Source organism: Poeciliopsis prolifica, unplaced genomic scaffold (genome assembly GCF_027474105.1).
Source record: "Poeciliopsis prolifica strain line A6 unplaced genomic scaffold, Auburn_PproV2 SCAFFOLD017, whole genome shotgun sequence".
Classification (NCBI taxonomy): Eukaryota; Metazoa; Chordata; class Actinopteri; order Cyprinodontiformes; family Poeciliidae; genus Poeciliopsis; species Poeciliopsis prolifica.
Genome location: NW_026562392.1, coordinates 4,108,337 through 4,252,515, shown reverse-complemented (window position 1 = coordinate 4,252,515; position 144,179 = coordinate 4,108,337). Strand labels below are relative to the sequence as shown.

Sequence of the window (144,179 nt, the reverse complement as noted above, 5' to 3'; positions counted from 1 at the left end):
AGAAAAGTCAGAAAATTGAGGTTCACGTTTATGGACGAGACTTTTCAGTGTGATAATACGCCACGGCCATTTTTATTTCGAAATTACCAGCTTCGTGTCCAAACGGGCAGCAATCTGATTCGAACAAAAAAAAAAAAAAAATTTCATGAAACAAGAAATGAAAAAAAAAAAGTGTCAACTCACTTCACATGTTTGTTTTTTATTGGTGCATTTCCATTAAGCAAATTTTCATAATTTAAAATTATGCAACTTTATGTAAATGGACATGGACTTACTTGGCAGTCTGAAGCCATTTGTCAAAAACAAATAGACCAAATTTAAACATTTCCAAAGCTGGTGGAGACATACCCCAACAAACCTTGCAGCTGGAGAAGGTTCTGGAAGGCTAGTGTGCAAAGGTACCACCATGTACAGTGATCTTGTTCATCACTGTGCAGCTACAGGACCCACATTTTAGGGTTTCTCTTTCTGCATTTAATACACCGACTATTGCCAGTCACGTGTGCATCATTCTCACCCAGTAAACGTTACGCAAGGCTTCCCACAATCTGAAAGACATTTGCATGCTAATGCTTCGTTTTTATTTGACCCAGTTGTGGTGTTTCATCCCTTTCATTATGGTTTGCAGCTGGAAACAAAAGCTTCCGGCTTTGTTGACAATGGCTGCTTGTAAGTTTGCCTGCGTGCGATAACTCTTGCAGACCAGTGTGTACGTGTGTTGTCTGGCCCGTGTTTACACAGCGTCGCTTTGCGGTCAGACAGCTGATCTTGGCCAGGAAAGCGCTGGCCTACAGGGACAGTCCCTGCGTTTGGTGTGGGCGAACTCGAAGCGGCGAAACATAAAAATTCTTGCTGGTGTGTAATGTTTGTTTTTTTTTTGGTGAAGTTAGACGGATGCGAACGAGTGATAGGAATGATTTCTTTCCAGCCCCTCTCTCTGTTGTCGCCCTCGCCACAGTCATCGCAACGGGTTGCCTGTTCTCCATTATGACACATTTCCATGCAGTTTCCCGTCAAATATAAAAGGCTGGTGTGAATTTTACTGAGTCTAAAACCATGTGTGGACGACGTTTTTTTCCCCACCTGGAGCAGCTGAATCAGTCTGAGAGATGGAATGTTGAAAGTATGACGGGGTGGGGCGCGAGGATGTGTTACGCTCAAGTGTTTTGGGACAAACACCCTAAAAAAAAAAAAAAAGCCATCGTCTTGTTGGCTGCGAGGCGGTTTGGGCGAACACGCTGCTTCTTTACAATGTACAGGTGCCGAGATGAGGGGGAAAGGGTGGTGAGGCGGAGGGCCTTGTTGTACCGCGGTCCAGATCCAGCCCGCTCGCCCTTATGGCGTAATGGGAACTGCCAGATGTGTGCTTAATTATAGCACAGCTTGGAGATTGGTGCTGTTTTTCTTTAGGGAAGCAAAAGCCGAAGCGATGTGTATCAGCTTGATGTCGAACCAGACGACGGGCGCTGCTTGAAGCTGTGCACCAGGGGAAGAAAAAACATGGCTGCCGCAGTTGATTCGTCACATGAAGGAATATTGACAGGGAAAAAAAGAAATCTTCCTGTTTATATAATACTATTTCATTGTTTTTATTGTCTTTAAGCTTCTGGGTCAAAATCTTTTGACGTTTGGAACCCGTCAGGATGTTTTTCTAATTGTCGTTTCTGCTCCAAACTCACGTGACAATTCGTTAAACATGCCGCGCCATCATCCGGTTGTTGACCACATGACTCATGATGTGGAAAAAAGTGTTTTTTTGCAGTTTCGCGAAATAAACCCATTTTGACGCAGCCAAAAAACATAAAAAAAAAAACATAAAAAATAAAACACACACACCTCAAGCTTAAAAAATCTAATGGTTTGGGTGGTTTTTTTGCCCCCAAAATTGCCATGTTTTCATAAAGCAAATTTATCTGGCCTTTTGACCTCAAGTCTCACAACTTTTAGCATGAACCATGATAAAGATAAAGCCATATATCAAAAAAAAAAAAAAAACAGGCTCTATCTAGCTTAAAGTAAAATGCATGCCATAAAGCGTCAAAGAGCGACTTGAGATTAGAGTCAAACATTTATTGCTGTTTGGCTTCAAATGATCAGCATGGGGTGATGCACATTACGATCCCTCGCTTCGTTTGCAGCATTTTAGCGCTGTCAGCCAGCGGCACACACAAGACCTCGGCGACAGCGGCGGAGCCGTCGTAATGCATCGTGCCTGGCTGCCTCTTCTGAAACATTTCACTAATGGCATTAATGTTCCGAGCGCTGCAGCCCCTTCACTCTGCCAACTGAGAGACAAGGGGAAACGGGGAGAAAGAGTCGGAGCGGGGAGGGGAGGAGAGGTGTTGAGCTGCGGCTGAATCTAAGCAGATGGCACATGTTTTACTTTCTGCCTGGCCATCTGGAGTTTACCTAAACTCATGACTTCATCATCAAACACCGGCCCACCAGCCAACTATGGCACTCACCACACATATACACACACTTACAAGACGCGACAGCAGCCACAAGTCCTTCCTTGAGAAGTGTGTGTGTGTGTGTGTTTTTTTTTCCCCCTTGCTAGCAGACTCAATTGTATCTGTGAGTACCGGCTTTGTAAAAAAAATGCCATCCTTCACTCTGTCCAGTGCCTATTCGGACTGACATAACACTGGCCCCGGGGAGGCCATCATTTATCTAAATGTTCCTTGGCAACGTTTAACTTCTCCGTCGACTTCATGAAATCTTTAATCACCGCAGCCGCGGAGGCCCCGATCCCTGTCGCGGTCTCCAGGAGAAAGTCGAGAGCGGCCCGTCGAACTTCACTCCCATGGAAACGCCTTTCTGTGACACCTGCGCTCGGAGATGTAAGCTTCGTGAAGCCGTCAGAGGCCCAGATTTTTTCCTCAACAAGTTCATAAACTCTTGAGCGGGGACAAGAATAACGACCTTAAGTAGGTGATGTAATTTTTCCAAAACACGAGTGTAAGAAGCGTGTTTAAACCGTAACAGTTATCCTTTTTTTTCTACATATTTATCATTTTTTCCAAATCGACAGAGGATGTATATCTATATTTTTTATAGATTAGTTACAAAATGACAACTTTCAAATGTCTGTTCTTCATTATGTTAATAGCTTAGTGTTATAGAAAAAAAACAGAACAGGATATTATACAATAAAATAAATCACTCATTGACTATCGACCTTCCAAATCCGGTCCTGCTCCAAATCCCCAGAACCAAACATGGAGAAGCAGCGTTCAGCTTCTATACACCACAAATCTGGAGCAAACTGCCAGAAAACTGCGAAACAGATAAAACACTGAGTTCCTCTAAATCAAGGAGTTAGAGTTGCCTTTGATCCATAACTAATGGAACGCTGACCAACATGTGTACTGATGGTTTTGATGGAGGCACTTCATAAAATGTGAAGTTTGTTCTCAAATTGGTGATTATATTTGGTTTTTATGACAGAAAGCACTTTGAACTGCATTGTTGCTGAAACGGGCTAGACAAATGAGCTTGATTGAAGACCGTGACGCGGCGCAGTTGGTCTCGAGACAGACGAGACGAAACCGGCATCTTTCTGTTCGCTGCTCTCTGGCGGATTGCGTTCTCTGAAATCTCCCTGAGTTCATCAAACTCCCAGCAGCCAAAGTCTTGGAATTTTTTTCAGAATTGGAAACACTCCTGCAGTTCATTAAACTGCACCATGAGAAAATAGGTGAAACCAAACAACAAAATCTGAACAAAACGAAACCAGGAATCTTATTGATCTGTGATTTTTTTTTTTTTTTTTTTTCCCGCTCAGAAAACTCGCTTAGCCCAGTGGTTGGTGCTAAGGCAGTCGTTCATCCAGAGCGGCCTGCCGTGTTTTTGAGTTAAAAATGTTCAAAGTTGACAACAAATTTTAAAATATCACTTGGAAATTAAGTGTTATCGAAAGATTGGAAGAGTAATAGCCGAACACCAACTATGAAGTCTTAAAAATGTAAACGTTTTTTTTTTAAAAAGGCAGTGCTTAGCCTGGTGGGGGCACAAGTAAAACCTGGTGGCCCGCCAGGCTTAAACCCTAAATCTAATTTTCAGACTTGTCCACACAACTTAGTGGTTTGTAAACTAAGAAAAATAATAATACAGGGGAACTCAAAAGATTACTTAATTTAAAAATACAATGCAATGCAAAAAGAAAAACCCTCCATTTGCGGCCAGTGATGCAATCAGTGACGTCATATGCACCAATTTAAACTGGAACTGCTGGGCTGGCCCCTCCCACACATCTGTTCTGGCTGTTATAAAATCATGGGCGTGCAATGTTGATGACCGCAGCCTCGAAAGGTTTGTCAAGCAATCTGCTGATGAGCTTTATGGAGATGCTGATTTCATTTTTATCAGGTCATGGCACCTGCCCAAACCGCCAGAAGTGCCGATGTCTAGTATCTAACCATGGTGTCATTGGCGTCTGCTTCATTTGCCAGCAAACTTGTCCAACCAACTGAGGTCCGAGAAGGATACGACAGACATGGAAATGAGCTGAAAGCCTCTGATAAGCCAATCTCAGAACAACCTCCCAAAATGCCACACTATGTTCGGGCAAACGGTTCCCAAACCAATTGAGAGCAAATGTATGCACATTTGTTCTAGGAAGCCAACATTTCTGCGTTAGAAAAACCCTTCAACAGCATCTCAATTTGTAATTCACTGAATAGAATCTGAGCTGTGACAGAAAACCAGAGTACCCCGAAAAAAAACATACGCTATCAAGTATTTGGACCCAAGGTCTTCTTGCTGAGAGGAAACGATACAAGCACGATCGCGCTAAATTGCAAACAAAATGTATGCCTCACTAACTGTACAGCCTCGTGCCAAGGTAAACGGCTCATGACGTGCGACGCAAAAACGGGTTTTATTGCTGTACATCCACTCCTGCTTGCTCACTCATTCAGAAGGTATCCGAGCACCTGGTTTTCCTTGCCGAAGCAGCAAACAAAGAAAGCTGAAAAGCAAACATGCTAAACCGCTGTCAACCAAGGGTCACCGCTTGAGGAATTCCCGTAACAGAGCCGAGAACAAAGGGGACAACAAAGGACCTGGACACTCTTCCCATCTTGTCTCTTTGTGTTTTATAGACTAGCTTCAAGGCTAGTGCTCCAACATGAAGGAATCTGTTTGTTGTGGTAAAGGGCTTTTCAGGTTAAAGACGTGCTAGTTTCACTTTATTCCAGATGTCTTGTTTGCGTCATGTTTCTGTTGTTTTACGTGTAATTTCCAAATTTGTTTCCTGTAGTGTTTCTCCAGTTTTTACTTGCTTGTAAAATTTCACGATACATGATTCATCTGGAAGCTTTTTGAGATTCCCATGTGTTTTTACAGTGAGACATGAGTTTTGTAACGTTTGCTCTAATGAGATTTTTTTTTTCCACGATTTTCCACCTTGAACAGGACAGCGTTTGTTTCCATGTTTAAGTATTCAAGGGATTTATTTATATATATTTTTTTAAACACACAGGTCTCCCTCTGCTTTCAGAAGTAGAATCACCATCAAAATGCTACTCAAAAGCTTATCTGAACATTTATTAAAGGCAAGTGTGCAAAAGATTTGATAGTTAATTTAGTAAGAGGATTCTAGCTTGAGGTTCAGCTTTGCAGAAAATTCTCACCTTTGCTATAATTACACATGAGTCTGCAAATGTTCATGTCCTTTAAATTTGTAATTTTAGATGGAAATGATGCAATGGCTTCCAGATTCTTGGCATAAAAATCTGCAAATGATTATATTCAGCCCCTCTGAGTCCATACCTCATATATCACTTTTCACAGCCACAAAAGACTTTATCTCTCCATTGTCTGCACATCTACAGACTGACGTTTTTGAGCACAAATTAATTAAGAATGCATGACTCCTGGGCTATTCTAAAACATGGATAATCGTTGGTATAAACCATCACATCTTTTGTGATGCCTTCTATTGACCTCCATCATCTAAGCTCTCTGCTTTACAAAAGCCACCTGCCAGCATGATCTTGCCACAATCATGTTTCACTGGGAATTGAACATAGACATTTTTTAAAAAGAAATTTGTTGCTTTTATAAAAAAAAAAAAAATGAGCATGCAAAAGTTCTGACGGGAACCTTTTGTATTCACGTTTCTGGTACACCTGTAAATCTGGCGCACACTCAACATCTGGAAACACAAACGTTAGCCAAAAAAGCTCAGTCTCTTGGCCCCACTAGAGCTTAATTTTTGCACCAAAAAAAAACAAATGTGATGGGACCCTGGAAAAGACCGTTATTGTGTTCAAGTTGTGCCAGAAGGTGTTGGTCTATCACCGAAGCTATTCAAGCCTAAATTAGCCTCTCAGTGCTAAACGTTGCGACCAGCCCAGATGGTCCCCAACACCAGTGTTAGCGTTCAAAACAAGTTTTTTTTTTTTCAAGTTATATGAAAGATCTGAGGTTCCTGAAACACTTGAAAGCTGAATGGGTAATAAAAAACAGAGATAACAACAACGGATGTGTACGTTCTTCCTGTCTTGTCTCTTGTGTTTTATAGGCTGGCTTCAAGGCCGAGGCTCCAACACGAAGGAATCTGTTTGTTGTGGTAAAGGACTTTCCAGGTAGTTTCCGTCTGTTCCAGATGTTTTGTTCGTGTCATGCTTCTCCTGCTCGACGTGTAATTTCCGAATGTGTTCAGAGTAATGTGTTTTCGAGCTTCTTTTTTATGAGCAACTTAAAATGAAGCCATGTCGTGTTCTTGCCACTTTAAAAAATATGGAGAAGTTTGTGTTGGTCTTCAAATTAAAACCCAATAAAATGATTATTTTATTTGAACATGAAATGTGAAAAAGGTCAAGGTGTTGGAAAATCTGTAGTAAGCAAGTTATGTTTCAGAGTCACTTTCCTATCTGTTAGCAAATGTGCTCCTTATCGATTTCTTTTGTTTTAGTAAATACTTTATACCCTTAAAATGCTTCTTTTTTTTTCTTGCATGATCTCCCTCAGCATGTTTCTAGAGGAAGGGGCCGAGGTCGCCTCTGCAAAGAAAGTGAAAAAGCTTTCAAAAGCATTTCTCTTGGCCCACTTGCCCCCAAACAAAGCCTGCTGTCAACTGGTCAAGGTTTCACTTCCTAATTACCTTCTCCTGGGGCACAATAGCCGGGCCGTTGCCTAACCCAGGCCACTGCAGAGCCCGAGCATTCTTTCCCAGACAACTGGCCCCCCCACCACCAAGCCGCACTCTCTCAGGAAATGCAAGATGCATGGCGAATATGGCGGACAGGATCCCAGTTTGCTCTTGAAAGTCTTCTTTGCGAGCGAGGCTTACCATAAAATTTTCAGCAACTTTGACTCACGTGGACAGATTTTATGTCTGGTGATACCGTAAACTTTACCCGAATATGCTTTCGTTTTTCAATCTCGGTTGCATTGCAAGTTTCAAGCTCCTTCCCGGGCGCTAAGCTCGTTCCTTGATTCGCATATTAGACTATCTAAGGCTGCCTTACCCCGGGGGTTAGAGGTTGCCGAAAGTTCACACAGACTCCCAATTAAGTCTTCATTTTTCTCTCAAGCTGTTTTTTTCTCGTAAAACGTCAAACCGACGAGGGCAGGAGCCAGACAAAACAGAATCCGAAGTTCCTCGTTAAAGGCAGCCGCGGCTCAGACGGGGTTCCTCATTGAGCCGAGTGCTGAGTGATTTTCATTGACGCTCCTCTGCCACCCAGGTCACTCCCAAGAACACCCAGACGGGAATTCCACTCGAGCTTATCTCGCCGGCCCATCGACCGCCACCACCGCAGAGGATGAGGGGCGAGCATAAGGGGGCCTGAACCGAGGGAAGGGTCAAAAGGGTAAGAGTGGGCGGGTGGTGGGGTGTCCTCTGTGGCCAGGATTAGGGGTTAGAGGAAGCTGTTTGTTGTTGGGGTAAGCAGTTCAGGCGTGTTTACCAACAATTGCTCCGGGAGATAGAGGTCAACGGAGCGTAGGCGATACCGCCGCAGAGTCCGGGGCAGGCCGTTGACGAGCAACAGGTTGCCGGGCAGATAAGGGGCGAGACACACGTACCGTCAATCCTGTGACTCATTTTTTTTTTTTTCGGTCTTTGTAGAGAAGCAAAGGCAACATGGTGGGGGTAGATGCAATGTGAGCTAATGCTTCATTAGGTCTTTACAACATTAAGCCACTGTTTTTCCAGATGACGAGGCCTGAACTCGCTGCCTGGGTTTTCTAAGCCCTCAGCGACTTCAGAAGCAAACTGCATGAAATCCGATACGTTCAACGTTTGTGTAGATCAGAGCTGCTCCGCCGGGCAGGTGGCTTACCTGTTACCAAAACGGTTCCAAATGAAGACATTAAAAAATTTAATCTCAAATTTAATGTATTAAGATTTTTTTTTTTTTATTGATTTTCATGACGCACAACATTTTTAGTTCGTATAATTCTGTCTCCTGGCTACTATGGAGCATTAGGGCCAAGCGATGAAACTAATGTTTTTAAATTGCGGGAATAACATCATAAAATTAAGAGATTAAACTCGTACAAGAAGAACAAGAAAATAAAGTCATAATATTATTACCTTTTTCTCAAAATAGTATGTCTCTATTCTCTTAATTGGATTTTTTTCTTACTATGGCCCTAATAATTTGTCGTACCAAGTAACTTCCACTCTGGGTTAAATTGTGTTTCTTAAAAAATATTATATTGCATAAGCTATAAAAAAAAAACTAGAATGAGAATAACCTTTCAAGAATTAAGACATAGTATTACAAGAATGAATAAATAAATTAAACAAGAGCATTTCTATTCAGGGTTCTTTACTTTTGATAGACCTAAATAAAATCCTATGCAAGCTGTGTGTAAGTAAAAAAAAATATAAATCCAACTGTTTGATAAAGGACTCGGCGATTTGGTGGAGAAAAATTACGAAAACTAAAGAAAACGGCGTTTAAAAAAAAATCTGAAAATTTTCTGATTGCTTAGGATTTTGACAATTTTGCAGAGCAGTTTTAATTTCTCATGTAAAACTAGATAGAGTACTGTACAACCAACTTGACTTTGCTGGCAACTGTAAACGTTCAGCCTTTTTCAGACTTTAGTTGTAAAAAATGCTTTAAAAAACAAATGCGGTGTTATTTTCCTTCCACTTCCCTTTCTGTGGCTGCGTCACACAAAATCACAGTACGCATACACTGAAGCTTTTCTTATTTTAATTAAAATGCCTCGGTGTAAAAACAGAAGTTTTAGTGGTATGAATATTTTGTCAGTTTCTGCATTTACTTTCGCACATTTCCACACAGGAGGACGTCTTTTTTTTGCTCCACAGGCCAAATTAAGATGCTTCTACATTGTCACTCATCGGTCCTCCGATTATGAATGATCTGTTTAGCCGTCTACGGTTTCATTGTGCCCCGCTCCTCCTGATCTCGATGCATTCGGAGTGCCGAAAGACGCAGGCCCTAGACGGGAGGGTAGGGTCTGAATTGAACTCGTTTTTAAAATACGGTACAAGATCAACGTTACGTTTCCCAAACCCTTTTGTCATACATTTATATTTCTCTTGTATTTATTGAAACCAAAGTCAAATTACTTGCTTGTGTGCACCAATTTGGTGAATAAAGGTGATTGTAACTGCTTCCCAGAACATGGAAGTAGATGTTATAGCATTGTGTGGTATTTGTTGCCGTTCTTTAAAATTTATGTCCGTACAAAACCCAGAGGATGTAGTTCAGGTAAGAACAGTGTTAACGAGGTTAAAATGATGCACTGGCATGAATGAACTATTTAGCATTTAGGTTACAGTAGCCACACACAGTGGCATTGTTATTATTGGGGCAAAAATAACAGGTAAAAAAAAGAGAAGACGGGGAAAAAATTAAAACACTAATGCAGAAATGTTGTGATGACTGGTGAATCTTGCAGATCGGCGCAAATTTTGAGAATGATGAATTTGCATTAGTACATGCAAATTTCATTTACTCCAGGAAATGATTTGATCACCAGGAAGTTATGAATTTCCTGGAGGAACTGTTTTCTAAATCATAGCTACAGACATAAACAAAATTAGCCTTCCCTCATTTGCACAAACCCTGTTGATATCTGTCACCACTATGACAAAAAGTAGCAGAAATGGAAGAGTTTGTGAATAAGCATCCTGGAAAAAAAATAATAAAAAAGTGCTCCTCCAGCGCTGGTGTGAAACAAATTGGCTTATTATTGTTCTCGCTTTTTCTTTTCATCTGAGCTGAGCTGACTGGAGGCCTGACGTTGCTAAATACGCACTGTACCGAGTTCAGCGGCAATCTTCTTATCCAGCCTTTGGCAGGAAACAAAACAAAATTACTAAAATTCCCACACGAAATACCTTTTAACTTTTGCAACTGCGAGGGCTTGGGATACTCTATCGGTTTTCGAACCACACACAGAGTTGAGCGCCTTCTGTTGAAAACAAGTCGTCAGGCGCCGTCTTGAGAAATGTGATTGCGCAGATAAAAAGGCTTTTAATGTTTTAAACAGTTTCAGGTCTCGGTAAAGCGGAAAAGGAAACATAATCGGGTCTCGTTCGCGGCAAGGGAATTTCGAAAGCAATACTTCTAATGTCGGGGGAAGTTTTCTGAACATGTTTGCGGGTGATGACTTATGATAATACGATATTCCTGACAAGTAGAAACGAGCAGGGCAGGCATCTTGTGGCAGGATACGCTTTATGAAACAGTTTTCTAAAGTCCTGGCCAATGCGGAGGAGCTACGTTTCTGTGTATGTTGGACCTCGGCACGGAGAGTATAGCTTCACTCGAAATCCGGATCAGCTCCGTGTTTTAACCTTACCCTCATTCCTTCCCGAGCGCTGCTACATGGGGTCGTGACCTCTATTGCAGGACGGATGATGTGTGTGTGTGTGTGTGTGTGTGTGTGTGTGTGTGTGTGTGTGTGTGTGTGTGTGTGTGTGTGTGTGCGTAGGGGTGTGCGTGTGTATGTGTGTGCTCCTGTGCAGTAATAGCACAGTGGTAGGTTGATGATGAGTGTTTCTGACTTGATAACTGATCTGCCCCTGTGTTCACCTTTAATCTCTGATGGGCCGGACTGGTGGAAGGGTCACCGAATGGTACAGGGAGGATTAAAGAAGGAAAAAGAGAGAGAGAAAAAAAAGCTAGACTTAATGGTTTGTCTAAACAATTGCATCAATTAGTAAGAAAAGCATACGGAGAATTCCCTTTTTGACTAATATGTGTGAAATTACTCAGAAAGGGAACACAGCGATGGATGAGTTCAGTAAGAGTCTCGACATACGGTCTCCAACCTCACAAGCCTGCTGCAAGAATCAGCAAAAAAAATCCCCACAATGCCAGCAAAAGCAGGAAAAAAGCTAGTAAGCAATTATAGGAAGGGTTTAATTGCCAAAAAGGATTTTTTTTTTCATTAATGGGGAAGTAACTTTTCAATTTAACTCCTTTAAATTGGGCTTCGGTTTCTTTAAGGTTTCTTGCTCTTTCCGACACTTCGCCTTCAGGAAGTCATCACAACAACGTCTCTACATTAGCGTTTTCTTAGAGCGTTGCACAGCAGGTCAGTTATGCTCGTTTGACTCTGACAACCTTAAAGGGACAGTGTTCTGTATTTTCTAGGCACATAGTGCCATTTTCTAGAAAACTGTAACTGTAAACTTAAGTTGTTAAAAACTGTTTCATATATATATATATATATATTATATATATATATATATATATATATATATATATATATATATATACACGACTTCAGAGAGATTTGACTTTGCAATTTAACACTTAAATTGGGGAACTCTGTCTCTTTAAGAAGCTCCTGCTCATTCTGACACTCCGCCTTCAGGAAGTCGTCACAACAATGTTTTTGTGCATTTGTCCATTGAGCCTTTAACAATGCTTGTTTTTTGTTTCTTTTGTCTGTGTTGCATTGAGAAGTAGTGTGTAAGAGCTCAGCAGTTGCACAGTTCCACCAGGTGCTTGCTAATTGCTGCTGATGCTAGGTGAGAGAGCAAGCGTTTAGGCAACCCAAACGGTTGATATGGGAGATTCAAGGAATTCCTCAGACATGCCTGAAAGAATCAAAGCAACTCTCCAGTCATGTTTTTGATAGGAAAATAAGGTTATAACATGACGTAAAGTTTAAAAAGGTCAGTTTTTCTTTGGTATGTAATTAATGAACTTGATTTCAAAAGCCAAAATAAGTTTAATAAAAGGAAAATCCCTTTTCTACGTCGCTTGATTATCCTTTGATTCCTCTCTCATTTACCACCAGAAGCGAACTTCTTAATTGAATAAAAGTCAGTTGTTTTTGGTCTGTCTGATGAGTTCCTTCATTTTTGTGTTCCTTCATTTTTGTGATGCTGACGCTCTCCTGCAAACCTCTGAGGCCTTCACAGAACAGCTGAAATATAACTACAGATGGACTCCATTTACTAATTAGGCGACTTCTTAAGGCATTTGGTTGCGTTTATATTCGGGGTGCCAGAACAAAGGGAGCGAGAATTATTTTCCTTCCACTTTATAATTATGCACAACTGCGCGTTGGTCTGTCTCTTAAAATTACAACAGGATATGTTGAAGCTCGTGCTTGCAATGGGTTTGAATACGTCTTTGTAATAAGAATTCTGGGATTATTCTAAAGCGTCTTCATTATAGCTTAAGTTGTACACTTTTAAAGCTGCTTGAAAAAAAAAAGAAAAAGCAAATGTAGGTCAGTGAGACTCGTCGCAACTTCGCGTTTACCTGATTAAAACCGTGCGATAGCTTTCTTCTGGCAGTTGAGAGAAACTCAAAACGTTTCTCATCTTTGACCTTTGACAGCACGTCGCTCGATTTCCGATCCACTGTCTGCAGCCAAAGGAGTGTTATTCCTCCTCGCTGCCTCCCCTTTACAGTATGTTCCTCCCCCTTTTCTTTTCTCCTGATTGGATCTTCCTCAAACATTGCAGCCGCTTCTTCGTTCCTCTTGAGAGACCGCCGCCTTGCCTTCGGCGGGACGGGTCCTCGCCATTAGCCGCACAAGACGTTGGGAGCTCGGCAGCCTTGTGACACGCCGACGGTGCATAATTTTTGCAAGGAAAGCGAAGCACCGGCCAGCCGTACTCTCCAGGTGGCTGTAAGTTTCAGGCTTAACACACAAAAAAATGAAAAGAGCAATTTAGAGCTCCAGTGCGGATTGGAGGAGTGGGGCGTGGGGGGCCGTATTGAAACAGCTGCGATAGCTGCTTCTCGGTAGAATATTGATTGCTATTATGGGATAATACGCACACGCTTCCGAGCGCCCTGGAGGATCGGATGAGGACTTTGCGTTGCGGTTCGGTGAGGTCCCACAGATTGGGGGGAAACGTCGGCGTGAAATCGTTTCTCCGGCCGCTGATCTCCTCAAACGAGCTGGAGTGTCGTCAGGGCGCAGACGGACAAGTGCCACCTCCACACCCACCCCCCAAAATAAAGTCCTGTGGGACAGACTGGGCTTTCATGTTGAGTAATGTTGTTTACATTAGGCCTCAGCTCGTGCATTAGTGTCCCTCAAACGTCTACAATCTCCCAGCTGTTTGGCATTTTGAAATACTTCACAGGCCTCCTATGTGGACCAATGGAGGTCTGTGTGTGTGTGTGTGTGGGTGCGTGTGTGTGCGCGTGTGTGTAGGCTTCAAGTGCCAAAGTGCAGGCCCCACTGAGTGGGCTTCATTGAAGAATGGAAGGCATGTAGTCATCTCTGTAGGCTGGCCGCAGCAATCCCTGCTCTCACCTACACCGAACGCGACCAGTTGTAGCTGCGCTGTGAAACAAACACTGCCCCCTACAGGTTTCACTCTGTCTTTGCAATATGCGGTGAATAGGAAAGGTTCGAGACGCCAGTTTATTTGTGCAAAGTTGAAGAAACAAGGCCATATGAATTTATTTATATTATTTATACAAAGTTTTCAACCAAATTGGAAAGCATAAATACATCAATACACTCATTTATTTATTAGTTTTCTTTTGTACTGCACTTTCCAGACTATAGAGCGCACCTCACTATAAGCCGCATCGACAATTTATTATTTTTTTTAAACTGTAAACGTACATATATAAGACACTGCAGTCTCTGCTGCTCTCGGTTTTTCACAAGGACACAGCGGAGGGCCACTCCTTCCTGTGGTTTCCATGACGAGGGGCTACGAGTTTGAAAACATTTCTCCGTCATGTCTTCTGCTAGCATGTGCTTGTTCTAGTGAAAATCGGCACTTTCTTATTTGATTTCCAATTTTGACTTCCAATGATTCACTTCCTGCTGAAGAGCCCCCTGGTGGTTGAAGAACAATCCCCAGAGTCGCCGCTCCGGGCTGAAAGCCACATGGTTCAAAGCGTGGGGGGGAAAAAGTAGCGGCTTATTATCCGGAAAATACGGTAAATCTGCAAAGTTTTTAAACCACTAAAGGTTAAACTGCATAAAACCGAACAACCAGACATCACTGGGCAAAACATCGGAGCAATGCATCAGTCTATCGCGGCTGCCTTCCCAGAGTTTGGGGGTGAAGTGGGGTGTGCGTGGGTGTGTGTGTGATCAGTCCCAGCTTTGTAAATGTTTTCATTCGCGAGTGAAATCGCTCCGAGATGCCGACAGATCTCCACATTCAAATGCATTGATTCACAGTCATGCGTCCAATATCCGATTGCCTCCGCTGGTGTTTTCGCAAACGCCGACGCGGACCCCTTAATCTGCAAATGATGAATGAGGAGGGGCGGAGGGTTGGAGGGGGGGAAGCTGTGGTTTTGAGTGATTCATGTGCAAAGAGTGAAGTGCTTGAGCAGACAAATATTTTCAGGTCAGGTTTTGGATGGACAAAACCCACGTTGGAATTCCAGGAGCAGCGAGCAGCGTCAGGGAAGACATACGATGCAGAAAGCGGCGAGCGGCAGAATAACACATGAAGGGCTTAAAAAAAAGAAGAACATCACAGTCAATCAGGCATCAGCTGCTAGCTAGGGAGGAGGAAAAAGGAAAAAAGAGGGGAAACTTTACCCCAACTCTGGCCCTCCTGAGTTGGCCTGCCGTGTGCAGCATGGGAGGAAATTCGCTGGATGTCACATACGTCTTGATTTTTATGAATGCTTTGATAGCTCCCCTAAAGGCACTCCTCTGACCAGGTGGCGGGTATTTATACAAGCGTGTCAGAGAAGCAAAAATGAGGAGGGAATATTATTGCTGATCTCTTTTGCTCACGCAGAAAAAAAAAAGTGTGCTTAGTCTGAATGCAACTGGAAATAATTATCTGGCTGTGCACTCAGGGAAGCAGGTCACCTGAATGCACCGTGCCCTGATGGCCAGGTGTCAGTGCTTTGTCGGATAGGTGTGACTCACACATGGGATCGAACATGTGCAATGTGTTGAAGAGACACTTCCTATTTCTTATTAAAAAAAGAAAAAACACATTTTATTTTTTTTGAAAAACAACAACAAAAAACACTGTAGATTTTATTTAAGTACAAGATTTGATGAAAATACAAATTTTGAAGAAAAAAAAATCCTACAAAAACCTTAATCTGCACGGTTTTATATGATGGCATAACGGCCAGAGCAACACCGCAGTGATCGGCTGTGAGAACCAAGGATTGACGGCGTTCATTTATGTTCCTGTTCATTTGTTGACATTGGAAATGACAACAGGGTGGAAGTGACGTTTGACAGCAAGTCCTTTTTGAGTGCCTGAAAATTTTCGCTGTTCAGGAGTTGCAAATTTTTCAGTGAAACGTGGTTCTAAAATTGTCTGTCCGCTGAGAATCCGAGGATGATGTTTAGTCCTCTTAAATTAAGCTCTAGCTCATTTGCCCAGTAAGCCCGGTTCATTTGGGGAGCTGTGAATGTGCCTCCAAACTCTGATGTGGACTGACAATGCGATCTCCGGTCCACTTAAAAGCTTCGCTCTCAGTTGAAGTGAACTCTGGTGCGGTTCGAGTGCTTGTGCGAACGCCAAGCTAACCGGAGCCTGCACAACCCAAACTAATGCTAGCACTAGCGGGAAAAATGGCTCGCGCTGAGCCGATTATTGAACGATGTTTGGCACGCTTGCCAAAGACAAAACAGGAACTCTACAACTGATCAAATCTGATGGCGTTCCACTTTTGCTGACATTTCACAAAAAAGGAAGTTGTGCTCACTGTCTTTCATAGGTTTCTTGGTGCGTCGCCACTCAGGACAGGTGAGGTTGGTAAACAGGTGAACTTCAGGCATGCAGGAAGTTGACCCTCGAGGACCAACTTTGGGCACCACTGCCCTAAAATATTTGACTAAAAATGCAGCTTGGGAAGCCGAAGTACTTAGAGGAATCCTACTTGACTTGCTATTGGTTGGCATTTGCAATGCAGCCAATCCAGAAGCACCATTGATTTTTCTTGGCACTAATTGGCTGATCCCCAAAGAGCAGAATTAAAGAAGACTCTAAATACTTGCTTCTGAGGTAGAGCTAAGACAGTTCTATGTATATTAATAATGCATTTTAAGGAATACTTTCAATTTGAAGTATAAATTCAACATACTGGGGTTTTTAGAAGGTGGAGCAAGCATTCAGGGATTTAAGCTATTTTTGCATGCAGTTATCGACCCCAACCCTTGCAAATACTGGCGTTTTACTGTGTCACATTTTCTCCCTGAAGATTAGCATTCAAATGAAAAATAACCATCAGACAATGAGAGAGTTCAAGTTGCAAGCGTTAACTTTTTGAGCCAGAGGTCGACTTGATCCCAAACCCTGATGGATGCTGCTGTGGATAGCAATGCTGAAGCAAATGCTGATGACAATAATGACCGCCTTCAGATTTTAAACTGGTAGGATTCTATTTCTTCTGTTTCAGTTTCCCGTCTGAACGCCTTCCGTCTATTTGAAACTATGACGTCTGTGGACACCCAAGTCCTGTTCAAACTCTGAACTCTTCCAGGAATAAGGTCCAACACAGCTTCGATCTTTCTGGCTGCAGGACAACGTGATCGTCCTTACTTTGGCCTACCGGCATCGCCTGGAAAACTGGGAGGGCTCGCTGGTGAGATTGTTACTTGTCTGCCTGGCAGTTATTGTTGGCAGTGGCGGCGGGTGATGCAGCAGCAACACGGCTCCCAGCGGGAGGCTGCGTTGGGACATAGACATGATCTTTCAGGTCCAGCGTTTCAGCGAGACGCTGCAAAATCTGGCCATGTGGATTTGTTGCAATTCAGCTCGGAATGATGACTCATGCTCTGCTATGCAGACACTCTGGCTGCACTAATGAAGATCCACTCACATTAGTGACATTCTACACCCTTTATTCTTATATGTACAGACTATATAAGGAAGGCGACGGGGGTCATCAGACGTGTCATAGAACTTAATATTTTCCAAATTTTCTTCATATTTCATGTTCAGAGCCAAATAACATATTTTTTGTCAGAAAATGTGATAAGTTACATTGTGACAGCAGCTCTACACAAAAATCCACGGGTATTTATGTAGCATAATGTGGCATTAAGGTGTGGCAATAATGCTCCATGTGAAATGGGTTGCAAAACAACGTTTTCAGGGTAGCAGGTAAAAGTGACATAATGTGGGTTGTGTTGCCTCACCTAGAAAAGCCAATTATCCCAGGGTTTTATGTGGACCTTTTTTTTTTCTTTTTTTTTTTTGTCTGGAAGCTGAAGGTCTTGAAACAAAATCAAATTAATTTTTACCTCGCGCAGCTTATGTGCCTAAATTCCATGGTTTTACTCGGAGGAAAACATTAGCTTAACCTCCTCGGGACACGGGTCTCGCGCCGCCTTCGCCCCGCCAAAAACGCGCCTGACGACGCTGCGCGCGCACGTTCCCGGAACCCTCGGCTCGCACGTGTTCGGAGACAAGAAACAGCTGCCAGTCCGAGAGTTTACAAGAGGAGATTTCAAGTACGCTTCAAATTAAATCACAAAAAAAAAAGCACATAACTATGCAAGCCAGTTCCCATTAGAGCTGCAATGAGCGAAGTTTTATTGCTTCCAACACTGCAAACGAATTCCACGCATTGTAGTAGTCAGTGATAATCAGGATCTGCTGAACACCTTCGGTCTCGGTCCAGCTCTCTGCTTGCGCATTCGCCGTCTGTGCAAAGCAACGCGCCTCTTTCAGGAGGTTCCCACGCAGACGTGTGGGGAACAAAACCAAACAAAGACAGAGAGTGAAGGAAGTCGTGATCTGGAAGGATCCTCTGTGACACGAGCAAACGCTCCGGATGCGTTATTATTCATTTGAAACCCCGGATGATGTGAAGGAGCCAGAGGACCTGTTGGGTTTCATGAAGGCCCGGCTGGCGCGCCGCCTCTCTGTCCTGAAACGTGCGGAGCGTCGATCGCTCCGTCCGAGGGACGTGGGAACGGCGCGGGGATCCGAAACACTTGTGAAATCTGAACTTTTTATCTCTCTCTCTCTCTTATTCTGTGAAATAACACAGGCACAACCGGCCTCCATTAATAGGTTGTCTTGTTTTGAAGGGCTCATCTGAGAGCCATGAAAGCGCTCCATTAAAATCTCAGCTGTGGATGCGGAAAGTGCATGCTCTTACATATGCACAATATGTTTGCATTTATGCAATTTTTTTTCTTCTTTTCCATTTCCTTTTGTGTGTCCGTGCGTGTGTACAGTCGTCCTCCACGCCGTGGTTGTGTGTAAGCGTTCCCCCCGTTCCCTTCGTTTTGTAACGTGGTAATTGTGCAGAGCAAGTACCAATGTGCCAGGTCTCACTTTAATGAATCCCACCTGTAACACATTTGCACGATTATTCCTCTCCGAGGAGGAAGGCTGTTGCCAAAACAAGGAGAAAATGAAAAAAGAAAAAGAAAAAAGCCCAGAGTTCGGTGGAAGTGTGCAGCTCTGCTGAGTTACAAATCCAAAACTGTGTGCCCAAGATGGCTGCCTTTCATTTAGAAGCAGATGACTTGGGGGGGAATAAATAAATGCAAATAAATAAGACAATCCTGATGAGTAGGATGAGGAACGAGGCCCCTGGAATGAAGCCCTCTGGCACGTGAGAAGGATTTTGCAAACATCCAGTGATTGTTTCAACAGCTAATCTATCCAAAAACTATGTACATGCCAACATCTTCCAAAATTATTCAGAACTTTTTTTGGGAGGGGGGGTTCACATTAGCTCACTGGAAAATTATTGATCTCATTGCATATTGCCACTATTTTTCTTCATCAGTGTGAAATGTCCAGCGGAACGTTCCGACGGTGCAAATTATGACAAACTGAAACAAAAATCTTAACGTGTCAAAAAAAAAAGCCTGATCATGTTGTAATGCCAAACAAGTATCATGTTGTAACGCCAACAAGAGGCGTCCGAACAATAATGACTTATGAAACCGCGCAATCTAATTAATGCGAGCTAATTAAAAAATAAGTGAAAATATAACACCTGATCGTACAGAATGAGAAATTTTAACAACAACAAAAAGTTACATTTTGTTCTCAAATATCCAGACTGATTATTATATGTATATTCTTTTTAAAGTGGTTAATGCGCAAAATGTGGATATAAGCAAATACAAAACTTCAGATATTAAAGATTTTTAACATTCATTGCATACATAGATCTACGGTTTTTGTTCATTTGTTTCATATATGAACAGCAACTACCAAGTCTTGACTCAAATTCTCATTTGTATTTAGCTCTGGATCTTGTCTGGACCATTAAAGGAAATCGTGTTTTTTTTTTTTTTAACTAAATCTCTCCTCTGTAGCTCAGCCTGTGTGCTGAGTGTTTCTAAAACAGTGTGGAGTCTTTTGTAGCATCTTAGCATGTTTTCTTCAAGGATTGCCCTGTAGTTCCCAATAAAACTGAGAAGCTCTGCTGCACCTTCTGAAGAGCATCAACCCCACAAAATGATGCCAACAGCAACATTTCTCCATGTCTAAAATTGTGCATGTAAGCCAAAAAGCTCAATCCTGGGTGTCATCTGACAAGAGCAATGTTTTCCGTGTTTGCCACATGAAATCTATTTGCAGGTATCGGAGTAAGTGAAAGGACAACACTTTTCACGTCTGCGGTTTGGATACTTTTGACTACTCCCTGTAACCGGTGATAATTTACCACTATCTAAAGGTCACGTTTTTACAAAGAATGCCAGCAAGACGGTGTCGGCTACAAAAACTGAAGAAAAAAAAAAAGTTATATGACACTGGCAGGTGCAGAACTGGGAGCAATGCACACGTTACCTATTTATCATTTATAAGAGCGATAAATAGAAAAGTCGCCTCGGTTTACGACTCGAACGAATGCTTTGTGTTGGACTGCTCAACATTTGTTGGACTCCCTCAGGAGTCCGCCAGATACCGATCGGAACTGCTTTCATAAGTCGATGTCACTGTGACTGCAAGTTTCGAGCCGAATCCCGCGGGGATTGTCACCACTGCGACAGCGGACGTCCGTTTGAGTAACTCCCTGTTGGTGGTCCCAGTGACGAGCAGCAGGGGGTGGGCGGACCGCTCCCAATGAGATGCCAGAGATCTTTAGCAAATGTCCCTTCGGGGTCTTTTGCATTTAGTCACCCTGAGCTCATAATTGTGTGACTAAAGCAATTGTTCTCTTAATTGATGGTATTCGGGGGCCCGTGTGAACTTTCCTCCTACCCTCAGGTGGGACTCAGGTGACTGCCGTAGTCTTTCAATCAGTGCTCACGTGACCAAACAGCAGAGATGCTAGAAGATAAGGAGGTTTGTCTTGATTATTTTTGGTTTGTTTTGTTCTTGCTTGCAGAATAAAAAATGCCAAAGATTTTTTTTAAGGTAAATGGCTGAAAAACAAGTATTTTTGCCTCGGTCATAGTGCAAATAATCTTGATGAAATTGAAATAAGACAAAAAGCAACTTACAACTAACCTTTTAGCAAAATGTAGGAGCTCGTTCAAGTCAACAATTCCTTAATATTGACGAAATATTACTACTTCCACTCGCAGATTGTTTTAATAATAACATGGGGAAAACATTTTATCATGAGTGAAATAAATTCCAACGTTCTTTTACATATATATTAAGGAGTTATTGTAAAACAATCCCTTATATCTTGCTGAAAAGTTTCCACTGTAAGCTGATTTAGTTTAAATACTTGGTAAGAGTTTATGTCTTTTGTAGATGTTAGAGGGGGGGTCGAGTGTGAGTTGTAGCTAAATTAGTTTGATTGAGCAACAAGAAATATAACCGTGTCTATTGTTTGATTCTTTTTACCACGACGCTCTAAAATAAACAGTTATGTTTATAAAACCTCATCTTGGGCGCTGCAGCTGAGATACGGCAATTATGAAACTGTTTGCAGGTAAACGACCTGATGACGGAGCAAAATTAAAAAGCCCAGAGCCGAATTTGTAGCAGTTCGGGAGCTTTTACTGCACTAAATGACTGTAAATGAATAAGCTCGAAACTATTTGTTGCCACGTCTGCAGACGTGATCCGCCCCGCTTGCAATGTCCCCGAAGCACAGATCGATTTAATGACGATAATCCAACGCTAGGTGTTTAAAAAGGGTGGCTCCACCTTTAATTCCCAAAACGTCAGAAGTCTCCACATCTGCATAGGACCACTTAAACTTCAATTCCACATTCTGAGTGATTCACAAGCCCAAAGAGTGTGAGAAAGTTGAACGGCCAACATTCGACACACCAAGGAAAAGTCACCCCAAAACGTCCAAATAGAGGTGAAAATATCGAGGGGAAAGGGGGGAAAAAAAGGAAAGAAAATCTACTGGAGCCATGGTTTGTTTTCACCTGAAGCAGCCATTTATCTTGGCCAAATCCCAGTACTAACTCACTGTGTATGTTTCTTTGGTCTCAGTGGGTTTCTGTGTGCACCACAGCCACTTAAAAGTGGTGTTGGGGGGTGGAGGGGAACGGCAGATTTCACTCCTAATCTTGGAATTGTGAAACCGCACCACTTCCTTGCAGCGGAGAACAAGTGCTCGGTATCTCGCTCTGCTGCCGAGGACCTGAACGTGTCGCGTACCGCCGCTGGAGCACGTAGGCGTTGCTTTACTTTATCTGGTGATGCAAGATTTGGCTTTTACTTTTGTGTGTGTGTGTCAACAACAACACAAAAGTGCTTTTTTCCAATTGGTAGAAACAGAAAAGGCTGCATTATTCAGCTTTTTTTTTTTATCCACATTGCTATATTGTAAAATCAGAAATGAGAAATGTTGTAATCCTTTTTTTGTGTGTGTGTTTGTTACCTCCAAAACTGTAAATGTAAATAAAATCCAACTACTGGATTAAAAATATACCAATCTGGATTGTTCTACAACTTTGAAGCAAAGTCAGACTTTGGTAGCTGAAACACTGGTTGTTTTCACTTTTCACAGTTTTCTAACTAAAAAAATTATCTAAATGAGTGTCATTTAATAAGAACAGCATTAGATTACTAATATTTACGTTAAACGGAATGCGTTAATTGAATAATTCTCCTTTGAAAACAGAAATAATGAAGACAGCGATAGCTTACTGTTTAAAGTAACTTGAGTTTAAGTAGACAAAAAGAATTGGAAATGGAAAAAAAAAATTCTCGATCAAACTGGAGTGAAGTTCAACGAGGTGAGCACTACTTGTAGTACTTAATCTGCATTGATCTTATGACCAGTTGTGTAGGCTGCTACTCCTCTAAGTGAGACAGAGAACAAGCACAAGGGGAGGAGTGCAGTAAAAAAAAAACACTGTTTATTTAATATATAAATGTCACATGAGGACCCATGAGACAGTTTTTTTGCTAATCTGAGTCAAAGGAAATGCAGCAGCATCTAGACATACGTTCTAGACATACTGTTGCATCACCGCCAAGATTTTGATTCAGACCTTAACCTGACATTCCTTCCAGAGATTAACACTCAGATAAAACAAGTCACCCCAGGCTGGCATCTTAAAACCAAATCAATCTGAAAATGAGTCTGTCTTTCGAAGTGAATTTCTTTCATTTTAACCCAATGTACCCAACATGAACTCTTGAGCATTTGGGTTAGAGAAATAATCCGGCAGTTGTTTTGTGCGCAATAATCGGCTTGTCTGGACTTTGACAGCAACACCTACCTACAGTAGATCCTTAGAACTTTCCTTCTGTACAGACATGACAAGCCTGTGCAAAAGAGAGACTTGGTTTTAAAAATATCAAGCGATTGTGATGAGTTCATCTGTTTGTGCCATTCGCCGATGCATTATGTCAACATTTGAAGCAATAACTCCTCTGATTTAAGCCAAACAGCCAAAGGAAACAAAGAGTTGAAAGTTCAACGGCAGACATGAAAGGTGGAGACTCACTCCGCTGTGCTCAGCAAAACCTCTAAAATACCGTTTAAAGCATAATGCATCTAGGCGTTGGATATGTTATAGGGCGTGACGAAATGGCAGCGTCAGAATCCCCCATATTTAAAGCAGGCTTTTATGACACAACTCTGCTGCCCTGCAAAGTAATTTAGAAACTTTGTGCTGTTTGTTTTGATTGTTCCCACTGATTTACACTCTTCAGGGTCGAAGGGGGCTGGGAGGCAAATAGGAAGGCCCAGGTTCAAACCCACAACCTCAGTGTTGCCATTAACTGCTTCTCAAGGAGTAAAAACAGCTGGTTCAAATTGTTCTTGTAAATCCACAGTTATTTCTTTTTTATTATTAGTATTTATTTGGAGGGAGGGAGGAGGAGACGGGTTGTTGCAATTAGCTAATGAACTTTGTGACGTTTGTTAGGAAATATGCAGTTATATATTTCACACGAGTTGAGGACCTGACCTGAGCTGAAATGAGGTTTACATGAAGAGTAAAAGACAATGTTGCTTCAGACTGAAGACAGGCAGCTGTGGGCCAACATGGAGCCACCAGAGAGTGACAACGGTGTTGCACCTCCCCCATGTGGTAAAAGAGTGCTGAGATAAAGACCGTAGGGGACATTCAGGCGGTTATATTGAGGCTGTTATTGTTTATTGAGACGAAACATTCTCTACATAATTAATAATGTATTTCTGCTAGTGACAGTCAAAGGCCTCTCTTGCATGTAAAGTGGTAGAATCCACCCAAAATTAGGTGGTTCAGTTGAAAAACAACGAAAATGTTCAAACTGTTTCACATTTTCTACATGTCTTGTGGCATTCTATTGGATCATTCAGCACAAACAGTGGGTGGTCTTTTTTTATTTTTTTTATTTTAAGTGGAACAACCTGGTTGCCTAAGTGTGCACGTCGTTAAACAATTTTGTTAGACTTCAGCGTGAAGCTAATTAAGGACAAATTAAATTTGGGCGTCTGGTTGAAACCCTACCGACTTTTTCACATTTTTAGCTAAAGCCATGACTTGCAGAGAGCTTAGAAAGGATTGCCACGATCTTATTGTCAATTCAAACTGTCAGTCGGGAGAGTGGGACCAAAGGTTCTGCAAGTTCCGGCAACATTTATGTACCAGGAAGAGTCAAGGCAATCATCAGTCGTAGGAAAAACATAGCACAAAAGTTAGATTGCAAAACATTCTCCCATATTATGAAAAAGACAGCACAAAAACTGGTTTGTGAATCGACGTAAAATCCTGATGCACGTGGGGCTTTAGCCGATTTTTTGGAACCACCTCAGAGTCGGTGCAAGAGGGTATTGCACATAAGCAATTTGATTGGCAGTAGGTGAGGCCATTGATTTGTGCCACAGGATGAGCGAAGGCGGTATTTGCAGTTGAATGCTTGCGGCATTAACTGGACGAGCCAACCCGCAACAAACAAATCGAACGAGAGTTTGGAGAAACTGGTCGCCCACGGATATGCGGAAAATGACGTCATTGGAGCGTCGTACGTCAGGATACCCATATTTTATTTTGTAAAATATGGGTATCCTGCCCATATTTTTCATCCAGACAGAGAGAAACAGACTGTCAATGGAGACACCCAAAACTTGGCAAGAACCAAGTCCAGACATTAAGTGGCCAAAGTGAGACTCAACAATGCAGGAGCTATACAGACTTAAAATTGAGGTTGCTGCTGCAATTTCCTACATAATATTTCTGTTCTTTTTCTCTATCATTCATCTGTTTGGACTAATTGGAAGTCTATTCTTCCAAGAATAACCTGCAGGTCTGACTAAAATCTTTGAGGAAAAAAAACGTAAGGAGAGTATTTTATGGTCTGAGGACACCAAACTTGACGTTTTGTTCCATAATTTTAATTCTTTTTGTTTCTTTGTTTGTCTTTTTTTGCATAGAAACAATGCTTTAGAATCACCGAAACTCCACACCACTGTGAAACATTATCTTGTTTCATTCAGGTGGAACTGAGGTTTCAATCAAGGTGGACAAAGATATTCATAGTTTGAACAGCTTCAGGTGTCCAGCTAGAAAACCAAAGGTAAAAAGGGGGATTTCATTTTTTTAACATCACTGCGACGTTAAGACACCCACCCCGATCTGTGACGAAAAAGTTTGACGTTTGGATCGAGTCAAACAGTCAAACAAAACTTTGACAAAAATCAAGTGGAATCGTCTGAAGACGGCCGTGGATAAGAGATGTCTTCAAAATCTGAAGACATTTCCCAGGGTGGAATGGATCTTGTGTACGGTATACTGGTGAACTCTTGCCAAATAAGACTGAATGTCACTTTTGCTTTAAGTACGTTTGAAAAAGTTTGCAAATGATAATCCCAGTCTATTCGTCAATATAATTTTAAGAAGGGTGCGTACATTTTTTTCACATATTGCTCGGCGTTTTGCAAAGATAACACATTTATTATAGATTCTTTCTTGATTTCCTACTCTTGAAAGTATTTTTAATGACCAACTCGTCGTGTTAGCAGTATAGGCTAAACCATAGCTATTAACATGTTACCAATTGGGCTACTTAGGCCCAGTAATCTCTCAAAACAAACCCAGAAAAACAGAGCAGAGGATAAACTTTGGATTTATTAGGCACCAAGGAAATTTCCAAGACAAGTAGATCACATTGTACAATGTGGGTTTCAAAGCAGGAACAGTAGATAGAATAAATCAGACAAAATAACACAAAAGAGTAAAAGATGCTAAAGTAAAATAATGTTTCTTCATAGAGAAAAGATAAGCTTGGTAAAGTTAGCCGTGCTCCGTATTTCCCCACGCATTGTTGCGCAACATCCGCAGAAACAAAGCCCTCAAAGTGAAGATTTACCACCTCCTTCAAGTCAAGAGCCCCTTTGGGAGCACTCCCGAATGAGTCCCAGATTGCTCTGTAACTCAGCTATCTCAGTGACCCGCCGTGCCACCAGCTACTTTAACCTGGAATCCACACTCTCTGCTATACGGCCACATCCTGGCAGTAAATCACCGGCCAGCCTGAACTTCCCTGGAATGCTCGGAGCTGCAAAGTGGCTGTTTGTAAGTCCAAGCGAGGTCCAGACCTTATCAGCTCCCATAATCTGGGAGCAAGACGAGACACAGCGATGTGGAAACGTGTTTAGCCCCTAAAAGATGTGAAGGGTGATCCAGTTTTAATACGATAGAAAGAGAGCCTGAGTAAATACACGGCGTTAAACGTCACCCGAACCAACCCGGGTGCGGAAACAAATATTTGCCCCCTAAACCTAATAAATGGTTATGCCACCCTCGGCAGCAATAACTGTCATCACGCCTCTTCGAGAAGCGGCAAGGAGAAACAGTGGAGGAAATTTTTCCCACCCTTCTTTGAATTGAAAATGAAGAGTCTCCCCTCAATATCTCTATCGAATTTAGGTCAAGACTTTGACTAAGTCACTTTAAAAGCTTAATTTAATTTATTTTTGGCATTATTAAGACCTTCCTGGGGCGTGACCCTGCTGGTGTAGTTGAACTTGATTCATGGCTGGACGTTCTCTTTCAGGATGTTCTACCCAGACCGTTACACCTCCACCACAACATTTGACAAATGGGTTGATGTTTCTTTTCTGAAATGATGGATTAGTTTTATACCAGACTCCTGGGAAGGTTCCCCACTGTTTCATGTCAAATCCTTTGACACAACGTTGTGATTCTTTTGTTCCTGACAGATGTTAATGATTTTTTAAAATATATTTGATCTTGAATTTTCTTAGATTGGTGTGTGATATGTTCCTTTTTGAGGTCTTTCGGCCTACTTTATGTTGTCAGGCAGGTACTATTTAAATGATTTCTTGATTCTTCAGTGCAGATGATGATTAGCCCTAGGTGTAGCTAGGGAAGTCAAACAAAAATTGGGATTTGTTCATTGTTGATTCAACAAGGGCATTTTTTCCTGTCAAAAAGAAATCCTCACATATTGTGTTTTCCTATGATATCCCTGATGCTAAAACTTGTTTCAGGGTGCTGTCATTGTGACTAAAAATGAAAATAGAAATACGACAGCACTGTAAATGGGAGGAGTTGCACGTTCAACTTTTTTCCACAACATGCCATTTAAAGAAGCAGCCAAAGCAAGTTAAAATCACGATCATCCACACGTAGCACCAGCGCCGAGGACGCACAAGGCCCCAGTGTTCAAAAGTGGCATTGCCCGTTCAGATGAACACCAAGCTTTCAGAGCTTAATTTGTTCACCTTAAGGATTTGCAAACCAAATGCTGAAACAACATTGCTGCTGTCAGCCCCGACTGAGCAACACTTGCTCGCTCCAATTACGTCAAAAAGTCTTGATCTGCCAGTTTTCGCGTACCAGCGGACTTTCCTCACCTGTGTTCACTCCTGACCTCATGGTAACAAAGATGCAGAATCCCAGAGACATAACACACTCTCAAGCCTCTCTGCCTAAATGTAATCCAAGTGTATTTTGACATGCAAATGCGCCCCCCCCTCCAAGAGAGCGCTCCACTGGACCCCCTTTTGAGGCTTGTGCGGCCTCCTGAAATACTCTTTTAATTTGACATGACCCAATTTGGAGCATTTTTGGTGTTATTGTTCCTCCTGGACATGTGGACTCACATGTGAGGCGTGAGGTCGAGGGAGGTCTCCCCGAAGCGTTTTCAGAGTCGATGTGAGGCGACGGCGGTTCGTACCTGCGGCCGTCGGACAGACGGAGACACGGGGCGAGGAGAGAGGTGGACGGGCACAGATGGCGAAAATGAGAGGAGCAGCGAAAAGCTGGGAATATGACGGCAAAATGTTTGAGGTGCAAAAATGCGCCTGCCCCCAAAAGTGTCTTAGTACTGTTGCGGTGGAAGTTGCTGAGTTTTGACAGCTGGATTTGGAGTGCTGTGACGGCGGTCTGCGGGGAAGGGTGTGTCTTTCTCGCTATGGTGGAGTGTGTCAAAAAGAGGGGAAAAAAACGTAGAACGTTTTAGTCCGGAGTACAAATCGGTTTTGCAGTGTAACGACAAAGAAGTGAAAATAAAGCATCGGATCATCAATCGGCTTGGGAACTAGCTTAAGCGGTGCAAAACTTTACTTTTTAAATCTGACATGTTTGTAGACAGGAGAGAGGCAAAAACGAACCTGACACGTTGTTCAAGCTGGTGCGTCAGAACAATTTGCACCTTCGGGGAAAAATAGCAGATCAAGCTCCAGCAAACGTTCGTGTCACAGAAAGCAAATCTGAATTTAGAACTCAACAAAAGCTCCATTGTTATTGAAACATTGCACTCCACAAGTGTTAGCGCTTCGAGCTAAAATGTTATCAGTGATTTTCAGGTGTTTTGTTACACTCTAAGTTCAGAGTGAGGGTCTGTTTTGCTGTAAACAGATCTGATAGAATTGGGCCTACGGACTTCCGAGTGAAAAAAAGAAAGAAGCTGATTAAAATGATGAGAAAGCATTCGGAGCAATAAATCTTGTCAGTAAAGTCACAGAGGGATATCACTGTGGTTCACTGCAGTTGTCTCAGTGAGTCAGGAAAGTAATGTGCTTCGCAAAAGTATGAACAGCCTTTGAACTCTTCCACACTTTGAGATCTCTTGGGAGTTTGTGATGAACCAACTCGAGGTGATGCAAGAAAAAGACATGATTTTTTTTTCATTTTCAGAAATCCAATGGAATGCTTTAGATCAACACATATTCACGAGTGTTGATCTAAAGCAGTGGGGCAGAAAAAAAAATGCACACCACAACTTTCAGACTTTTTAGTTGCAAAAACATTTGAAGCCCCCCGTTCCTTAGACCGTTAATCCATATCAAACTACTTTCTAGTGGTCAATCACATATAATCTCAATAAAGTAAATCAAAGTTGGAGGCCCTCAAGGGAGAACATCTCAAAGGAAAAGGAATATTTTTGCAAAACGACATATGATCCGTGGCAACAGAACTCAAGGATTCAAGATTGCAACATATTCTCGTCCAGTCGAGAATATGCTTCTCCGAATTGCCGTTTGGTCCCCTGACAAAACCCACAAAAAGTCCGACAAACCTTTGCCCAACTGTGAGCGTTGCCCCCCTTTTTACGACTGGAGCACCTGCGCACGGAGCAAGTGACATGGGCGGCGTCTCAATGAGCCCCTTCAATAAAAGTGCGCTCCCAGATTTCCTGGCGGTGTTGCAGCTGGTACGCGTTTTGCCCCGGCCGGTCCGACGCGGGAGGAGGCCAGCTCGGAGGAAATAAAGCAGGAATGTGTGGTGGGTGCTGCGCAGCTGGCTGGTGAGCCCCGCTGGGTCGCGGGGAGCAAGTCGAGGCCAGCCACATGAGCCTCAGCTGATCCAAACGTTCGCAGCCTTTCGAACCACCAGGAACACACACTCCCCCCCCTGGCTCCCTCCTCCGTACGCTTGTGAGGGCCAACGCAGGAAGTGTGCGAAAGAGACGGGCGCTGAATGATGATTGTAAAACACAGCGCCGGTGGGAAGGGCTTTTAATAGGTTGATGCTAATCAAAATAGACACGCTGTTAATCATTTTTAAGGCCGATAGCTCGTTTGCCCACCCAGCGAGCCGCGCTCTCTTCCACCAAAATTAGCAATAATCATAAGGGTCAAGAAAGTTCTCCCAGTTCCCCCCACTAACAGCAAGTGTTAGCCATATGTTGAGCGGAGCCTGGCGCTGAACGGGAAACTAATAAGGAGGTTGCATTATTGTGTTCCAAGTCCAGCCTTTTTTCTCGTTTTGTTTTGGGTGGGGGGGAGGTTTTCTCAGCAAAACGAGAACTTTTTATTTTCTTACTGTTACAGCACTTAGGATCAACACAGCCAGATGTATTATGGTGACGACATGGCAAGCGTTCAGATTTCACACTTATCAATCTTTCTCACAGTAGTGTCAAACCAGAAAGAAAAAGACAGAAAGGAAAAAGAAGCCTGTCCGTTGACGATTTGAAGCAGATCTTGATCAGCGGATCTTATCATCTGACTGGGAGAAAGTGGGAACATTTCCTCTTTGTCACAGCTTGATGAACGCAGGTGTTACGTAACAACCGGGCCGGATTCAGATCTGTTCACGTTTGACGACATCCATGCAACATGAAGTCTGGCCCAGACGTCTCTCTGGGGGTTGTATTTTCTCCTGCGCTCCTGTTTTTTTTTTTTTTTTTTACAGTAAAAACCAAGAACCCGGGGCTGATTCACAGTGGATCGGTCTGGGCAAACGTCTGTCTAACACACAAATTTCCTTTGGGATCTTTCATAACGATACCGGTGCACAGAGAAGTGGCCATATGTGTTTAAGCCATTACATACGGCTTAAATCTATACAAAAAATATTTTTAAAAAGTGTCTGCAACTGTCTCGAGACCGGGGCAGTTGCAGGACAATGATCCAGTGACCAGCTCTGGAGCGGCCTCAATCAGAACAAGCCAAACTTACTGTGACTTCCAGTTTTAAAGTCTGCAGAGACCAAAATCCCAACAGCATACATTTGAACGCTTTTGTTTGTAAGGGTGACAAAGAAGTGAACAAGTTCAAGGGCTGAGAATATTGGGTTCATTTAAAGGTCTACACATGTGTGTACTTCTGCTGGAAATATGCCAGGATTTAAATGACCCACATCTCCTCATACAGGGTTCTTTATACATACACCTCTCTGCTGTGGTCTGTGCTTTGACTCCCTCAGGTGGCGGCTGGTGGTACTTCCTGCTGCACTCCAAGAAAGGAAAATCTGATGCCCGTTTTATGGAAGCGCTTTGTGGTCGCCTTACTATTTAAAATTGCAATTCTCATGGAGTCCATAGCTGGGTGTCATTGTATTTAAATGGCAAGAGATTTTAAAACGACTGAAGACAAGCGATTTAATCTGATGTAATCTCATCACTGTAAACCTATTAGGTATTCGTGCAAATTAATATTGTCACTAGTTGCTCTCCGTATTGTGTCATGACTTGTGACGACACAAACCCGTCCAAAGAGACCCGCCCATAGTTTTCACTTGCCAACAGGCTCTTCAGCATATAATTAGAATTTCCAGAATATTAAATGTGGCATTTTTGTCCCGTTCATGCGATGCATAATTATTTATTCATGAGTCGGTTTTTTTTGTTTTGTTTTTTTGTATGAGCTGGGGAAAAAAGTGCATTATTGAAAAAGTAGCTAAAACTTTAGGCTTGCAAAATTGGCAAACTTCTTCAAATTGGACCAATATATATATCAAAACAGACCTTTTTCCTTATGGAAAATAAATATGGAAATGGAAGAATTCTCATGTTGCAGGCCTGTGTCTCTGTGGACGAGCCTTGCTGATTAAGAGGTGCTCTAATGTAAGTTAGCTAAAAGTTTAGACTAACTTAAACTGAATGTCTCATCTTCCTATTTGACCCAAAAAATAAAATAAAACCAAATCCAAAACTATTAAAATATTTTCAGATTTAATACAAGATTTTTTCTTCTAATGACGTGTGAATATGGAAATGGAAAAATTCTCATGTTTGTGTGGACTGGCCTGGTCTTCGTACGCAGTGCCGCTCCGCTCTGATCCTGCTCTGCGGCGCCGTCTGGGCTTTCTCCCTTTGCCGTGAATTCCTCCAGACCGGAGTGAGAGAGCGAAGCCGTTTGGCCTGTGTTGGCCACGCTTCCAGATATTAAATCAACATTCAATATTGATTACAGCGCGGGCAATTTCTGGTTAGCAGTTGGGTAAAATGTGGAACCTCAACACACGGCCCACGCCAGCAGGAAGCAAGCGTTTCTCCACCGCCGTTGGTCCAGACCCCTCTGTCTGAAGCAGAGAGCAGGACGGGGGGCCGGTTTTTACCGGGCCACTGTGGACGGAACCAGCTGAGATATTGTTCCCTGTTAAAGCATAAAGGTCGACATGTTGACACTTGTACTCTGGTAGCCCTTTCACTCTGCTCTGTTATCAGCTGCTGCGACTGTTAGAGCAGCTCTGTCACTTATAGCCATAAAATGCCCTATTAAAATGTCATACCTGGGAAGTATGAGCTAGAGCTGGAGGTCATGTTACACACTCGCCAATATAGCATTAATAATTACAAAAAGAACGCAACGTAGCAGAAAGGCCCTAAAACATCCCACCTGTGTTCACAGACCAAAGAGCTAGGTTATTAATAGTTGCTATGATACTGACATTGTCTCTTCTTACTTTCTTTGTCAGAGCCTCCAGTGATTTAAGGCCCCATATAAACCCTACTGGGTCGGCCTTTTGGCCTCTTGTCTTGCCGTTATTGCTGCGGCGCTCGGGCCGCGGTGTCTGGCCGCTCCAGCAAAGAAAGGAGCCCCAACCGAGGTTTTCCCACGACGACGCTCAGACCTGCTTGGCAGGGCGGTGCGTGAGGAACCACCCCACCGCCCACCTCCCCTGCAAGGTTCTACTACCCTCCGCTCCCTTCCCAGAGGCCTCTTCAGCCGACATCGTCCGCCTCCCCGCCCCCAGCCCCGTCGTTCGCCTTTCCCTCTCGCTGCCTTTTCTCCTTCGTCCTCCTCCGCCTTCTTTAAGTTCCTTAATGTCACAATCTGGCCCCCGTAAATTAGTACGGGAGGGAGACAGCGAGGGAGAAAAATGAGTCCTGTAAGATGAAACTGGTTTTCAGCGAGTATCAGCACACGACTCGGGGGAGACAAGAGAGAAGAAGCAGGCTGTAAATCCATTGGAGTCCACTGATAGCGCCTGTTTGCGCAGTCACCGCCGCTTCCTTTGATCAAATGGCTCGGGGAGCGGGGGGTCGTGTGGCGCTGCCGAAGGTCAGCTATATATTACACTCCTAAAAGTGATTACTGAAATTCTTAAGTGAAACCATTCTGCTGCCAGGGTGTGCTCTAATCCCCTGCAGCGTTGTCTGGGCCGGGGCTGGGGCCTCTCCGAGGATCTGTGCACCCGGCGCTGATCCGTCCCCCCACCACCGCCACCCCGCTTTTTCCTCAACTTGTGTTTTTTATCATCAGGGCAAGCCTGAAAAGAGCCCCCACATGGAAACATGGCCTATCCAGTTGCAATATCAACTGCTGGGGCTCAGGGTGGAGGCAGACGGAGCAGAAGGTAGTGTGTCAGGAAACAGAAATGTGCACACACTTCAAAGGCAGGAGCAGCAAATTAAGGGTTAGCCATTGGACACGACAGTAAGTGGCCTTTACATCAGGAGCAGGGTAAACAATGTCTGGATTGTATTTCGGTTTTTTTTTTTCTTTCTTTTTTCCCCTCTGCGTCGTAGCGCAGAGACCCCCCGGCTCTCCCTCTGCACTCTGACTGTGCTGTAGGTAGAGCTGGAGGTTTCTTTCATTCTTTCTAATCAGGAAACAACTTTCATCAATTTGAGCCGAGCTGCATTGGGTTTTGAATGTGTGCGTATGTGTGCGCGCGCGTGTTGTGTGTGCAGGAGCCATTCTTGCATGAACGGTACGCTGCCTGAGCCCCGCCCCCTTTTCTGCCTCTTTGGCTTGACAATTACAATAAAGCTTTCAAAAGTCTCAGCACAGATTTGTCAAGTTCAGCTCAGTACTTTCAGATTTTGAACAGGAAATAATCTCTTGTGCTCTCAAAATATGTGAAATTGCCCTTTTAATTAATTAGGAATCTTTAAATCCAATACAAACTTCACTTTTTGTGGCAACGTAGGGTTAAATGTTTCAATGTGCACAAGGTGTCTGCAGGTGTAACAAATTTAAGACTTTCTAAAGACAATTAACAATGAAATTTAAGCCCTGCATCACAACAAAAGTGTACAAAAGAAAATCACAGATTTCATAAAATATTATTATCAAGCTTTTTAGTTTTTTAGTACAGAATGAATGCAGCATCATCCAGTGGCGAAGACGAGTAATTTTACAGCCAATAGGCTGTAAAATTACACTTCACACAAGATCAACGCAAAGAAGCTAGCTAAGCTAGCGACTGCTGCTAAATAGCCGTAGCAGCAACCATGGTGCGCAGGTATTATGTTTCTGGATGACTCAAACGCTGACAGAAACATCCAATGGGAAAAAAAGCGACCCATATCGGACGAAAGAGTCGTTCCACAACAAAATTTAAGTCCTGCAATTAACGTCTTCAAGGCCAACTGACATTTTCAAATGAATTCAAGACATTTCAAGGCGCACGGACACATTGGTATGTCGTGCAACAAAACACCTTTTGGGCAGCAACAGACATATTTTGGAATTTTTCTCAAAAGTTAGTGCTGCCCTCTGTTGGGACGGCGCCCTGGTGGGTGAGCCGCACAGCCCCTATCAAAACGGGCAGCTTGTTCGTGTTCGGGGATGTGTGTGTGTGTGCCACTTGTGTGTGTAAATGAATGGAAAATCTGACACATATTTTCAGAATAAACATTTATGAGCATGTCTTAAAGCCTCTGTAAAAATGCCATTATTTATGACCAGTAGCTAATCCCAACCGCAACATCACACCGTATCAAATAAGCTACAGCAACGTATTAAACAGAAGTGCTGCTTTTAAGTGTCATGCAAACAAATGTGTGTGTGTGTGTGTGTGTGTGTGTGTGTGTGTGTGTGTGTGTGTGTGTGTGGGTGTGTGTGCGTGTGCGTGCGTGTGTGTGTGTGAGGGCACTGCTTTTTCTTTTTGCTGCAGCAGCACAGCAGCTGAGTCAGTCTGTCTGATCTGAATGATTATGTGAAGTCATGCTCTATGAAACTTTATACACATTTGCTGATCATTACCTAAGATTGCTTTGTGTTAAGTTTGGCAGACTTGCTCTTGGGTCATGGATCAAAAAAAAAAAAAAAAAAAAAAAACACGGGATGATGGTTTCTCCTTATTTATTATTTGCACTGGGCTACCAAGTGGGGGAAAAAAACGAGGGTGGGAGGGTTTGGTGCGAGAGGTGGCATACCGGCTCGTCTGGCTCGTCGATGCCAGGAATTACAGCGAGAAGGCTGCTTGCTCCTCTACCTCGTTAGGGTGTAGAGAACTGTTCCCGGGAGACACAACAGAACGGAACTGCGTTAAAAACCTTTCGCACTGCAGGATGCTCGCAGCTCAATCTTTCTGTTTCCAGAATTAATTTTTTTTCCTTTTCTTTTTCCACTCCTTTGCATCAAAATGACAACTTAAAAATGTCTAATGGCTGCTGGCATGGAGGTTTCAAAGGGGTTGTAGCTCTGAGGTAAAACTCTCATAAACCCAAGTGAGAGTTTAAGAGAACTTTATTGAGCTTGGTATTCACCGGCGTTCAGGGGAAAGAAACCAGGCAGCGACAGGCAGCGACAGGCAGGACGCGAACGAGCGTCCTGCAAGTGGCCATATTGAAATTATACAGGACCTACTTTGCATTGCTGTGGAAACCTGGTTTTGAGTTACCTTATTGATTCAGAGGTTATCAAAGAAGACTTGTAAATTCTCCTGCAAGTCGTTTTGTTTTTTTTCCCCCTAACAATCCAAAGTACAAATTAGCTAATGATGCCATCAATCAGAAGTTTTGCAGACAAAAAAAAAATCTACCTAAAATTAAAATAACTATCAAATCTCATTAGGATCGATGTTTGCTTAAGTTTTTGTTAAACAAAAAAAATTAAAAATGGTAGCCAAAAGTTAGCACTGTTGTACGACGGCACATTAGGGTCATCGTAGAAAGAGTTTCCAAAGTTGACATTTTTTCTAAAACTTTTCATAGATCTCAACATTTTTTAGTTTTTTTTTCTCACAAACATTGACTTTTGAAACCCAGAACGTTCCCACTTTCTTCTTCTAAAAAAAAAATAATAATAAAATAAAATCTCTGAGCTTAATCTCAAAATTTCTGGGATTTTTTTCTGGCAAATTTTCAACTTCAGAAATGTTCGTTTTCTCTAGAATTCTTTTTTTTTTAGCTGAATCTCAAACTTCAGATTTTCCATTTTCAATCTGGACTCCGTCTGCATGCAGATGGCCCTGGGTACCTTTAGGTTCCTTTGTGAAATAATTATTAATTTCTGCCAGTTGTTTTGACTGAATACTCAATTATACTAAAAATAGCCCATTTTCATTGATATAAAACATGCACAAAAAATAACGTTTTACATTACCTGCTGTTTAGTTTTCTGGTCTTTCTCCTCCACTGAAAACTACCTTTAAATTCCTTTTTTTTTTCTTTTTTTTTGTATTGATCATAAATTTTGCTGTCCAAAAAAGATTGTGAGAAGTGAAAGTTCATTTATGGCTACAATGAGGTCATTTTTCATCCCGTTTTTTTAAATCCAGTCCTGTTGGTTCCGAGTCGGATTGGTCCATATTTCATCCAGAAGTTGCTTATGAAATTATTTCCAGCCTCCATCTTCCTCTATGTCCAGTTGGGAACGTGGTTTTCGCTTGTTTGTTTTTCTTTTTTGTGTCAAAAACTGTTGATTCAGTGTTTCACTCCTGCAAGTCCAACCCTGCAAGCAGGTGCACTGTTATTCTATTTGGGGCAGTGAGAGAATAACCTCATCATTTCCCAAAATTCCCTCACAATATGAGCGCGTTCCTACCATCTGTGTCCAACTGTTTCTCCGCATTTGTACAGTACGGGAGGTGTTTATGATCTTTGGATGCCAGCGGTCTCGCTAGAGACACGACCGTAGAGCTGCTCGAGGACTCGGCGCGCAAGGACCGCACATTTTGGCTCTTTCGCCTATTGACACAGCTGCTATCTCGCTGCAGTTTCGAGGGCGGGGGAACCAACTTCCCTACATGCAGACAAGCACGCGTGGAAACATCTGTAGCTTGGCCTCTCTTTTTCTTCCCCCTTTAAATGTCATCAAGTGCTTTGCAGACACAGGTTTACTTTTTTGTTTTTGTTCTTTAAGCAAGTCTTGCAAAAGCTATGAAACTTTTCCAAACGATAGATTTCAATACAATGACAGGACACGTTTCCCCTGATGGTTCTGAAAGATTTTCGCCAGTCTTCACCCTTCTGCCAAAGTCCAGATGTATGGAGAATCCGGTAGACTGTCGTCACGTTGGTGGAAATGAGTTTGGCTTCTTCAGCATCGCTTACGCCCTCTCGGCAACTTCCATGACCACTTTCGTTCTCGCCTTTTCATCGATTCAGCAGAAACACGATATTCCCGTTGTTCTATACTTTCCCCCATCATTGGTAACTTGTGCACCCTTCTCACAACTGACAGACCTTTGCAACCCGTATGGAAACTACGGCTTTGGCCACAGGATGCGGAAAAGCAACTGTCAATGAAAACCTGCGGAGGAAGCGGGCCTTCAATTCAAGTCATTCTGTTTTTTTTTAAGACTGATGACAGATGTGAACTCAAGAAATGTAAATACCGAAACTGATTCACAAGGTGCTTCGACAAAGTTTATAGTTTAGTTTTTACATTTATGTATGTTTTTCATTATATGTACAGAGCTCCCTTTAACCTCACAACAGTTTTTGCGGCGTCTTGCGGTGATGCATGTCATTTCACGCGACATCTTGAATGCCGAACGTCTTTCTGTTACGATTTGAGGTTTTGTGAAGTTTTACTGTGGATGTTAATATCTTCCTAGTGAGATTTAGAAACACATTTTCACCATTTTAAATTCATCCTCATCACAGTATATCGTAGACTGTGATTAAGCATATATGACACTGCTGCAAGCTACTGCGGACCATAAATGGTTTATTTTAACTGAATGCCAAATAGACCAGTGATTGTATGACCATTTATTGAGTGAGGACGCAATGTCTTTGCCAGGTAATGAACCCAAAACCTTACATTTGAACTCTATGGTTTTACACCATAAAACCGTAGAGTTCTGGTGTATCTTTTGTTTTTAACAGTTTAAGGTAGTCAGGTTCATAATATATATACTGTTGTTTTTACAGCAACCTGATGTAAGAAATGTTTACCGTGCATCTGTGATTTTTAAGGTAATTTTCTGAAAACGGTTTACGGCTCTGTACCGTTAAAGTGACGGTTGCCGAAACATTGTATCGTAATGTCTTGTGCACTGCGGCCATATTTACCACAGTAACATTCTAGCAACTACCTCTGCGGGTATTTTACCTTAAATTATACCTTTTTTTTTCTTACATTGTATGGCTGAGTTTAGACATTGAATAGGTTTGGGGGGTAAAGGAGAGAACTTGCTTAGGTTTAAGAAAAGTCAACTAATCGCCTTAAAATATATCGCAAATCAAAACTCACTTTCTTGAGACTCTGAAATGGAACGGACAGAAAACAACCTTTCTGCTAAAACACAAATTTACGCGAGTACTCTGTGACATTTTGTTCCTAAACGTCAGCTCCTGCTTCACTGAAACCTTTTCTTGCTTCCTGCAAGACGTGCCACTACATCTTACCTCGAATATTTTCCTTTTGTTTGTTTTACCTTTTTTTTTTTTTAACTCGCCTGGCTTTTTTTATGACGTGGAGAGTAATCTGGTTATTGTACAGCTCCACAGCTGAGCCGAGCGGGTCCCGGATGATTGAGAAAAGCTGAGAACACAGAGTGAGAACGTAAATACAAATCTCTATAATAATATATTGCGTCACCCGTAACTCTATCCGGTGTTGGTATGCGGCGAAGTTCAGAGTGCAGAGCCCGCTTTATAAGGGGCGCCCGGGGGAGATCGGCTGATAACATGGGAATTGATGTAGGCCATTAAAGGAACGTGTGTGCAGGGGATGGAGGGGAATGTTGCACTTGGCCTCCGCTACAAAACTGTACATCAGCATGTTGTCACCTAGGCTGATGTCACAGCGGGTCCTTTGGCTATGAAAACACTCCCTGAGCTTTTTGTGGGTGACCGACGCACAGCCTCTCCTCGCTAATGTGAAAAATTATGCCAAGAGGTACACTTTTTTTCTTCTTCTTCTTGGGTTCGCGATGAAATGAAATTAACTTACAATTAGGTCATGCCTGTGCAACTACGGCGCCCTACAAAAAACTATTGATGCCTCTTGAAAGTTTTCGCTCTTTTGTAGGTTACAGCCGCAGACTTCAATGTACTTTGATGGGGATTTACGTGGCGGACCCAAACTAAGACGCTTTTAAAGGGGTAGTATTGGATAATTTCTGACTGATCACTTTCTTTCGTGGTTCATAAAGAAGAGCCGAACCTTCGGTAACAAAATCATCTTTATGGATGACAATGAATGCTGCAAGGAATACCACTGTGTCATTGGGTGCTATGGGCATAAAAAGGAAGAAACTCATGGTGTGTCAGCATCCTCCTCTGACCTCTGACCCTATTGAGAACCGTTGGAGTTTCCTCAAGCAGAAGATCTGAGGGTGGGATATAGTTCATATCAAACTGCAGCTCTGGGAAGGTTTTCTGACATCCTAAAAAGAAATTCAAGCAGAAACTTTCCACCAACTCACAAATTCAATGGATGCAAGAATTGTGCAGGTGATATAAAGAAGGTCCGATGTTAACATGTAACTGTTAAGATGTTTTTGATTGAAGTAGCTTTTGATTTTAGTACATATAACCACCTAATGCTGCACATTCAGAGAATGACCATTTGCAGTTCTTTATAATCCATAAAATGTTTAGAAAATCTGCTGTGCAGAATCATTTGGAACATGGTGTAATACTGCCTCTAATTGTGAAATGAACCTTTGGAGTTTCCTCAAGACAGCCCTTCACTGATTACTGCTGCAGGCCTTAGGAGGTATGTCAAAGTTTTATGGCTTCCTTTCAAAGCAAAAGAGTGAGTCTTTTATATTTCAGACTTAACATAATCTACAGAACATTTTCAACTAAAATCTGACTACTTTGTTTCTTTCACTGATGTATTTCATGTTTATTGCCGAGCAGGTAAAGCCGACTAAATAAATCACAATGCAAATTGGTTTTCGCTTTTCATTTCAAGCCCTATATTATTTATTGCCTAGCCAATATGTTAGTCAATTTTGGCCCGCATGGCAGACAGTTCTACCCGAAGAGCAGAGACAATTCCAGAATCCAAGTTGCTTGAGGTTCTGTTTGGAGTTCAAGCAAAACTCGTACAGAGAATCAGATGATTCATACTGCTGTGGTTTCTCATCTCCAAAGTCACTACGGCTGTCAGCCAGAGCGTTGTGAAAGCTTGATGCTTTCCCTTGCTGACAACTGTTATGGAAATGTCGATTTTATTTTCCAGCAGGACTTTGGCACCTGCTCACTCTGTCAAAAGTACTAAAACCTGATTTGATAAGCAGAGTGTCACTGTCTTTGATTAACCAGCAAATTGGCCTGCCCTAATTTATCTAGCATAATGTTGAAAGGAAGCAAGACACCAAAACCAATAATACAGACAAAATAAAAGCTACCGCTAAAGAAATCTGGGCTTCCTAAACTTTGGAATATCAGACTGAACCTCAAAGGTTTGTGTGAATAAACTGTAGAGTACCAGGAAATTATTTTCAGTAGGACGACGTTTCTGTATCAAACGTCCTTATTCGTCTGGTTGTAATCTGTTGGTCTGATTAACCAGTGAAGATCGCAAAAAATTATTTTGACTGTTAATCTTACAATTAGTCTAATGTATTTTAAATCTACCCAATGAAAAATATATTTTTACACAGTGACACAATTTGTTGCAGGTCTGCATTGGGAGCATTAGAGGGCGCTAAATCCCTGATTTGGAAGTCACAGAGGTAAAGTTGGGGTCAGTTTGATGTTATTTGGTCTTCAGCTTAAATGTTGATATCCTATCATTTCTTAGGAGCGATGTCTTTAGTCAGCTCCAAAGAAATGAGCTGATTTAAAAGTGTGCAGATGCATTTTTTGAGTGGTGTGATAATTTTAGCGTTTTTCCCATCAGTCATATGAAAAAACAACGATCTTTAGCTATGTACATCTGAAAACATTTATATTTTAGTTCCATTCCCTAAATGTACAAAACTGCAGCAGAGACCCTAATTAAATGTAGCAGATGGATGATGCTACATTTGGATGATGAACTGATCAATTTATTCTCTGAAATTAATTTCTGTATTGTGCTTTTCTTATACATACATATGGGGGAATGCATATTTAATAAATTGACCCTTTTATTCAAGCAAACGACATCTGATTGGTATAAAACATGAATCAGTGGATCAATGGATCAACACAAACATTTATCAGAGTACATGTCGGAGATGATAAGAATGCATAAGCAATTCGAAAAAATATTTCAGAATTCCATTAAATCCTTAAAAAAAGAAAAACAAAAGAACAACACAAAAGCTAACATCTTTATGAGGATAATCTTGGCAAATGTCGATTACGAGGCGTGCTGTGTCAAAAAGGCTCGAATTCTCTGTAGGAGCTCCTTCTTAACGCTGTCTGGCACCAGGGCTGCAATAAAGACACACCGATGAGTCGCTTTCCTGCAACATTTACTCTTTTTCATATGATCGCAAACTCTTTTATGAAGCCCTACAACATTAGTGTACATACACATACTTCTGTTTTCTTTCTGATATGCTTTTGTTCTGAACGGTGTGCATGCATTGGGATTAAAGGTGGGTAATGCACTGGATCGGAGTTCCTTCTTTTTTATACACATATATATTCTTTTTTTAATAAATATATATATTTAGCAATTGCCTTGTTTTTTAAAAACATCTTATTTATGATAATAAATTATGTAATCACTGTTTTCTGAGACTGTAGTGTTGAATTGTTGTGAGTTACCTCTTCCTTTAGGGGTGACCTCTACAACAAGGTCCTCCACCGTTACGTGCTCCAGACCTTTTTGTTTGATGACGTCTGCATGAGGAATATAACACGGTTAGACTGACCTATCAGAAGAGATTAAACTTAAGGATCAAGTTTAAAGCTAACTTTAGTGACAGATCAAAAACAAGCAAACAAATAAAAAAAAAATAAATAAATGTTAACCTCGCAAGGAGGTCACAAAGATATCAACTACTACTGTATAGTGTAAATGTGCAGGTGGGTTTAATGAGAGTATTAAGACTGTCAAGTGTTCAATAACTAATGTATTGTCTTATATCAATTGTCTTAATATAAAGTGGTACTAAAACCCGTGAAAGCCTCTTGGTTGATTTGATTTTATTGGTCCCTGCAGAGGGCGCTGTGGCTTATGTCCACAACTTGCTCTCAAAGCACCAGACACAGGCCGGTGTGAGGTACAGACAGATGTTCTAACATTATTCAGAAACCGTTACTGCAGGCTTTCACCCTCAAACCAAACTCTAACCTGTTGGTTGGAAATGATCTTCAAATGTTAACTCTCCATTTTGTTAAATAGTCTTGAACTGAACAGAATGCGTGACCGCCTGTATTTCAGGAGGGTTTCATTTGGCAGTGGTGCTCTGAGAGCAAAATAGCATTTACAGAAGTAATGGCGCCCCCTGGAGTCAAGATCAGAATTCAGTGCAACATCTGCTGAGTCTGTTCAACTGAGAGGGTTGGAGATGCAGAGTTCTCCGACCCTCTCCTCAACCTACTCCCCTTCATCCTCATCATCTCTGACCTTGTTTTACTCTCTTTTTACTGTCTGCCATTAAGCTGCACGACCTTTATTTCTATCTCTGCCCTCTTCACTGTCTGCCATATTCTACATAAACCCAAATAGTCAACATTTTTCCTATCTTTGCTTTAACGTCACTTACAGACGCTATTTTTACCTGACAAAATGATTGTGGTAAGCTTTAAGTAAGGTGGGCTTGTTTGTGAATTGTTCTCATTTATGCCAACAGGTCTACAAAAAAAACACATTTAGGCTTTACACAACTCCGTTTAAAGTGAATGCTGCATGTACAAGCTTTAGCTCAACTTTAGGACTTTGGGCCAACGGTTTCCTTTTCTCTTTCTTGTCTGATTATTGGAAATACTCCACATTTTGGAATAGTTCAAGTTCCAGAAAAGTATGAAGATGTAGTGTTAGCTGTTTAAAAAAAATATCCAAGCCTGCATGAGCCCTTGTGCTCGCAGGAGGGAAACTCTGATTTTAATTTTTAAGTTTTCCAGTGACATTTGACGGATTTATTGTGTCAAAAAGACTTTCTGTTGACACGATTTCTGTTATCGTGTCAACAGAACCTATGAACTCTGATGATGGCAACGCTGGGATTTCCAGAACATGAAAATCAAATATGTTTGCACTCTTAAAAACAAGTCATATTGCACAATAAATAAATAAATAAATTTTGAAAAGCAACACAAGAACTGTAAAATCCAACAGTTTCTGGAATCCAACTTTGTTAGCTTTTAGGATTTTAGTGTGGACACATTTTTCTATATTATTCATAAAATAAAAAAAATACAATAAATCAAAAAAATAGAAGAAGGAAAAAAAAACACCTTTTCTGAATACCTTAAAGTTTTCTAACTGGCTATCAGTCACAGTTTGGCTTAATATTATATTTGGTTTACTTTGGTTTTATTGTATGCATTCAGCAACGTTTATTTAAAGGCAAAGGGAACCAGCTGATGTGTTCATTAGTCATACAATCGTTTTTAAACAAGACCAAATAAACTGTACCTGCTGAACTGAAACAAGTCTGCAAAGACTTCATCAGACATAATGAATACTTATTAAAAAAAATAATAAATCGCCCAACAAAGCCCATATATCTACAACCTTGCGGAAACACGAGTTGGTTCATGTGTTAATGGACCAAATAAAAAATTGACTCAAGGTGAGTTTGAGTATTGTGTCATCTAGATTCTGTTGACCTTTTTGCATCTCTAAACATCCCCCCCCAAAAAAATTAATAATAATAGTAATGGAGAAACATGAAAGTACCTCTTCTTAGTAAACCTAAGCTTGCTTCCCTCATGTACAAGCTGCCATATTGTTTCTGGAAAAGTGTTCTTACCTTTGCATTGAGCCTTCATTTGGTCCTTCCATCCACACTCTGTGAGCTTAGCTCTCAGCAGCTCCTTCAATCTGTCACCCAGATCAACAGAGAGGAGAACAGGTGAGTCTTATGCAGACGAAAGAGCCTTCAAGTTGACATTTAAACACAAACATATTCAATAACAGCCCTGCCTTCTGGGATCTATACGGTATTAAATCCTCACCCACCTATCTCTTTCTCCTGTCTCCGTTAGCTTCTGGTTTATTGATGCCTTCAGTCTGGCTTCTTTATTCATTGTGTTTGTTCTGAGAGGAGAAACAAAGGTAAACACACGTCAGTCAACTCTTAAAAGACTGCGGAAAGAAAGCGACAAGAAAAAAAAAATACACACCAGCAGCCGAAGCAAGGGTGACATCACTACCAAGGAAACACACCGGGTTAAACTTAACCGAGCTTTACTCACTGTGAGATTCCACTTCTCGCGAGAGTCGGGAGTCAGTCTGCATCCAAAAGTGAAAATACGACAACCTTTAACGGCGCTAAAAAATAAAATAAAAAAAGAGAGAGAAAGAAAGAAGAAGCGACGTGGCCCTAAAAATCCCAACCACCGAGACTCGCTACGCAAAGAGGCTAACTCACTACTTAACAACTTAGCACCGAAACACTTAAGCTTTCACAAAGGATCCCCTCGGACGGTGGAACGCGGCCACAGTGGCTAAGACTCCGCAAACTTCCGGTGCGAAGCGGAAACACGTCATGTGTGCCTTGGGACTGGATTTAACCCTTTAATGCATGACCCTGATGATCAGTTTATCAGTTGGTCAAATTTCTGATAGTGAACGGGAATGTTGTGAAGATGCCATCTTCTAAAAATCATCAATTATTGATGAAACTCAATCCGGTTTTATGAAAAATAGTCATATTACTAATAATATAAGGTTGGTTCTGGATATTTTAGATTATCCTGATCTTGTTTGTGATAATGGTTTTATTTTATTTCTAGAATTATATAAAGCATTTGTCACAGTCGAACATGAGTTTATCTTTCAGAGTCTAAATAAATTTGGGTTTGAAAAATTCTTTACTTGTATTGTTAAAACCTTATACCAAAACACCAACAGCTCCATCAAATTAAAAAATGGCTCCTCTCCTAGATTCAACCTCTGCAGAGGAATCAGACAGGGCTGTCCCGTCTCCCCATATTTGTTTCTTTTAGTGGCTCATCTTCTGGCCGATCATATTTAAACTGGTCCTTTAAAAGGGATCACTGTTGCTGATAAAGTGGTTACTCTAACACAACTGGCAGATGACACAACTTTATTTTTAAAAGATCAGAGCCAAATCTCTTTAGCTATTAAGGAGACTGCTACTTTCTCCAAAGCTTCGGGTCTTTCTCTTAACCTTAAAAAATGTGAGATAATGGCCATTAAGGACTGTTCCATCGCCTCAATTGAAGCTATACCAGTTAAGAATGAGATTCTTTATTTAGGTATAAACATCACGAAGGATCAAATAGAAAGAAGCTCTCTAAACTTCAACCCGCTAATTCAAAAGACTAAAAAAAGACTCAATCAGTGGTTAGTTAGAGATCTTTCTTTGCGCGGCCGTATTCTGCTTAAAAGGCTGAAGGCTTCTCCAGGCTAATTTATGCTGCACAATCGTTGGACATTGACAATAAAAGTGAGAAGGAAATTGACAAACTGCTATTCAACTTTATATGAAAAAATAAGACTCACTATATTAAAAAATCGACTCTATTGAATTCATATGAAAATGGAGGAATTAACTGTTTATCTTTCTCTATCTTGAATAATACTTTTAAAATAAATTGGATCCGTATTTTTTTAAATTCTCCAACGTCTTTCTGGAATATTATATCTTTCCATATTTTCTCTAAATTCGGTGGTCTAAATTTCTTTTTAATTTGTAATTTTAATATAACGAAGCTACCAATTAAACTCTCTAACCCTTTTATTATGGTTATTCATCTATAAGCATAACTTTTCTCCTCACTAGTATTTTATTTGGAATAATAAGGACATCTTATATGAGAAGAAAACTATGTTTTTTTTTATACCTGGTTTAATTGTAACATTGTTCTGATTGAACAATTATTTAACATGGTCTGTTGTTGAGTTATGAGGAATTTCTTTGTAAATTCAATTTTCCTGTCTCTCCTGGGGAATATGCCAAAGTTCTTGGTGCCGTTTCTTCAAAGATTTGTATGTTATTCAGGCAGAAGCCGAGAGTCGATTTTCAGTCTCCTGTTCTATCTCCTATACATCCTCCTGTTGGCAAAATATGTCTGAATCCTTTTCCTCGTAACAACAAAAGGTCGACCAGATCCCTGTTTCTGGAGGTCGTGACCTCTGTTCCTGTGGTTGTACATTATTGGAATCGCGTTTGTATCACTTTGCCTTGGAAATTTATTTGGCTGCTCCCAAATCACTTTCTTCTCACTAACAAGGTAAAAGAAGTTTCTTTTAAACTCATTCACCGAATCTACCCTGTTAAAGTTTATCCAAAGAAATTCAATTCTAACATTGATGTGAATTGTTCCTTCTGTGACGTTTGCCCAGAAACGCTCACCCATTTGTTCTGGTTGTGTCCTCCTTCTATTTTGGCAACATTTTTGTAACTTTATTGATTCCAAAATATCAGCAGGATTTCAGTTATATTGGAAAAATGTCTTTGGATTTCAACAAAATGGAGGAATGAATGTGAAAAGTTTCCTTATCAACTTAATAATTATTAAGGCTAAATTTCACCTACATAAATGCACATTTTTGAAGAAAAAACCAAACTTTTCTGTTTTTTTGATTGAACTTAAACATTATTTATTAACAATTCAACCCTCAACCAACCAAAGAGCAGAATCAACAATATGGGCTTGCAATCAACTTGGACTTTTGGATTATCTTTTATGTAAATGTACTGTAATGTCATTCTCTTATCTTTATACTTTATCTGATGCTCCCCCTGGTCAAGTATTATTATTGTTCTATTGTGTTATGTTCACAATACAATTGTATTGTTTTTCATTGGAATAAAAAAAGTTAAAAAAAAAAAAAACTTTAATGCATGAATGATTATAACCTGTCTGTTTAGTCCAAAGCTAGTTGGACTGTATGTCTTTAGCCAGAGTGTCAATGAATATTTCTACAAAAAAATAATAAAGACAATAAACATGGCAATAAAGAAAAGTAAATAAAAGCTATACGTGAAGACGATAGTGTAAAATAAACAGTGAATGCATTTCTATTTTTGCTGACGTGACGTTCACGCCATATATCAGTAGCAATAGGAAAAATTAAGGCAAATCAATACATTTTAAAATTTTCATTATTTCCTCAACACACTTAAAAATAAAACAGTTAATTCCACAAACCAATGTTTCAAAGCCTTTATTTCTGTTTGTGGTTTCTTGCTTACAGCTAAAACATTACTTTAAAGAATTGACTACATTAGACTGATGAAAGTGAACATTTTAAACACAGAAATGTGGGTTTAATAAAAAAAAAAAGTATGCTACGTCTGCTAAAAGGTCATTTAGATTTCCTAACGCCTATTCTAATTTAGTGAACGGAACTCTTCTGATTTTCTAAGAAAATTCATTTGGGGTTATCATTCGCGGCGAGTCATCATCACAGAGATCAACACTTCAAATGTGTGTATAATGAAGCAATATTCAAGTTTTGCTCATGTAATTTAGTTTATGTGAAGCTGTACTTAGGCAATGTGCTGATTTCAGGATTTCATAATACAATCTGTACATTTTGTGTAATATTTGTTGGTGACAAATACTGACAAGTGTGTTGTTTTTTTCTTTAGTAGGAAAACAATAATATACTGTCTTTCAACTAACAAAAAGCATGAACCTTCACACTAGAGTACATTTCAAACTTTAGTGTTTAAAATGCCTGGTGACGGGCCCATTAATTGTTTGGAAAATGTTCCTCCAAAAACAATGCAAACATATGAATCAATGCTTTTATTAAAAACAAAAATGAAAGAAAAAAAAAACTTGTACACCAGATTTACAACCTGTCAAATCTGAACAGGGCTTTTTTGTCAAGTCAGAGCAAAAAATTTGTTTATGCTCAACCACCAAATTTTTGAAAATGAAGTTGTACAGTGAAAAAAGAGTGAAAGAACAGAAATGAAAATGATTTCTTTCTGTAGAAAAAAAATGTGCAAAACAAACAAAAGAAAAGCTAAATGCTATGTCTCTTTATGTTTACCCATAGGTAAACAAATGAACTACGCCAACCTTTTCCAACCAATGAACACCAGTTTCACCATGTTAGTTCTTAGAACTGCCCACCGTCGCTCCCTCGTTTAGTTAAAAAACTGTCACGTTTTCACTCAATCACCTCATAAATAATAACATCCTGCCATTTGCAAAGCTTTGGAACATTACGAATAAAAATTTGCCTTCGTTAACTTGCTTCAATGGAGGTTTTAAAACGCTTAACTTCATCATCATGCATATATATATATTAGATTCTTCACCCGGTTAGGTTTTCATGATAACAGAAATAATATTCTAGGCAATGTTCAGAAATGCTTTCTTATGGAAACACATTAAATCTGCACTTAAATCCTCTTTGTGGGTGAAGCAATTGATTCTATTGCCTTGGTGATCCATAGTTTATAAAAAGTATGTTCATCAATTATATCCAGAGGAATATGTCATCCAACAACACACACACACAAAATTAAAAACAAAAATCCACCGATCTCTGGATAATTACCTTCGACAAAATGTCCGGGAATGAATGGTAAACCAGCAGCCATGAGGTTGCCATAGGAACCCACAGCCATCATTTCTAGTTTGACTTGATCATTCGATCGATCAATCTTCACCCGCATCCAGTTTAAAAGCTCCAGTTTTCAGTTGAATGCAGATTTCCAGTGTAGTGATGGCTTCAGATTAGAGTGAAAAAATTAAAGCCATGATCGTCAGACAAAAAAAAAAAAAAAAAAAAAAATGTACAGATTCTGAAAGACATAAATATAAAAAAAAATCCACAATAATTAGCAAAGCAAAAAACTCCATTTTCTTTCCCTGTGAGGCCATAAAAATTTTATGAGATTTGATTTTTTTTTTTAAGTTGCAGAGAAGTTTCATTTACAAAATGCTTCTGGGAGAGAACAGACAAATTAAGTACTACCAACCAGATGAAGTCATAATCTAAGTATTTTGTATTTTACTTCACACTTCTTCGGTGTGTAATCTGCTCTGGAGACCGATGGGTTTTTACAGTGCAGCCGCATACCAAACTGTAACGGCTGCTGGTAGAACTGGGAGGAGGAGGACAGTTTGTAAACAGATAAAGTAGTGACTGATGATGATCCACGTGGAAGGAACTTTAAAAACTGTTTTAATGATAGATTTGAAGTCCGTGCCCAAACCCCGGCGCCCCCGTCGGCTCGAAACGGAGCACTTCCAAAACGTTACGAGAGCTTGACTGCGATCTTTTGCTCCTTCTTCAGCATTCTCTGAGCCTCTTTCTCAACTTTCTTTTTCTGCTGCTCCATGAAGCGTTTCTCCCTCTCAGCCATCTTTTGTTGCCTGGTGGAAAGAGACGGGAGCAAAATGAGACCAGTCTTGTTCCTTGTACCATTAAATGTGTAAATGTATCGAATAAGTTCACAACAAACTTATGCTCCACTTTTATGTTTCCCCCCACCACAACTGAAACAACTCAAATTGTTACAGCGGACGTAAACACCAGGAAGTCTAGCAGAACTTTTACCTGAGCACTTCCTCTGCCTCCCAGGCAGCGTCGGACTCATCTTCCCAGGCGTTTGTGTCCTCCTGCCAGTTTTCCATTTCGCCCAGTTCAGCCTGAGAAAACGCACAGAGTCGAAGTCAGTTTGCAGCTTTCCTTTTTTTTGGAAAGAGCCAAAACATATCATTTTGGCCACTGGGGAACTTTGGTTTAAACTCTTAGCGTTTGGTTAAAATACCATAAATTTGTTAGGATGACTGCGCCATCACTAAGGAGAGTTCACCGTTTTTCTTCTGTCTCGCATTGAGACATTTATGTTTTCTCCATTACGTGGACATTGAGAATACAAATATAACATTGGATATTTATTTGTATCGATTAAATCACATTTTATGTTTTGAGAGACTGAGTTTTTGGAGAATTTTTTTTATTTTTTATTTCACCAATCCACTCCATGGCTCAGAGTGATCATCACTCAAAAAGCTGCCATCTTACTTGACAAGCCAGGAACCGTCAGTCATGCTTAGATTTTTTGTAAAAAATTTTTTTAGGAGAATAAAGCTATAATGCTACAAGAATAGAATCAAAATAGTAAAAGAATAGTCTTAATATTATCAGAATAAAGTCATAATAATAAAAAAATGAAGTAGTCATTTTATGAGAACTCAAAAACAAAATGTTTTTTTTCCCTCATTAAAAAGAATGTTTTCTTGTCATTTTAAGATTCTCTAGTATTTATTCTGCTGATGTTATGACTATATTCTCATAGTTAAAATAATAATTCTCACACCCAGGCTTTAGTACGCTGGAAGTGTTGACTGAAATAAAAGCCAGTTTTTGAAAATAATTTGTCATTTGTAATTTCCTTTTTAGAAAAGAGATTTTTAAAAAATAAAATCAGAAATGGTATGGGGAAAAAAAAAAGTGACTTATTTTTAAGCCACATCGCCCAGGCCGAACACAGGGTTTCAATTAGACTTTTACTGCTTTGCAACACGTCACGTTTATAGTCGAACCAAAAACCCGAACCAGTGAAAACGAAAGAATCGACAGAATGACTTGAGGGAAGCCGAGGCGTTTCTCACAGAGGGCGGACTGAAGCCCATCATGTCCTGGGAGGCTGCCAGCCTGCTGGAGAATCCTGCTGACCCATCAGGAACCAAGTAGTTCAACGGCTCGCGCTTTTTCAGCACAATCTGGACCAGAAATGAAAGGGCGAAGCAGTCAGACATGCGATCAGTGTTAAAGCTGGCTGTATTTTTCTTCAATGTCAAAAAGTTTCAGCCATGTCCATTTTTCAACTCTTCGTTTGAAAAATAGAGCAAAAAAGGAAAAACAAAGTTTGTTTGCTATGAATCTGCTCTGTACCTTCTGCGTCTTCCTGATGGTGGGAGCCATGTCTTTAAAATAATCTGGCTCTTCGTCTGCATCGTTGGGCGGAGGGGACACGTTTCCATTTCCACCTTCGATCTTAATACTCGTAGGAGCTTCTTCATCCCAGGAGCTCCACTCTTCGATTTCTGGCTGTTCAGATCACAAAGGGAAACATTTTTTTTTGAGTTCATTAAATAATATTTATTTATTCATTTATTTTAACCTAAATTCTGAATTCCAGCCTTATACGTTTTGGGAAGGAGAGTGACGCAGCTACTCGCCTGATTTGGTAAAGAGGAGGAAAAATCGACTGTCGTTGGGAGAGTTATCTGATCACCGCTGAGCTTGCGGCCCCGTCCGCTCCTGTGTCACAATCAAATTATTCAAATCAATTTCATGGAACCACAAAGCAGACAAGACTAAGCATAATCAAATTTTCTGTAATGCGCAAAGAAGATTTTACCAAACAGAACTTGTTTAAGTTCTTTTTTTTTTTTCATTTAGTCAGGAGGATATCGAATGAATTGCAGAAGTATGTATTCTTGTTCACATTTGTTCACACTGTAACTTCGACTCTCATAATTGCAAAATGCAAGAAGGAAAATAGATCTGCAATCTTCACAACAATAAATCAAGCTAAAAAAAAAAAAGACTTGCTTAGACCTGCAAGTGTTAGAATAACTTCTAAGACGACAACTTAAGTTTTATTTTTTTTTAATTATTTTTAATAAATGTCTGCTATATGAACCCCCAATTTACTTCTGTTTTTAGATTTTAAAGTTAAGAAAAAAAACTTTTGCACAAAAGATGGCGGCCATATTTCTTTCTAGAACTGTAGAATTTTAAGGAAACTGAAAATGTGAATAGTTCACAACTTAATGACAAAAAAACCCCAAAAGAACCTTTAAGCTTGTAGTTCTGACTGTATGTGTAAGGTTGAGGTCTTTTGCAGTCTGTAGAAGGAAAGAGGCACCACAAGTGTTTCTCCCTGCACCTCCTCTAGTGTTAGTATAGCCAGCTTTCTTTGCGTTACACTTTTTATTCTTTTTTCTTTTCTGTTTTCCTGTTTGCAATGTAATTATATGTCATCAGTGAGACAACATGTTGTATAAAGTCTAAAAGAAAAACATGTCTGGCTGAATCAAAGTAAACAAGAAGCTACATCCACAGATTAAAATTAACTGCAAACTGTAACGCACGGTTCTGCTGCACAAAACTAATATTTCTGACTTCTGTGGCTGGTGGAGAAGTTAAACTGAATGAGAAGTTTCATCGAGAGCCGCTTGGACTTTAAACCTCCTTCGGATGTTTACTTTTCTCTCTTCGTTGGCTGTTAAATCCTAAAACAGGTTTTGTTTTCCTAACTTCCACAGTGAAACCCGACCTATTCCACGTTTGGTCTTAACTCTAACCCGACCAACTCTTATGAACTTAAACTGGTACGACAAGTATGGATTGGATCTTTAAATGTCATAGAAAAGGCATATAGAGATTTAATGGGGATATTTGATTTAAGTGAATACAAAGACTTGTCATAAGAGATCACAATAAGCGAATAATTTTTTAAAGCAGTAACTCACCAAACTTTCAGAGTGATTGTTTCTAACGCATTAATAAAATGTTCTACATTGAAATTTGTAAACACTGATTACTCTGAAGTAATGAGCCTTTATGATTTTAAACTACTGTGCGAAACTTGTGGAAGGGAACCCAACGCATTTCACCCAAGCCAAACAGTTCAAAGTTAATAACAGCAAATCCTGAGGAAATGTATGTAAACTTCTGATTTTGAAGACATTAATAGAAATGTTTAGTCTGATTTAGCCTGAGATAGTGACGGAGGGCAGGGGGGGGAGAAACAAATGTGTCTTTATTCACTGGTTTTAACTTTTCACCCAAACAGTGCGTGAAAAGACAGAGGAACCTTGTGAGGATGCAGCAGAAGCAGAGATATGAATACAACTGAGAAACAGGGGCAAGACAAGAAAATGAAAATTGACAGTGATCAAGTTATTTAACAAAGAATTGGAACCAATGTGAATTCTTTTTATTATTATCATTTGTAAGAAAAACTGTTTTAGGATCCCTAGAGCAACAACAGGTAAAAGAAACATTTTCAGATCACAGTACGGAGGACCACTGGTGCTCACCTGCATATCAACCTTTTAAAAAAGGACAGCAAACTGGCTAAACATGTGCAAATCTTGAACAGACGGAACTGAGTGATGGCCATGATGAGTCTGAGCTGCAGGGGGAAGGGGGGAGAAAAGAAAGCAATATTGAATAATGGTGAAATAGAAAAACCGTTGAAACAAACGAGACGGGCAGAAATGAGAACCAAACAACTTCAACAGCAGACAGGACGAGAGAATCTGTGACACTAGGATGCAGTTCCTCTGCGTTGATGTTTCTGAGTATTAGGCTAATGAGGAGCTAAACGCATCTTCTGAATGAAAATGCCGTTTGTCCTCGCGTTACGGTTTGCACGTCTTTCTATGCAAATGTATACTCACCTAGAAGGACGTACACGGAGTGGATGATTTCTTCTCGTGAGTCAGAAGACACAAGTTCATTTATTTCCTAACCGTTGCTTGCTAGCTTAGCCCACTGAGAAACATTGTATTTTTGAAACCTTTAAAAGTTATTCTCAAACGGGACATTGGCACTGAGGAGTAGTATCGTTGTCACAACATAGACATATACGTGACAGCTTCCCATACCGCTTATTTATCGTGGAAAAACTCCTAAATTCGTGGCGTCGCTTGTCTCCTTCCCATGGCTGCCATATTGGAAGTGGGAGGAGCTGAATACATGTTGCGTTTACGTGCTGTTGGGAAAACGAGAACGAGACGGATACGGATACATATATTTATATAGTTGATTTAGGATTATGTGCAACTACAAAGTAAGCCAAAAATATCAGGCTTTGTTTTTTTAAAATTTTATTTCACCGACCGTCGTTACACAAATTATAACATTTGCGACTCTGGGTATTCTTTAGCTGGACTGAGAGCCAAGATTTCTACTGTAAAGGTTTCAGACTCCTTGCCCTACACACATTATAGGGAAGAAATCCTGAAAAAGATTGTTTTGTTCCTCAAATGCTTTTTTTTTTTTTTTTAAAGAATTGACTTAAATATGCAAATTTGTCAGGTCCAGTCAAGCTGTTCCACTTTAACTTTCATGTATAATGAAATATCTAAATCGTCTTTTTTATTGGTTAGTTGTAATAACATTTTTTATTATACAATTCCTACTACTAAGAACTTGTTGGTTGATATTAGTTTTTAACTGTTTATTATTATTATTATTATTATTATTATTATTATTATTATTATTATTATTATTATTATTATTATTATTATTATTAAATAGTAAAATGACTTTCCGTACTTGATGGCAACATCTGATGTTTCGTAAAGGGAGCGCCCGAAAAAGGAAAAATATCCCCATTTACTCTCCAAAAAAACAAACATCATCCTAACACATTTTTAACCATCGTCATTAATGCGATGAAAAATACTTTGCGAATATTTGCCATTCACTTATTTGTACGCGTCAGTCGCAAACGAGTACGTCATTTAGGAATGAGCCAATCGGTGCACATCTTAAAGGAAGTGGCACATTTTGAAAATTGCCAGTTGGGTGTTTTTTTTGCTCCGCTGTGCGCCACAACTTTGTGAAAAGGTGAGTTTTATCGAGTGCGTTATTTGGGGGAATCAGAAACAAGGCGATGTGATTTTTCGTCCGACTGCGTCATGTTGTAAATGATACAAAACGCCTTTGTGCGTGACTTTATTTGAGATTACATGCAAGGTAAGCGATGCTAAGCTATGCACCGCTAACAACATTGCCATTTGTTAGCATACATGGTCCGGCGTATGCCGTCAACATGAAAGTCTGTATTTTTGAAGAACGAAATGTTTAGAATCATTCAGTAAAACGTGTTTTAGTGTCTCTCTGCATTTGTTCATATCAGGAGTTTTTTTTGGGAGGGCGAAGAATTGTGACTTTTTTTGTTGTTGCTTAGCTTTGCTGTTGTCCCTTCCGTTGGTTAGCCAAATTACTTTAGTTGCTCAGGTGTTTCTTTGTCAAACAGGCGTAGCGAAAGTTTTTGTCACAGTAGTGAAGTCTTGAAGAGGGAAAATTTTTGTTGCGCAAAATTCTAATTTTGTCGCAGTGTGATTGACTTTGATTTGACTGAAAAAGGCTTTTGTTTATGTTTTGTTCTTGTCGGCTTCTCCCTTCCAGATGGAAGAAGAGGAACACACAGACAGGAAGCAGCAGCTCGCCAGGCTTTATCAAAGGTTCAGCAACATCAAAAAGTATTTCAACGAAGGTAACGAATGTGCTGCTGCTGCTCAGCAAACAAGTCGGTTCATCCTTCCTTTGTTTACAGTCTCTTTATTGTAACCCCACCCCCCTCTCTCTTTCCTCTCAGATGACACAGACAACATCAACCAGGTCATCGGCTCAAACTCGCCCGAGTCTTGCCTCTCCTACCTGACGGAGCTGGAGAGGAAACGAGATCCCCTGCTGGACCAGAACCACCTCACCAGACTCATAGATTTTTATACCAGAGTGTTTTCCAACATGCCTCTGGGGAAACACTGTCACAACGAAAGCTATGCCAGGATGCTGGTTCGATTTGCGGAGCTGAAAGCGTGAGCAGACGTCGTATTTCAAGCAATTTAGAGAAAGCATTGTCATTCCTTCGAGTTATTTATTTTTTACAACCACTAATGGGAATATTTCCTTTTGCTTCACAGTAATACACAAGTTAATGTTGATCTTTCCAAAGAAATTAATTGAAATTTGTGGTTTGTTGACAAACTGGTAAAATTTTCGGCACTGTATCTGGCGCTCTAAATAATCAATTCTGGATAGAATTAACTTTCTTTTTGTTTTGTTTTTTCCACTGTTTTCCTCCTGCTAGACTTCAAGATGTCAACGAGGCAGAGGCCAACTTCAGTGTAGCGACAGCTCACAGCCAGAGCTTTGCGTTTGTCCACATTGCGCATGCGCAGTTTGAGCACTCCCAAGGTACAGGACTGTTTTTAGCTGCTTGTGGCATATGGGTAAGTGTGTGTTAAGTGTTCACCCTGTGTGTGTCGCCAGGCAACACAAAAAGAGCTGTTCAGATACTGCAGACCGCGCTGGACGTGGATGCCAAACCAAAAGAACTGCTGGTGGCTGCGCTGCAGAGCATGCAGGCCGGGAAAACGATGATCTGTCTGGAGGACAAGGAGAACTTCCCATGTGAGAACTTGACTGTTGTTTTTTCATACTCAGCCATTTTCAAGTCACTAATTCTGGGGGTGCAGCGCTGAATCGGTTCAGATTTTCTTCATTTTGGGTGTAGAGTCACAGCTGCACGTGTGCAGTCAACAATAAATGCCTTACATTTAGCAACTTTGTCGCTATATTTAGCAACTTTTCAAACCCCCCAAAAAAAGAAAAAAAAAAAAATGGTGTCGGCCAAAACCTGAATAGAAAGATCAGATTTTATTTATTTATTTATTTTTTTAAGATTGGCGATCGACCAAAAAACTGCAATCGGTGCACTTTATGGCTGTACAGTGTGTCTTGGAAATAAAATCCATATTTTTTTCATACTTATTCCAATCTCCACTTTATTTTTCATTTTGTTTCCTTGGGAGGAAAAAAAAATGCTAGATGACAAAACATTTTCAAAAAGAGGCATTTATGTCCCTTCTGTGATCTGGAGCGCTGAGTACTAGGGCCAGGCTATTAGAATTTTTTTTGCTTAATTACAAGAACATAGTTGTGATATTGGCAGAATGGAGTCTCGATTGTACTAGAAAAACGTCACTGTGGAAACCCAACGAGTGCACTGATGAAAAAAATCCAGATTTTCTTTTAAAAAAATTTCTCCCCCCAAAAATTAAATATTCAAAAAGCAAAATTTTGCTTCATCTTCCAGCCCTGGTGCGTCCCTCATTAATACCTTTCTTATCTTACTGAATTAGGTTCATCTTACAGTATCTATACGTTTTCTTTGTGTTTCCAGCTTTATCCAATAGAACTGTGCAGGATTCTATCAAAAAAGACTCTGAATTCCCAAAACCCGGCAGAATGTCGGATGGAACCGGCGACTTGCAGCTCTCCAGTATTTTTAGCGTAGGGTAAGAATGAAGCAGATTCTTAAGTTTTCACAGTTTTGTCGAGGAGGAACGCGTTTAGATATTTATTTTTTTCCTTCAGGAAGGAGCCGCCGTCTGGGGCTTCGGACGATCCGTTTCCTGGCTGGAGGACTGGATCCCATCGGAAAAGAGCTGTTGGCTTGGTGGGCTTCAGCCTGCGGAATAAAACAAATTAACTAAACAGTTCTTGGAATTTTCACTTTTGTTTTTATTTTCCTTTTCCTTTTGTTAATAGCCGGGGAGAGTACCTGTTGTGCCATTTTCAATTCCAGAAAATGATGACGACATCCACAAGAAAGTCTCCAAATCCAGCAGTATGTCTGTTTCTAGAAGTTTGTCCAGGTTTGTATTTCCCCGCTTCATTCTGATGCCCCTAACTTAATTCAAATGTAAAGTAATTTTGTATTTTATCTGTGTTTTTTTTTTTTATTTGCTCTCAGACAAACATCTGGTTCAAACGGGACCTCGGGAATTGGAGTGTCCTCCTCAGGGAAAAGCGTCGAAGGACGAGACGTTGTCAGGGATCAGGTGAGAACATAGAAACTTGCTGACAGAGCTGTTTAGTGCTTCGGCGCGAAGATGATTTTTCCAATGTCCATTTTGACGCGCTAGAAACCATCAGTTCTCAGTCCGGATCTCGGCCAGTGGGAAGACCAGGCAGACTCGACCGCAACGCTCCTCCAAACAAACGGCGCGAAAGGATCGTCCAAAATGGAAGGTAAAACCTGCCGAGTCACGTTCACGTTGCAGCGCATGCTGAACAGAGCGATCAGTGGAGATTAAAGTTCTATTTGTTGTCTTTTTCTGTTACTGTTATTTACTCTGCAGATGTGACTTTTAATTTCGAGCAAGTTGTCAATTTCAACTCTCCCGAGTTGTGTTGGACGTACCTGATGAACCTGGAGAAAAGAGGAAACCCTCACACAGACATCAGCCTGCTCAACAAGCTCAAAAACTGCTACTCCAAAGTCTTCAGCAGGCTGCCGATCAGACAGTACAGCAAAAACACCAGCTACGCCAGAATACTGGTCAGATATGCAGAACTGAAGGGGTGAGTCCTACTGAAGACATTCTGGGGGATCTTGTGACTGTATAAAGTGTCAAGTTTTCATCTAAATATCAAAGATACAACAATCAGATTTCCATTCTGATTGTTGTGCACAATCTCTTTTCTATGTGGACTGCAGAGTTTTTGATTGAAGTTGTGCTTCTGAATCCAACAAATGGAGATAAAGTATTCACAACCTTTTCATAGTATTACTAGTTAAAGCTGCAGTGTGTTTTATTAAGGCTGTGTGGTAGATGAAGTTACCTTGATTCTAAATTTTTTTGACTCAGTTGAAGTCTTTTGATAAAATTAGATAAATGAATTGATCGTTCTTGGATGGAAAAAAAACACAAACTCCTTTTATGATTATTATTTTTTTAAATCAATTTTCTGTTTTTTTGTCTTTTGTTTCTTTCTTTCCTCTGTTCGGTTTTTCTTTGTTGCTTTTTCTTTTTGCTTTGTTTTATCTTTCTTGGTTTCTCTTTTTGGATCTTTTGTTTCTTTTGCTTCTGTCTTTAATTTTTTTTGTCTGGTTTCAATTTTGGTTTTCTTTGTTGCTTCGTTTTCATTTTTTTTGCTTCATTTCTGTCTTTTTTTCCTTAGGTTGTATTTGTTTCTTTTCCTTTTCCATTTTGTTTCTTTTTATACCGCTTTCATTATTTCTGTCATCTTTATAATTGTTTTTTTCTCAGACAAGCTCTGGTCCGTATCTATCACTACCTAACAGCTGTCTGCTGAATATCACCATTTGTTTTCTGCTCTGTAGGATTGAAGATCCAGATCAGGCTCAGGATTACTTTATAGTTGCGAGAACCAACTGCAAAGGCTTTGCGTTTGTCCACATTGCAAATGCCCAGTTTGAGGTTTCTCAAGGTAATCTTGTATTTTTATTCGTGGCTGTATTAAAATAACATTTTTAGGCAAAACACCTCAAAACGTTTCGAATCTCAAAATTTCATGTTGTGGAATGAGTTCTTCGTTCTCCGTGTTTGACCAGGTTACCAAAGTCACTTTGTGGATTTTTGAAAACATTTTTTAGGTAACTTGGTCAAAGCAACTTCAATTCTTCACAAAGCTCTGGCATTAAATGCCAAACCGACAGAGCTTCTGGAGGTGGCCATGCGGAACCTGAAATCGGGAGAGAAACAGCTGGTTCCCCCCATGGAGGACGACCTGCCCACGGGTAAGAATCAGCCTGAAACAGAGTGCTGCTGCTGCTTTTTCTGTTTCTGTCTGCTGAATCTGTAAACGTCCATGCAGCAGGAAGCGGGCCCCCCTCTGGTGGGAAGCAGAAACTGCAGCTCCCGGCTCGGATACCTGTGAGCCAGTCGGTGGAACGGAATAAACCTGCCAGCAAAGAGCCGGACGCAGAGTGGAAGATTCCCAGTCTGCTCACACGGCAAGTTTCTCCTGAGGTATCAGCAATTTTTTGTTTTTTGCATTTTCCCTTTCCAGATGCACCAATTATTTTTTCAATGGCAATGCAGATATCTGAGGTTCAGTATTGGCCGATAACTATCCGATATAGAATAAGTTGTCTCGAAAAGTTTCTTTCTTTTTTTTTTTTTTTAAGAGACATAAATGTTCAGAAATACAAATTTATTTGATAACTGAACCAATACAGCACATTCAAATACACCAATAGTTTCAATGGTCAAGCATGTGAAAAACAACACAACTTTAATTTGTTCAGTCTGTGCAATTAGGAGCAAAACAGCCAATGGAAAGTAAATAATAATAAAGTGTGACATCACTCGGAACACAAAGCATAGAATTGGTCTCAATAGATTTGCTCTTATTGATCTGTCACATTGACACAAATACTTGATCTAGAATAGTTTTCAAAATCGGGGTTGATACAGATATCGGATCGGTGTTTCTCTACTGTTAAGTGATTTTATGCTTCACTTCATTTATTCCTGAGGATAAGCGAACCACGCCTCCTGACCCCAGACCCGTTCCCCGTCTGGTAGGATCTCACCCCACTCCCTCCATCCGACATCCATCCAAACTGAACCCACAAGCCGCCTACCAGACGCCTAACGGCTACAGGGACCCACATCCCAGTAGGTAGGTGCTTAATTCACTCACATCGAGGACCTGGATCGTTTCAACCTCGTAAACTTTTAAAGGAGTTGGTCTGGTTGTGTTTTTCCGCCCTGGAATGGACGATTTTCACAAGTTGTTTCTCCTCAGCTTCATCACTCCTGTCGTAAAGCGAGGCCCCGAGGCGTCGTCTTCTGCAGCAGCGCCTCACAGAGCCGGAGCCATGCAGCAGGCCTGTACGCCCCTCAGCCACACTGCTGGTTTCCACACTCCACAGGTGCAGCACCTTCACTGCCGGTTACAGATGTTTAAACCTGTTCACTAGATTTATTTACCTCTCAGCTGAAATCCCTTGCAAATAAAACCGGAATCCCATTGGAACTCATTTGTTTTTCATTGAAGGTCTCCCTCAGTTCTTTTTCAAACGAATCCATCTCAATAAAGGGGAAGCAGTTCTTCATCCTCAAGATGATTGGACGAGGTGGATCCAGCAAGGTAAGGCTTCACAGATGGCAACCTAAAACACAAACCACTTCAAACTGAAGTTGTTCTGTTCTGACTCAGTGTGCGACGATAAATCAGCTGACGGATAATCAGTACGTGAGTCCGACTTTAACCATCGTCACAAAGATCTGAAAATCAGCCACTGTCTCCTTTAGCTCTGCCATGAGAGAGAGCTGACTGACCTGCCTCCCAGGTCACATCAGAACGTGTGCCATCAACAATAGCCTCCCACTGTTGAAAACTTGGCGGCTGTCGCTATATTTAGAGACTTTTCAGACCAAAAACGATTTTCCTTTTGTGTATGTGTTGCGATACATGTCTTAAATTTCGTTGACGATGGACTTAAAAAGCCTGACATTTGCATTGATGAAACCTATTATTTGAAAATTGGAGAAAACTGCAATTGGTGCACTCCTAACTCTTGTTTTTTGTTTGTTTTTGCAGGTCTATCAGGTCCTCGATCCCAAAAAGCAGCTGTTTGCAGTGAAATATGTGAACCTGGAGGAGGCTGACACTCAAACAATAGAAAGTTACAAAAATGAAATTGAGCATCTGAACCACTTGCAGCAGTACAGCGACCAAATCATAAAGCTTTACGACTAGTGAGTGTGTGACTCGTCTAGAATCAGTGTGTTGATGATGAATCGGAGTGGAGTATGTGGTTAAATCCAACCACCTTTAGCTTGTTTGGCAGAGATTTTGATGGCTCCACATGTTTTATTTTTATTTTTATTTTGCAGTGAAATAACCAATAGCTATATCTACATGCTGATGGAGTGCGGCAACTTGGATCTGAACACCTGGCTGCGAAACCGCAAAACCGTCAACCCGCTTGAGAGGAAATTCTACTGGAAGAACATGCTGGAGGCCGTCCATACCATCCACAAACACGGTTCTTGTCGTCTTCAGCTCCTTGTCGTATTTTCTGTGTTCTTCGTTATAAATCTAATTGTGACGTTTTCATGTTCACTTGCCGCAGGTATCGTCCACAGCGACTTGAAGCCGGCAAATTTTGTCATAGTCAACGCATCGCTGAAGCTGATCGACTTTGGTATCGCAAACAGAATCCAGCCTGACGTGACGAGCATTATGAAAGATTCTCAGGTACGTCATATTTCTTTTAGGTTCGGATCTTAATTGAGTTGTCTGATTCTTTATGGATTCTTTTAAATGTGTGTCATAATCACACAGGTTGGAACGCTCAACTATATGCCTCCTGAGGCCATTAAGGATACATCATCTCAGCCAGGAAAGGCGCGATCCAAGGTACTCATCTAAACCTAGCTGATATAACCTGTGAAATAAGATTTGTATAAAGAATCTCTATAATAATGGTGTTGTACAGATCAGCCCTAAAGGAGACGTTTGGTCCCTGGGATGCATCCTGTATTGTATGACCTATGGGAAGACTCCGTTCCAGAGCATCACAAACCAAATCGCCAAGCTGCAGGCCATCATCGATCCGTCTCATAAGATCGAGTTTCCTGACATCGCAGAGAAGGATTTGCTGGATGTTTTGAAAGTAAGGCTTTTTTTTTTTTTGCATTTTCTTTATTTTGTTATTCAAATGAATTTAGTTTACCTGTTTGAATAATTGCACAGCTTTAAATAACGTTAAACTGCTTAGAAAACATCTGACTGAGTTTACTTACCTTATGATTTATTAGATAGGTAAGTAAACTTTATGTACATATAGAAGTCCGGAACTAGAAAGGGCTTTAAAATGAATCATAAAGCCTGTCGCTCAAAGCACAACCATAGAATTAGACTGGATAGCTCTGTCCTTTAGTTTGGGCATGTTGTCATTGACACCTGATCCAAAAATCGCTTTAATATCGGGACTGATACAGATATTAGTGTTGGATTGGTGCGTCTCTAATTATTAAGTAAGCTAAGGTGGTCATTTATGGGAGTTTGTCACATTTTCACTTCAAATGAAAAAAATCCCCACGTGTATCTTATTGTTTCCTACTTTAAATGGAGGAGGCACTGGAAAAAAGGGAATTGTACCTAGCAGGTTAAGTGTGTGATGCCAGTTTTCTCTCATTTCATCAGAGGTGCTTGGTGCGAAACCCGAGAGAAAGAATCTCCATTGCAGAGTTGCTGGAGCATCACTACCTCCAGCTGAAACCACAATCCTCTCCTGTACCAGGTACACAAGAACCAAATAAGCCCTCCAGGTGCTCGGCGATCAACTTTTGAAGCTAAAGTGTGACTCTTTCTGTTCCGTCAGAGCGTCCTTCTGACAATGACCTGAAGAGGATCCTAACTGACCTGGCAGCCCTCCAGTCTCCAAACAGTATCGTCCGAGCAGCTAATGTAGGACTTTAATTGCGTGTGTGTAACATTTTCCAGATCCCGGCCGACATTAAATGCTAACTGTATTGTTTTTTACAGAATTTGGCTAAAATGTGCAACAGCGGCAGGAAGCTGGACGTCACAGAATGCGCAAAGTCGTCAACCTGACAATCATGAAGCGTTTCCTCCTGTCTTCATTTATTTCCTGCTTATGTCAACTGATTTATTCAGATCCTTTTGTGACCACTATAGAGGTGTCTCACTGTAAGTCTAAACAAGCATACATGTTTTCTTTTCATTTTAGCAATACTAAATGTAAGCTTATACAGCTTAGAAAAATAAACACTTTGTTCCAATGAGTTGCTTGCTTTTTTTACATTTTGTTGTTTTTGCAACAGCTGAAAGCAGAATCACGAAACAAGTTAAATAACTTTCTGAATTATAAACAGGACTAACCTCACATATGAAAGCATGCTCTGTAAAGAGGGAGTGAAGGGTATTTACAACTGGATGCAGATGGAAAATTAAACTGACTTAAAGTGGTAATCTTTGTTTAATAGCAAATAAGATCATCTTAAGTATATATTGCATAAACAATGCCAGGAAAATGTTTTAACACTTAAGTTTTCATAACCACAAAGTACTGAAATGCATAATAGTGATGTGAAACTACATCACAGGACTGGCAGTTGTAGAAAGAGATGAACATTTTAGACCCCATTGGTCTAGAAAATACCAAGAGAATTTTTGAACCATTTGTGTAAAATGGAAAAAAGGAAATACTAATATCTGCTAAGCTATTAAAGTTTGACAGAAAAATATTTAAAGTACTTTTGAACTGAGAGCTAAATAAACTATATGATAATCACAGCTTTTTTCTCACGGATTCTTTATCTTTGTCTCCCAGTTTTATTTTTTTTCTTGCAAAATCTGAACGCTGACACCGCCTCCTTTTTAGACCAATCACGAGCAGCCTCCGCTTACAAGCTGACGTCTCGAGGGCAGGGAGAGAAAAAAAAAAGAGTTCTCACTCTGCAGTGTTTTCCATAATTCCGCATAAATTCATTTCTCAAGGAATAGTCCACTAGTTTTTTTTTTAATAAAACAGTTTTGTTCTTCTTTATAAGCCGACTGTTATCTTACTGATATCCTTAGTAAGTTGACAACGGCGTAACTCCCGATTCCACCACACAAAGTGAAGACATCTTGCATTAGACGATCTTCGTGCTTCGATTCATCTTGCCCTTCCTGCTATCTGATAATAACAGCGATGGCGGCTGCTGCGAGACTGTTTGTCCGGGGTGCCCACTCAACACTCGCCATCTCTGGTGTTGGCACCGGGAAGCAGAGCTTTTTATTGAAGCTGTCGGCAGGTTGCAGCTCCCGTTTAAAAGCGCAAAGACACGTCGCTCACTTTACTTTTCAGCCCGACCCCCCCACGACGGAATATGGTGAGTTTCTGGGCTAACAGGTTAGCATTAGCCTGTGTTTGTAATGAGCCAGAAAATAATTGGTTTCTCATGAAAGCTTCTACATGTCGACATTTTAACTGAGGAAACTGCAAGCAGGTGTTTAATGAAGTCCAGCACAGCTGGAACTAATCAGACTTGCTTTGCCTGCATCAGAACAGTCCAGTTTCAAAATAAAAGCATTACTGGAAATTAATGTCTTACAACTTAAAAGTTCTTAGTTTTTAGTCAATAGTTATCATTCCAAACTTTCTCAGTGATGTTTTTTTTCTTAGAGCATCATGTTATTTTTGGAGACTCAATTTAACCATGTCCATCCATGTCAAGTTATGTTAATTTAAGAAGTACTTTATAGGTTGCAACTTAATGGCTTAAACAAACAACAATTCCTGTCATGTTTCACGTCTATTTATATTTAATGTAGTCAAATTCCTGCTGTTTCTGTATTGAAGGATGTTGGTTGCAGTTGATTAGCATTCGGCTGTTTTGAACACTAAATGTTTCATATCGCCTCCAACGTTTAGGTCCCACACAGAAGATGAACTTGTTCCAGTCGATCACAAGTGCCTTGGACCACACGCTTGCCAGTGATCCGACAGCAGGTAAGGAGACCCGCAGTTGGCCTTTTGAGATCATCCTTTTGTTGGAGATGCATTTTTTTCATACGTTATCTCTTTGCATCAAAAACCAGGATGCACAATCAACTTTTTTCACTGATATCGATGCAAATATTGGAGGTTTGTTGTCAGTCGATGCTGAGCCGACCCAGAAAGGCTGTGCTGAATTGACTGAAAAGTTTCTTGTTTCAAAACGCAGACATAAACGTATTGAATCACTAATTTAGGTGATAACTCTGCCCCAGAATGGTACATTTAAATACACCAATAGCTTCACATGCTTGATCAAATGCGTAAAAACAACATAACTTTAATTTGTTCAGTCTGTGCAATTAGGATTAAAACAGCGAATGTAAAAATAATGACATGGAATTGACATCCTTTATGTGGTACAAAAAATGCAATGAGGAACTCCAAATATGATGTAAAATAACTAATAGAGCATGACATCGCTCAGCGTGAAAAGCATAAAATTAGACTTCATAGCTCTGCCTTCATTGTCACAATACCTAAATTTTTTACAGATATTGATACAGATATCAATATCGGAGTGATACATTTCTATTAAAAATGTCCTCAGTTGTAGGAAAAATGCTGCTTAAAAAGCAGGTCTCTAAATGTATAAATTCAAGTCGAGAAGTTTGGTTACAGTTTTGATGCCTTTGCAACATCCAGGAGTTTTCTCACTCTTGAAGAATCACAGGACCATATTACTCATTGTTGGCGCTAGGTTGTATTGTGTGGGCATTGAATCATCTGAAAGAGTTTATCTGTTTAATTGTTTACCATCGGTGGTGTTGGACTTTCTCAGAGATTTAACTGGAACTAGGTCTGTCGATATAGTAGGTTTTCAGACTGCTTTTTGAGGATTTCCTGTTAAGACATGAACTTTTCTATTTAATCTACATTCTCTTTTGTTTACCCACAGACATAGTTTGAAATATCGAACCCCCTGACTGTTGTATGTTGTGTCTCTGCAGTCATCTTCGGTGAAGACGTCGCCTTTGGAGGAGTATTCCGATGCACAGTTGGCCTGAGAGACAAATACGGTTAGATGCTGAGCCTGCCGTCTGTGTTGTATATCTTTACCACTAGATGGCAGCAGAGCATAGAACAGAAATCATAACCCCTCTCTTCACATGCTGGTCAGATTATCAATGTGCACCTGAGGGACCAGAAGGATCCATCTGCACGTTCTGCACATGTGTGTTGAAGCGGGGGAGCCTTTCACACTCCATACAATAAACTGATGCAGCAGATCAGGTCGTCTTGTGTTTTAGGCTTACAAATAGCCTCAATAGGATCTACCTAGAAATGCCTTATTTAGGGTTTCCAGTGACTAAAAATTAGGGATAAACCGGAAACTTTGTTATCGTGTTTTGTGTGTTTTTAATGCAATAGTGATATAAGTGATGATTTATTTTGTAATTATTGAGAAAGGAGCAGGTTTTTCTTCTTCCTGCTCCTTTTCACTCATGTAGGCGAATTGTTACAAGACGTTTGGTAACATTTTATTGGTTGTGAATAAGACATAGGATATTACTGATTTAACTTTAATAACATAAAGCGACATAATTTTTAAAGTTTAATCAGTCATACTTTTATAACAAGTTTATGTCAGATCTTAATTTCTTGGTTAATGTCAAGTTATCATAGCAAAGACATTTTCAATAATGTCAACTTTGTATTAAAAGTGTCATGATTTACCAAAAGACACTTTATGACAACAGTCATTAATATGAAGACTTACTCATGTTCATTGAAAGGCATTACATCATGTTTATGACGGTGTCATGACAGTCTTATTCACAATCTGTCAAATGAAGTGTTACCCAATGTTTTTGTACATCTCAATGTGTTTTGTTGAGTGAATAAATCTATTGATTGACTGATGAAAATGTATTTAACGTGTCAGCCTTTTCAGATTCCAGTCAGTCCAGGTAAAACGCTGGTTACAGTGGAAGCCTGATTGCAATAAATGCTGCTGTGTGAATCAAACTAAGCTGTTTTCAGAAAGGTTGCATCAACGTTAGAAGTAGCAACCATGCTAACAAAAAGCATCAAATTACTTCATTCAGACATGTTTTGAAATGCAAATGCAGTGTTTAACAAAGATCAAGAGAAACTTGCAGAGAACAAATGCACTTGACAGAAATTCAAAAACAACCCCAACATTCACGCAACCTGGATGCAACCTTACTTGCTGCCTATTTGTGGCCATCAGTGCAAACTATTAATGAATCTGGCACTAACGGGGGCAAATAAGCATTTGTACATTTTTGTATTGCACTTAATTACCACGGATTTGCGAGAAGATGGCGGCAACCTGTAATTACAGTCGAGGGCGGTTTTGGGTCAGAAGGGATATCTTTGGCCTTTCTTGTGATTCTGGTTCTGTACAGCTGGGGCAGCTCCATAAGACTTATCCCTATAATTTTGCTGCACATCTTTGCAATGCTGTTTAGTCTGTGTTTATGTTTTAGGCTCAGGGAGTCAAACCAACAAATAAGTCTGACTCAATAAAAATGATGGAATCAAGCCCATGGTGGCCACATCACTCAAACAGCAGGAATAATAATCCCAAACACAATCAGTCAGAATTTATTAATATTTAGACATAATCACAATTTTAAAACAATATATTTTTAATTATAATGGGCTGTAATTCACCCGTAACAGAATTAAATTTTTTTAATAATATTAGTTTTTTGCATACTTGTCATTGTGTAAAATGAGTTGCGCTCAAATAACCATAAACAAAACACAGAAGAATGAGTCTGCAGTATCCACGTTGAGTTCTGATTCTCAGGTACTTAAAACAAATGTCATGTTGTAACAAGTAAGTTTCTCATAGTATATACATATTTGAAAAATGAAATAAAGCAAAATGGAACGTCAGCTGGTGATGGTGATGCATCGTAGGATTGAGAGGTGTTTACCAGAAGCAGAATTGATACCAGTGTATTGTTGTTCACAGTAGTCAGTATTAAAAAGGTAGCGAAATATATATATATAAGCGAATATATATATATATATATATATATATATATATATATATATATATATATATATATATATATATATATATATATATATATGTCGATAAATATTAGTTATAAAGCAATATTAATATCGATTTTGGCCCAAATTTTCAAATCGGTGCATCGCTAGTTTAATTAATAATTAGTTTTACTCCTTTGTTGTTTTGTTGTTATAATCTATTTGTAGGTATCTTCTATTGAACAATAGGTCCCTCCTGGATTTTGCAATTGTTTGACAAACTATAAATTCACTTCAAGTTAGGTTGAGGCAACAGTGTAGTAGAAATAAAAAATATTGCGGTGGGAGTGTGCAGTCACTTAAACCCAATGTTTTGTAATAAACTCACAATTATGCATTAGCATGAAAAAAAAATGCAATGATACCAGAGCGTTATTTAACCAATACAATGCATCCTACTCCATTTAAATGCAAGATGCGCCATAATTTTGAGGAAGAATCGCGTCACTAATCAGCAGATCTGCATTACTTGGAAACAAAAAAATCATTCAGATTCATGGTTTTGTTAATTTATTAACGGTGTTTACATCGCAGGGTTTGCGGCATCATGTCTTAGCCTGTTTTTAACCTCATCTCCACCAGCAGATGTAAGGACTTTTTGATTAGTTTATGTTTTGCCTTTGAAAACGTCTTAAAGGCATAGATGGAAACCCACTAGGCCCAAGTGTCTCAGTCCGGAACCTCAGTTGCAAACATTTCTATTGATGTAGTCTTCCTTATTTTTAAATAGATGCCTTTTCTGTTTGAAAATCTGGTAAGTGTGGTCGCCGTGGTTCTGTAATCTAAATAAATATTTCCACATTACACGACAAAGATAATCAAACCGGTCTGGGTTGAATTCAGGCCTTTTTAAAAAGCCAGCTGACTGAGTCAGGAAATGGTGCCACCAAAGTGGTTATATGGGGGGAAGCGACGGGGAGGGAAGGGGAAAAAGTCACTACTATGGTTTTCCTGGTTTAAACCCATTTTCTTTCTATTTCATGAACAGCTTTAAAAGCCAGAAGTCTCGCATCCGGCCAAATGTAGCCTGCCTGCCTTTTGTTTTTATTGACGTCAGAAGTGCTGACCTTTCGGAGAGGGATCATTATTTTCCATCTCAACCTTGTGTACAGTGACGAGCGCAAAGCTGTTTTTATCCCTCTCGCACAGAAAGGGATGATGCGCACACACCTCGACCACCTGCAGCGATTACACAGAGCAGAGGTTAATACAGGGCGCACACGATATGAATGGCTTTTCACAAGAGCGGCGCGCTGGCCTCGTGATCCGGCTCCGCAGCAGCTGGCCGCTCGCCGGGGCCACCTCTGAGTACCGTCTCCCTGAGAACAACAACAACAACGCGTCCACCGAATCCTCTGTTGTTTGGACAGTTCAGCATGAATTCACCATGTCGTAGTTACGGCTAATTCAATAACTTCAGGTTCGCTAATGTGTTTAGCCGACCCTTCTCCTAAATGCTTAAGAAAAACAACATGTAATTTGTTTGAATTTTCACACAAAGCCGCTTGTTTGGGTCCGACTCGAGGCTCTAAGTTTTTTGATAACTTTTGATTTACAGCTCATTCCTCTGAAGGATTTGTGGTGCTGCGGCTGCTCACTGACTTTTATGAGCTCAGAGAGCACGTAAGGGCAGAATTTCTCTGCTCAGCAGCTCGCTTCCCAGCACAACAGAAAAAAGGCCTGGCAAATACACAAAGATGACAAAAATAACACTCGCAGCCCAAATTTAGTTTCCCCACTTTTGTGGTTCTTTTTCAGATTATAGGGTGGAGAGTGGAAATATGTTTTTTTTTTTCCTCTTTCTGTTTTTCCTCCATGGGGGTTGTGTGAGTATAATGCTGGATTGGTTGAATGCAGTCAAGGGAGCCTCATCGGTGTGTTACTTCATTGATGCTTTTCTTTTTTAGGGCCACATAATATATCAGCAAAATAGGTGGATTGTAAAAACTAAGTAATATAAATCAATGATGTCTGACTTGGGCTACTACTTGTTCCTCATGTGCCTAATTGTGATCGTTCCACGTGAATAAATGCATCTTTATACTTATTCAGCAGTCTAGACTGAAATCATACTCTACACAGCTTTAGCAAGGATGCTTTCTACAAAATATTAGCTCCTCTCCTGTCCTGATTTGTCCTCATAAATGACTTTTTTTTTGTTTTCTCACCTGGTTCTGCTCCCAGGTAAGGACAGAGTCTTCAACACTCCTCTTTGTGAGCAGGGGATTGTGGGATTTGGCATTGGTGCAGCTGCTGCCGGTGCCACAGCCATTGCTGAGATCCAGTTTGCCGACTACATCTTTCCAGCATTTGACCAGGTGAGACACTTTATCTGTGCGCCTGCAAGACCTACAGACAGTGTTTATGATGCTGTTGTTCTGACTAGTACGTTTCTGCACAGTGCAGGATGTGGACGGACACAGTGGCTTTTAAGAGTATTGACATAGCCTTTGAGTTTTTCACATCTTGTCATGTAATACGTGTCAACTTCAGTGTGAGGATTTACTATGACAGAACAACACAGGCAACAGTTTCAGTCTCTAGATAGGCAAAGCTGGTAGAGATGTACCCCAAATGACATTCAGCTGTAATTACAGTGAGTGTTGATGCCGCCCACTTTGTTTAATATTCAGACCCTCTGATTATTGAGTTGGGAGTGGCAGGGAGACACATCCTTCCTGCCATATAATCTGTTTCAGATTATATTCACCAGAAATTGTGAAAACCTTGCACCATTTTCCATCTACTTAACTATTATGCACTGTCTGTCTCTGAAGACTCACTGAATTATGGAAAAGAGGCAATGTTATGTGCTTTCCAACCACAGAGAATCATTTTATAGAACAATCAAGTAACTGTGACCTTCAGTTCTTATAAAAATCCTCTGTATATCTAATATGATTTACAGGAAATTTGACTTTGTAAGTTAACGCCTTGAAATTGGGACTCTGTCTGTTTTAAGAAACTCTTGCTCTTTTTGAAACTCTGCCTCCAAAAGGTCTTTAGAGCAGCTCTCCTCTATTAACCCTTTAACAACGTTTTCACCAGCGTTGCACTGAGTTGCTAGTGTAATGAGCTCAGCAGCATGTGGTTTGACCAAGTGTTTGCTAATTGCTCCTGGCTAGTCTGAAGGAGCTGAGAGGGGGCAGTTGTGCGGGTGAGGTACTCTGTGGGGTGGAAGCTCAGCTTGAAGACTGCAGCTTTGAGGAGCTTCGTCCTCGAAGGCAGGACCAGGTCCACCAAGGCGTTTTGCACAGCTGAATGGTTGCCATGGGAGATAAAATTATTTCTCAAAAATGCATGAAAAAAATCAAAGCAACACTTCAGCGTGATTTTGATCAGGGAATAACATTATAATATGACGTAAAGCTCAAAAAGATCAATTTTACATAATATCTCCCGGAAAGTTGGATTTATTTTCTGAGTACTGTGCTGTGTGAATTAACATCTCACATGCCCTCGTTCTACAGAGTATGTGAGATTATAAAGTGTTTTATAACGCCCCTATCTCTGTGTCTGCACTAAACTGGTACCACCACCAGCCAATCGCAGACATTAATAAACAAAACAATAGAATTTAGGAAAAGACAAGAAAACTTATTGGATATCAAAATCGATTCAAGTTTTCATGTCACTGCATCCCTAATTGGACATGAAAAAGATCGTGGTCTGACTTCAGCATTTAATCCCCAGTGGCAGACTGCTGGAACAGAATAGTTGAGCTTCAGTGTTTGTATATCCAGAGCAACCATGCGAGAAGTCCAGTCCAAGTAAAGGCAGAACTTCAAGCAACCACCTATTTATTAATGGTGTTCGTTTTCATTTGCTCAATTTCCTAAATTTGAGGGTCAGTTTATCAGTTCAGCTTGTAAACTGTCTTTGTACTAATATTAATGTTGTGTTGTATTGCAGTAAGTAGCACAAAATTTTTTTTTATAAAACCAGCATTTTCTGTTTATGACCTCCTGTTTTTCTCATGAAGATTAATAATACGACATTGATGGTTAGTGCATGATGAGAGCAGGTTTTACCTCGCATGCACGTCATTCTGTCTGATCTTGTCCTTCACATGATGAATGTAATTCCTCTCCTTTGTCAAGGCAACATAAAGCAAAATATATGATAATGTAAGCTGTTTTACAGAATATGTCTCCTGTTTGGTGCATCAAGCTAAAAAAAAAAAAAAAAAAACTAGCAACTTGACTATGAGTGGTTCTGTTTTCCTTCTGTGTTCCTACTTTAAAAGATACAGGTAACTAGACCTCAGAGATGCATGAAACCTAAAGTAGAATCCCACCTGAGTTTCAAAGAGAAAAGCTCCAGAAACTGTTTGGAGGATACCCAGCATCAGAAACTCTAGCCATAAGCATAGGGCTTAAAGAGCTTGTAAAACGAATAAAGTGGTTTTTCAGTCCGTTTGATAGCAAAGAGAATGCCTCGGCTCATGAAATTAGATTCTCTGTCTTCTGGTGTGGTCTTCAGCCACCTCTTACATACTCTGACCATTAAAATCTAGCAGCCCTGTATCACAGATCCCTTGATGATTACCTGAAGTTCCACGTTTAGTTTCTTTCAGATATCCACTCCTCACAGATCATCATTGTATTGATTTACTTTTGGTTTTTCTTAGTTGTTTTTGTTTTTTTAACAGTTCGTCTTTTTGTCATTCCCAGAACAACACAAATATACAACTCAACATCAGCAAACCAAATAAATTGTAGCTTATACCTTATTTGATGGGGTGTGCATAACTCTGAGATTACACTGCCATAAACATCAGATAACAGCTGTTATGAAAATGGCAGCGTTTTCATGAATGTTTGACTGTTGTCATGAAGTATCATTTGGTAGACAATGACACTTTTGATGTAAGATTGCAGTGAACATAAATTGTCACAAAAATTGCAAAATATTAGTAAAATTTTAAACAATACAAGATAATGTTTATAAACTTCAACTAAAAGCCGGGTTAAAGAGATGCGTCTTCAATTCGCATTCAGGTCTGCAGGAGATTTTCAGCCACGCTCTACATGTCGCTTCATTTTTATATCGTCTTCCTTTTTTACGACCAGCACTTTTTTCTGCCATTCTTGGCTGTTACTTTGGAAATTTTCTTTGCAATACTTTTACATCTTACTTGATAGACATACTTGCAGATCTCTCTATACTTCCGAGCCTAATTAACTAAAGTTTAGGAAAGTCGAGCTTTGCGTTTTGAGCTGTAAGAAACCTCAGCGTTTTTGGCATTGAGCGTCACCCAAAATGAACTTCTTGCATTATATATATTTTGGTGAAGCTCGCATAAAATTCCTCTGGTTTTCCTGCTGTCACACTTCCCAGCCCGTGTGTGGCAACAAGGGACGGCTCTGCATATGTGCAAACACTTCACCTCGCAGCGCATGACACTCGGTTAAATGGAGAGTCCAAGTAGAAACATGAGACCATCCATGGAAAGAGTCAGCTAGTCCTAAAGTTGTAGACATTAATATCACACACATCCTGGGTATTGATTTAGAGAACAGTGAAACTTCTGGCAATGTGTGAATGACAAAAAGGGACTTGATTTACAGGTTGCCCTGTCAGGTCACATCGCTGTAGATTAACAGTCACTGTGAATTGACATGAACTTGATTTATTGTCTTTGCAGATTGTGAATGAAGCTGCTAAATATCGCTACCGTTCAGGGAACCTGTTTGACTGCGGGAACCTCACCATCCGGGCCCCATGGGGTTGTGTCGGCCACGGAGCCATTTACCACTCTCAAAGCCCCGAAGCCTTTTTTGCCCACTGCCCTGGTATTAAAGTGAGTTCCACACTGTTTTAAAGTGAAATGAAAGCTGAAAATATTCATTTTAGATTTATATGTTTATTTTTATTTTATATATATATATATGTCTATATATATATGTACATATATATATATATATATATATATATATATATATATATATATATATATATATATATATCTATATATATATGTACATATATATATATATATATATATATATATATATATATATATATATATATATATATATATATATATATATATATATATATAATACTGCCAGTAATCAGATACCCTGCTGGAATAATTAGCTGGCCAAAGGAGGAGATAAAAGCCACAGATATTAAGACTCGAAAACTACTAACCATGCATGGAGGGTTCCACCCCAAATCCAGCACCCTGAGACTGTACACGAGCCGCAAGGAAGGAGGCAGACGACTAGTGAGTGTGAGAACCACTGTCCAGGACGAAACAACTAAGATCCATAAATACATCAGGGACAAAGCCTCAACAGACAATGTGCTCAGTGAATGTCTCAGACAACAGGGAACGGAGGTTGAGGTGCCAGAGATACCATCATGGGAGGACAAACCCCTACATGGGATGTACCACCAGCAAATAACCCAAGTGGCTGATATCAGTAAATCCTATCAGTGGCTGGAAAATGCTGGACTCAAGGACAGCACAGAGGCCCTCATCCTGGCCGCCCAGGAACAGGCACTAAACACCAGAGCAATAGAGGCCCAGATCTACCACACCAGACAAGACCCAAGGTGTAGGTTGTGCAAGGAGGCCCCTGAGACAGTCCAGCACATCACAGCAGGGTGCAAGATACTGGCAGGGAAAGCGTACATAGAACGGCATAACCAAGTGGCAGGCATAGTGTACAGAAACATCTGTGCAGAATATGGACTGGAAACCCCGAGATCAAAGTGGGAAACACCCCCAAAGGTGGTGGAGAACACCAGAGCTAAGATCCTGTGGGACTTCCAGATCCAGACAGACAGAATGGTAATGGCGAACCAACCAGACATTGTCGTAGTGGATAAACAACAGAGGAAAGCCGTTGTGGTAGATGTAGCAATACCAAGCGACTGCAACATCAGGAAAAAGGAGCACGAGAAACTGGAGAAATACCAGGGCCTCAGGGAAGAACTGGAGAGGGCCTGGAAAGTGAAGACCACAGTGGTGCCTGTGGTCATCGGGGTCCTCGGGCAGTAACCCCCAAACTGGAGCAGTGGCTACAACAGATCCCAGGAACAACATCAGACATCTCAGTCCAGAAATGTGCAGTCCTTGGCACAGCCAAGATACTGCAGGACCCTCAAGCTCCCAGGCCTCTGGTAGAGGACCCGAGCTCAGAGGATAAGAACCACCCGCGGTGGGTGAGAAGGGAATTTTTATATATATAATGTGAATGTGTGAATCCTGACTTGAATGTGATAAATTATGTGGATGAAGCTAAAGAGTAGGATAATCTTATCACCCAAGGTAAAGCTCCATTATAAGAGTTATAATATTTTAGTGTCGTAACATTAATACTGAATTTTCCATTGAAGATTGAGGAGAATGGAAATATATATTTTGTCATAGAATGCAAGAAAAATCAGATTTATTTAATTTCAAAACTGGTATTTGGGTTTTATTTTCAGACTTATGATCTAAATAACCAATTTTAAATGAATACAGTATTTGCAAGAGGTATAAATCATTGCCCTTAGATGTCATTACAGTCCAGTACTGGTGGAGATCACAATGATGGTTTTATATTTTCACATGCAGCAGTGGTGAGAAAATCTCTGTGACATCCTGACATTTAAAATAAATACACAAATGACTTGCCTTAATCTAGCAATCCCACTTCCCTGCCTCAACTTATTAAAGGATTTGAACTGAACAAGGCCTGCTGGTGGAGATCACAATGATTTCCATTCAGTTTCAACTAAGGAAGATTGGCGAAGAGAATGGATTATAAGATTTAGCTGTTAACTGAGCGCAACAGATATGCTGTTTCTCTACAAGAAGGTCACACAGCCTGAATGCTAATCCTTGTGCACACTGTCATTACTGGTTCCTCCATTTGACACAAAGCCTCTCAAGAATAAATTAGTTTTCCCCTCTGTTTTCATTACGGGGCTCTCTATCTGAGCCCAACCTCTTAATTGTTGTAGACAAGAAAGAAGGTAAGAAACGTGTAACTTCAGGAAAAGGCGACGGCTTATTGGGGAGCTTATGTACGTTTTACGACGCTATAGTTAAAGAGAGAGTTAGGAGTTTATGAATTGTTTTTTTTGGGGCGAAACCTGTGTTTAATAACTAATTTGACGAATAACTTACACGTTGGAAACCCACGCCGAGAATGCAGTTTAACATCAGTTTATGATGTACATTTGCCAACTGTGCCGATGATGCTAATTGCTAATATTAGAAGCTGATGACAGTTTACGGTGTGAAACCGAATAATATTGTATATAACATTTGTAAAATCTTCATGAGCTATGCAAGGCAACATGTTTCTCTCACGCAGTGTGACATTGTCTCTGGTCCCAATGTAACATGTTACTGATTACAGAAAGTCATCAGTAAAGCTATGATGAAAGTCTAATTCTCTATGACCTGAGAGTTAAATTGAGGATTTATTTTCTTGTAAATAAGTTAAACATGAAAGTCAATTAGTTTGAATGGATGTTCTATAAAACTGTACAATTTAAAATTTAAAATAGGTAAATAAACGAACAAAAAAAGAATCTTTTAGGATGTAATCTGATTTGTCGTGTATTCCTCAGGTTGTAATACCTCGCAGTCCACTTCAGGCCAAAGGGCTGCTGCTTTCCTGCATTGCTGACAACAACCCATGTTTATTCTTTGAGCCCAAGATTCTGTACAGAGCAGCAGGTAAGCCTGTTTCAATGTCATTTGAAGGAAATGCATTTTGACTGCTCTTTTGTCACTTTCTATGAATGGTCCTTTCACAGCAGAGAAACAGAAACTTCCACTGCTTTGACATTTTTTCCCCCCAATAACTTCTCATTCTCTTTTTGTTTGTTGGGATCTCTAGGCATGTAAAAGAGCTATCTCCAAGTTGCATATTGCGCTAATAAACCCTTGCCTGTTTTCAGTGGATGGAAAAATGGCTGCCATAGTAACATAATAATTGCCTGATATGCATAAATTAGGGGAGCAAAATGAACTTCATTATTGTAATTGAAGTCCCTCTTTGAAAGGTGTTATGTAAGATTGTGGAGTAAATATGCAAAGCACATCTGGTTGTTCTGGACCACAATGTTGTGATGGTTTGTTAAAAAAAAAAAAAAGAAAGAAAAGAGAGATTTTGAAAATGGGGTTCAAACAAATAGAGACCACAACAAATTTACTGATTCATTTGGGGACATTTTTGTGTTTGTTTTTCAAACCATGGAGACTGAACAGAACCGGGCAGGCATGTAGGCAGATGGGGTTACATTACTGTCTTGCCTATTCGTCTGACGTCAGTCGGTGCTTGATGTCCAGCCCGAAAGGCCCTGACCGACTATCAGCTGGTCACATTCGTCCCCGCCATTAGGATGTTTAGGCAGATGGAAACTAGAGGAAACAACAAAATGACAAAACAGAACTGAAAATGTGTTGCCATTTCCTACAGTTTGCTTATGGGATGATTAGAAGGGAGGCAGATAATTATTATTGTACATAATGACAGGAGAGGGAACACATGAAGGTCATTTGTATGGAGGTGACAATGTCATACTCGGACGATTTAGCAGGCAGGAAATGTTTTCTCTCATTTCACTGGTGTAAAGTTCAGGCTGCTATGTGACAGACCATTAAGATCCATGCACAGTTCTTCCAATTGTCATTATTGATGCCTTTAATATTTTTGCAAGTGTGGATTTATCTTTGAATTTTGAAAGTGTTGTGGGATTTAGTAGAGTGCCGGTAAACAGCCTCACCTTACCGAATGATGAGGGGAACCAGGGAAGCCGAGAGCAGGTGTCTGAATTATTGAGAGTGCTTTTGTTTGCATCATTTCTCATTTGAGTGCAATATGCATTTTGGGAGTTGCAACGTAGTACAGCAAGAATAATGCGTGTCTTTTCCACACACTGCTGCAAATGTTATTGCGTTTCTGTACATTTGTGACAAGATACCTGTCAAACAAGCTTCACTTTGTGGAATCAATGATTTTCAGACTTGAAATATTTGCGTTGTGATATCAAGAAACGTGTTAAGTAGTGGCTCAATATTTTCGTGAATAGGCATGAAAACTTTAGTTGAATAAGGTAAGCTGTTTAGGAAGAAAGTTAGAGTTCCAATATAATTATTAGTTATTATTCCCAGCCATACACAGGCAATAATAATCTGAAATTATATACCTCTGTGAATTTTTTTTAACTACAGAAAACATAAACTTCATTGCCACCGTCTTTGAACAGAGGTTGTGGACTTCAAACTAAAAAAACAACTGACCTTATTCATATTGAGTCCAGTAACTTCAGCTAAATCCTTCGTAGAGATCTACAGCATCTCTGTCTGCTTCAACTTATAGATATTGTGATGTTTTAGAAGAAACCTATGCACACACCAATGTGTGTGTATTGTTCAGAGTCATACACACACTCATGCTGAGTAAGGTTCCCAAGTTTAAATGTCAAAAGTTTAAAACATCAGATCGTTTGTGTCTGTATTTGTTGCGTTTCATGAAAATGTCCAGGATTAGCTAAAATGCTGTCAGTAGCGTTTGAGGGATCTTTACATTGAACGACTACATTTAGCGCACAAAAAACAACAGCGCATTAGCTAACACTAGCTAAAACGCTATCAGTAGCATGTGGGCTGGCACAAGCAGCTTGATTTACTCCATTCAGTATAAATTTTGCATTTATGTAAATATTAGCTAATTTGATCTTAAAAGCAGTCATTAACATGAGACCTATCACTAGAATATTAACCTTCAGTAACTTCCTCCATCTGGTATGTGAATGGTCTATAATGTAAAATTAGGAAATCTTTGATGTATAATAATCATTTTTTATTGATTTGTTTCACCCACTGCTCTTCTGTTGTAAAAATCCCAATGCATTTTGTAATTAGTGTTGTTTTGTAGGAGTTGAGGGGAAGACATGACGTTGCACTTCTGGTCAACATGTGTAATAGACATGTTCACATTTTTCCTCTAAAAATATTTACTTTAGTTTCATAAAGATTGCATATGGAATGGCAACATTGTTTCTCCTTTAGTCCTGAGGACTCTGGATGTAGAAGAAAACCTTATGTGTTCATCATGAACGGTCTGTCACACTTATGCGCTTCTGAGTTCCCCAAAATGAGGTTGTAAATTGTCATTAAGATAATAGTTAGTACATTTAGTAATCCAGCCAGAAACATCCCAAGATGCATTGGAAAACAGACACCTCCCCACTATCCCTCCCGCCATATTTGATGTGTATAAATACATCAAATGAATCAGGGTTTTTTTGTTGTTGTTGTTTTTCTTTTTTCTTTTCATTTATGCAGAGCTTTTTATGTGTGTCAGACTGGCTTCGTATTTTCTGTTTTTCAAAACAAATGCCAAGCCATATGTTTTTCTCTGGTTTTCTTAAACAGTGAACTTCCTTCTATAGACCAACAGTGTCAAACTCATATTTTATTTCAGGCCACATCAAAATCCACAAAGTGCCACTTGTGGCAGAATTAAAACTATTAAAACATTAGAGCTCTCTCTGCATTCAATTTGCACTTCTTTAGATTAAATAATAGTTAGCATCTTTTCCCATTGATATCATTTGGCCCTACACAAATAAAATCTGATTTTGACTATAAAAACTATATTTAAAGACAGAACTATCTTGAATGTCTATTTTTGGAATTCTTTATATTTTAACACAACAGGTCTTTGGAATTAGCTATTTCTTAGCAAATGGTTTCAAAGCATAATGTTGCAGAGCTTCCACAAAGGTCTCATGTAAGTGTAATTAGTTTGTCTGTGTTCCCTCTGTAATGTTTTTAAGATTCAAATCATTACAAATCCACTCAACACATTTTTTCTTTTATCACCAACTTTGGGGCCAAGATGATGATGTCAAATGTGCTTAATTTTAAGATTCATTAACAATGGGGTTTTTTTAACAGCGAACCTTTCGGAAAGACATTTGTTCCCCCTTTTCTTTAAGGCCTCCAAGAGGTTTAGTTTGATTTAAACCATCTAACCATCTACTTACATGCAATCTGTGTTGGGTTTAGCTCAAAGACAGAGTGACCGCGAGGCTTTCCCTTTTGGACTGATACTTTGTTTTTCTGTGGTTCTCCTTTTCTTTACCTCATCCCATTAATGTGTTGTGAGAGGGGTAAGGGGGGATTAATCATTTCTAGGCCTGAAGCTGGAAGCACATCCGATTGGATCATGTATTCGATTGCGCTCATAAAAGCTCACAGTCATTTCTGGGAGAAGAGATTCTTGGAAAGAAAATAAAATAAAAAAACCCTAGATGCATTTGAAACCATCCACACAAAATGCTGAAGAGGAAGACTTTATTTTATTTTATTTTTTTATTGTGTTTGATGGTTTTATATTTCACCACTTTGTCAACCGGTTTATTATTTGGGGATACTGCTGGTTTGGGGTTCAAAGTATTTTGCATAAAAATCACAGGATTACACAGTGGAATGAGGAATGGGTGCTTTGAGCCACGGCCATATTGTCTTCTGCATGTGAGCTTGCATATAAAGTTTGAGTGTGTGTGTTTGCGTGTGTGTCTCCCCAGTGGAGCAGGTTCCAGTCGATTCCTACACCATCCCTCTCTCACAAGCCGAGGTCCTACAGGAAGGAAGTGATCTCACGCTGGTTGCCTGGGGGACACAGGTACGTGATGTGGCCAGCAACACCTCTCGAAGTGTGTCACCTGAACATTTCGGAGATTTAATCTATTTTCGGTCATGTTTTCGTGTCCCATCTCCATTAAATGACATTTAAGGCTTCAAAGAGAGGCTCATAGTGGATTAATTATAAGTCCATCACAAATCCCCGTTGTCACAGCGAGGTTTCTCCGCCGGCAGCCTTAGGTCGGGTTCATCAAGGCGTCCACAAAGCATCCAGGTTTCTCTTGGATCACAAGGTTTTAACGCTTTAGGTTCTGTCTTCTATTGTTGCCTTTCTTTTTACCTGAGAGACTTCATTTTTATAAAAGGCCTGCAGCTCCCCAGGAATCATCTCCGTGTTTGATTTTTTTTTTTATCACAGTTAATCCCAAATGTAATGTCCCTGCATGGTGGCAGGAGGTCTCCATCGAAATCTGTATTCATTTTCAGGTGATGGCAGATATCAGGGTCAAAATGGTGGTAGCAGAATTTAATTACTTTTTAAGACCATAAACACAAACAAAGTGACCAAAGCCACAAATCTTTAAAAATGTGGGGGGGGAAAAAGAAGAAAGCTTGTTAGGATTGTTGATACATCATATGGATTCTTATCTTTTTACACCTTATCTGTTATCTTGAGATAAAGCTTATAGCAAAGCCAACAATTTTAAGTAAACTTGTGCTTGTTATAATATCTTGGTTCTATGATATAATATTGATTTTGAGAACTGACCCATGAATTCATTGCCAGGCGAGAGGCCACTGTCTCCTTTTTCTGTGACATCAGAGAGGGCTGATGGTCAGGTTGTGCACAGTTAACAATAGACACAAACTTTTATGCTATATTGAGCGACTTTTTATCCGACCCCAAAAAAATAAAAATTAGAATCAGCAGATCAGATTTCTTAGAGATTGTGAGGAAACTGCAGCCGGTGTAAACCAGTCAGTATCTTCCCTTTCATTCAGATCCACGTGTTGAAGGAGGTCGCCAACATGGCTCAGGAGAAACTGGGGGTTTCCTGTGAGGTCATCGATCTGAGGACCATCCTGCCCTGGGATGCTGAAACCGTTTGCAAGGTAACCGCTGCTGCACCCGCAGTTACCAGCGCAACAGTTGTGTGAGGAAACTCAGTTTCTTTTTGACAGCCTGTGTGTTTTACCTGTCATATTTAGACATTTACAATATGACATAAAAATACAGTGAACAATTAATAAGTGGCTTGTGCATTTTGATGGTTGTGCCAACTTGCACATTGATCCGTTTTGGAAATAATTTCCATAAAAAGAGATTCTTTCTCATTTTAACGGCTATTTGTGTACTAAATCATGGCGAGCCGTACTGGAGAGTGTGATGGTTTAAGGAGCGCTTTGGAAACATAAACTGCATGACCTTCGCTGTAGGAAATTGGTCATGAATATTCCCTCCTCTGTGCATATGGACTGCTGCTTTTAAACAACCGGAGAATATCTCACAATTTGTCTAACGGCGTTAGATTGTTTTACAGCTGAATAACAACATTGGATTGAATTTAGCCATTTCTATTTTGTTTTCAAGTCCAACACCCAGCTTAGTTTTTACAGTCACAGTGCAGAACGGAAGAGCGGGAAGAGACGTGCAGTAATGACGGTCGAGGGCAGAATTGTGCCTGAATACTTAAAACCAAGAGTGATTCTTGATCCACTGCTGATACTGTTCTGACAATTGGTTTCAAAGTGAATATAGCCTCTTCTTTTTCTATTGGAGACCCATTAAAACAACTGCCATGAAATTGAGTAGCTTGTTTATGAGCTTCATAGGCCTAATGCCAGACTCGAAACATATCAACGGTGCCATTCCTCCTCATTTCCTCGCACCAAAAGCCTGTGAAACATCTGCCAAACACAATGCTCAAATTCACAAAGACGTGTCCTTCCGTTCATAAAGTCAGCACTGTTGCGTTTAACTGCTGCGCTCATTCATTTCCCTTTTTTTTTTTTGTTCGAGTGCCCCATTAATGACTGTTTTGTCTAGTTTTGTTTCCATCTGCCTCAAAATCAAAACAGCCTTTTGATTAGGCTTTTATCAAATTTCCCTAAAAGGGCAGAAGCGTTTTTGGATTAGTTATAATTATCATGGGGACTAATGCATAAAGCCAGTTATTCTAAGCTTTTATCTCTCAGTCACAGGCTGAGCGCACAATATTCTGTATCAAAAATAGATTGCGTAAGATTTGTCATTTGAGATATATTGGCCTTAATTCAAAACGAATTAAATAACCAGATATGTTTGATGCATGAAAGGAGATGAAGGAACAGTGTGTTAAGGTGGACTTTTCTTCTTTAGTTACTTAACAACTGCAGCAAATTTGCATTTCTTGGTGTTTCCTATAGCATGAACATGCCAAGGTTTATGTTCAATTTATCACCAGGACTTAAATGCCTTGATTTCGATTATATGATTCAATAAATATAAAATTTAACACATTTTATAGCATTTTTCTTTTCACATATAAAAGTCCCGAGCCAGAATCTCTGTATAGTTTGTGATATGCGCGTTAATCTGGCACACAAACAGCATATGCAAACAACAATGAACGACAAAGCCTCTCCTCTCGGCCCACTGAAGGCTAATTTTTTTGCCTTCAATGGGCAAATAATTAGCTCACTCATCAGATTAGATCTGATGAGATGCCTGAAAAAACTATTGTTGTGCAAAACTATTCAACGCTAAAGTAGCATCTCAGTGCTAAGCATAGAGCAGCAGCACAGACGTCCCCAATGCAAATGCCAGCATCCGCAGCTAATAATAATAAAAAAAAAAAATTGGTCTTTTTAGTTTGTTATTTAGGTTATTCAATCATCAGATTGGTGCAAAGCGCTATTGTACTCAGTCAGCTTTCAAGTGATTCAGTAATTGCTGATCAGTCATGTAACTTTGAAAAAAGCACTTCTTCAGAAATGTAGACTGTGGACTCTGACATTTGCATGGGGTAAATCTGTGCTGCTATATATTTTACACACATTTTTTAAGAAGAAAAAATTGCTTCACATGTTAGAATGTGAAAAATGTCCATCTTTTTTATTTTTCATTTGTGTAAAAATGAAAAACCTTTCCTTCTCAGTCCTCTTGTTGAGCCGTATAACTCCTGACCTTTTTAGATTTTTTTTTTAGAATGCAACGACAAATAAGAATTGCCAAAAAAAAAATCTTAATTGCACCAAAATGGCAATCTAAACAAATCTCCCCAAAATTAAAACCCACCCTCTCAAAATCTATAAGGCAAACAGACAAACAAAAAAAAGCTTAACATCCACTTCTTTGTAGCAGTAAGATACAAATGGATGAGATGAGAAGCAGGACCCTTCATGTCCTCAGTGACCCTGTGCAGTGCAGCCCTAACCACTGGGTGCTGCGGTGCCGCTCTGGGCTGGCAGGACTTCAAATGCCTGAGAAACAGCAGAAACTGCAGATGGGTTTTTTTGGGCTTTTTTGTAGTCTCTCCAGTGTATTTACTGGTCTAGGTAGAAAGCAGCACTTTATAATCCAGGTTATTCAATTTGATGAACATGATGTGGATTCAAAGTATAGAAGAAGAAGAGCAGGCAGCAGTGTGAAATGAATAGGAAGGTACGGAAAAGGAAAGTTTTATTTGATTTTTTTCTGTTTCCTAACAGTTCTTATTATTCTTCATCCTCTTCTCCTTCATTCTTCTATCTGCCACCAGATTCAAGATGAAAATTTGGCCAATCAGATCAGTTGGAAGACTTGCTGCCCCCAACTGACGAATACACCCACTAAACACAAAGATGGAGCGTAATTTTTCGGTGAAATTGTTAGAGCAGGCATGTTTTACCATTCACTTATTTGTATTTATGGACATAAATGGGAATAAGATGTGTGCTCTTTTGATAATTATACAGTATTATGATTGCTTAAGACAAGTCTCAGGGTTTTTGGCAGGAATGTGATGCCATAGTACTGCCACTTCATAAGAGTACGTTGCATTCTTTGAGACCGCCATGGGGCAAAGGCATTGTACAGTCAATCCACCAAATTAACAAAATGGCGAATTATCACTGTGTCTCAACTTCCAAATCCATTTCATTCAGATGTCGACCTGAACGAAATGCAGTGACGAAACCCTTACTCAAACTGTCTTACAACTAGTTTACTCAGTTTACTCAGAGATCAATAATATAAAACAATATTGCAAGGAAGAGGCCAAGATTCACCCACAAAGAAAGACTGATGGAGAGTTCCACAGAATGATTCCTTTAAGTTAGAGCTGGGTGACATGTTGATGATCTTCTAAAAGTAAAATATCGCAATATCTTCTGTTTAAATCAATATCTTCTGCACATCAAATATGCAGCCAGAGCTACAGTGGAAGGATTTAGATCCAGTTCACCTGGTGGAACGTCCCAGTCAAAGTCTCAACCCAAATCCAGTTGAGAATCTATTAAACGACTTATTTCCTTAAAAAGCTCTCACCATCCAACCAGATCGAGATTTAGCAATTGTACGAAGACTCGTGCAGTTATTCAATTTTTCCTAGATGTTAAGGCCCGTCTCTGCTCCTCACAAACGATTCCAACGGCAGCATTAGCTCCTGCATGCCATAAAGTTTTGCAGAATCCTGTTAATCACTCATTTATTCACGTCAGGTAGAAGGGGACAACATCTAAAACATGCAGGACAGTAGTACCTGAAGACCGGGACTGAGAAACACTGCGGCCCCGCAAAGCCTCGACTCAACGGACCGATTATAAATATTAATTTGTGTTGCAGTCTGTTCAGAGGAAGATTTAATTCTGTTCTGGTGGTTGAATCCAAGGATTTAGGAGATTCTGCTTTCTTTATTTTGTGACTTGCCCTAAAGTAAACACGGCTCTTGAATGCACTGGGTTCCAGCCGCTGTGCATCGAATCATTATGTCGTCCACACTCACAAACAACGCACAGCACGTATAGCGGACTGTGGATCGCACTAAAGCGATCTCTGACAAACATTTTTTTGTCCAGGTGCTATTTTGGGGCTGGAAGCTGCCGTAACAAAGCCAGTGTGTCAACTACTTAATTCAAAAGCTTGTGCACCTGGCGTAGAGCTCTTCCGGCATGCACACGTCTCTTTGAAGCGCGCCTTTTTTGCGCTCCTTATTAACTGGCTGTCAGATTCGGAGCGTGCAGAGACTGCAGGATGGTCTGCAGACGCACATCTGGCTCCTGGCAGCCAATTAAAATTGTTCATGTTCTGTGAGTCACACTTACCTTGTGTATCTCTCAGACGAGGCCGTGTGACGAGTTGACTCGAATGGTGCACTGAGCGCTGTTTTTTTTTTTTTTTTATGTGCGTACATATGAAGCATATGGAGACTGATGTGTCTTGGAATAGGAGTTCGTTAAGGATGCACTATGCAGGAACTCCCCCTTTTTTTCTCCCTTTTCCCCCAGACCACCACCAGGTCCGCATCCATCCAAGCATAATCAGCCGTCTGGTTGATAAAGTGCTTTATGGAGAGAACATGGTGTGAAAGTCCAGAGAATGCCATTTTATTTTCTCCCACTGTTTTGAATGTTCTAGTAAATGTAGTCAGTGAAGCCATTCTTAAAGTAGTAAAAGTGTCTGGTTTGTTTTTGCCAAATATGCCGCTAAGACGGAAAGGTGGAAAACATCTTCCTCCCAGTCCAGGCGTTGCCGGACCACATGTAGAGCTGCGTAAAGATGCACTTCCTACATATGAGGTATTCCATTCCTCACCGAGCGGCTGAGCTCCTCTCCCCAGTTAAATGACTTTTATAGTTTTTCACGAGAGAATTTGAGTCATTATTTCCTCGCATTCTTACATGAAGGCACATTTGCTTTACTTGTCTGGAGTAAGAAATATTTTCCGCAGCTCCCACTAATATGCTCGTTTTTCAGAGTCCAGATCTGGCCGGCGAGGAACCCGAGTATCTCGCCGGAGCCAGTCATAATACAGTCATCAGTTCATTGCCTCTGACGGGAGGACGGTACTTCCCACAACACCGCACACTCACACAAACACTTATGTTCTGACGGGTACAAGCTCTTGCACCTGGGACTCCTTCAAAATTTCCACTAGTCTGAATTTATCAAGGGTGTGCTCAGTCCATAAGAGGCTTCTCTGTTACAAAATTGCTTTGGTTCACTAATGTGGCCAAAATATAATCTTTTGGTGTTGTGGGAAAAACATCTGCAGAAGGACTTCAACATTCTCTGCAACTTGATAACAAAGGGGAGCACAGATTTTTGTGAAAGTTTTTGTTTTAACAAGAAGATATTTTGAAAAATATTGTCCAGTCATGTTTGTGAAGCGTTTCTCTTGTTTTCAATGGAGCCCTGTTTTGTACAGAATTTCCATATTTGTTTTTTTACACTGTAAAAAGTATTTTTTTAACTCTGAAATCAACACTTCTTTTTCAATCCCTGATGTCTTGACAAACTTGGGATTAAAGTTCAGTACTCTGTTCCCTGTGCATTGAGTGTCACCACGTGGTAACACAGTTATTAGCTTTGGAGATCAAAAAGCAGGTCGGGTGGCTCTGAGTTGGAGTCACTCCAAGCATTTGACATACTGACATGAGTGAATCAGAGGCAGAAGCTAAATGTTATATCCTGAGTTTAGGTAATGTTGTGATTATTATCATGTTGTTACTGCAACATGTATGTGAAATTTCTTTGACTTTCATAGCAGTGGTGCATTTGTGCCATACAAGTGGCATCTTACAGGTGTGTTTTTTCATGAAAGAACTTGTGATTTTTAGAATCTTCTTTGTGGGCATCTTCTTGTGCAGTTAAAACTGAAGCACCTGGTAAAAACCAGCACCTTGCTCTAAACTTTGTGTCGTACAAAGAGTCTGTATCCTATTGAGAAACACGTGCTTACTGAAGGCGTGAACTCTGTTCACGTTTTAAACAACTGGATCAGATTTTCGCCAACCATTACAATTTGTTGGTTGTAGCATGTGTAACTTTGTAGCTTAACGGAAATTATGTATACCGTAAACAACTCTGGGGGAAGTTGGGCCACTACATATTTGCCAGCCATAAAAAGTCTTAAACATTGCTCTTGCTCCAACTTTCAATTTGAATTGATAACTTTTATGTGGAAGCGTAGCCCACACAAACCAAACGGCTTCGTTCACTTCTTTTGCCAAACTACAAAAAATCTCTATCATCGTCTGTTCGTCAACATCGTCTGTTGAAATTCAATCGGACAAATCAAGCTCAATGGGAGAACTCCCAAACGGAGCACTGAAGGTAGACGAGAATTGAACAGAACTTCGTAGGAAGGCAGAGTCCAGGCTATATGAATGTTAAAGTGAACATTTTTGTTTCATTAATGAAGGCACAAATTAACTTTAGCAGACTTTTTTTTGGCAGGTGCTGGGTTTGTCCTGGATATACTTAAGAGTGGCTTTCCATGTCTTTTTTTCTTTTTTTTTTGTTTTCTGTCAGTGTTCTTGGACTCGTCCAACTGTGATTCACTTTTAATAAAGTACAAAATTGAGGACGTGTTCCTTCCAAGCAAGTCTGCATTTGCCCACGCGCTTGCAAGTGCAATCGCTTTGGATAAAGCACCTTCGGTCATTTTTGAACCAGTCAGATTCTGGCAGCACTTAAGATAGATATATTTCTTTCTTTTTTTGTTGACTATGGATATTTTATGCCTAAATTTTATATAAACTATTTATTTTCATCATTGCAATAACAATTAAAGATGTCACAGAGAGTCTACCTCAAGCTGACCAAACAGACTGACTAGGAAGCCAGAGGCTATGTCATACGCCACATTGCACTTACAAACATTTTCTCTGCTAATCCAAGAGGAGCCATGTTTTTATGAACAGCTCGAATTCCCCAATTCATCAGGACTGTATTTGTCTGGTGTGATCTGTGAAAGCTTTCTCCAGCACGCTCTCTTTAAACAAGTGTGAAGTTTTGTCCCTCAGGAGAGGGATCTTGGCTTCCACCTCGGCTGAAGTCTCTGTGACAGCAGCACTGCTTGGATCTCGGCCCTCATCGTGATGCAACCGCTTTTGGTTAAACCTGTTCAACCCAAGACACACATGCAAAAGGGAGTCACTTAAGGACACAAGCGCTCCGATATCTCCAGTCTTTCCAAAAAAAAAAAGAAAGAAAGAATGATGGTGCTGCGTATTACCCAAACAAAAGGCGCATTTTACTGGATGGTTAATGTAATGGGAGGAGATCCAGGGAGAGGCTAATGAGGAGGAATGTGCCGGAGCATCTGCTCTTGTTCTTGGAAGCGATGCAGGATGTGATGTGCGCTCTGTGCACTCCAGAGGCTTTCGCTGATAAGACCCGTCTTATCGTGGCCTCACTCCCCAATGGCTTTCTCTTCTAATGGTTTCAAGCTGTAATGTGCATCCCGAGTCGGCCGACGGCAGGTAAATATGGCGAACGGACGCAGTCGGGAGCCAGGCAAGGAGAAATACGGCACGGCTGTGTTTGTCAATCGCTCAGGTAGAAAGAAAACATGAACGCAAATGGACTCCGGCTCGAGGACGGGGTGTGTCGTTTTGTTTGATCAGCTAGATGGCTCTGGTTGTTGTTGGCTTTGATGCCATTCACAATAATTACACAAAGGGAGTAATCTATTATTTGAGGTTGCCTTAAACAGTGTGGAAATGTTATGAAGCTGCATTTTGAAGAGGCGTTATAAAGAAAGCATATTGCTATGTACGCTGCAGCAAACCTGATTGTGGCTTCTTCACATGGAAATTGTGTTGTGATAACGGATGGAGAGGCTCTCAGATAAAACATCAACATTTATTACCTATAAATGACGCTGGAGAAAAGAGGCCATCTTTAAAGGGAAAACCAAATAATCAGATTTTCTTTTTTTCTTTTCTTTTTTCTTGGCCTTGTCTGAACATGTTTGAAAATGCATTCTACTATCTAAATGTTTGAGTGCTGGGATTAGTGTGGTTAAGTGGGTCCTTGGATCTGCTTGGATTAATACACGAAAGGATAAGGCCGCTTTCCACTGAAAATTATTCTACCTCATGCAGCAGCGACATTTTTATGGTTCACAATAAACATCAAGATGTTTGCTTCGTTTATATACTACGGCTTAATGATGGAGCTTAACATTTTTTCCTCTTGTGTAAAATGTATCATCTTGAATATTAAAGAACCTTATAGTTGCAGTAACAAATTCTGAGATGGACTGGCGACCTCGCCTCTTGCACGACGACCAACTGGTTGGTTTCCCAAACACCTATCCTATCATACATCATGTGTTTCATCTCACATAATTCCAAAATTATGACCAATAACCACATACCAACATCTGTTGCGCAGGCAAGCAGACACACTGACAGTCCATCCTTCTGATGTTGTAGCTCAGACATTTATAGTTGACACTTTTAAAATTCCTTATAAAATCTCCACAAAGTCCATGTTTACTTTGCTCCACTGCCTGCTTTCTACAGCTTTTGGCCCACCTTCAGATGTTTGTTCTTTGAAACTTGCGCATTTATTCACTCCGCCTATTGACTTTGTTCCCTTGAACTGTAATTGCACCTCTGATGCTGATATCTGCTCTTGAAGCGTGTCTGCTCCTGCTCTCCAGCATTAGATGCTGCTTCCCCCCCCCCCCGCAGTGAAGGTATGGAAATTGTTCCCTTCTATCAAATCGGAGAAAGTCGTGATCCTAACTCCAAGGCATCACTTTTCATTTGTAGTAATTTGACATGACCTTATTCTAACAGCACTTGGAGCCTCCTACGATTGTTTCATTTCCATGAAACTTCCAGTAGAAATGATGACATGTCCTTTTTCTTTTGTGTACTTTCTTCCATTTAGAAATGTATGTCTGGGTCCTATTATGACAGAGTAGCTTATTAAGGCTCCCAACAAGTTACCCGCTAGTCGGGTTCGTTAGACAACTAGTGAACACTTTTTCCATTGTTTTGTGTTTCTCATAACCGAAGTCAGTGAGAAATTGGATAAATTCTAGTATTATGCTGTATATAAACATAGCTTTTATGTCATGAAACTATTTTTTAAGAAGTATTTTCTTAATGAGACAAAAACAAGATGAGTCTTCAGCCATTTTAGAAATGAAGTTTGGAGTCAATAAGTTAGCAAATATGAAAAGTTTCCTGCGGTTTGCTTTTCCAAATGATTACACAAATTCAGTGAAATAATGTGAACTTCAACTTTATGTCTCATTGGTCAACCTAATATAATACCACTGCTGAATAATAAAGTCACATGTATGGTAAAAATAGTGTTTGTTTTTAGACCAAGCAATTTTTGTTTGGTCTAAAAGTACTGTAGAGGAAATATATTTTCAAATATCAGTTGCATACGCAAAACTAAGAGATACAGAAACTAAGAAGCTTAACTCTGGAAATAATGCCAGGTCAACTAAGTCATCTTGGCTATGAATTTGTATTTCAGTTACAAATGTAAAACCCAGAATATTCTTTAAATTTCTGCTTTTATGTTCTGATGAGCAACAAAATCAACCTAGACGTTTTTTTAGAGTTCATCTTATTTACAGTGCAGCTACGTTTCAAAGGATCACCTCAGATCAACACTTTAAAAATTTCATCTCGTTTTCAGGACACAAGCCAAGCAAGCCAAAACAACCACGTATGAATAATAATAGCGATAATAATAATAATACTATGGAGTCTCATGAATCTGACATCATCCAAATAACAGTTAAATCCCACATCTTATTTAAAAACACATGCTTTCACATTTCCCCCCACTAGCAGATTGAAAACCAATAATTGCGTGATTATGTTTACCCCACTTAGTCAATTTTTTTTCAATCACTGCAGTTTTCTCATACTGACTTTGAGAAAACATGATACGCTAATGCACGGTTTGCCTTCGCCGCTAGATTACTTGCATCGCCTCAATGCCCAGATCTGACACCGGCTCCGCGGCAGGCAGAGGCTAACCTTATGTGACTCTGCGGCCCTGAAGCGAGCTGCGGATTCAGGCTGTCGGCTGATGATTAGCGCACAGACAGATTGGACTCGTGCCTCGTCTTCAGCTGCAGGGGTCTAGGGGGCCAATATCTGCTCCTTGGCTCACCGCAACGCCCTCAGTATCTTTGGTCTGCCGTTATGCATGCAAGCAGACTGGAAACAATCAAAGTAGAAAATAATGACATAGGCACAGCGGTCAGAGGTTTTGGGCTCAAAAGTTCTTATTTATTCATCTCAAGTCTGTAATTTCAAAGTTAACACCGTGCCCCATGGACAAACCCAGCAGGACTTTGCGGGGCTGGTGTGGGGGGCAGGGGTGAGATGGGGGGTTTCATATGGTATTTGTTAGCGTGTGTCATTATGCTGTCATGAGTACACCGAGCTGTTAGGTAGTTAAATTGATGGAAAATTACTCACTAGTTCAGAGATTTAGCTTCTAATTCTCTCCCTGGGCTTCCCTTGGAGTGCTGTAATACACAGAAAAGAGACCTTCAGAAAACGGAAAAAAAGAAACCCTTTAGCTCTGTTTATTCTAGTGCCATCGATTTTACAAAGACACAATAAGCCCAAATGTGGCACATAAAAAAAACACAAAAAAAACATGTATAGTAATCTTTCCACTTGTCTTCTGCAGTCTCTCCACTTGTGTGTCTTTAGCTGATCGTTTTTCCATTCCTCATCTTAGCAGTGGCTTCGGCTCACATACCACAGCTAGGCACTGGAGATTTCTTAAATTCTTCACAGGTTCCCTCGTCGGTAAAATGTGGCCTTTAAATTTGGCGGCTCTACTATAACAGTATTGAAAACTCATACACAAGACAAGCTTGGATGAGAAATAGTGGACATTGGCTGTAGCTCAGCTGGTGACAGGCTTGCTATGGGGCCGACTATCAAACATTGGAGGTAATAATCCCTGGGTGGAGAGTAGGTGCAAAAACATAAACAAGGCCGGGGAAATAACACAATTTCTGCCCCTGTGATCACCTCTGCTTTCACAATCTGGCCTGTTGCAACATTGGAACCTGCTAATTACTTTAATAATTGTGATGGCAGTCAGAGCTTTAGATTTGCAGCCACCTTTCTAAAAGCGAGCTGCACTTTTAAATTGGACACTATTTCCTGATGGCTGGGTTGTGTGTTTTTTTTTTTTTTTCCCACTTTAGAGATTGTTTTGATGAGGAGCCTTGGCCTGAGGTATGGGCAGATTGAGATCATTGAGGTCAGCCTGTGTGCTGATAACACAACCCGATGGAAAACACTGAAAGGCTGAAGTCACAAGGACAGACACATAGACACTCAGGAGGTCAACTTGGATAGTACACTCCACCAGATGAAGTGTTACCCAAGATTTTTTCCGCATCTTTTTTCCATAAAAAAGTGGGCCATAAATCATAGTCACTTCCAGAAGTGGAAACCAAACTGAAAAATAATTCTTCTGGAGTCTCAAAGCATTTTATCTTTTTATTTATTTATTTTTTTCCCATAATCTTTGGGAAAAACACAATGTACAATGACAAAATATTTTCCCCCAAACACGTTTCCACATCTGTTGATTTTTATGTTCCATCCTGTCATCTCCCTTTATCGCGGCGGTTCTCAAAGTGTGGGGTGCGCCCCCTAGGGGCTGGTGGGGCGTGGGAAGCGGTATGGATGAATGGAAAAAAAAAAAAAAAAAGTTGCACAAAAATATTTCACTACAAAGATGGTTTGTAGTGTGTTTCTATGCAACCTGAAGTGTGAAATAAACTTCATTGGAGTTTGAAAACAAAATATGTGTATAGGTTTATGTGGACCTAGTTGAACGATGTTTGTGCCGAGTTGATTTCTTGTTCTTCTTCTTGGGGGGTAATTCACTGAGGGGGCCCAGAAGAAAATCTTTGGAAACCATTGCTGTACTGTATCCTTTATGCTAGTTGTTACAGTGGGGGCCTGTATGGGGGGTATCTTGCTGCAGAGCTGTTTGGTTGAAAAGCTGATACTAAAATTGCCAATGTGCAATTTTTTTTCCATTGTTTTGTAGCATTGCAATGTTGTGACGGGATTTTTACTCTATTTGCTAAAGGGATATTTTGAATTGAAGGATTGACAGGGATGGCACTAAAACAGACCAGATTTTTTATATAAAGACTTCAGGGGTTAGCTTTTGGTCAGCCATGTTTCTCACTCCTTTCTGTAACTGGTCTGCCATTTATTTAAATATCTGCTGTACAGTCATAATTACCAATTGATTAAATAATTATGTATTATGGCAGCTCTTTTAGATTGCTTTTGATGTCACTGATGTCGATTATTCTCAATTTTGAATGCAAATTTGACAGCAGACCGGCAACAACGTTGCCTGTCAGACAGTCAAAAACAAACACTGCAGCCACTGACTTCCACTTGCCTGTAACTGAGAACTCCATCCTGTTATCCATGGGGTTAACATCAGCAGGAAAAAGCAATGATGTGGTTGCTTCCTGCATGTCTTCTTGCTTAATGACTCTAAAGCCAAGTTTTCATTTGCGAACACACCACATTCAGTGTTTTCTCTCTCAGTCCACATGGGCAGCCATGTTGCTTCCACAGTAGTTGGTCAGACAGCTTCTGCTTATCAACTTAGGACATATCTTTCATATGTTGTATGTGATTTCCATCTAGAATTGTTGGAATTGTTAAGAAACATCTTCAAAGTAAATGGCAGCTTTAAAATTTTGATAATACAACTGAGATTTCCTACCAGGGAGAAGTAAGAGAGCAGAGAGGAGGGTAAAACCACAGAGACACATTCATTTATCCCTTGCCTTTCTTCAATTTTATCAGATAAAGAGATAAATGTTGGTTGATTATTGGGTTAATCAACAGTTACTGAGTAACAAATAACTGTTGTTAGAAATCTCAAATCTCAGTTTCGACATCAGCCTGCAAATCCATCATCATGCGTTAACACTTATTTACGCAGTGCAATAAAATGTCAGAAATTGTGCAACAACAGGATAGAAAGTAGAGCTGGGGTGTGTCATATGTATGCATGTGTGGGCGACGCACACCATCATGCTGTCTAACTTTACTGACATTTGCCTGGAATCTGCTGATGGGAATAAGCAACTGGTCTGCACAAATATTCCAGTCTGTTTCCCTCAAAGGCTGTATAAAATCTTTTTATGCAGGATATCGCGATGAGTAAGAAAACCTCCTTACAAGACAGTTAAATCTGTAGAAACCGCCCCACATTGTCTTAGATTACTTAGTAAAGCCTATAAAATTGCCTTATGATTTTTTTTACTGCCATACAATGTGCTTATGTAACCTGTGAGATGCTCACCAAGAGCTGTCATCACGTTAGCTGCTCACTTTCCCATACATGTGTGCTCACTGATAGACTTTCAGTGATGCAGAAATGTGGTGAGTTTATTACCTCTCGTTCTGCAGTAAGAGAGGAAGTTTTGTATTTTTTTTTTTTTTTTTTTGGCAAAGAGTAGTCTCTGATTTCTCCTTCATTGCTGTCTGCTCTGTTGGCAAATTGGCCACACAGTCGCCGCTCGCTCACTACATGTAAAAGACCTGAAAGTAGCCGAGCCTCGTCGTCTTCGGCTCTCATTTGTCACGGACGACACACAGTGGCACATGAGTTAGGGCGCTGCTGTGGCCGCGCAATTACAGGGTCGACGCAAGGCAAACAGAGCCAAGCGGATCCAGCGGCAAGGACGACTCCTCTGTGGCGGCACTGAACTAAACATTCTGTTACTGTCATGTTTTGATGGACGGCCTGGGGGATGGAAGAGGAACATTATTACGGGAAGGCCGGGAGTCATTTGCTGTCTCTTCAGTTCTTATGTGTGGAAACGTACAGTACAAGCACAGTACCGTGTTTTTTTTGTTTTATTGTTGTTTTGTTTTGTTTTTCCGTCACCGCTAATTCAGGGTTGTTGTGAATGAGTTTACCGTTGTACAAATACAGGCGCAACACGTAAGTGCCAGAAGCTTCTTCTGGAAAGATTTTTGTACATGTTCTGAAAGCATTTATGGCTCATTATGCGACTCTGTTGCTGTCGAAAAACACCCCGGGTTTCTGTTCAATAGGAAGTGGCTTTGTAAACCTTTTTTTATGAACAGTTTGTCTTCAGTTGGTGTCACAAATCTGTGACAACACAAAGGTCCAGTATTAAGACTGTTTTTATTTAGTATATATATAGCAGCTTGAAGAAGTCAACCTTTCCACATTGTCTCATTTTACAGCCATGGAGTTTAATGGATTTACTGGGATTAGACAAAGTAAGACATTTGGGCAGAAAAACATATATATATATATATATATATATATTATATATATTTTTTTTTTTTTTTTTTTTTTACATAAGACTTTGTCTTTGTTAGTGCCTTTTATGTCGATGCCACAAAATGAGATCCATTGCACCCAGTTGCCCCGGTCGCCTGATTAATAAATCAGCTGTTTGTGTTTAATCTTCATATAAATACAGCTGTTCCGTGAAGACTTCACATGTTTATTGGAGAGCATTAGACCGTGAAATTTATCACACGGGTCAGAGATAAAGATTTGAACATTTTATAGAGCACTGTTCCATCATCTGGAAAAAAAACCCGGAACCCGGAATTAGAGAAATCCAATAGTTGTGCTCTCAAGAGCACAACTATTGGTGGGGCACTCGACAGATCCGGCCTTCTGGAAGGGAAGGTGGCGAGAAGACAGCCATGAGAAAAGCCCATTTGCGGTTCACTACAATTAGCCCTGCCGGTGACACAGCAAACGTGGAAAATGGTGCTGTGGTCAAATGAAACTTTTTGTCCCACACCGAAAACGCTATGTGTGGCATGACTAACATTACAGATCACCCTAAATGCATCATTACCACCATAAAATATAGTACCAGAACCATTTTGGAGTTGACCTCCTTTCAGCAGGGACCATGAAGTTGGCTAAGCGCAGGGAAAAAAACACTTATTGGAGGCTCAGAACCACTTGAGTCTGGTTTGGAAGTTTACCGTCTGGTGTGACAGAGACCCGTAACGTGCAGACGGAGGTTCAGTTTGTCTAATTAAAGGTAATTTCAGAGAGTCAGGGAGTATAATGAGGTCTGCGTAATAACTGAAAACGAAGACACGAATTAGGAAAATGTGGGTCATTTATAATTTTTATTATTTATAGTGCAATATTGAACAATTTCAAGTTTTTCCATTATAATGTAGAATTAGTTCAGATGTAAATATATCTGAATATATATTTGAAGGGGCAGTACTATGTTAAATCAACTTTTTTTTAGCTGTATTATGTTATTCCCTTATCAAAAACATACCTGAGGTGATGTTTTGATTTATTATTTTTTTTCACACATTAGAGAAATCCTTTAATCTCCCATGGCAACCATTCAGATGTGCAAATAGCCGCCTTTAAGGATGAAACTCCTGCTGAGAGCTGGAGTTTCCAAGTTTTCCCGTGAATCCCGCCCACTCAGTTCCTGCAGACTAGCTGGTAGCAATTAGCAAACACCTGGTGGAACTGCGCATTTGCTGAGCTCACTATATGAGCTACTTCTCAGTGAAGTAGCAATGTTTTACCAGTAAAGCTGGTAAAACATTGCAAGAGGCTTAATAGAGGAACAATGTTGTGAAGACTTCCCGAAGGCAGAGTGTTGAGGGTGTTTCTTAAGGAGACATAGGCCCAATTTCTAGGCGTTAGTCATATTTGACATATATGCAGCATTTTCATCACTGAAGGTAACACAGTAACTTGGGATATAAAATGATATTATGTGGCTGGAAAACGCATAATCCTGTCCCTTTAATATGGCTCAGTCAAAGTTCAGAACCAAATGTAATTGAGAATACAGGACACCCTTTTTACTATCATTTCTCCTACACAATTAAACTCTACTTTGTCTTGGTCTATTACATAAAATCCCTATTAAAAGTCATTGAAGTCTGGGTATGAAACATGGGAGGGGGGAGTTAGGGGAATGTGAATACTTTTGAGAAGTACTTACTGTTCATACTTCCATGTGTGTTGCGTGTGTTCTCATGTGGGGGCCACTCATCGGTCATGACATTTCGAGAGAGACACCAAATTTAAGTGCAGAGGTAGAGCAATGGTGCTGGACTTGTTCTGTGAGGCCATGCCAGGCCAGCCTCCGAGCGGCGAGGCCGCATCGTGGGATGACTGTCGCGGCTGGGAAAACAGGCTCCATAAAAACCCAAACGGTTTAATTCGATGGAAGTCAGCGATTCACAGAGAGGCCAGGAGGAAAGAAAAAAAAACAGAAAAAACAAAATGGGGTGATGGGGATGAGACTGGCTGCAGCAGGACGGAGCCATGCAGAAGAAGAGACGGATCCAGAGAGCGAGGGCAGAGCTCTACGCTGCTCATTAGGTTTGGGTGTGTATGGGAACGGCAGTAAACATGACATTTCTTCTGCAGCCAGCAGAACGACTCCGGCATCAAATAACAGCCCTGCAGTACAATGAGTAGTAAAGCTGTGGCCACCAGAGCTGTCGCCCTGCCCGACTGCCATCAGCTGCCACCAACCAGGACTCCAGGATTTGACTCTGGTCCACTGCAGTACCAAAGAGCAGGAGGTTTCTACCAGACAACACAAGTTTGGTTTTGAACCGTGTAAACACTACAATATTTTTCAATTTAACAAAAAAAAAGTAAAGGAAAAAAAAGATTGTCCGATGACGTTTTTACTTTATTATAAGTTAAGTCCTGTGGAAACGTTGCTGGTTCATCTACCCAGCCACAGTTTCCTTGCTGGCACTTAAATCAGGCAAGGCTCCGGGTGTGTATCCTTGTTTTATCATATAATTATTGTCTGGGAAAACTCTTCTAGTAAAATGATAAGTTTACTCATTTATAGGTTGGCTGTTTTAGAGATACGGGTTTTCTCTGAAGCTTGACAGGGTTTGGAAAGCAAAAAATGTCTTTTTATACACTTCAAAAAGCTTTTTCCTCTAAAATGTGTAAAAGCGTCCAGTTTCACACAGACTCTGTTTGTATATATTTGTTGCACAGTTTTTTTTTTCTATAAATCTGCTGTCATTATCCACGGACTCTTGATCTTTATATTGCTGCACGCTTTGCTCTTTCAGTGCTTTGATTTTGGTGAGAGATTTCCGTGGTTGGCTAGACGTGAACCGCTTGGTAATAAACCGATCAGGCACGTCCCTGGATCAACCATAACAACACATATCCCTGATGTCATATCAGAAGATTCATGACATGTTTGACTGTCCTTCTCTCACCAAAGACATATAATTTCTCCCCTTTAGACGCTTCTAACTTATCATCTTCTTACACTGTCCAGCGTACTTCCTTTGGCTCCAGAGCAGTCATAAAAGTCTTGGCGTTACCACTGCTGTGCGTTTTTGTCATGAAAGGTGCCTGTCATGGGCAAATAAAAAGAGCGTGTGATTTATGGGGAGAATAAGGATCATACTTTGGAACGTTTAAATGTTCCTGTCTCCTGAAAGTCCATTCAGCAACCAGAGGCAACCGAGTTGGAGTACAAAATTACTCTACTGAAGTTCTGTCACAGTCTGATGTCAGATGTTAAAGCAGAAACGTCCCTTTGTATGTCATTTGAAACTGAAATTGAATTTAGGAAGAGGAAAATTACATAAGATGAACTGAAGTGTTCATCTTATACTTCCAAAATTGTTAAGTTTTGGAAGTATTCATGCCCATTTAACTGGACTTTATTGCCAGGTTGTAAGACAAATTGTACTTTTGTGAAAGACTAACTTAAAGTAGCTCGGTACAAGCCTCCCCGATGTTCTATTTTACTATGTGCAGATGGTCTGGACCCTTAGCTATTGAGAAACCATTGCTCTCCAGAGGCGAGGACCCTGTTCAAGTTTGAAACAATTGGATCCGATTTTAGCCAGTCACAAATAGTTGTTAGGGGTGTATGTAATGCACCAGCTCGACCGTGAAAGCTTACCGAACATTATGTGCGCCGTAAACAACCTTCCCCCGCCATTGTGTAACAGAATGGTTGTTAGGTTCTGCAGCAAAATGACAAGTGAAATAATGCAACATGCCTTTCATCTGTTAGCTGTAATTAATCATTAATAAGCAGGAGTACCTGAGCGACATATGTTAAAATTGATAAGCAGTAACACTGAATATCTCGATACAAAAAAGGCTTTGCTAAAAATGAATATGTCTTAAATTGACTGTGACATTTTTCTAATGGCTTTTATTGCTGTTTATTTTGCTTACCCTTATTAGCATCACCCAAGTTAGTGAAGACATGGTCGTAATCATCAAAATCCAAGATAAAATAAGGTAGTTACAAAAGTTTTTGCCATATTTAGATTAAAAAGGCTAAAGGTAAATTTACGCCCACATTTTTGATAAAAAAAATATTTTTTTAAGATATTTTTTATGATTAGCAACGCGTCTCTGCTGACTTGAATAGAGAATCTGTTGAAAGAGCCCAACATTAGGGTGATGGTAACATCCTCAGGCCTAACGACAGGGAGTTCATCACCAAAGATAAATAAGCAACATGCATGTGGAAACATCTGATCAGCAATCATAAAAAGGGTTTGATTGCTTTATTGTCAGTACAGACTTCTCTATTTATTGAGAGCATATAGTCATTTTCAACATGCTCTCTATCAATAAAATTGAAGTAATTTTTTTTTTTTTTTTAAGTGACACTCCTTTTACATAGTTTATATTTTGAGGGATGCTGGTTTTATGGCCTATCAAAGAAATACATTGCCTGGGGTAGGAATAGGTTTTAACCTAATTGTGAGTCACTGTGTTTAAACCCCACCCTGAATATAAAAAAGAGACCGTCTATTGTGCTCAAAGCATGTGAAAAATGCACTCCCAATGCAGCAGTAAGAGGTGTCCCCTCAGGGAGTGGACCATCAGGGAAAAATCTAGGCAAGTGATCGAGTCTCACTGCAAAACTGGATGTCAGCAGCCTTTTGTGTACAAGTTTGCCTAAGACGAGGATCGGGTTCAGCGTTAGGGTGGAGCCGGGGATTGGACGGCGGCTCTGTTTATGCACCTGACCCGTATGAGTCATTGAGCTGAGGCAAACTTTACAGCAACATGTCATATCAAGACATCGCCCAACTGTCAGCTCCCCGCTTGATTCCTCCTCACTGCGCACATTGCCATTTGTTGTTATTGTCTTCCAATGTTATTAACTTGCACATTCCTGAAGATGGTGTCATATAATCAGAGTATTTGGCTGAACTCGTTCCCCTCATATGGGGACGAGTTGCTTAATATGCTGCCTTGGCAAGGTCTGGAGTTTGACTCTCGAGTTTACTATCAAGAATCTTTCTGCTCCTGTAAATACCCCAAATTAATGATCCGATGTGTGCTAGCTTGAGTAACCCAGCGCGACTCGCTCGATCAAGTGAGTGACGATGGCAGCATTACAGAAAGTTGTTTTATGATTAACAGCCTGATTATTGATCTCAGCAGTGCAACCATATGTCAGTTTAGCATCAGGAAGAAGCCTCAGCATGCCTGTGTGTGTGTGTGTAAAGGAGTCACTTAATTTCTATATGTGACGCCTATTTTCAGCAGGTCATATAGTTGCAACAGTAGTTTGGTTTGTGGCTCTGAGGGATGGAGAAGTATGCAGTGGTCGCCCATCTGACTTAAAATGGATCTGTATTGTTTAAGTTTTTATTTCAATATAAAAGGCACTTGGTTTTAAGTTATTGCCCATCCACACTTTTCTGAAGTTTCCCATTAAACCTTACCAAATCTTGTGATTCTCTGAACAGTACACCATGTTACAATCAACTTGGTAATATTGTGTTGTTTTAAAGGTATTTCCACAGTTTATTGCTGAAATAAAACGAGCTAGTCCAGCTGGGTAGAGGAGAGGCAAAAGTTTGCTGAAGCTGCAGAGAACAGACATAGCTTTGGCTTGGTCAAGTGGCCACTGGATAAGATTATAGTATAGTCCTGGTTTTATGCTGCGGTAGATAACGGGTGGGGCGGAGGCATCCCTCTGCAGTAATGTCAGGTTGCAGAAAACCCATATACAAATGCCCGGGAGGTGGAGACCTCTTATGTCCATGATTGTCCAGTTGGCCCTGTGTACCAGCCTAAATCAGCCGTTCGGATCATCAAGTTGTCATGTTCAGTTTCTGCATGCAGTCAAACGTTCAGCACCATGCAAATGCCCTTTGAGGAAAAAGGGCAGATGAACAATCCTACTGAGGGAAACGTGGGAACAACTTCCACATGTTAACATCTGCGTACTGGCCCAAAAGTGACACATCCATCTATGAGCACTGCTACAGAAAATCTCTAAAAGTCATAAGTAGTGGTGTACCAATTGCAGTTTTCTGGCCATTCACCAATCTTCATGAACTATGACCTCCCTATTCTGTCTTTGGCCGATAAGTTTTTTTTGTCTGAAATGTATACAAATATAGCAAAAAATTTTTACGTTTCCAACAGTGGGTGACATTCAGATGTGAACTTGGGCGGGTTTGATTTTGAGACCTTTGCGGAGGTAGATAAAATCAGTTTCACATGCAAGTAAGGGGCAGTCTTCCAAAATTAAGGTAATCTGTGCCGATTTGTTGGTGCACCCCTACTCCTAACTCAACAAAGTGGAAATATATGTTTAAAGCAATACCACTTCAACCACTACTTGAAAATGTTCCAATAAGAACTGTAGAGTTTTGGCCTACTAATAAAAATTTTGGGTGATTAAATTTTTTTGTAGATGAACCAGAACATAAAATGTTTTCCTTTCCTTGAGTCTGGCATTTGCAAATAGTTGCTATCATTACCAATTCCAGCATGTTTTATGATAAAAGCTAAAACAGAACAGAGCTGTACTCCATTTACCCTTCCCATTATCTGTTGAGAGTCTTGCTTTTTCTTTATCACAGGATGAATAGACGGACATTTCTTGATATTCTGCAAAGAATACAGTTTGATTCAATAAACTAGGAGTGTCCTTAACTCAGTAGTTAAGAGTTCACACCAAATTATACAGAAAGACCTGGTAGGTCTTGGATTGACTGAATCTGAATGTTTGATAAGCCAGTCAACAGTCTGGGCAACTATAGCTAATATTCAGTCCATAATCAGACGTAGTTTTCATTGCTTCTTGATGGAGTCCTGTGTTGAACTTCTCACTTGTTCATGTCTTTCAGTCGGTGGCGAAAACTGGACGTTTGCTCATCAGTCACGAGGCGCCAGTCACAGGAGGATTTGCTGCTGAAATCAGCTCCACTGTACAGGTGAGTGCTTGCTGTTTGTGTGTGACTTTATCTCTGGCAGAGTGTGCAAGCATGCTTGTGTTGAGAGGAAGAAATTTTATTGGCATCTTAAGCTCCCCGGGGGAAAAGATGCCCTTCAAAGGTGCACTGGTCTTGTTAATTGGCCATGGTTTCGCCCATAAAAGTCCAACTTCCAAATAAAACTCAAATAACTTCTCAGTGTTTGCCTCAGAGCTTGGGCTTTCGGAAGAAGCACCCTCCTGGGGTTGGAGGTAGAGACCCGAAGCAAGATGACGACCAATAAGCTACGGCGAACTCTGTTGACGGACAGGCATCAGTGGAACAGAATGTAACACTGCTGTTTAATGCGGAGTTTAATAAGTCACTTGTGATGAAATCTTTAAACAGGAGAAACAGTTTTCATAAATTTTTGAGGCGTTGGGTCATAATCAGCTTCTAAGTAGTAGTTTGAATAGAGTGGAAAGTATCAAACAATTTCACTCCAAAAATTCATTAAAGCATGGCTAGTGGGAGAGTTTCCAGTAAGGACATTTTCTCCATTTGGTGAAGATGCTTGGCTTTACAAAGGCAATCCGTGACCTGAAACTGACATCTGATTTTTGTAAACCTCCTTTGCCATCAATCCCCAAAACAGTTTAGGGGGATTTCGAACCAGGGAACATGCAGTTCGGTCCAAAAGAGTACATTATTCCAGGAAGAGGTGTTGTGAACTACAGTGTTGCGCTCTTGAAAGATCCAATCATCACCCTCCGACGATTCGAGGAATCCCACCTGCAACGTCTTCAATTGGACACCCCAGCACAACCAGACGCCCCATCGTTCAATCAAAGGAAATGCCACCCAGATAATGATGGAGTCTGCCCCATGTTAGAAACTGGTGCAGAAAACATCTCCAGTGGGATCTTTCTGGCATTCCTGCAAGCCATTAGCACTTGCCAGTTTTTTCTTCCACTTTTTGAGCACCATTGTACCATTTAGTGCTCCCTTGCAAGCCCTAAAGAAGCTATTTAATGATGTTTTTTTATTATTCTGTAAGCCAGTGGTCTGAAACTGCAGTCTTTGAGGGCCAGAGTCCTTCAACTTTTAGATGTCTCTCTGCTTCCACACACCTGGCTCCAATATTAGCTCATCAGCAGAGCTCTGAAGAACTTGACTGTATGCTAAGGAGACAGTTTCACCTTGTAATTCAAGTGTGTTGGACGAGAAACAAATCACCCCCCCCCCCAAAAAAACCAATGACTGCACAGGAGATGCTTTTGATACACATCACACAAGTCACTTCATCAGCAACCAGATGTGGTAGAAGAATGATGGCTCTGTATGATTTTTACTGATTTGTTGCATCAACAATCTTATTCACATGTCTTTAATTGCATTTCTTATTTCATGGAAACATCGCAATTTTTCCCTAATATTTTGACATTAAGGAATATTGGAATCTGTGCACATGTGTAACAGAAAAGCAGTTATTTCAATCATATATGGCAGCTCATAATGGATAAACTCTAGACCTGACAGCATATGCTTTTCCTGTGAACTGAATGGCACACACACACACACACACACACACACACACACACACACACACACACACACACACACACACACACACACACACACATCCAAAATTCAAACAAAATTTCTTTTTATATTTGTTTTTCTGTATTAGAGTATAGGGTGTTTGCTCTTTCCCAAAAGAGTAAAATCTTCTTAAAGAGACTGAGAGCCAAATTCAAGATGTTAAATTGAGAAGTCAAACTTTTTTTTAGTAATGTTCTTATATGTTGCATTTTTATAACAACTAAGAGCAGCATAGTGACTTGACTGTGCTATATGACTGGAATATACGTGATACTTCCCCTTTAAAAGCGATATTCCAATAGTGTCATTACGACACAATGATACTATCAGAAGATAGTAATTGATGCAATAATTGGATCACATTTTTATTGTTGTATGTTATTGGTACAGCTGCACATATGTGTCATTTTTAACTGTTTTACCAGCTAATTTCACCCACATAATTTCTTTAATTGTTGGTTTTATGGGGGACAAATCCTCTGGATTTATTGAGTAGTGATTGAACATCTCAGAGCCAAAGTGATGTGCCAGCATATCACCCACAGTGAGTTGTTGGGGTTTTTTTTCTTTGAAATGGAAACTTACAACTATCCCCAGAGGCCAAAGTTAAGCTCATTGAATAGTTTAGCTGGAACATCAGTTTAGCACCAGTAATGTTTTACATTTATGATGCCAAATAACCCAACTCCACACAATGCTGTTCAATTTCTAGTTTTAAATTGCTGTGAATGCCATTTTTTAAAGGATTCTATAGAAGAAATAATTATAGTGTTACAGATTTTTACTTAATAAATGTAATGTCACGTCACAATTGATCAAGCAGCGTTGTCTTAATTGGGCACGGGGTCGCGGAGTACTTTGTAGACTCATTTGTTTGGCTCCCCGTTGCGGCAGTGTTATTGAAGCTAACTGAATCCATCTTGTCACTCTGAGGAGTTTCTGTAAAGCTCTGTGTTCAAAGACTGCCAGCTGCTTTATACCACAGTATGTGGTGAGGCTGAAGACTCCCCAACATTATCTTCCATCTATTCTGAATCAGTCAGATTTTGCCCTGCGGCTTTTGCCTCGGTGTAAATGTTACTGTTGCTTCTCAAACTGTCATTCTCATCACGAAATGTTTAGGTGTTTTCACAGCTGATGGCCTGGAAGACTCCAATTGGGGACCAAAAATTGCCACATTTGTTACATTTTCAACAAATGTTCATTTTTACACTACATCGAGCCAAACGAACCAAACACTTTGGAACAACCTGTTCACCTCTTCGCCTGCGGTGACTTTGCACCAAGAACCACTTATTAAATGACACGAAAACCTTCAAACTTACTTCTTTGCAAAATATAAAACAGAGATGCAGTCAGACTTCAGCAGTTGTGGGATTTGTCTTTTGTCGTTGGTAAAACATCGTGATCCATTTCTCCCTGTAGCGCTAGATTCTCACGTTTGTTTTGGTTTTATTTACCCAGAATGCCTTGTGCTGCAGTCCGCTTCCTGCTTTTGAAGCAGTCTCCGGTCCATCCAAATCGAGCCAGAGTTCTCTTCAACCAATCTGAGACCTAGGTTTTCAGCCTGACCAGAGTTTGCTTTGTTGCTCTGAATCGGAGTTTGTTTGCTCATTCACACCTCCCCCAAACAATTTCAAGACACTAAACAGTGTGAATGCACCCCAAAGTCCCTTGGAAAACACATTTTTAGACAAAGAAATGTATTAGTGTGATGCTACAGGTATGACAGCATGAGGGATCTATCATGGTTACCTTGAAAGACTAAAGCCTACACTCACAATGACCAACACAAGTCCATGTTTTTCTGCCTGATCAAAATAAATTTTCAGATATACCAAAAGCAGTTATTGCCATTTTTCCACAGCAACAGCCTTGAGGTACATTTTCAGCTGAAACATGGAGACTAACTGCACTAACAGCCCCATTAAGGCTCTGACCCAACCAGGAAAACATACTTTGAAGCCACATTCTTGACACAGTGGAAAATCTGAATTTTTTTATGCTTTTCCAGCTTATTTCACAGGAATGGGATTTCTGAGCAGAAAACTAGACTTTCAATTCGTAACCTCCCACAAGTTTGCACCAAGACCTAATTAGAATATAGACGGCTTAAACGACACGTGACCTGCTACCAGTTTCTGTAAGCCCCAGTCAAGCCACACGGACCCGTATAGAAGTGGCTGCAGGAACATTGCTGTCTCTGTGGGTGTTTCTGACAATCAGACACAATGCGATCAGTGCAAAGCTCCGGCCGCGCTGGAAAGTATTTTTAAAAACCCCTTGCTGCCGGAGGACACAATTTTTTATTTTTTTTTCCTTTTTGCTGCTCCCATGTTAACGTATTTTTATTCTGACATTTAACTATATTACATATAATGATGCACTTCCTCAAAGCTAAACAATGATTTGAATGAAATCTGAGTTGTGTGGCCGTTCCCTGTCCAGTTTTGGTGGCAGACAGTCAGACTACTGTATTTTCCTCCCACTTCCAGTAAATTTATTTAAAGGAGATTACAGATCTCATCCAGACTAAAGAGCTGAGTCTACAGTACAGTCTGACTGTTTGTCTGCATGCAGAGAATCGGTTGTTGACTCGTCATAGGCTCGGTTTCACAGCAACATCCTCACCAATAAAATGGTATTCAACTATTTTTGTTTTTCCAGTTTTACTTTTATCTATTAAAATCCACCAAACAAACCCAACACAAAAGCTCTTTCATGCTCTTAAACTGATAATTGGGTGTATATTTTAAGAGGGGGAAAAAAACAAGACCCAGCAAGACAAAATATTACAGTACCAGCAGGTTTGCATGAACAAAAGGCTTTTCAAGTGCATGCCTGTTCACTTCTGAGAAGGTTTGCTGGGTTCACAGATTACATCGAGGTTTGTCCAACGATCATTATTATTAAATTCTGTTTAATCGAGGACTATTACATCAGATTCATAAGCTTCAAAGCCTCTTCTCTTTAGTTTTATCTGTAAAATCTGGACGATTGACAGCACTTCTAAGTAGTATACCAGAAAGAACAGTGGCACAAAAAGTGGGTACTGTATCTTATAATCCAGTTCGCCTTATAGTCCAGAAAATACGGTATTCACTATTGTTGACGTACAGGGGCGCCACGTTTGAAGGGGCGCCAGAATTATTTCCAGTCTGGATTTTCTGTTTTTAACAGCCTGTATTTTTTTTCCATAATACAGAAATCATAGATCCTCCCAACCCCCTCAACCCTCTCATACACTCAAATTGACTCACCGAATAAAGAGCGGTCTTTAAATACCAATCACAAACCCGCAAGGAGCGTGGACATTTGTCAGCACATGAGAACGCTCTGCAGTCTAGGAGGAAGGCAAAAGCAGCAGCGGAGAACATAAGGGGGGTTTTGTTGGACTAGTATTGTCATATTCATTAAAGCTGATGAGATTAAATTAGCTGGGTGGAGCACACTGAGGTCCAGCCCTGCAAGCCAAACCAAATCAGATAAAATAAATGCTATAGAGGCATTCTGGAGGATTGGGTGGCAATTCTTTATTTTCTCTACACCAGCTCAGTAATTATCTTGACAAATTAGTCAGCTGTAGAATTAGTATCAGTTTTATGGGCCGAGACGCTGCGCAGACACAAGGAATTTGGTTTGAAGTGCTCACAGGCGATAAGTATATAGATAAATCGACTTTAGAGGAATTAAAATAAATGATGAAAAGCAACGGTATGTACAGCAGTGATCAGCTCAGCTATGGGTTATCACTATTTATATAAGTTTTGAAAACAGAGTATTTTATAGGTAGAACCGGTCCAGTATTTGTGTTCTGAGTAGTCGTAGGTTCTTTCTGGCCATTGAAGACAACCCCCATAAAAATGTTGCTGCTAGTGCACAGCCTTTCTGCTGTCAATAGTTTCTTTCAGAGATCATTTGGTTCTGGGAAGACATCTGTTTTATTTCATTTATTTTTTATTATTTTCGTTGCAAACATGTTTAGTTTGATCACATTGTTTCAGTGCAATGAAGAGGGAATCAGACGGTCGACAGTAAAGTGGGAATCTTCATGCACTTAACAACTGGATTCGATTACGATTTAGAGCCGCAATTATCGATACGTCAGTTATGGTTTCTGCACATCTTGAACTCTCAGACAGCTGGGCTTGGAGAACAGTTGGAAAACATGACATGGAAAGTCCAAGATCTTTGACTTCATCAGTAACTAAAATCATGTCCTCATTAGCAAAGCCACAGTTTCCATGCTGCACCTTGTATAGCGATGCAATATTTGCATAAATGTGATTCTTACTCGAAGCATACGTGCTAATAGCTTATAGGTATTGGTGATAAAATGAGCAAATATGATTGAAAAATATGTTTTTGCAACACGTGTCCATGCATCGCATCTCAGAGCTACTTTGTCTGCTTTCTTCAGTGATTTGGTGACTTTTTAAATATATTATATGGAGGCATGTTGCATCTTGGCTCTGAGGAGAGCAATATAGAAAAAAGAACTTGAAAATTCAGGTTTACAGTAAATCTTTTACTGAAAAGTTGGAATTAGCCTCGTAATTAGCCTGACCTTTTTCCAGAGGAAAAGTTAGATGATGTGCAACCAGTTTTTACGTGCAAACATAAAATATGATTTCGCATGTTTGTCTATTCTCGAGCTAATTTTTTTAAGTGGGGGGAAAAAAAAAACAAAAAACGAAGCAAATGAAACAAAAGAAAAACACCCACGTTTGTTTCTCTCAATTTTTTTTTCTCTTTCTCTTTTTGTGACTTACAAAAATTGAAAACACAGACGTTCCCCTCATTAAATGTGACATTATTCAGGATTCTCTCAGATGTTTTATTGGAAATGAAAAGCTTTGGATGCAGTGAACATGTCCTGCCTTGTCAAATATCCACCAGCGTGACGGCCAGTGTGCGGATTCTTCGTTTGTGACGCAGTCGGTCGATCGTGCGCTTTCACCGCGGGTCGTTCGCTCGCTTCGATCGAAAGGACTTCTATCTAATTGTAATTGCCCAGTTAAACGTGTCCAATTCACAACATTTTTGTTGGTTTCCTTGGAAAGACAGGATGAGTTCATATGAAACCACGTGTTGTGGCTTGTTTTGTACTTCAGCCAAACTGCCTAAGCATTGTCCCACTTTGAGGAGCCTTAAATTTGATCCGAAGTATTTCTGAACAATAAAACAGACATTCTGCATGTGTTGCCCAGATTCTAAGTGTTTTATGCCTCGTGCTGATGGTGAACATCGGCATAAGAAAGTGTCTTTAATTAGCTTAATTGACAGTTGGGAATTTTACTTCCCCCAAATGAAAGAGTGATGGCCATTTTTTATTTCTTTTTGAGAGAGAGATCATCTGTCCAAACGACTTAATCAAGCCAGATTCTATGTTACAGGTGGTTAATGCTGTTTTCTCTGCTCCCAGCTGTTTTAAAATCCACCAGTCAATTTTTTTCAAAAGCAAAAATCATCAGATTTAGGTTGAAAATGGTTTAAAAAGGAGCAAAGTCCATCGCCAAATTTTGTTTTGTTTTCGCCTCCTGCTCCCAAGCTGCTTATCCTCCTCTTCCTCTTCTTCTTCTAAGCCAAAGCTTCCAGCGCAACCATCACATCTGCTCCAGACTACCGCATTAGGATTTTATTGTTGTGTTAAGCTTTCGCTCGCACTATTTGAACCTCTTGTGCAGGCATGTGTCTGCTTGTAATTACCGTTAGTGTCAAAGCCGTTTTGGTATGCGTCGCGTAAATCAAAGTTATGGATTTGTCCTTTTTTAATTTGCTCTGACAAACCAGTTCTAACAATTTGTGCCATGTATTTATGTAATGAGCCAAAATTGTGGGATTAGATGTGTTGTTTTGAACCAACAGCAGCTGTTGTTCGTTTTTTGGGGCTTTTTTTCACTTTTTTCACTGCCCCCACCCCTTTGCAGGAGGAGTGCTTCCTCAACCTTGAGGCTCCTATAGCCAGGGTCTGCGGGTACGACATCCCCTTCCCACACATCTTTGAGCCGTTCTACATCCCAGACAAGTGGAAGTGCTTCGATGCAATCAAGAGGATGATCAACTACTGAAGCCCTGTCAGGTACAAACCATCCAATGGCTTCTTTTCAACTAAATTGATAAGCGACAGGTTTTTATTTATTTATTTATTTATTTTTTACGTCATTGAGAGAGAGTCCAATCTTTCCAATGGACAAATAATTTTACAAGTCGCAATATTTTTTTAATCGCAACACTTTTGAAGTCCTTGCACGAACTCAGAGAATAGACGTTCAAAAAACTTGTCCTGGTTTATAGATCACTGAACAGCTTGGCACCAAAATACATTAAAGATCTGCTGTTGCTGATCTTGACCCAGAAGACCTCTGAGGTCCTCTGGTTCTGCTCTGCATCCCAAGAACCAGAACCAATCGTGGGGAAGCAGCATTCAGTTTCTATGCACCACAAACTTCCAGAAAACTGCAAAACAGCCAAAACGCTGAGTTCCTTTAAATCTAAACCAAAAGCCACCTGTTCAGAGCCATAAACACTGAAACATTGAGCAATATAGCTGATCAAATGTAACGTTTCACTGTTTCTCAATTGGAGACTGCTAGTTGTTTCTATGACTTCTTATCTTTGTGTTTTGTGATGTGAAGCACTTTAAACTGCCATGTTGCTGAAATGTGCTGCATAAATAAACCTGACTAGTTGACTGAATGAATATTCAGCCAGAGGGCGTGGCACTGAACTCCACTGCTGCAGCCAACGGAGGTTAGAAACTCTAAACGTATCGATCAAAAACATATCGGTGCCAGCATGACTAAAAAAAGGCAAACGATCAATAAACCAATGAATACAAACAAGTATTTAACTCAGTGGTTAAAAATATTAATTGTCCCAAAAGTGATTGACAGCGTTAAGACCTTCCTCCTGGTTCTGATTGGTTGTTTTTTTCATGATGTCAAGAAGTCAGGTAAATGTACAGTATCGATACGTATCAGAGCCACGATCGGCCCAGATTTCCATACCGGTGCATCCCAACCTGAAACAGAACCATCATCATGGCATTTACCTCTCTCCTTCAGGCTCTTTTCCATTGTAATGTTACCTTTCATTTTACATTCAAACGCGATGAAAGGCACACATCGCATGACAGAACAGCTGAAATCTAACCTCGGTCGTGCTAAAGCTCGCTGCAGATTCCACTATGTCATAATTTAATATCAAAAGCGAACAAACGTGGGAGGAAAACTTGAGTACACTTGTACGATTTTAGAGGGAAAATAAGTTTTTGAATTGCAATCACCAGCAAGCGGAGCAGCCTCCTGAAAAGCCGACTTTGTTGCTATGCAGCATGAAGATGTGTATTAACTCAATACCAAGAGGGAACAACATCAGCAATGACCTCAGAGGAGTAATTGGTGTTCTCCATGAATCTTAGAAAAGTTGTAAAATCCTTTCCAACCAATTTGAAGTCCATAATTTCAAGCTGAGGCGATTCACCAGACATTAAAGAAATTTGTCAGATTTCCCAGGTGTTGACATCACAGCGAATGGCTGAAAAAAAAAAAAAATGCGTAGAAACATGACAAAGACATGGCAGAGGTACAGGTCAGACTGCTGGTTTCAGTTAACATGGTGGATGTTAAACCAGGGCAAAAAAAAAACAAAACTTATGAAAGGTTTGCCAAGCGGAAATAGATTAATTATTATTATTATTATTTTCCTGGAAAGAAGGAAGCGCGACTTTGATTTGCAATGTTGCGTCTAAACCGAAGCAGAGATGGTTGGATGTAATGCTCACATAAATGCCTCACACCATCTGTTAAACATGCTGCTGGAAAAAAATAGTCCATAATTTGACTATTTTTGAGTCGAGGTGCTGCAGTAATGATGATATGGAATCAGCTGGGGTCAGAGTTCAATAATGGTCGAACCTGATACAGATAGGATGTTTTTATTATCCCCTGAAATGTAAAACCAGAGGATTTAAGGCTAAAGTATGTAATTTTTGTAATAAACAAATCAGTTTCTCGCATATTCGTTAGAACTATCATGTCATGAGAGTATAGTATGAGATGGTTTCAAGCACCGCTCCCAGTCAAAAATAACCAATCAGAGCCAGGAGGAGGGCCTTACTGCTGTCAATCATCATTGTGTACGCGCTGCTCAATGTGCTAATCATGGAAAAACAATTTACAGTTCCAGGAAAACCGTTAATGCAGTCATCGGCGTAAACGCTAACTATCTTTAGCATTCAGGACTCTCTACTTTTCGAGAAGGTGCTGCAGCATAGCAGAGAGCAAGCTTGATTTACAGCGCTAAGACCCTCCTCCTAGCTCTGATTGGTTGTTTCTGACCGAGCCAGGTAGTTCTGTAGTTTACTTTTTATTAACATTGTCTGTTTTGTGTTATATTGTTGTGGCAGAGTGAAAGTTTGAACAAATATGTGGAGTTGCACCAAAGATTTCATTTTATGTTCATTGAGTAATGTCAGAAATGTGTGCGTTGGAATCCTTGGCCTCCTTTCTGACGAGAAACCTGAGAGCTTTCTGGATTTCATAGCAACTCATCCTGAGTTACAGCTTTTCAACTCTTGGCTAATGAGGAAGAATGACACTTTTATTAAACCTTTAATCGAATCCCACAGATGTCCGCCTCTCTTCCTCAGTTCTCTGCTCCATCCAGTCCAACTTGTTTTTTGTTTTTTTTCCACCCTCTCCATCTCCAGGCCCAGCTTCAGGTGGAACGTCAACACCACGCCCTCTTCCTGCCTTTTACACTTCATGCATCCAACCAGGACAGAGCGGTGAAAAACAACAAAAAAGAAACACTTTGTCAGCCATCCAATCAAAAACACACAATCCGGATGGCCGACATGCTCCGCTCTGCTCCTCGTTTTCAAAGCCTGTTACCTTATCTCCACATTGCAAAGAAGAAGAGACTTGATCGACCGAATGAACGATGAAATGTAGGTTTTAGCTGTTGCGTAGAATAACACATTTATTAATAGACGGGAAAATACTTGTTTGAATCTGTAACTGCCTTGCTTTGTGTGCTGTTACTCTGTAACGTGTCCAGACCTTTTCCTGATCCGTTTAGTTTCACATGAAATGAAGTGTCTCCACAAACAGTCTGTTCTTTTCGATCAAAATAAAATAAATTGATTTGTTAACATTTGGGTTTTGTTGTTTGTGTTTGAATTTATTGTTCCGTGGCATTATTAAATCTGGAAAAAAAACAAAAAGTTGACCTTTATAATCTGGTCTCAAGATCACATTAATCACGCAGATTTTCGCACAGAAACAGTCCTGCGAAATGTTGTAGGGAAACTATTGGTTTATCTGATTATGCTGTATGGGTGTAGATTTATCAAATAAATACCAGTACAGTATAAGAAGTGAAAAAAGTGGACCGGTGCATCCCTGATTTTGCTGTATTTGGATCGACGGCGATGTTTTCCGTACTGTTATGTCTCCATTCCAGTCAGTTTATGCAAATCCTTGCTTTTGGATTTTGACACCAACAATATCATGTTGACTTGCTGCTAACACTGCATCCTGCACTTTTAGAAATCCTAAATCATGTGCAAACTATTACAAAGAAGGTAAATAAATGGTCAGTCAGATGATGGGCCTAAAAAATAAAATCTGGCATCAAAGAAGATACAAGCTTTAAAAGACGTTAAATTATTATTTTCTATGCCTACTTATAACCATTCGGTCTCCAGGATAGCTATGGTCTACACATATTTGTTATAATATGGGAGGATGTCAGAATACCTGGAAAAAAAAAAACAGGCAAATGAAAAAAAAACTGGTTATATTTGTCTTCTAAGAGGCAGCGGCATTTACTGCTAAGAACAAGCGTCGGTTTAATTGAACACGTTTGTTTGCGGGATGAAGACGTAGTCAAAGGATGACGCAAACGTAACCTTTTTGGATTATGATCTGATCTGATTTGAGTCCTGACCTTTATACCGCCGTCAGTCATACGTTCCCAATGTTGGTCGGTTTTAAACTAATGACTCGGAAGTTGAAAACTGTAGGAAAAGTTCAAAAGTGTGATCTGGTAACCTATAGAGGAAATAAACGAGACATAAATAATGGACAAGCTACATACAGTAAGACCCAGCTTGTGCGTTAACATAGTCATTAATGTAAGTATGACTACGGGGTTTTAATGTCTTATTTAAACCAGTAAATCTCTAAACTGCTGGTTTAGTTTGACTCAGATCTGTTCTAAACCATTTTTGATGGTCAGGATCAGGAAAATCATTTTTAGCCTAAAAACCACAGAGACTCAAATTGATCTCAAACTTGACGCTGCTGGGAAACCAACATGACAACATGGAGAGTAAGTTTAACAGCAAAACGAACTTAGAGGTCATCCACAAAGAAAGGAGGAAAAATATTACAAGCAAACAAAGAACCCAGTACTGCAGGGAAAAACCTTCTGGACGACATTTCTGGTCAGAGGAGACGGATGGATCTAGTTGACGTCACGGTGAGTCACCAGTCCAGCATGGCGGTGGTGGCGTCATGCTGAGGACGTGTCTCGCTTCCGTCGGTTCTGTTGATGTGGTTCCCACAAAACGACGATCTAAAACGCAACAAAGGAGTTCTGAGTTGGGTAAAGTCAGCTAACGTTAAGATACTTGAACAGCTTTGACTTCATTCTTGAAATATGCTTAAAATCGCTGTAAATACCAGGAAACAAACCAATTTAAATGAATCAATGGTGGAATATTAAGCCAGAATTATGTCATGATCGTGTTGATGGCAACAAAAAGGCTCGTTGTTTCTGGGCTCCTTGCGAAGAAGCATTCGTTTTGATAGAATAGAGTAAAATAATTCTTCACAGTGGGGAACTATAGAGCACCTTAATATGAGCTGCACCTACAAATGTTTGGAAAAAAAACTGGAATCGTACATATGAAAGCCACACGGGGCCTTAAGCCTCGTGGTTCAAAGCGTGGGCAAAAGTAATGGCTTCTAGTCCATTTTTAACACTTTTTGTGGAAACATAAGCTTCAGTTCAAAGGTGAAAATCTGGCAGCAGTGACAGCATTTTCTACTTATTTTTTACCAGGCCCGGTTTGCCTTTGAAGCTCGGCTATGAACCAGGTCTCTTTAACGACATCTGTAGGGGTCCTCGCCTTGAGCCATGAGGTACCTCCACAGGTTCCCCATTTCCTGCGCCGGAAACGTCCACAGCATGTTTACCTTAAAAACTTTTGGGCGACCTTTGCCCAAACGGGCAAAGGTCGCATATCGTCCTATTTTAGTGGAAACGTGGAAAATTCCTCGTCCAACGCACACATGAAGACCAAGGAACAGATGCGCGTAGTCTCCCTCGCCTTCACATAGACACGGACCACGAGGAAAAGTTGGGTCTCTGCGTTTAGGTGTGAAGTTGACAGATCGCTCCCTGTGACCAACACATCAAACGTTCCCATCGAGGTAGAATTTGGGGAATGCTCCCTGGAACATCGATCGCACGCCTGCCCATCTGTCCAGGCTGCCTGCGCTGACACGAGGATGACAGGATGCAAGTTGAGGAGGTTTGGCCCAGGACTTGGGCTCACTGTGAACTACGTGTGCATGTGGGTTTAATATTGTTGCAGGGTTTGGGAGTACAAAATGTACTTTAGCTATGAATTGTTTTCGAAGGATTGTGTGAAACAAGCTGAAAGGATTGTCAACATAATTACAGTCTATAAAAGGAGGAGTTTCCCTTCAAGTTGAGGATTTGTAGCTCACCGTGAAATGTAATCAGCCAGCTAAAAGAGGAAGTTGTTGAGGTTGCTGACGAAACGTCAGGCTGCTGGCACATTCTCAATCATGACGGGGGGTTGATAACTGAAAAATCAATTTGAACGCAGATGAAGAAAGACATAACAAAGAAAGAGTTCAAGTAAAACACTTGAGCCATAAAAGTCATAAACATAAAATAGTGATTTTGAGTCTGCTACTGGGACTGGAGAGAGTGAAGTGAACTTTTTCAAAACAATCACACTGCAGGTTGGGATTTTTTTACTTATTTTTTTTTTGTCAGTGGCATCCACATGAACCCGTCACCAATCGATTCTCACCGCCAAACTTCTCCTGCGTCACGTCGTCTCACATAGTAACCAAAATGACCAGAAACGATGCACTGAAATATCGACTACAAATGTTTTACAGAGTCTGTGGACTCAGGCTCTGAGGTGGATGAGACTCAAGTTCCTTAAGGTTCTGGACCCAGACCCAGAGGAAGACCCAGAACCAGCTGGAGGGACATTATTTCTTGGTTGGCCAGGGAACATCTTGGAAAAGGATGTCTGGATCTCTTTGCTCAGGCGGCTGCCCTTGCAACCTAACCCGGGATTAAGTGGAAGATAATGGACCGATAGACTTAATACTAAAACAAACCTGGAGACTCTGTGAGCTTACGCTTCCTGTTGTTTTGTCCATTTGACCGTTTCAACATTCTCCAGTTCTGTCCATGAGAACAATCAATGAGGTTGGTCTATCAGAAAGCTTTCCAGAAAAAATAAAAAATTACATTTTGTGATCAAGTTGTGTTCCTCGGTTGTGGATGTTTCTGGAAGAACCCTCGCACCCCCCGTGAGGCCAAAACACAACACAAATATTTTTAGCAAAAATGTCGACCCTGTCAGACATAAGTAACGACGTCCGACACATTTGTGAAGCCTCTTGGTGCTCGGACGCCCCAGCAGCTGCCCGTAGCGGTCGCTCCGGTTACGCCGCCGCCGTGCCTCTGGGACCGGCTCTAAACCCGTCAGCTGCTTCCACCACAAGTCACCTACACGACACTTCCAACGTTTCACAGATTGCATCTAAACTAGACAAATAATCCTCACTCTGTGATGCCTGAAGCGTACATGTACATTCTGATACGAAGTTTGTTCGAACTTCCAGAATGACAATTCTTCCAAAACAAACAAAAAACAACAATGTTTGATTCTCTACAGCATCATAGCCTCATGTTCCAACAATGTGGGTGCTGCACGGGCATGTCTACAGGATAAATCTGTGACTCAGTCATATTATTTTGTTGTAGCAGCATAAATCTTGCATCTGGCAAGAAGATGAAAACATTTCACTTTTAATTTTTCCGACACATTTTAGGGAGTGTTGCATTAGTCAAGCATCTGTCATTGAGCCTTAGAAGAGTTGTAATTATTTGTTGCTGCTTTGCCACTTTAAATTCCTCATAGAAATGTAACTATTTGTCAATCATTTCAGATGTCGTTATTTCTGCTTCGGTTTTTCTTTTTAGTTGTTCTTTTTTTTTTTGTCTTTGTGAAGCAAAAATGACATTCATGCATTGACACTCTGGTGGATTCGGTTACATTGAGAATCAAAAATGCGACATTTGTGACACTTGCACCGTGTCACACCGACCAAACCCTTCGAAAGGCCTGTTCCGCCCTTTCACCTGTGGTGGCGCCGCACCAGGAACCGCTGAGGGAAAACTACATGAAAGCGTCCGAAGACTCTGAGCTCAACTTCCTTCTCCATGAAAAGCAAACGAAAACAGAGAGGCGTCAGGTCTTAGCAGCAGCAGGACTTCATTTTTGTTGTTGCTAAAAGAGCAGGAGCCATTTCTCCTTTTAGCCCGTGGGACGGGGTTCTCTTATGACTTGGGGCACCACACACAAAAAACTGACGGACCAAGGCCAGAGATTACTTTAGTGACATTTATTTTCTATCAGTGCAGTGAATCAAAGATGGCAGGTGCAAAAATATTTACAAAAAGATGTCCAAGGCAGGTTAAAATCAAAACAGCACAGCAGGACCTTCAAAGTCCAAGTGCATCACCACCAGTGTGGCACCTCTAGTCTAGGTGCAGAAGCACAGAGCCCTGCTTTTAAAGCCACAGGCTCCGCCCACAGAAAGTCCAATCAAGCAAAAAAACAACTAACTCTTATTGTTTTCAAAATAATAATAATACGAAAAAATTAATAAATTTGTAATCAAAATACACTCATAGAAAACAGCCAGCACATTGTGACGACAGCACCACATCACGTAATTCGCTCCTGTGCGCCACAAACCGGAAACAACTCCACTCAAAATGTTTGACCGAAAACAGATTAGAATGAATGCCGACCGAAACTAGAACACCGCGTGTGGACCCACGATGGACCGCCTCAGTTTAAGCTGGAAAAAAAAAAAAGTTAATGATTGTGCATATTTGTGTATATGTGCAGGCTTGCTTTCACGGACTCTTTAATTAGATCTCAGCTCGTGACGGCTCGTCCGTCACAGTCCGATTGGATTTAACCAGAATGCCTTGCTCGATGGCCCGCTTCCCTGCTTTTGGAGCGGCCTGCAGTCTGCTTGGCGCTCACATACTTGAACCATGCCGCAGTTCGCTGAGACCTGGACCAGAGTTGGACTGCGCATTCACACCTCCCCAAACAAAACAAGCTTTTTTAGCCAAACGAACTCGAGTTGGATTAAAACTAAACAAGGGCTGGTTCGAATGCTCCCTTAGTCATTTGTTTTTCCTTTGGAGTACCTTTTAAAAACTCAAGCATCGGCTCTCGCTAAACAGCTGCACTCAGGCAGAGAAACAAATCAGTCTGAGGCACAAATGTTCTCCCGAGAGGTTCAGCAACAGTCTCTTTGTGCTATTTGGTCCCCAGAGGCAAACACTTAATTAAATGTCAGCCGGGAGACGTGTTCGGGGCAGGTCTGGGCTCTCGAACCGACGGGCTTTGGAAGAACGACACTGGAGGTTTGCTGTAAAGGTGAAACTGGACGGATTCGTTCTCTGCAAGAATCTCTGAAAGAGTCGCAGCCTCTTTGGGATCAAGCTGAAACAAGAGGGCAAAAACGCAGCAGATTAGCAAGCGCTGACTCCAGAACAACGTGAGGAACATTTCAACCTGAAGGGATAACAACTGTCTTGAAGGGTGTTTTCGAACCCTCGACACATTTTGACATTTTTGTTTTGAGGAAACAGCGGGAAAGGGAAACTACATTTCTCTACTTTGTTCTACGTCTCCTTCAATCTCTACGTTTCTGCACATCTGAAGTCCTGCTTGGGTGCGTTTACCTTCTTTGCCCGGGGCCAGGGATCATTGCATTACATCCAGCTCAACAGCACTTGGCACGAGCTGAAAGAAGAAGTCACCTCACCTGAAATTTTACACTGATTCTGAGCGATATAAAAGCAGCGGCTCCGAGGCCGCAGACTCAAGCAGACGCGCGTTTGCTCGAGCTCTTAACTCATCTAAGAAAACAAGACGCAGATCCCTGCCTAATATGTTCCATCGGCCTGTTAATAGGAGACATTTTCACCGGCTGACGCGATAAAACCGCAGATGTCGCCAATAAACTGCAATTATGACACGATGCTGTTTAGCTGTTTTGAGTTTCAGAATCTGAAGCTTCACTGCGCAGAGCAGAGCAAACCTCTTCTGGCTTGCGTGTGGCCTGCAAGTCGTTATCCATCCGACATCGTGGAGGACAATCCGGGCCAGTGTTCGAAAAAAACAAAAAAAACTCAAAAGAAAAATCAGAGGTGAACGAGTTGAGAGAAGAGGGAAGAAAAAAAAAGGCAGCGTTTTTAGACCGAATAACAACAGCGTTCAGCTAGACTGAACTTGGAAAAGGTGCGAGTTTTGAACAAAGGATGGATTGTTAACCGTATTTATGGCCGGCGCAAACGCCTGAATACATAGAGAAGAGCACCGAAAGTGGGTTTAACCCTTCGTTCACATGGCCTGTCTGTCTGAAGAGGATCTTGACACGTTTTGTGTTGATCGTTATAAAACTACGCAACGTGCGTGTTCCCCTCCGATGTCTTCGGAGGACTTGTTTAAAATAAGCCAGTAATTAAAGTGATCAAACTGTGTTGACAACTAAATTAACACTCTCTACTGTAAGGTCCTTTTATTCATATGGCACATTTGCAGCAACAAGGCAATTCAAAGTGCTTTCCATGAATCAAATACAGGAACAAGAAACGAAATAAAAAAGACAACAAAGGTACAATTATAAAACTATTTATTGGTTCCTCATATTTCATATAAGTGACAATAATTTATAAACTTGCAGAGTTTTCTCTGGATTCTGGTTCTGATAAAACTAAATGTTGGTTCTCCATGTTTGATTCCTGTTCTGGTTTGTTAAGGTACTTAAATTTGTTGTAAACTAACAGGAGTTTCTCTAGGTTTTGCTCTGATATTTAAAGCACAAAGCTGAATGTTGGTCTAAAGTTAGAAGTACTCCACAGTTTATAAAAGTCGGTGGTCATTATGCAACAAATTGTCAATGAATTCTGCTTCCTGGATTGTTATTTATTTCTTTATTTATTTCTAATCAAATGGTTTGTTTATAGTCTTTTGTGGCAGTGAAATAAACAGGCTTTCCACATTGCTGTTATGAGCACATTAAACACACTGCTGCACGCTAACACAGGTTCTGTTGGACTATTTTCAACTGTGCTGAAAGTGGTTCAACAGTCCGAGTCCGAACGCCACTCAGAAGAGCTCGGCTGATGGGATTCTTGGGTTTGCTTTGGCTTCCGTTGCATCGCTGTCACACCGTGACATGACCTCGCTCAGGTGCGAGAACAATTTGGGCGATTGTTTACAGTCTGGCTGGGCTCAATGAACCAAATGTTGCTGACTGATACTGTTCGGACGTCGCCCTGATCTCATTTTGTTGCGCCTGTTTTGTGTTATGCACATCTTGCCGCCGCTGCGTTTTGTTACGTTTTGCCCTAACTGGGCTTGTAGATGGTTTGTTTTTGTGGTTTTGACTCCATAGAGCACTTGTTCCTCATTAATCAATAGTTGGTCTGTAATGTATTTGCAGGTTGGAGGAGCGTGTATTGCGGTTGTTCCAAAGACTTTTCGTTCATGCATGATTTTAGTCATTTATGCATGTATTATTTTTGTCGTTCAGTGGAATTCGGGTTACAGTTTAAATACGTTTTTATTGTTTAGCTTTAGTTTATAGTTTGTACACAGGTTTAGTTTCTTCTTCGGATTTAAATTATAGCTCTAAGGGTCGGAATGAGTTTTGATTTTACTTTTATTTCTTTTGCGTTAAGATTTTCTTTACAATTTATGCTTTCATTCATTAGTAGTTTATTTAGTTGAGTTTTGCTTTGCTATTTGGTTGATTCTAAATAAAGCGATGTTGTAGATATAACTTTAATTCATCTGAGTATATTTTTTTTCTTCTCCTATTTTTCAATGATTTAATGCATCTGAGTTGTCCCGCTTCAGTTTAAAGAAAAAAAAAAAATCATTAGCTACTATTCTGCCGCGCTTTCCTGGCTGAAAAATGATGTAGCCAAAATTAAGCCGACGACACCAGACAGAAAAATATGTCAGGTTCGTATATGTCCTATCTGCACGGAAATAAAATCCACAGTAAATGTAATCATCTTCAGTTGATTTATGTGTGGTTGTAAAACTAGAAGCACAACGACAACAAAGTCTGGGACCCTTTAGAGAGACTTGACATTATTTTAGTGAGATCTGAGAGAAATCACTTGGCTTTCATACTTTGGGTGCGCTGGGTAAGACAAAAATAAAAGGGAATCGACATCTCGAGTTTGACTTGTTGGCATTTAGGATGTGGAGCCAAATAGCGCGCGGTCCACATGGTAAGGAGTGTGGTTTGTTTCCATTCAAGTGATGTGTGTGACGCGTTCGAGGGACCCGAAGCGATGAGCTGTGCAGCAGTGGAGCCAGACCTGCTGCTGTAGACTCAGCAGGTCTGAAATCAACTAACTTTTTTGACGACAACAAAAAAAAAAAAGAAAGAAATTGACATCTGACTTCTTTACCAGTCCAAGGTCTAATATTCTGCTCATTCTGACTGCTGCTTTCGTTGTTGTTCTTTTAAATCCGATTAATGGAGTCAAATGGCAAAACAGATTGGTGAGTAATGTTATTGCAGTATTGCTGGCCGTCTTCACAGCTCTGATTCCACCGAGGGGACACGCACATACACACAACCCAGTCCGGCTGTTTTCCATCACCTCTGTCCGGGCCATCTCATCACTATTTTGTTTGAATGCCGCTCTTGTCATATGTGTTCCAGTCTCGGCGTCGTCATCGAGGGCCTCTATTACACAGAAACAAGCGAGATGCCATCTTGCGTTCTTGTAATCGCATCCTTCAGGTGTGATCTGCTCCGTTTCCTCGTCATGAACACGTCACCCAGGCGCAGGACTTCTTCCTCACGGCGCACTTAAAAAAGGCGGCGCGAAGCCAGACATCGCTTACCGTAATCACCCGGGAGCTTTTACTGCAGTGATAACTTCATTAAAGTCAGGATGAGCTTTAAAGGTAGAGACAAAGCTGTGAACTTCTTCTTTTTTTTTTGAGTGTATAAATGATGCACGTATGTTAGGGGAGAAAAAAAAAAGGTCAATAAATCCCACTAATGTTTGAGAGAACAATATGAGTCTGAATATGAAGCTCATGTGCTCAAACAGGCAATTTTGCATGTAACCAAGTTTCACCACTGAAAATAAAGGAAAGTAATAAAAATGGAACTTGCAGTTCAACTGAATCTGGATGGAAATGATTTGTTGAGAAAGCATAACAGGCTCAGGAAACGGCAGGAAGCTTCTCAGAAATCAGCTGGACCTGCCAAGAAGTGACTTCAAATAAGAAGCTTATTTTCCCGGGAGGTGAGTCCGTTTGAGATCCCAAACCAAATGCAACGCAGGAACAGGAAAACTGGAAGCCCGCTGACCCGCCACGACTGAAGGAACTAAATTAGCCACATTAAACATGAACTAAAATTCAGGATTCAGAGCGACACAAAAATCCAGAAGCGGCATTTTGTGGGACGCCCAACTTTTTGACAAGCTACAGACAAATGAACGTTGTGGATTAAAAAAAAAGTTCAGTGTGGAAGAGAAACTACCTTCTGTCATCAAACTAATTCCAAAAGGTCTGACGACAATTCAGCTTTCTTGGATTTTTTTTCCCCTCAGGCAGGAAAGCAGGCCCAAAAAAATAAAAGAGAACAACATGTTTTTAGAAATGCTGGCAGCACTCGTGTCGCCGTCTCTGCGTCCATGGACACTTGCTTCTGCCTGCACTTCAAAACGTCAGTAAAAGCGCTGCAGCATCAAGAGTACACAGAGTTGCGCTCTATTTCTGTTTCTGTTCTGGTGGTGCTGTGCACTTAAGCTTTGCACTTTCGTCCACATTGCACAAGCCCTATTTTTTTATGGCTCTTAACCGCCGTTGGCTTCTTTGCTGACATCAAACCGGAGGAGAAGCAGAGGAACCGAAGTCGCATCCACGGGCGATGGAAATACGACGTCAGGGTCGGCGGCGTTGCACGTCCCTCCACATCTGGAGGGGAATTTCAACACGTGATTCGCAGTGAAGGTTGTGCCTGAAAATCAGTACTGACTGTGTGTAGCTGAAATGTAGAGAAGGAAAATGTGAGTACTTGACAATAAAAGTTCAGACTTTTTGAGTATCCTTATACAAGCCTACAAGGGTAAAGGAGAGAAAAATGCCAAGTTTTCTCTTCAGAATCAATTGATGAAAGCTAACAGGTGAGATCTCCCAAATTGTCACACAGAATTATTCAGCTACTGCCAGTTAATTGGCTGCTAAAAGCCTTTTCCAACAACCCGTGTCCGCCCAGCTTCCTTCTCCCTGCATGTCACCAGGAACCTTTGACTCGCCGATGACATCAATCATGCGCCGAGTGCCGTCGCAAACGCCGCACGTTGCTCTGGGTGTCAGAGGTCGGCAGGGAAGAATCAGTGAGCACCGTCCTGTATCAGAAACGAACAGATCGAGGGTCAAGACTGCCAGCTCCAGAGACGTGAGCGTGACGACAGTTTATGGGCCCCGAGGATGTGAGAGGAATAAATCATGATCCATGGCTGGGTTCTTTTTTTTTTTTTTTTTGGTGGCCATGCAGGTGTTCAGTTTCATTTTCTGTGTTCATTACTGAAATGAGTTCATTTCTCTGTGCTCGGATTGTTTTCTTTGTGTTTTTTTACTTGGATCATTAGCTGCGTTTCCATGACAAATCTTTGCAAAATTTTGCTGATCCTTCCCTAAAGCCGAAAAAAAAAAAAAAATCACAAATGGGTTGTTTCCTCTGCATAAGAAACGCAATTAAAATCACGCATGAACAAGTCACGAAAAGAACAAGCTTCTCTTTCCACTTCCTCTCATCGATTTGTCTTTTACATCAGTTGCAACATCCGGTTGTTGATCACGTGACTCGTTTTTTAGTTGCAGTTCTGCGAAGAACATTAAACTGGACACAGCCAAATCACCTCATCCGACTACAAAACCGTTTTATTGGAAAACTATTTTTTTTAATTGCCATGTTTCCATTAAGGGAATTTATTGTTGCAACACCATTTTGCACAATTTTATTGTCAGTTGAACCACAGGTCTTCTTTCCATTGGTTTGTGTCTTAGTTGAGCCCATTTTGGCAATACAGTGCAGCAGGAATATGTTCTGGTTTTTCTCCTGGTTCTTGCCTCCTTGTATAAATTTCGAAGCATTTCAGACATCTTACGCAACGTTTGAATCTCTTACAATTAGTGTCGAAATCGCTAAGTGCAACTCAAACTGCCGCACTCTGGTTTCGGTCGACTCATTCACGACGCTCCTGGCGTTCCGTGGTTCCCGTTCATCGGAGTTCCTCTTGTCGTAAGGGGCTACGTCAGCGTGGAGCTGGATTGTTTTCTTCCTCACAGGGGAACCCGGCGGTGCACGGTCAAATCCTGAGGCTTCAGTCGCAGACTGAAGCCAAAGCGCAGCTGCCACTGTGGATTAGACCTGAAGGGAAAAAGGCACATCCTGGGTGGTAATGCTCTTGTGGTTTGGTTGCAGCTTTGAGATGGGCCGCCGTCAGTATCCTGGATGTCGTTCAGAGGGCTGCGCAGTTTGAGGTCCACTTTGAAGTCCGGGTGTGGGAAAAGCCACGGTGGGAAGCGGTTCCGGTCAGCATAGGCCGGGGAAGACAGGCTGTTTGCACTTGTTGGTCGTGAACGCTTCACGTCACAAGCACATATACAGAGGAAGTAGCACCTGGTCGTTACGTATAGTTCATTAAAAGAGGCGGGGATGTTTTATGTGATGTATTCTTGAAGGAAGGCCGTGGAATTAGGGTCAAATGATAGGGCGGCGAGACGAGACCGAAACGTCCCGCTATAATAAAATGCCGAAAATATTTCTGCTTGGCCGGCCAACATGGAGACGACGATATCCGAGTGCGTCCCTGTTTCCAGCCCCCCTGTCCCTCGCGGAGGTAAATGCCTCAGAGTAAATCTTTTAAACATGGTGGGATTTGTGCGGGTCAGCGTCCGCGCCGGCAAGACTGTGATTACGGCCGAGTGAATATTTGACATGGCAGAAATGGAAATTAAGGACGTGAGGAGGATAAAACGCGAAACCAACAGACGTGTAATTAGGTGAGTGCGGCGGCTTTTTTAGGCCGGAGCCTGGAAAAGTCACATGAGGACGCGCACGGTTCTGGTGGAGAGGGGTGCTGCGGGGGGGATGATTTAGATATCAAAATAAATTAAAAATTAAAAAAAAGACGTGTGCAAGTGATGACTTCAGTTGCAACAGAGATCTGATATATAGAGCAATATCGGCTAGATCGCTCGACAACAACAAAGACCGGGATTCTGCAGGTTCATGCAGATTTATGGTTAAAAAAAGAAAAAAAAAGAAAAGCTAGCATGTTATTGCAACTATAAATCAGAATAAACAGCTATTTTATTGTTGATGTAATTGGGATGATGCTGTTATGTATATAACTGCGTACTAACTCTAAAAGAATGTACCCAGATGGAGAGGCGAATCAAAAATGAAGCCCTGAACTTATTTATTTATTTTTATTACTGCTAATATTTAATCCAGTTCAAATCAGTTCACAACAAATGTCATCTGGAGGCAATTTACACAAAGGTCAAGTCAATTCAATCATGAACACAGAGTCAAAGTCGATTGTGTGCAGTCCAACATGACACCATCAGTCAGGTTCAATTTGTTGAATTTGAAACTCCACATTTCTGTAACTGAGGCTTGTTGTTAAGAGTTGCAGTAAAAACGTATTCCTTCGTTCTGTTTGTCATGAGCCAGAGACCAACACTGGCTGTCGGAGACTGAGGACGGTCCAGTGCAGTAGAGGAGCCCGGCGATGACTTCACTAACAACCCGAAGGCAATCTGTGTTAGTGAGTGGACAGCTCAGCTCTTTGGGCTGAGAGGCCCAGTCTATTATCACCAGAATCATAAACTGGGTAAGAAGTGATGGATCTGAATTTCAAAGTGTTAAATTAGAAAGTCAAATTTATTTTCAGTCATATTTGACATGTATAACATTTCTAGAACAACTGAAGTCAACAAAGTAATTTAATTGTGCTGTAAAGTGCCGATATGTGCCTGGAAAACACACCGCCCCTTTAAATCTTTAGTCAACCCAGTGACATGACAATCCCACTGGCTGTGGATTTGAACCAGCAAACACTCGTAATGTCTCACTTTATATCATTGCATCGTCTCTCCACTTACCCTCACTTGGTATTTTTCACATTTTGTGAAAGCAAACATTTCCCACTACGAAGATATTTCTATACAGAATAAAGTGGCATCATAATTGGCTGTACAAAATAATGAAAACGTGGAAATGAAGACGTGAAGATAAAGTTCGGATTAGCGATACCAAGACACAATCCTTTAATCTTGCTTTCAGCGTCTTTGCCATAATATAGTGAGCCAGATGACATAAATATTGCACTATTTAATGAAGCACTTAAGAGTTTCCTGCCTGGACTCTAGTGTAGTAAATCTAGTGGGCTGAACCTGCAGTACAGCCTTCCTTGAACTCAGTGTTAACAAATGCATAAAGATTGATTTAACTGTTTAACCCGACGAGGAATAACATCAAGCTTTTTACATCTGACCTACATTCATAAACACAGCTTGCTCTCCCTCAGAGCTGGAAACCGAGAGGACATGAGATCCGTCACAAGAGCCTAAACAAAGCTGCTTCATTTTGGAGATACAGCAGCTCTGCTTGACACAAACGAGGAGTCCTTCACTGAGTCCTGTGTCTCTATCAGGTCATATTGGGATCGTGTTTCTCTGAGACGTTCCGTGAAGACGTGAAGATAAGGTTCGGATTAGCAACTTCCTCTTCTTCAACAGGATTATTATCTTGAGAGTCATTACTCAGTAGAATGAGGGCAATTGTAAATTCTGGCTAGAGCCTTTCTGTTTTACTCTCACGTTAACGTTATCGGTTTCAGACTGCAGTGGGTTCCCACATTCAGCTATTTGTGGATTTTTCTGTGGAACACACCAAAACATTTTAAAAGTCAGATTTTTTTTTTGCTTTGTTTTTCAGAGCATGTGTTGAACATTCAAAATGAAATGCAACTTGGGAAGTTGAGATTCTTTCTCAAAAATCTGCTTGGCCTGCTATTGGCTGGTGTTTACAAAGCAGCCGATCCAGGAGCACCTTTCATTGTTCGTAGTAGTCATTTGCTGTACCCCAAAGAGTGCAGGATGTTAGCCTCTGTGCTAGTGCTAAGGTGTAGATGTTACTATATATTAAAACAGGCAGTGTTTTTAGAGGAAATCTCAATTATTACTCATGGAGGACAAACATGGCAGGTCACTCCAGAAGACTAAGCTGGCATTCAGAACTACTTACTGTTTTGGCCAGTATGTAACTGGTTTAACCCAACCACTGTTACACATTGGATTAGTGTGGCCATTTAAAATAAAGCTTACAGAAAATTTCAAAATAAAAGCCTTGACATTTTTGACATCAGGTAATTGCTCTTTTGGGCATTAACTGGCTTAAACCAACCACTGTTACAAACTGGATTACTGTAGCCATTTAATATGAAGCTTACAGAAAATTTCAAAATAAAAGCCTCAATGCTCCTCTCAGCACTAATATTAGCCTGTATTGTCTTTTTCTCTCAGGTTACCTGTGCAAGTATACTGAATGAAGTAAGTCAATGACAGAAAACGTGCTAATGATGCCCCACCTGCTACTGATAGCATTCACACTGACATTAGCATTTTGGCTAATTTTAGCAGATTGATTCATTTTAACATACTGAATGGTGCAAGTCCATGTTAGTCAACATTCTTGTGATTCTCCACATTCTACTTTGTAATTTCTCAGCATCAGAACGCTGATGGGGACACTTTAGCAGGCCCCGGTTAAATTTCTTCAGGAATTTTCAAGTTACAATTTGTCCTTTTTCTTCCATTCATGCTTCATTTCAGGCCTTAAATCTGCTCGTGTCACTTTTCTCCAGATTTTTTTTTTTATTTTTGAGTCACATGCCTATTGTTAAGCTGAATGAAAGACTGTATGCAGAAAAAGAGCTAGAGTTCTGCTTCATTCATGTTGCAGAACACACCCTGAGGTGTCACAGCAGTCTAATTGGCTGGGATGTGATGGTATAAACTTTTGAGCATTTAACCTCTGCTTTTCTTACCTAGGGTAAACTTTGCAGTCCTTGAGTTTCTCCCTGGTTCTGTGGTCACAACCATAACGTTTCACACAACAGGACAGTGCATATGTCTACCCACAGCATATTGTGGTTCAATATTTAAGGGGATTTGCTGCATAAACAAAACTCGGCGTCTGAGTCATGGGATGAAAACGGAGTTTGTCATTAGAGAGTGAGTGCATTTAGAAGAAAAAAAAAGACCAAAATGAGTTTTGCTCAAATTACCCAGTATGTTTACTCCAATACATCTGGGGCACACTTCTCTTTGCCAAAGGAGTGGAAGACAATAAGACACAGCGTGGTATGAGACAATCCTTCAAGCGTAACACTTGTGCACTCATTTATTTAGGAAATGCCACAGCTTGGACTGGATGGAGATGAATTGATCACGAATAAGCGACTGATGAAAAGAAATATTGCTAAAAGCTAAACGGTTGTATAATTTTGTCAGGGAATAATGTGATCAGCGTCTTTCACGAACGTCTCAAACCGTGCTCCTTTCTTCTCGACCACATGCACACGATGAAAATGCAACTTTCCGCTGAAAATGTCACATCACTTCAAATTCATCAGAAACAATTAGCATACAACTATACGGCTGAACTGACGCCCTGTCCGTAAACATCATGGACGAAAAAACACCAGTCCAAACCATGCGGGAAACGAGCCAAACGTTGTGCCAAGAATGCTGACACAGTTCTTCCTTTGGGTATACAAGGATTGGAAAGCCCTTAAAGGTACACCAGAAACCCATAAACTCTCATAGCACCTCCAAAAACCCCCTTTCCTTCCATGCCCCTTCCCCCCCACTCACAGGCAGGTCTGCATGGGTAAAGATCTGGACAACTGTTGAAGATCAAGATTTAATCAGACTCTCCTTTCCAACACCCTCGAGCAAATGTTCTGGTCGACCTTCTTAGAAAATGGTAACTCCACTTTGGTTTGGCGCTCCACAGCTGTTCCTATTTTTCACAAGACATTAAAAGGGCAGCAATAAGTAATAAGTAAAAATCGAGGTTTGTTTCAGCTTTACATCATGTTACAATGTTATTTCTTTGTCTCCTAATCTCCCATGGTGACCATTCAACTGTGAACAAACACTTGCGGGACCTGAGCACCTCCTCTGAGCTGCAGTTTCTGAGATTTCAAGTTATATTTGACATATGTCGCACTTACAACACCTGAAGGTAACATAGCTACTTGGTTGTGTTATAAAATGGCTCTAGAAAATGTGTCCAAAAAGTACATTCTCACCTTCCTGAAATAATGTGACAATAAGGTGGCCTGATTCAATTTTTTTCCCCAAAATTAGATTTTGTTTCCTTTTTTATTTATTTTTTTTTTGGTTTCACATTTGCCTAAATCATATTTGGATAAAAACATGAACAGAGACATGTCAACAATAAGCAAAAGGAAATTAGTGCTCATCGAAGATCTGAGTTGGCATCCTTTTTGGTTTTTTAATCCAACAGTAAAATCTAACCTCTCATATGTCGGATGGCATTTACACCAAGACTCCCATCCTCCTTCAGCAAATTCTGCCTGACACGAAATAATCCCCCTAAATTATAATATGCTATAAATGCATCCTCCGACAGCTCATTCATTTCGGGGGACCGCAGAAAACTGCAAGTTTAGAGGCTTGGATCCAAGTTTGTTTTCTCTGGATTTTTTTTTTTTTTTAAAGCCTCCGCGGGGGTGTCGGGTTAAGCGTCTGTCGGCTTTGCCCACAACTTCCTGTTCAATCCTGCCTCTGTGAAGGCGGCAACCCAAAACCAGCTATCAGTGCGAAGACACGGCTTGTTCTTATCAACACCGGCGCAGGGAGATTTACACCGTTTGTTTTCAGACTGCCTACTATTAAGCCTTAAATCATCCGTGTCCCCCGTATGATTACGGGGGGAGCGAACACCTCGTGTTAATGACAAGCAGCGAGGCTATTCATCACTTCTGGAATGACTTGTTGTTACTGATGCATTAAATGTGGCAACAGCAACACCGACAAAAAGAAAAACATTAAGTAAATCCTTATTGAGCTTCAGGCCAGACTTATTAATAACTTGCTTCGCTACAGTTCGGGCACTCCCGTTCAAAAAGAAGTGCAATTCTTTTTCCTTTTTCTGCTCTGAGTAGATTCCACAACAGGCACTTTGATCAAATCAACCCTCACATGGCGCTTTGAAGACCTTGTCTCCTGCAGGCAGAGATTGCTGCCTCAATTGTTCTTCCTTGGTGATTTAAATAAAGAGAGTCTCCAAAGCCACACGGCTCTAAATATGTATTTCTACTGTTGTAATTAGAGAGTGTCTCTGCAGCGGGCACCGAGCCTAGGATGAGGGACGGCTAAATATACCAAAACAAAAACAAAGCTCCCAAATGGAAAATTATAAACATTTAGACAGAGCTGTGGACAAAAAAAAGAAAAAATTAAACTATAGCTGGTAAGGTGACTTTTTTCTTCTGTGTGTGTTTGTTTTACTGGAGGAGAAGCAGTGCAGACAGGAGGCTGTGATGCGGCTGCACACTTTGAGAACGGCGAGCGTGGAACACAAAGCCATCGGGGAGAAAAGCACACGGAGGAAAAATAAAAAAAACAAAAAAACCTCAGAAAACTTCAGCAGAGGCTTCTCGTTCCAAAATAGGTTCATCTGGCTTGATGTGAACCTTGAACCAATTTATGTACTTTCAGTCGCTGCGAGAAGCAGTGAGCGGTCAATAAAACATTGTCAGTTTTTCCAATATAATAAAAACAGAAACCCAACATTTCTCCCTAATGGCCACTTTATTAGCTTCTACTGTTCAAACTGCTTGCTAACACAAATAGTAAATCAGCCAATCACATGGCGGCAACTAGGGGCGCACCGATTGCAGTTTTCTGGCCGATCGCCGATTACCGACCGTTTAAAAAGCTCAATCTGCCAATTCCTATTTTGGCCGATACCAATTTTTTTGGCAGACATGTTGCTCAATATACCAAGACATTTGTTGAGTTGGCAACAGTGGGGTCTCTATTGTTGACTGTAAACATGCAGATATAACCTTTCTACTGGAGAGCAAAAGTGTTTGATTCTTACACATTTGCCAAGCTACATAAGACCAGTGGCTAAGATTGGCTTCATATGTAAAAATCAGCCGATCACCGTTCTCCCAAAATTAAGAAAATCACCACCGATACATTTTTGCAGTGACAGAGTGTTGCAGAGTGACATGTAAGTAATTCTAATGAGCTCTTCTTACAACACAGGTGCAACCGTTGTTGGGCTCGCAGTGCAATCGAGATGGAAGCAGACGGAATAGGCTTCAGCCGCAGAACACCCAGAATGCGACTCGGGAACGGCGAGAACACGGAAAAGAGTTCCGACACGCTTACCAAAGTTAAAACTGATGAAGTGTCTGAGTTTAAAATGTGGTTAGTTGAATTTACTGAGATACTCCATTTGGAGACATTGTGGTATGAAGCCTTTGCCTCCGATAATAAGTTCTGTAGTATCTGGCAGCAAAACTTAAGAGGTCCACGAAAAGCAGGGCCTCTGAAGGAGAACAAGACGCAAACCAAACCAAAGCCAGGAAATAAAACCCGCCCTGTGCCCTGAGACCATCCCTCACCTGGTTCACTCTGTGCTTCAGTGCAGGATCACATGCTTATGGAGACATCCATCCCGGTGTCTGTGTAAATGGATGTTCCAATACCGTCACCTTAAATTATTAACAATGCTTTCAGAAACTAGCAGTGCTTGCGAATGTCTGGTAATCTTGATCTGTTGAAGTCTGCCCCAGCAGCACCAGGGAACGGGAGGAAAACACAGCTATTAGGGGAAGAGTTATTAAAACAACCTGGAGATATTAAAATAGAAACTGATTCATAAATTACTGTCACGGATTATGGGAAAACTAATCAGCTGTGAGTGTAGCTGTAAAAGGTGCATTTTCCTGCTTCAGATTTTCAAGGAGGGATTTCAAAATAAAATGTAGGAACATGACAGGGAATCAGCTACACAGCTTTACTGTGTGTCGGTTTCTTTATACAACATATTATTTTAGTGTTGACCTCAACTATAAAGCATTTTTCAGAGGAAAAACTTTTTATTTAACGCATGGAATACATGAGATTCTTTGTTTTGCACATGTTTTTCTGCTCTTGAGGAAAGTGACTGCTATATTCACATTCTGCTAAAAAAAAAAAAAAAAAAACTCCAGCTCTACAATAAAGTTTAATAACAGTAAATCTGGATCTCCTTGGCTTTTGGTTGATCGGTTTTCCGTCACTCCAGAATTACACACTGACATGAGAAATGAAATCACAACAAAATTCGGAATAGTAAAAATGTAAAAACTTGAATTTGCAAGGGGAAAAAAATGAATTTGATTTTGTTGGATTTTACTTTTTTTAAGATTAAAAACAGACATTGATTCTTTTTCTCCTGCCACACATTTTTTCCTTCCGCTAAACATTTAATGAATCATCTTGGCTATGGGTCTCTATGAACAACCAGAGTTCACTTTAGCAAATCTTCCAGTTTTCCGACAAGCTGACGTTTGGGTTTTCAATCATCCTCAAAATTACAACCGATAATATTTCACTCCATGTGCGAGAGCGTACAAAAGTCTGTCAGGGTCTGACCTCTTCTGTCATTGAGCTCAGAATTCAAGTAAGGCTCCATACTTCTTCTTCTGTTTTTTTCTGAATAATTTAGATTTCAACAACGCCCTAAGTATCAACCATGCAAAAATGCTTTTCATATACATTAGTGGATGAAAGATAGCCTAGCGGTGCTAAACGATGGGGCTTCTATAATGTCAGGAGGGTGAGTCAATACCCATCACTTAAACTGTCACTTCACAGCAGACCCCGGCCTTCTGGACTCAGATGAAATCCTTCAGGCAGGAAAAGGGTTTTACTGCGAACACATTTTCCCTCGCCGACCTCGGATGACTCCAATCTTTCCTTCCTGCAAAATATCCTCCCTTTGGGATCCTTGGTCCTCCGGCTCACCTGACACACCTGGGAATCGAGTGTGTGTGAGGTGCGACGTGTTTGCAAGGATTTTTCCAAAACCTTTTTTTTTCTTGAAAAACTTTTTTTCTGAGGATTGCACGCGTTGCCCCGGAGCCTCTAACAGATGAAATATGTCAGCGGAAGAATGTTAGCGTTTTTATTGGCTCTAAGGCAAACAGGGCGCTCACGTCCAAGCTGCTTTATTAATCTGACGTCTGTAAAGCTACGGGCTTGGCGACGTTACAAAAAAAATAAAAGTCTCTTGCTATGATAAAATTCTCATCACAGTGTAGAGCGTCCCGGTTGAAAGGACGGGCTGTCAAACACAATCCTTTATTGAACAGCCTTTGTACATGAACGCACCGCAAGAGCTTTACTTCAGAGAACTCAAGAACCTTGAGTGCATCAGTCATTAAAGGGATTCTTTGACTGTGACTCTGGGGCACACAATAGATATGCTAAAAGCGTCATTGTGAGTCGAGGTGGGGCCTACAATACTGCAGCCTGATGCTGTGCAGACAGTATAGGGTTCATTATCTCCTCCTAAGATGACCTGCCTTGGAACAGTTGTAGCCAATTAAAAGTCCAACTTCACAAACTAGCTGTGGGGGAATCTCATTCACTATTACCTTCAGATGATCCCATTGCATTGCTGTTTCACAGGAATGAATGTGAGAGTGATTAACTGGTATACAGTCTTTAGTGTAAGTTCCAATTATTTCTGAAGAGCTGTAGCCTCTCACTTTGAGACCTGAGACACGCTCACTTGGCACTACTGCATCTTTACCAACCATTGCAGTGAGTCTTTACCTCATTGGGGTTGACTTAGCTTTGAGATTGTTAGACATATCTTGGTCAATGAACACTGTATCACTCTGTGTGTCCAAACAAGTCTTTCTTTACCTGGTTGTTGCGGTGAAGAAACCCATACTGGCACGATCATGGCAGTGCTTACACATTGTTCATTGGTTTCTGCATTGAGAGACAGGGTTGTTGCAGCTTGTTCTGTGCTCATTTGAATTTGGTTTCTCTGTGATTTATCGCCGTCATAGTGAAAGTCGTGTAGACAGTTAGGGTGTTTTTTTTCTCGCACATTTCACACGCAAGTCTGTAACCACAGTCCTTTGCGCTGTGTTTGCAACAACCGTAACAAAGTCTTTTATCCAAGTATTTCCTTGGTGGGCCTTTTTTCTTTCTGGTAAACTTTATTGGTAATTTTGGCGAAGTTTGTCGGGTGCAGAGCTACTATGTCATGTCAACAAATGGTCCTTATTTTCATGAGGAAACACTAGAAGGTCATTGACACAGTGAAAGAAATTGTCATAGAAATTGAGCGTCAGGGGCGGCAGCTGCACGTGCATTCCAGCAGATAATGGGAAATGATACGGATGCCTTAAATACTAATGCAAACATGCCACGCCGTCTTTTTCACATCTTGTCCTTTTTGCACATAAAGTCTGAACCGATTAAAGCTCAAGCCGAGCAGGGAGGGAAAAGGCTTTATGTGCAGAAGAAGAAGAAAAAAAAAAAGCAGTTTACATTTTGCCTTCTCGGTGGGGACTTATCTCCAGATGGACAGCAAAGTGTTGGATGGAGAAAAAGTGCAGTAAATCCAGCTGATTGTGCATTTCTACAGCCATTGACCTGTCTTGAACTTTTCTCTTTGGAGCAGCTGCAGAGCAGAGTCTGAAACAGCTGACCAAATGTAGCATAGCGGCGAATAAAACTGAATGCAGCGGAAATGGAATATCCCCAAATCCTTTTTACTCTTTTTTTTTTTAAAGTAGCAACGACTTAAAAGTGCAGTAAAACACTTGATGTTTGTCATTTTTCTTTATTTATAACAAAACTCATTTCAGCCGGCTAGAGAGGACAAAAAAACTGTTTCTTGTATCACTTCCACACCTTCTGGGGTTCTGGACAGAGACAAAAACGTGTTGAGTGGAGGCTGTGGGACGAAAACGCCTTGTTGATGTCAAAGGTCAGAAGAAAACGGACATACTGGTGTGCAACGATGGCCGGTCGTTAGAGCCGAAGCATGTGGAATCTCTGAATACACGCACCGCTTTGAGCGTTCAGCAAGAAAGACCACACAATTTGTCACTGCTGTTGGCTTTGAATATCAAGTTCACCAAAAACAGATAGTGAAAAAATAATAATAAAAATGTTGCCTGGTCTCAAATTTAGCTGCAACATCGAGATGGCATGGAGAGAATTTGCCACAACTAAAGTAAAAGCACAATTCATCATCATCCGCTGGTGTAATGACGAAGGGAGACATTTTCTGAGCCAAGTTCCCCCCTCATTGCAGCAGCTGGGTGTCACTCAAACGTCACCTGCATTACCTCTCGTATTATTGCTGACATTGTGCATCTGTTTATGACCGATGCACCAGCCCCTCTGATGCTGTGGTCTCAAACTGCATTCCTCCAGGGCCACAGCCCTGCTGCTACTTTTTGTCGTCTCCAAATTTGAGCTGTGCAGCGCTGGACTACACGCTCCGCTCCGATCATCCTGCAGGCCTTAATGCTCAATTACAAATCTTTGTGAAATCCTTTTTTTTCTTCTTCTTCTTCTTTTTGCGTTCACATTTCCAAATACATTGGACTTGTGTGTGATATCCTACGTGAACTGCAAACACCCTAAACATGTCCTGCATGTGCAGTAAAAGGCGCAGTAACGTTACACGTAGCGTAGCGAGAGTGTTTACGTGACAAACATGGATGGTACTGGTGAAGCGTATTTTGCGATTTTAAAATGAATTTTATTAAGGCCACAATGACTCGCTTCGTTCTCCTATATGAATACCAGTTGTTACTGCTGTGGCTCAGGTTACTCTCATTGGAGCGAATGCATTACATCAGACCTGCATAAAGTTACAAGAGTATTATAAAAGAAAAAAATTCTTTTTATTGGAAGTTGTTTTTGCACCCCCAACCCCCCATTGCATTTTCTAAATTAGCCCAACAAGAATATCCTAATTTCATAGCTGGCTCTATCAAGTCTCAAAAGACTTTTCATGCTTCCAAACAGACATTTTCTGGGACACGTTGCTGGATTCTGAGCCAGACAACCGTGCTGCTTTACAGCACCTCAGGGCTTCTTCTCCGAGGCCCGGCTTGTTAGGAAGCAGGAAAATGTGGAAGTGAACGGGGGACGGTAAAACAAATTCAGATTCGATATTCATCGTGTTTTTACAGTGTGCAACCCCCACCACCTCCACCCTGCACTCGGCCCGACTTTATCAAATCAAACGTGTTCAGGAGCCAACGGAGCAAATTGGACCTGATGGCCCCGCGTGCCGCTCAAAAGCGACGCCCACCTCGAAGTTTGACTTAAAATGAACAAAACCCGTGTCTTCCGCTTGGCACATTTAACATCAGGAGACTTGGATGCAAATCTTGGGACGTGTTGGGTTGAAGCTTAAATCTGCGAACCAGAGAAGTCTCATGGTTTTAATACAAAACAGCCATCTGGAGTTTCTTTAGGTGTAGAGGTTTGGCTACGTCGTTGTGTGATTTGGAAACCTTTTTTTTTCTTTTGGAGAGTAGACCTAAAACTGTGTGTGCGAGCGCTCCTCTTCGCTTGTGTGTGTGAGGGAAAGCTTCTGAAATGTCATGGCGAACTGCTCTGAAAGGTACACAAATGGCTGCCGCGTTGCACAAAATAGCATCTCTGATGTCATTTTCAAAAAAAAAGAAAGAAAAAATTGCCCTGTTCTTGTGATGGAAATGGGTATTTTAGATAATGGCTTACTAAAAAACATAAAAAATAAATTCATTTATCAGTTTGCAATTGTAATCTAATTTGACCATTTTATTTCGAGATAGAAATAAGTACATTCCGTCAACAAGCCATAAATGCTCTGTTACCCTTTCTTTTTTTGTTACTTTATTTTTTATTCGTTTTTAAACATACTGGTATACACACACATAACTTGAGGGCTAGAGCAGGTGGCAGTCATTCATATTTATAAACATTACAGATTTATACACACTTCCATGCATGGAGCCAGATAAAAAAAAAGGAAAAAGGTAAACAGACAAAGAAAAAAACTAACTGTTATACACCCTTGGCAATAAAACATTCCCACCTTTCCCAAAGTTTCTCTCCTCTCTCTATAATATTCACCAGTAGCTTCAGGGCAGGAGGGACAGACTGGAGCCAACATCTAGTGATCACTTTCTTGCTTGCGACCATAAATATCTTCAAGAAGTATGTATCCACTTTACTGAGTCCCTCAGGGAGTATTCCAAGATACATAGCAGAGAATGACAAATCCAAGGTTATACCCATAACTTTATATATTACTCGATTAACATCATTCCAAAAGATCTTCAACTCTGGACAGTCCCAAAAAACATGATAGTAGCCCACAGCGACCACTCCGCACCTTCTCCAGCAAGCCATCCAGCTTCGATCTCTGCTTTGGTGTAATAAAGTATCGGATTAGATTCTTCCAGCAGAAATCGCGCCATGTTGAGGAATTTGTGGTTGACAGAGAGTTCCTCCAAATCTGCGTCCAAGCCTCCGGTGTAATTATTACATCCGATTCCTTTTCCCATCGTTGTCAATTAAATTGATCAAAATTTTGTTTCGATGGAGCAGAAAATTGAAGGTCAAAATTTTTGTTATTTGTATGTTGAGTTTATATCCTGAGAGTTTCTCATATGTTTCCAGGATATCCATGAGCAATGGGGTACCAGGTTCAGGGTTTTTAACTATTACTAAAAGATCATCCGCACATAAGCATATTTTGCTTTCCACATTCCCTAATGTCACCCCCTCCAAACCAGACTCCTCCCTAATAGCCTGAGCCAGTGGTTCAATAAAAAGATTAAAGAGTAATGGGCTTAAAGGACAGCCCTGCCTACATCCTCATTGTAGTATTATTTGATTCGAAAGGCTTCTGTTAATTGTGATTCTTGCTTTTGGTGAGGAGTATATAGTTTTTATACATTGAATAAATCTATCACAGAACCCGAATCTCTTCATTACTTAAAACAGAAACTCCCACCCTACAGTATCATACGCCTTCTGAAAAGGACTGCACTTGATTTTTCTTTAATTATATGATCAATAACATGAATGGCCCTCCTTATACAATCGTGTGTTTGTCTATTACCAATGAAACCTGTCTGATCCTCATCTATTAAGGAGGGCATCAGGGTACTTAATCTCTTAGCTAATATTGCAGCATATAGTTTGTAGTCTATATTTAATACACTAATTGGTCTATACCCCTTAGGGTCCGTTCTGTCCTTCCCCACCTTTGATATGACTGATATAAACGTCTCTCGCCATGATGGCGGGAGAGAGACCCCTCCCAGAGTGTTATTAAAGGAAGCCTTTAATAGTGGGGTAACAGATTCCTTCATAGCTTTATACCACTCAGGAGGGAACCCATCACAGCCTGGTGATTTCCTGGTTTGATTAAGATTTGATATCCTCAGCTGATATTTCTGCCATTAACTTGTCATTTTGGTCTTTTCCTAAAGATGGAAGATCCAGGGAGTTAAGAAATTTTTGAATTGTTTGATAATCTATTTTGTCCGGCTGTGTATACAGGGATGCATAATACCCTTCAAATGAGCTCTGAATTTTATTAAGTTTATTTGTTATTTTGTTAGTCCTTGAGTTCCAAATTTTATAAATTGTGTTTTCCACCTGTTGCTTCCTAAGCCTCCACGACAGCATCTTAGCAGCTCGAGGCCCTGCGTCATAATATCTTTGCCTCATATATTTAAGTTTTTTTCAATTTTCTCACTTAAAATTTTGTGGAACTCCTATTTAATAGGCCTCATTTTCTCCAGTAAGAAGGGGCTTTTGTTCATCAAATGCTGCTGCTCCAATCTTTTTAAATTTTCCTGTAAGTCTGTTAAATTCTTCACTCTAATCTTCTTCAAATTAACACATTTTGCAATTATTTATCTATCTCCAGGTTCTTCTCACTGCCTAAATCCAAACTGCCCCTGAGTTCAGTTTTAAGCATGTTTTCCACATACCTCTGCATTCAGCTACCCTCCGCATTTTCAGGGATGCCATATATCCGCAAGTTATTCCGGCGTGAGCGCCCTTCCAAATCCGTGATCTTCTCCCAGAGTAATTTCTGGTCATTCAGCAGCTGGACAATATCATCTCTCACTCCAAAGTCCCATCTCTCTTTCTCCGCCATGCTCATCTCCATTTCTCCAAGGCGCTTACCTAACTCCTCTGCCTTGTTGATAGCGGTGCTAACCTGTTGATTTATTTCATTTGTCAGTTCGCTCAATAGGTCTTTCATTTCTTCTTTTAAGCTCATTCTCACTTGCGCTAACTCCTTTCTCATTTCCAATTTGAGGTCCCGCATGCCATCCGCCATTACTTCACCCACCACCTTTCTCAGTGAGCTAATTGTAACAGGTAAGGCCTGATCCGCCATCTTCTCTCCTTCCTCGACCGGGTGGGTTCTGCAAGCTTTGCTTTCGTGTCACATTCCTGGATTCCGAGACTGGACTCGTCCCTTCTTGATTTTATCCCCGCTCATTCTTCTTGAGAGAGAGCAACTTTTAATGAGTTATTACCTTGGATTAGGGGGTCTATTGTAACCATCGATGCAGGACCTCTGTTTTATGCTGCAGTACTAGTCACCATGACCCAGAAGTCCCCCTCTGTTACTCTTTCTGAACAGTGAGGCAGACGTTTATGAATGTGTTTCAGAGTTGTCTCACAGCGTGATAAGTCTGTAACTGTTCCTCATAGACCTCAAGATATCATCCATTTTCTCCTCACTGACATTCACAGGCAGACCATATGCAGAGGCACACGAATACCTCTGGAACCTTTTTGCACATTCTGTCACGTCAAAAACGCCAAATCTTCACTCGGAAACGATCCATAATTTCAAACTTTTAATAAAGTTGATGAATAAAAATCTGGAAAGTATTCCCTACGTTTGCATTCAGTTCCCATTTGGCGGTTGCACCTTTCAGTCAGCGCTCTAAATCATTTTAAAGTTTTCCGTATCTAACAACTTGAAGTTTGTTTTTGCGGAGCTGAATGGTTGCCCTGGCAGATCAAAGGGATTTCTCATGCATGAAACGATCACAAATATGTTTTTGATAAGGGAATCTCCTGATAACGTCATGCAAAGCTCAAAATAGGTCAATTTTACAAAAAACTGCTCCTTTAAGTGGAATCCGATTAGAAAATTGAAGCCCTGCACCTTTTTTTATTCTTCATTTGCTGCACTTTTGCAATAACAAACATTATTGCAAGGTGTTTGAATATTTTGTCAAGGGTCTGTATCCTTTTTTTTCTTTTTATTAATTTTTATCTAAAAGTAAGCCACTAGTAAGCCGAACAAAACCTTCAGAGAAAATTTCAGCCTGGATATTTCACACTTTACACCGTAAACTGCAGCGTGAAACGTGCAGATAAACTGCGTGTCATTGTGGATCTTTCAACCAAAAGGTCCTTTTAACCATTTTGGTGTGGCAGCCCCTCCTTTTGGGTGGGGTGGCAAAGATGACCTCTGCTCGGCAGGAAGGCCATAATAGCATCCGTGCTCTCGCAGTGTGTCATTACACGCTATATTTACATGAAACGCAGAAACCAGGGGTGGTAGGTCACGACGCGGAGCCGCGGGGGGCGAAGATGCTGCGGTGCGCGTCAACTCGCACAACCAGACATTACTGAAGATTATAGGACTGTCGGGCCTGTAATGTGGTCTATTGTGCAATTTAATGGCCGTGGCTGCATGTTTTACAGCATCATTACATTCATGGGATTGTTATGAGTGTGTTTGTGTTTACATGCGCTGGCGCTCACTTTTATTACCATCGACCGTAAAGATGCGACGCACGTCGAGTTGAAAAGTGGATTAGCCATGATGGTCGTTGGAGCCACCGAAAGTTCAAGTCGTCGCTTCGTTCGGGTCCTTCGGTTTTCGCTCACAGCACAAAAAGTGATGGTATATGAAGAGCGTCGCCAGCCAGGCCACAGCGCTGGACACTGGTTGTGATCAAAGCCATTTCAGGTGATTTGCACCAAAGTTGCAAACGAAGCTAAATTCCAGATGCATGTCACGGGTCTGTTATTTGATTTGATTTTTCTTCAGCTGGACCACTTGTTAACAAAGCAGCCACATCCTGATTAGACATTTTAACGACCACACCCTGTTTTCACTTGTACAGCTCACAAAATAATATTGTAAGCTTTCCACATTGCTTTATTAATCTAAAACACAATTGAATGTTCTTAGCTAGAGGTCAACTTATCAGGAATTTCGGAGACCTGTCAGTAGTTCATAGTGACATGAAAAATGAAATCAGAGAAACTGATCATTTAAAGTTTTTTCCCAGAGCTGTATTTTATAAGGATACTGAAGAAATGACTGTCTTGGTTGCTGCAGTTCCCACTCTCACTGTGTTGCTGTTATTCCCTCCGTGCTCATTCATCCACCGCTGACCTTTAAGAGCAGCTCGTGATTAGATTTATGACTCAACCGGATATCTGCTCTCATCTGAACACGATTAACTCAAACAACATTGAAGCTGAATAATCAGAAAGTCAGAGTAAACATGCTAATTTTAATCTTAGGACTTTAGCAAACGTAGTTTTCTCTCCAGATGTACTATTTAATCCTACAGTTGAAACCAGAAGTTTTGAATTCACCGTATCTGTGAAGTGACTCTGTTTAGTCCGCTGTCATCAAACTGTAGTTATTTTCAATGAAAAGTCCTGTGGTGGTTTGATGCATATGTGAACACCGAAAGCAGGAACACAGTAGCACAGGACATTCTGGGTATATCCGGCCAAACCAATACACAGTTCTAACGGTAGAAATACCTCGTAAATCTGTTGCAATTTGTGAAAGAAGTTGCACCGAGTGCCTCTTTCAGAGGCTTTTGTGTCGTTTTCTTGAGTGGTTCTTGGTGCAGCGCCACCACAGGCGAGGAGGTTTTCCCAAAGGTTCATTTCACACAGTTGCGGTGTGAAAGTGCTGAAAATGTCTCTCTGCAAGACCAATTTTTGCCTTGGTTATTACATTCCTTGCCAAATAGCCGAGATGCTAATTATTGCCACGTTTTTTTCCTCCACGCGACGCCATTGGTTTTGTGAAGCACATGAGTCCCTCCCACAGTTCTCTTCCTGAAATGTTGACCAATTTCTTGCGATTTTCACCAAAGACGTCTGGGTCTCTCTCACCTGAGCATCTATCAAATTGTGTAAAGGAATCTTAGTGTACGTAAACGTATCACTTTGCAGAACATTTACAACAGTTGTCTACACATATATGTTCAATGTCGTTAAGAATCACTTCCAATGCAGCATCTCTCTCTAAAGAGTCCATTTTGTAACGGTCTATCTACCACAGTGATGTATGGCCACCACATTTCTGTCTGTTTCTCATCTCGCAGTTCGGATTGGAATACATCACAGAGCTCAGATGTTCATGCTTCGGTCATGGAACGGGGTAATGCAAAACAGTGTGTAGCTTCTATTTGATGTTTCTTTTTTTTCCTTCTTCTTTTTGGTAAGGAGGAGGTAAGCCATTGAGTCTCTGCTGGACTTTGATGCTGAGCCATTTTGAGTTCTTTTTTATTGATCTTGGCCAAATCTCAGTTCTTTGCATGAAGAATTAAAGTCTGATTCCTAGAATTGTAAATCTATAGAATTGGCAGCATGTTGGAGTGTCTCTGTTACTTCATCATTCTGATTTATTTCACTTTTGAAACGTTAATTCTTCCGCTTCTGGCATAAAACTAAAACGTGATAGACGCTTATCCCTCTCTAGTTTTCTATACCGTGCACCTGGAAGGATTTCTGCTGATACAGCTTTTACTTTCTGGTCATTTCTTACATTGTACACAGCTGATTGGCTGATTACCCGCTGGTTTAGCCACTGTTTCAGCAAATTGTAATCTTTTATAACTGCCGTCATAAAAGAGTGCACTAAATACACCTGAAATCTGATTGGCCACCCCCACCAGAGCTGTCAGTCAATTTCTTACATAGATT

At 40.6% G+C, this 144,179-nt stretch overlaps 4 protein-coding genes across 5 annotated transcripts; 2 read left to right on the top strand and 2 right to left on the bottom strand.

Moving 5' to 3' along the window:
• Positions 1-41,172: 41,172 nt before the first annotated feature.
• On the bottom strand, positions 41,173-44,678 carry eny2 (ENY2 transcription and export complex 2 subunit). 2 transcript variants are annotated; one of them, XM_055042083.1, is made up of 5 exons: positions 44,345-44,678; positions 44,181-44,258; positions 43,972-44,042; positions 41,819-41,893; positions 41,173-41,479 (listed from the first exon to the last, which is right to left on the bottom strand). In XM_055042083.1, the coding sequence occupies exons 2-5, from the start codon at positions 44,246-44,248 to the stop codon at positions 41,406-41,408; spliced, it is 288 nt and encodes a 95-aa protein (XP_054898058.1). In that variant the 5' UTR covers positions 44,249-44,258; positions 44,345-44,678; the 3' UTR covers positions 41,173-41,405. The 2 variants fall into 2 exon arrangements, with proteins under 2 accessions (XP_054898058.1, XP_054898057.1); XM_055042082.1 differs by having other exon boundaries at positions 44,417-44,678.
• A 3,251-nt stretch (positions 44,679-47,929) lies between these two features.
• Positions 47,930-53,854, bottom strand: ebag9 (estrogen receptor binding site associated antigen 9). Its single transcript, XM_055042393.1, has 7 exons — positions 53,576-53,854; positions 53,213-53,307; positions 51,344-51,425; positions 51,057-51,212; positions 50,774-50,884; positions 49,713-49,804; positions 47,930-49,528 (listed from the first exon to the last, which is right to left on the bottom strand). The coding sequence occupies exons 2-7, from the start codon at positions 53,293-53,295 to the stop codon at positions 49,411-49,413; spliced, it is 642 nt and encodes a 213-aa protein (XP_054898368.1). The 5' UTR covers positions 53,296-53,307; positions 53,576-53,854; the 3' UTR covers positions 47,930-49,410.
• A 789-nt stretch (positions 53,855-54,643) lies between these two features.
• ttk (ttk protein kinase) lies at positions 54,644-63,497 on the top strand. The gene is made up of 25 exons (XM_055042400.1): positions 54,644-54,749; positions 55,314-55,401; positions 55,504-55,726; positions 55,999-56,105; positions 56,181-56,321; positions 57,094-57,208; positions 57,288-57,369; positions 57,462-57,568; positions 57,667-57,754; positions 57,839-57,944; positions 58,055-58,277; positions 59,041-59,147; positions 59,314-59,457; positions 59,535-59,689; positions 60,199-60,344; positions 60,471-60,597; positions 60,723-60,815; positions 61,269-61,426; positions 61,565-61,716; positions 61,804-61,928; positions 62,016-62,090; positions 62,170-62,346; positions 62,880-62,976; positions 63,058-63,143; positions 63,222-63,497. The coding sequence occupies exons 2-25, from the start codon at positions 55,314-55,316 to the stop codon at positions 63,288-63,290; spliced, it is 2,991 nt and encodes a 996-aa protein (XP_054898375.1). The 5' UTR covers positions 54,644-54,749; the 3' UTR covers positions 63,291-63,497.
• An 864-nt stretch (positions 63,498-64,361) lies between these two features.
• bckdhb (branched chain keto acid dehydrogenase E1 subunit beta) lies at positions 64,362-113,849 on the top strand. The gene is made up of 11 exons (XM_055042236.1): positions 64,362-64,573; positions 65,116-65,193; positions 66,189-66,257; positions 70,453-70,586; positions 73,916-74,071; positions 76,846-76,954; positions 80,818-80,915; positions 81,878-81,988; positions 103,025-103,111; positions 110,623-110,774; positions 113,406-113,849. The coding sequence occupies exons 1-10, from the start codon at positions 64,393-64,395 to the stop codon at positions 110,761-110,763; spliced, it is 1,164 nt and encodes a 387-aa protein (XP_054898211.1). The 5' UTR covers positions 64,362-64,392; the 3' UTR covers positions 110,764-110,774; positions 113,406-113,849.
• Positions 113,850-144,179: the final 30,330 nt, after the last annotated feature.

Coding starts and splice junctions, on each gene's coding strand:
- ttk (XM_055042400.1), top strand. CDS start 55,314: ATGGAAGAAGAGGAACACACAGACAGGAAGCAGCAGCTCGCCAGGCTT. Junction 58,278..59,040: donor AGATATGCAGAACTGAAGGG/GTGAGTCCTACT, acceptor TCTGCTCTGTAG/GATTGAAGATCCAGATCAGG. Junction 59,148..59,313: donor CCAGTTTGAGGTTTCTCAAG/GTAATCTTGTAT, acceptor AACATTTTTTAG/GTAACTTGGTCAAAGCAACT.
- bckdhb (XM_055042236.1), top strand. CDS start 64,393: ATGGCGGCTGCTGCGAGACTGTTTGTCCGGGGTGCCCACTCAACACTC. Junction 66,258..70,452: donor TGGCCTGAGAGACAAATACG/GTTAGATGCTGA, acceptor TTCTGCTCCCAG/GTAAGGACAGAGTCTTCAAC. Junction 76,955..80,817: donor GATTCTGTACAGAGCAGCAG/GTAAGCCTGTTT, acceptor GTGTCTCCCCAG/TGGAGCAGGTTCCAGTCGAT.
- ebag9 (XM_055042393.1), bottom strand. CDS start 53,295: ATGGCCATCACTCAGTTCCGTCTGTTCAAGATTTGCACATGTTTAGCC. Junction 51,426..53,212: donor TTTAAAAGGTTGATATGCAG/GTGAGCACCAGT, acceptor ATTGTGACACAG/GAGCGGACGGGGCCGCAAGC. Junction 49,529..49,712: donor GAGGCAGAGGAAGTGCTCAG/GTAAAAGTTCTG, acceptor TCTTTCCACCAG/GCAACAAAAGATGGCTGAGA.
- eny2 (XM_055042083.1), bottom strand. CDS start 44,248: ATGAATAAAGAAGCCAGACTGAAGGCATCAATAAACCAGAAGCTAACG. Junction 41,894..43,971: donor AATGAAGGCTCAATGCAAAG/GTAAGAACACTT, acceptor TTCCTCATGCAG/ACGTCATCAAACAAAAAGGT. Junction 41,480..41,818: donor GGTCACCCCTAAAGGAAGAG/GTAACTCACAAC, acceptor TCTTTATTGCAG/CCCTGGTGCCAGACAGCGTT.